Source organism: Rhipicephalus sanguineus, chromosome 7 (assembly GCF_013339695.2).
Source record: "Rhipicephalus sanguineus isolate Rsan-2018 chromosome 7, BIME_Rsan_1.4, whole genome shotgun sequence".
In the NCBI taxonomy this organism is placed as follows: Eukaryota; Metazoa; Arthropoda; class Arachnida; order Ixodida; family Ixodidae; genus Rhipicephalus; species Rhipicephalus sanguineus.
In genome coordinates, this window is record NC_051182.1 from 21,414,468 (window position 1) to 21,558,646 (window position 144,179).

Below are 144,179 nucleotides of genomic sequence, written 5' to 3' on the forward strand. Positions count from 1 at the left end.
GTGATGCGTTGCCCGCCGAAACTGGCGTTTCTACACGAGCTTTCTTTTCCTGCCCAGTGCGGTCGTCCAACCCGGGCGATTGGCTTCTTCGTGAGAGATTTCATCTCCTTCCACCATCTCTACTTCGGGCATTTTGCCCCTCTTCTCTCGCGCCTCGCCGTCGACACTAGGCTGAGCCCGGTAGGGTTAGCCGAGCCGCGGCGCGTTCCACACGAAAAGTTCCAATAATTCGGCAAAAGGACCACTCACCGAAACCGGTATCGACGTGATCCTCAGAAGAAGCTGCGTTGAATGAAACGCAGCTTGAGCACAGGAACCACAAAAATCCTAACGAAAACATTTACAGAAACGGGAGCCGATCTTCTCGCGTCCGCACTGGTCGGCGCCCCCAGCGTTTCCCTCAGTTTTCGAGAGACTTTGAATTCATAATGCATTTGCACTGAATTAGGGTTCGCAAAAACGTGAAACCGAGACTATAAAGATGACGATAAAGAACACGCACCTCTGTAGCAGCTGAAGACAAGGAGAGCTTCTGCAGAGTTCTCTTGGTCTGTAATATAAATAATGCGGCATATTCGTGATCACGGCTTTCTGACATCTAGGGGAGCGAAGGCAATACAAAGTATGTGAAAGTATCACTGTGCTTATATATCATGAGAATCAAATGAAATTAGGCGAGTAGTAAAATACTTCGTGTAAATTATTCGTGGGAGTGCATTATAGGTTCATAATAAAAATGCAAACAAGTAAGTATTGAGATAATTAGATACAGTTATTCATGATGGTAAATTAGTGAAAATTAAAGGTCGTTATAAAGTTCCCAGTAAAATAGCCATACCGGATGGCTAGGCAACCCTGTGCATAGGGGATTCTGTGAGTTATATCTCCAACGCCGTCGCTCAAATGACGCCATTTTCAAGTTATATATATATATATATATATATATATATTCCACAACTTTCTAGCGACATAGCTTCTTCGACACTTCTTCATTTCAAGCTTCCATCTTCACGCGAACTTCTATTTGTTTTCAATCACATGTTCATTGTTATGTCTTGTACATATATTACCTGGTTTCAGTGTTTAGGCTTGGCCACACTGTTTCCCTGCACTTGTATATTGGTACAGCGGCTATCAAAGGTGGTCAGTATGCGGCCTACAACATGTGCACTGGTGGCGTCGATCTTTTACTACAATGGCGACGAGGATTTCGAACCGCAAGCTCTTCTGTAACTCCCGGGAGATAACCAGCCACGCCTATCCGATGGCTTTCGCCGGCATCGCACCACCGTTTTTATTCGTCCCTACAGCGGGTCGGCCTGTGCAGCCATGGTCGCGATAGAATGAAATGTACAGGATCTACCTCCTGGAATCCAGGGCTTCCGCGTTCTCCTCAGAGCGACGAAAGGCTCTCCTACAGCATTCCTCAAGGTGAACGTACTTTAAAACCCTTTCTGCTTCACATGCGGAGAGAGGACAGAGAAGGACTAGTATAACCCCTTCAGACACTAATTATGATGCACTGTCTGCAAATGCGTCAAATTCGCATGGCATGATTTCTTGATTTCCAAGAAAGAAAACGAAGGAATGTATTGTGTTGTGTGAGTTTCAGTAATTAATGGTATTTAGCGTGTAACTAATTATCTAATTATTCTGCCATCAGTCAGCTTCAATATTTGCATAAAAAGAATCAACTATTAGGCCCGAAAAGCATGCACACTTGCTTTTTTGGTTGTATTCGTTTCGAGCGGAGAAAAAAAATACTCTTGACGTTGGTCCTGGAACGCGGCACGTCGAACGATCGTCTAACATGGTAGTGTCTCCAGCAAAGTGATCATCTGCAGCAATACGCAGGACAATGAAGTAAAGTGACCGCTAGTTGTCCAATCAAAAAGTGTGCACGAATGTGCCCACTGAGTTTCAGGCCATTCGAAGAAACACGCGGCGTCGGACGCGCCTTCGAAGTTCGCGTCCCCAAACGAGGACGCCGTGTCGCAAAGAGATAATACAAATTGTTGGGCGTTAACGTCCAAAAATCACGATATGATTATGAGGGATGCCGTAGTGGATGGCTCAGGAAATTTCGACCGCCTCGGGTTCTTTTACGTGCGCCTATATCTGAGTATACGGGCCTCAGGCATTTTTGCCTCCATCGAAATTGCGGCCGCCGCGGCCGGGATTCGATCCCGCGACCTTCGGATCAGCAGTCGAGCGCCATAGTCGCTAGAACACAGTGGCGGGTGTCAGACAAGGAGAAAAGGACCACAGCTATGCCGGACGTACATGACTCCATGGTAACAACACTGTCCAAGCACTTCGGCACCACCTGCAACCTGGTTGTCGAACGCCACCGATTTCACCGCTGGTATTAGTCTACAAGCGAGTCTATTCAAGACTACGGGACCGCACTTACAGAGCTTGAAGTGATGTGCTAATTTAAATCGCAAGGATAGTCATTATGTGACCAGTTCGATAGCGGTTTGTCGTCGCATCGTATTTGAGAGTGCCTGCTGTTTGGAAAAGTCTTCGCCATTCGTTCGACAAGGCAATTGCTCTCGCGAGTCAAATCGAGCATGCAGCCACGGAAATGAAAGAAATTTCCTTTTTTGTAAAACCACTATCTCTGCGCACTTGCGCACAAGGCAATTCATCCCTGCAGTCACAACATTCACGGCCGCGTGCTTGCACTTCCTGTCAGCGTGATAAGCACATCTCGAGAGCGCAGTTCCGAAAAGTTGCAGCAGTACGCGAATTCTTCCCACTGTGAAAACATAACAATTATTCTGAGCTTTCGGCCGGGGACCGGCCTTTATCAAAGATTACATTATTACATTGCCTTCGGGTTTAAGTACAGCTTCGCGCAATACGTACACAGATGTACACACAGTCGCAATTCGTTGGAACGAGACAAGGGGAGGGGCCAGAACAACAAAAAAAATTGGGGGACCCTTAAGCTTCGCCTTTAAGAGTTGAACGCAATAGCGAAATCCGGCCCCTAGTGCGCACTTCAAACACGAAGTGCATACTTGTTAATGTGTATTGTTACACACACACGCACACAGACACATACACGCGCGCGCGCGCGAATGGTACAGGTTTTTGATGTAAAGCAGGAATCGCATGGCCTCCAAGATATACGCCGCGCATTCGCCATCTCGGAGGCCATGAAGAGTCTCACAATGCCTCACAGATGGCAGCACAATATCTAGCGTTCGCTGTTTGCTTGATCAACGCCTCCTTCGGAAAACCGGCGTTGGCTTGATATAGTTTCCGCTAGATGGACATAGTTGTCCATTTTTAGAGCTGTTTGAAAGTTCGTGTGTGTTTTTAGCGGCGATGGCTGCACTATCCTGGCCTTTTTCGACGTAGTTTGATGGCCTCCAAAATTCGCCTACAAATCGCCGAATGGGCTCGTTTTCGTCGTGACACCTGTCGAACAAAATGCGTTAAGGAGACTCCTTCCACTACATGGCATTTATGTAGTGTTTTTTTCCGGAGCAGCTGCAAGTAACATCGTGGCTTTGTGGTAAGACACCTGCCTTTCACGCAAACGGCCCGTGTTCGATACTCAATGGCACTGAAAATATTATTCTTTATTTTATTTGCTTCTTTCTCGATTTTTCGCTCACAACCAACGGTGCCGACACCGGCGCCGACGGCGGAATATCTGCGACACGAGCTCTCTAACGGTATCGCGTTAAAAAATTTTTTTACTGTTCTGGCCCCTCTCCTTGTGCCGTTACAACGAATCGTGACGGTGTGTGCATCTGTGTATTTATTTATTTATTTATTTATTTTAAGAGACCCCTAAAGGCCCTCACTGGGAGGGTATTACATAGGGGGGTAGGGAAAAAAAAGGTACAACGCAATAGAGGCCTAGCAAACATGAAAAATTGCAAATAAAACAAGATTTGCTTAAGTGTAACGAAAAAGGCAAAGCAATAACACAACACATATTGAAAATATTGAAAGAGATATTTAAAAACGGAACGCAAAATAACAGAATAACATAATAATACACAGTGCTGGGCAGTATCGAAGATACATGTATCTTATACTATCTTAGATACTCTTCGGGTATCTTGTATGTGTATGGCGATACGTCTCGCAAGACGAGTATCAGTATCTGTATTTCCGATACATTGAATAATGTATCGTGTATCTTAAGATACAAGATACTGCGATCGCACCACCACCATGCGAAGCAATAAACGTTGGCTGAACGCCGCTTCTCAAGCTGATACTGGTGCCACTAAGTCACCAGAACAAAACTAAAGGCAGTGACATTATTTTAACTTTCCACCAGAGTTTTCCAGCGAGGATAGGCGATGAGCTGAGAGCGTCCCTATTGGTGAAGCAGAGTCACATGGTGGCACTCGAGTCGTCTCGATAGACAAGCACGCCAATGTACACCCAGCCGTCCTTTTGTTTTATGTTTTTTTTCTTTATATAGTTCTGTCAGTGCCGTGACACTTGGCACTTAGCAACTGTCCTGTGCCGCGTACTCCAATGCGCGCGGCGTCTCTCGCACATATTCTGATGCTTAAGTAGTGTTATTATCGAAGTTTCTCTTGCGTGGTGCTTCGTTACAAAGTCTGAAGAATGCAAGCATGGGGCCTTCTTTGCGTCTAGTGGCTTTCACACATAGGAGATTTTAAGGATCTCGTGGATGTAAGTTTGTCTTACATGCACTAAGATTAATTTATATGCAAATAATATTCCAACCATGCATGTTGTTCGAAATTGTTCGAAAGAAAGTCTTTCCATGGCAAAAAGAAAAAATTACAGCATATCCACGGGTGAACGATGAAGAGCTTGGGCGAATCTCTTGAAGCAATCATGGTTACACCGTGAAATGTTCAGTGGTTTCGTCCAGCAGTAATCAAAGCGATACGCCGCTTTGATTACTGCACGCCATCTAACGTGCAGGTTGCCGCTGCTTTTTTTTGCTTTTTCTTCTTTTTTTCTTTCTTTTGTTTCTTTTTTCTTTTTCTCTTTTTTTTTTCCTTTTTTGCACACATATTGCACACGGATGGATGGATGGATGCTATGAGCGTCCCCTTTATAACGGGGCGGTGACATGTCTGCCACCATGCTCGAAGAAAAAAGAAAAAAACTTCCTTGTCTCATGCTGGCCTAATATCTTATCTACATTGATTAAATCTATGTTATCATACCAAAAAATTATAAATTCACAGTCTATCTCTCTGCCTCTTAAGGCAGAATGACCTTATTATTTTATTTTTTTCCCCATTATTTATTTTTGTACTTTATCTCTACTTTTTTGCCACCAATACTCTAACCGTCTCTTACATATTTCTATCGCGGACGTGTTCAGCTTTTCACTGTTGTCCCTAAAACGCAAGGCTTCATCTAGACTCGTGCCCACACGTATACCTGGGTGAATATCGCCACATTCAATCAGTACATGTTCCATCGTATCTTTAGTTCCCCCGCAGCATGTACATTGTTCTTCTTCGTTAATGAATCTCGCTTTATAACTACGCGTTCTAAGGCAGCCCGACCTTGCTTCAAACAGTAAAGCGCTTCCCCTTGAATTATCATCAATCCTTTCCCTCCTTATTTCGTTTTTTCCCTTTCGGTAGTTACTCAGAGCCGGCTTCTTTTCCATCGCTGTCATCCAATAAGTCCTCTCCGCCTCTCTGACCTTCCGCTTAATGCTCCTTGTTGCCATATCGCCCGCACTGCCAGCCGTATATTTACTAGTGAGCCTCCTAGTTCTTTTTCTCCACTTCATGTCAACGCTTTTTCTATACAAATACCTGAAAACCTTCTCTGCCCATCTACTCTTCTTCATTTTCCTCAGCCTCTCTTCGAATCTCATTTTGCTCGAGCTTCCCTCACTCCAAAGCCTGTCCATCCCATATCACCCTTTACAGCCTCATTTGTCGTCTTCCCGTGAGCGCCCAACGCGAGGCGGCCCACCGTCCTTTGATTTACATCCATTCCTGATTGTACCTCTGACTTCATGCACACCACTGAGTTCCCAAATGTAAGCCCCGGAACCATCACACCCTTCCACAGCCCTCGAAGCACCTCGTACCTATTGTATCCCCATAAAGCTCTGTGCTTCATAACTGCAGCATTGCTCTTTCCCTTTGCTACCGATGCTTTTTTAGGGGCGAAGCTCCTTATATCATCACCTGGTCGGTCGTCGCTCCATCCGGCGTGCCCCCGCCGTCTCGTCTCCCGTATCATTCAATAGATGGCGCTGTCCCATAGAGATGCACACGTGGATGGATGGATGGATGCTATGAGCGTCCCCTTTATAACGGGGCGGTGACATGTCTGCCACCAGGCTCGAAGCCGAAAAAAAAAAAAGAGAAAGAAGAAAAAAATGCTTCCTTGTTTCATGTTGTCCTAATGCCTTATCTACATTGATTAAATCTACGTTATTATACCAAAAAATATAAATTCACGGTCCATCTCTCTGCCTCTTAAGGCAGAATGACCTTATTTTCCCCCATTATTTATTTTTGTACTTTATGTCTACTTTTCTGCCACCAATACTCTAACCGTCTCTTACTTATTTCTATCGCGGACGTGTTCAGCTTTCCATTGTTGTCCCTAAAGCCCAAGGCTTCATGTAGACTCGTGCCCACACGTATACCTGGGTGAATATCGCCACATTCAATCAGTACATGTTCCATCGTTTCCTTAGTTCCCCCGCAGCATGTACAATGTTCTTTTCGTTACTGAATCTCGCTTTATAACTACGCGTTCTAAGGCAGCCCGACCTTGCTTCAAACAGCAAGGCGCTTCCCCTTGAATTATCATAAAACCTTTCCCTCCTTATTTCGTTTTTTCCTTTTCGGTAGTTACTCAGAGCCGGCTTCTTTTCCATCGCTGTCATCCAATAAGTCCTCTCCGCCTCTCTGACCTTCCGCTCTCTATGGGACAGCGCCATCTGGTATATCGTCACCCAACTGCATAGTATGGAAAGCTCGACGAATTTTGGGGGGGGGGAGGGAGTTGCCCCCCCCCCCTTGCCTACGTGCCTGATTCCAACAGCTATAGCACCACCGGTACCGATGCTGGATCTAACAGAACAAGCATTCACACAACATCCGCTATCTTGGTATACGTCTCTTTTTCTTTTATTCAAAGAGTTTTTAAAACCATAATCCGCCTTTTTCACGATGCCCCGGCGCATGCGCTCTCCTCTAGCGGAAACTTCGCGAAACGTCTCTTAATCTCGGAGGCTTTGCTTCTGGCAATACCGGTTGTCCCGGCACCTACCAAACCCCTACCAAAACGGCCGAGGGCAGCACAGGAAAATGAAAGGCGGATTTGATTGTTAGCAGAAGTTCTTTCTTAGCTGTCCTTTTCCATCCCGTACATTACATATGATTCTATATGGTATTTTTCTTTCTGGTCTGCTTACTGCAATATGCCTTTATCGTACTGCCAAGGTAAGCTCTCTGATGTATTTTTGCTTTTCACTGTCTGCGCCATTTCTGCTGCGGTTTACATACTTATAGTCCACTCGAATTTACCGTTATGTAAAGCCGATGGTGTGAGCAAATATATAATGTGCCGGTCGCGCCTCGCGTATGCAGTAACAAAAATTCTGCTTATTACTTAGTAAAATAGCGAAATTGAGTTTCCCTTATAGTTACACAAATTATTAGGAGCCATTTCAAATATGTTAGCAAAGGTGTTCGAGAAGCATTGTTATACCAAATGTTCCGTTTTTCTCGTGAGCGTCCGAACGAGCCGTTATACGCTATTTTCCATGGGAACTGAATTTAATTCTCATAGCTATTAGGGGTTACCCGCCGTGGTGCTCTAGTGGTTATAGTGCTGGACTGCTGACCCGAAGGTCGCGGCGGCCGCATTCCGATGGAGGGAAAATGCTAGAGGACCGTGTGCTTATATTTAGGCTTTAGAACCTCAGATGGTCAAAATTTCTGGAGCCCTCCATTACAGCGTCTCTCATAATCATATCACGGTTTTGGGACGTCAAACGCAACAATTATTATTAGCTCTTGGGGGTGCTGCCTGTATCGTGTTTCTATGCTTATTCGTTGAGCTTGATACGTAACCGCTTTTCTGTTTTACTTAGATATACTTTTGTTTTACTTGTTTAGGCTTCCCTAAATTATTTTACTGTTACTAATCACCAGGGAATCGGAGCTATAAGTGGCATTAGTCTGAATAGCGGCGGTGTCCTGTGGCGCTTTGTGCCGCTGTACAACACGTCTGAATCGTTTCTGGGAGGCACTTGTTCTTGGTGACATACACTAATCCGGTGATCCGTTATTGCGAAAACCGTATTACGTTTACGGGCTAGGTAGAACCCCACAGTATTATTTGCACCATCGTTCGGAGGCTTCTTATTGAAGTTCTTATGATTGAATGGGAGCCCGCTAGCTGGTCGGCAAGCAGAGCAGCGACTCCCATCAGTTACAAAAGCGACAAGCAAAAACCTCTATCATCGAGGAGTATAAAGTGCTGTCGTGTTAGGCAGCTAAAGCAACGTCAATAAGTTGTTTTGGAATGAAACTAATATACTTTGAGAAATAAGTACAAAACTTTTGACATAGTAACACATAGTCATTCAAATGAAACAAGATTGGTCGCAGCGAACATTTTCGTGCATAGGCATTTAGTGCTACATTATATAGATATATAATAACAAATTTGCGAATGTATCGAAGTATCTTAAGATACAATTGAAATGTATCATATCGGATACAATCAGTGTTGTAGTATCTTGTATCTGTATATCAAATACTTCTAGCCTAAGTATGTTGCATCGTATCGTGATACAATTTCAAAGTATCTTTGCCCAGCCCTGATAATAGAATACACACATAAAAAAGGAATTAATCAGAACAGAGCAAAACACTAAACTTGGTTATCATGTTTTAAAAGTTCATTAAATTTCGAAATGTGGCTTTCTATTGCAATAGTTCAAGGCAACTGGTTCCGTTCGATGACTGTTATTGGAAAGAACGAATTAGCAAAGGATGAAGTACGGGATGTGATGCGATTGATCTTGAGAGGGTGATCACGGATATATATATATATATATATATATTGTGGCGAAGCAATTGGTACTGTTTAACTAACGGCTGCGCTCTCCAGCGGCTCCTAGTGGGTCGTTCTCTTCTAAACGCCGCTCGCGCTCGGAGCCCGTGCTTTTGTCTTGAGTGTCGCCATAGCGCATTGTCGCAGAGTGCCGTCCAATAAACAGCTTAACGAATTGGCGGAGGTGCTGTGCTCCCATTCAATGCCCCTGGAGCTTCGTTTCCGTACTCTGCCATCTACCATGCCCCAAGACGCCGCTCAGCAAACGCCCCCTCCCACACCGACCACATGTCCCGGTGTCCCACGCATCCGCGATCCACCTATCTTCGCTGGCGCCGATGGCACCGACGTGGAGGACTGGCTCGCAATTTACGAGCGCGTGAGCGTACCCAACAAATGGGACGAAGCAGGCAAGTTGAGCAACTTGATCTTCTACCTCGCGGGAGTAGCAGATATGGGTCATTCCATATCAAATGAACCAGGTAAATTTTCGATCATCTCCGATCATGCTAAAAAAAATTGGGCTGGTATCTGTTAATGTCAGAAGTAGTTATTAAGGCGTTATATTTCGGGGAACAAACTCGTGTTGCCTAGAGGGCGCTTCGAACTTGGGGCACGCAAGTAATACAGTGTCGTACAGAAAAATTTATATTAAATTACTGGTTTGAGCCACTACTACGAAACAATTTCTTCTTAATTTCAAGGCGCTGCTCTTTCATGACTATGATAGTTTATTCACTTTTGTTTCAACTTTGATTATTTTTGGCCTTGATGAAAAGTCGCAAGATGCTGCATGTTTAGCGTTTCTTAGAAAGAGCAGCGATTTTTCAGCGAGTAATATATTCACATTGAGGGCTTTGTAGGTTACTATAGTAAGTGGTAAAAGTACTGCGGGATCGAAAGAAGAAGAAACGTCGCCACAATAGTGTGACAAAGTTGAGAAAAATGGCCTTTTCACCCATATTGCGGCTTCATTTTCACATTGTAGCGGTTGAAATAAAAATATGACTTTTGCATCGTTGTGTAGTATGCCTCATGGATATCACATACAGGATGTTTGAAAAGAGTACGTTATGTTTTAAGCAGGAAAGAAATTTTCTAAGTGAAGAACCATAAGGTCGCACGAAGTTTTCCTTTGCCTCGCCTTCACTGCATAGCACGTCAGCGCAGGATCCCAGCGGGGGCCTTATCGTAGAAAATTATGCAAGTCATACAACTGCTTGCCACTTATTTTAGTAAAACTGCTGTATATAACGTTAAAAATGGCAATAGTGCTAAAATTATGGAACGGTACTACCCCTTGGACCATCAAATGACAGGTGATATTCAACCGCTTCATCGTCCGAAGGGGCAGAATTATAATGAAGTCAGTGCCCTGCAGAGCTGTTCTAGGGCGTCGTGTTTGGCTTCTGATAATTAAGATACATGGTTTTACGTAATAATGAATGGCATAACTAAGCTATAGCTTGTTTAATATGTTTTTATGATCTTTCAGGTATAGAGCACGCGTTGGCTTATACCTGAAAGATCATAAAAACAACTTAAACACTGCAAAAAACACAGCACATATACAGAGATGACGACACCACGTGTGCTGTGTGCTTTGCGCAATCCTTCCTTTCCGAAAGAATGCATTAATTGGCCCCTAAACGTGTGCTTCTAACCGTTCTGATCGCCGGTGAAATTGTCATTGTCATCAGGTACTCGTTTTTTGACAACCCTAATTTAGCGAAAAATCTACTTCCCCTGCTACGCTTTGGTCGGGGATTCCCAGAACACCACCCCATATTTCTTTCTTTTTACTAACTGTCCCCTCTTTCCTTTTGACTCACCCAAATTGACACGCCGGCCGCTCCTTCCCCCTTCCCCGTTGCGTATTGCCCTCTCCTCCTGTTTATTTTTGGGTTGGAGGTGAGGGTACGAACCATGCACATGCACGCGCTAAGGTAGGCAGTTGCAGCCTTGAAGAAGGCACGGCCGCTTGTCGAAACGTCGGCTCCAGCCACACCCCGTGTTTCAAGGATTTTTCATCAGTCGAGTTTCAGTATCTTATGGGGCGCGTGATACATAATTTCGACATAACGCTGTTGGTTCCTTTCAGCGTAAAAAATATTGGTGTAAACGCAGGAATTGGCGCACCTGTACATCAGTGCCATTTAACAAATGACAGAGGAACTGACCTCATCAATGCAGTTTTCATTACTGCAAACGATGTCTGCGTAAACAGCGCAGTCCAGTAAATATGATACATCTCTTTCGACCTCAGCTGTCGTCCCAAGTACAGACGTATTTCTCATTTGCGGCTACGCGTTGCGGAGCCTGCCTAACGATAATAATGCCGCAACTGCGTCACAAGGCGGGCGTGTTGATTTTGCAAAGAATTTTATCTCTGCAATGGGGGAATGACGCATTCCTAACAATTCGGTCGTACGCATCACGAAAACAAGCAGCAGAAAAAGTTAATCACAGGCTGGTTCGAAATCGGGTTTCGTCACCGATGCAGACGATAAAATTACGGACGCCACATGTCCACCTACGCCCTGTTTGCTGTTGCCGAGTGAACGAACAAACACTGATGACTAGCAAAGAACGCTTTCTTAAAGTATTTATAAATTAGAATGAGTTTACTGGTAATAGGTTGCTATCTGCTATGCAAGATATTGGTGTATTCTTATAAAGCATTTACAGATGCGGCCGTGCTAACCGCAATGATTGGTGCTCTTAAAAACTCTGCACAGGGCGTAAACCTCTAAAATATTTCTTGGGCACAAGGGATACCTGCAATGAATCACCAAATTTCATTCGGTTCTTCTTGACTTGAAGATTGAGTGCATAGTACAGAGAGCTCGATTCAAGACACGGATATCATACAGCACTTACTCGAGTAGCAGCAAATGAGACAAATAAGCGCACTTCTCTAGCGGCCGCCAAACACATCAATAATTTGTCGCAAATTTTCGTCCTTGTACGTAATACTGACTGGCTAAAAAGAAGCGCATGAAATCGAAGCCAGATAAACGTCGACAGATAAACGCTGAGACTTGTGAAAGCGTAGCAAACATTTGTTGGGTGATTCCACGTAAGATCGAACAAACGATGGCTGGTCGACCTCTCAAATTTATTTGAAAATTTTATATATTATTGCCTGATGAGTGGAAAGAAGAGATGCGCATTTTGTTTTGCCGCCAAAAATTTTTTCGAACCACAGGAAGTCAATAATGACGAAGAGGTGGAGTGGAGCGCTCATCCGCTCTGCTGTTTTGGCCAACTTTCGTTATGAATTGCACAAAATACATTAAAGTTAGGTAGCTGAAATTTATTTACCTAAATATATGCATGTTTTTGCTTCTGCTCAGGTATTTTTAGTTTTTATGTGTAGTGTAGATGTTTTTATAAAAAACCTCAAAAATGGCCCAATCGGCAAAATTTTCTTTACTTTGAAGGTCTTTATCTCAAAAAAGCCTTGTAGCAGAGCGACAAAAATTCTGCATTACGTTCTTCGCATGCTTATCTACCAAACTGCCAAATTTTGTATTTATATAACTTTTCAGTAAAGAGATATGATCGGGCTAACTTCAAGAAAACACCGAACAATGAAAACTTCTGACGACAATTAAAAAAAAAACCATTTTTTAAATTTCTTAAACTTTGTCCACTTATTCTCCTCCACATCAGCTTTCACAATCATTAAAAACATATTGCATAATGTCGTTGCACTAATAGTTACGGCCCCTCCAATGAGACCCTTTTGCAAGGATGGGCAATTCCGACTTCTTGCCCGGCAAGTGTATAAACTGCAGGCAGGATTGAATTTCTTTTTATTAAAAGGTCAGAAGGTACCTAAAAAGTTGTCGCCGGCACTGAAGACGTAAATTTTGAAATTATTTGGTCACTGCAGCGGCCACGAGCGCGGAGCTACCGAGTAGGCGCGCGCGCACCCGAGATGCTCGTTTTAAGAGACGGCGCAGTGAGAGCTCGTTCTCGCGCCCTCAGACCGATTGAGTTCGAAACAGCAACACCTCTCGGGTGACTTGAACGCACGTGCACTGGAGCTTCGCTATTCTATCCGCCCTCTGTTCGCATCTCAGCTAGGCGCTGATAACACGGCGGAGATGGAAGCAAGATGAAAACTCTATAAGGGAGCTATGAGCGCTCGCTTCACGCACGCTGCTGCCACAGAAACTGCGCTGCGCCAGTTGCGATCAGTGGAAAGCATGAACGTGGCGCTCCAGTGGCAAAGCAAAATATAAATTGTCAAAGGAAAGAAAAGCAAAACTATCGGTAACCGGATGCGCTTGTCTATATTAGATGTCGGCAGCAGACGGCGTGAACTGGCCGCGCGTTTGGTGCGCTGTTCACACTTCATTCGGCGCGGATAGTTCTTGTGCTTTGCTCTTACTCTACTCCTCCTGTGCGTCTCATGACGAGAAAGTATAGCTCTGAATGAGTCTATTGTGGAGACTACCTTTCGAAGCACAAGAAGCTTAAAGGAGTACTGACACGAATTTAAAAAAAATTCGGATTGTTGCTCTAAATAAAAATACTGGTGTCGAGAAACCTAAAACGACTATTGTGGTGCCTGGGGATGCATCCTATATATTTTAATTAGCGCCACCTTAAAAAGACACTTTCGGTTTCGATATCGAGGGGGTGGCTTCTCAGTGTCGTTTCATAGCAGTGTGACGTCACGGAGATACAGAAATTCGTGACGTACTAGCGGGAAATCCGTCATCTGCTCGTGGTGCAATAGACAACGATGAGTGAATTGTCGTCCAGTGACCCTGACAGTGATTTCTACGATTTAGGCTGCATGCAGGACGCAGAACTCGCGAACTCGGAGGAACTGTCTTGACTTGTCGGGAGAATGTCCTTGCAGTGTGGCTGGCTTGCATATGCTCAACGACGAAAACTTCAAAGTCAAATTAAATATTTTATACGTGTTCTCCGACTCCAGTGTGTGGACAGCGTGGACACTGCACACCAACGAAGCAAAAAATGTCCCTTTTGCGATGTCTCAAAATCGTGTCAGTACTCCTTTAATTATTGCAAAGAAGCCAAAATTTCGCAGAGTTACCGACCTAGACATAAATGCTTTGAAGGAACGTTTAACGGCCGAAAGATCAGTGACTGTCAGTGAGACGGCCTACTTGTGCTACGCGTGCTTTTGCTACCACTGCAATGAAAGATCTTCACGGAACGCACAGTTTAACGATGACATTCTTATGCCCCCTGAAAATGAAATCGATGCAATTAACCAGATCACTGCGACTACCGGTGCACGTGCGTTCAAGTCACCCGAGAGGTGTTGCTGTTTCGAACTCAATCGGTCTGAGGACGCGAAAACGAGCTCTCACTGCGCCGTCTCTTACAACGAGCATCTCGGGTGCGCGCGCGCCTGGTCGATCGCCCCGCGCTCGTGGCCGCTGCTGTGACCAAATATTTTCAAAATTAACGTCTTCAGTGCCGGCGACACCTTTTTAGGTACCTGCTGGCGTTTTAATGAAAAGAAATTCAATCCTTTTTCAAAATTGGCTAGCGCGAAAATCGACAAGGAGTAAGAAGGAACACTGATGTACAGGACAGGCGCTAGTGTTCATCAGTGTTCCTTCTTAGTCCTCGTCGATTTTCGCGCTAGCCAATTTTGAAGATTATGAACCAAGTAGCCGAACAACGTATACTATTAAAAATTCAATCCTGCCTGCATTTTATACACTTGCTGGGCAAGAAGTCGGAATTGCCCATCCTTGCCAAAGGGTCTCATTGGAGGGGCCGTAACTATTAGTGCAACGACATTATGCAACATGTTTTTAATGATTGTGAAAGCTGATGTGGAGGAGAATAAGTGGACAAAGTTTAAGAAATTTAAAAAATGGTTTTTTTTTTTAATTGTCGTCAGAAGTTTTCATTGTTCGGTGTTTTCTTGAAGTTAGCCCGATCATATCTCTTTACTGAAAAGTTATATAAATACAGGATTTGGCAGTTTGGTAGATAAGCATACGAAGAACGTAATGCAGAATTTTTGTCGCTCTGCTACAAGGTTTTTTTGAGATAAAGACCTTCAAAGTAAAGAAAATTTTGCCGATTGGGCCATTTTTGAGGTTTTTTATAAAAACATCTACACTACACATAAAAACTAAAAATACCTGAGCAGAAGCAAAAACATGCATATATTTAGGTAAATAAATTTCAGCTACCTAACGTTAATATATTTTCTGCAATTCATAACGAAAGTTGGCCAAAACAGCAGAGCGGATGAGCGCTCCACTCCACCTCTTCGTCGTTATTGATTTCCTGTGGTTCGAAAAAATTTTTGGCGGCAAAACAAATTGCGGATCTCTTCTTTCCACTCATCAGGCAATAATATATAAAATTTTCAAATAAATTTGAGAGGTCGACCAGCCATCGTTTGTTCGATCTTACGTGGAATCACCCTGTTAAAGAATATGCATTGTACACTTGTGATATTAGGTACATAAGAAAGAATTACCGTTCAAATCATCCAGTTATCCTATCAATATTTTACTGTATAATTTCTTGACTACTTCGTTGATGCTTAGTTACTCCCGTCTTCACCATGAACTTTCTGAAGCATAAAATTAAACACTGCTCTATTTTAGCTAATGCGCTTCGTTCGTGAGCTATCTTCGACGCTTAAAAAAGGGGATTCAAGCGTTCACTGGTGAAATAGCATTAGCCGCATGTGGGCTAGGGGATGTAATTATCCTTCGATTGAACCTAGTCAATATTCGACGAACTGTCGGCAAACTACAATTGTTCCTGCATCGTAGCGTGCCTACCATCCTTCTGACAATACCACGACAAGGGAACCTATTGGTAGGCCTTGACATATTGCCCCGAAACGTTGTCCAATTATCAAAGTCAAACGGACAAAACTAGGCTCTAATATAAAGCGTGGGAGAGCAGGCAAAGGTCAGGGCGCACCTGTTTCACTACGGCCTGATGGAGCGACGTTTGTGGACGAGGCTTTATCTGTCAGAGTAGAGCGACATGATTTTTTGTTGCTAGAAAGCTGTAACTTCACACGTGCTCCAGAGTCCCAGCGTACGGTGTTGGCCCATACGCGGCCGAGGTCGACACGTACATTCCTATAACCTTTCCATACGGCCGTTTCATCTCCACGAACCCGAAGCATTCTTAATCAAGACAATGTTTAGAAGGAAATATAGGTTCTTAGCAACGTTATTTCTGGTTTGCAGCTCATTGCCGTTGAATGCAGCCGAATGTAAGTACCCTGGTAGTATTTCTATGTGTTTCTCACGAAAAAGAGGAAAACTTCATTTAGCATATGTCACGCAGGCAGGATTTAAGAGACGGTCACTTTATAAAAAGCGGCGCGTTCAAACGTCACCGTTGAATTAATAATATGTCTCCAGCAGTATGGCCCACGGGTTTCGCAGATGTTACTCAGTCGTAAAATGTATGCTGTACGTTTGGTAAATGCAAAACACACAGCCCGAGACATAAAAAGAACAGTGAACACTGACTGAGTGCCCTAGTATGCCATCGTATCTACTGTGGTATTGTCCCGCACTTCAATTAAAAAGACGCCTCTAGAGAACAAAAACCATCGCACTGTTGCAGTGTATGCCTAACGACCAGATATCTAGTCAAAAAACCCTTCTTAAAGAAATCTTAAGGAAATTACTAAAAAAAATGCGGCAAGTTTGCACTGTGTCGCGCAAAGCTTAGCACAGCGAAGCACGGGACGTCGCCGCTCGCTGGACAACCTACTTCTCCATTTATCTTTAATTTTCTATAGAGCGGGGCGGACCTGTTTGTTTCTTTTAAGTTTTCTCTTTCTCTCTCTCTCTCTCTGTCTCATTTTCTTACCATATCGTTCTCTTTTTCCTATATATATATATATATATATATATATATATATATATATATATATATATATATATATATATATATATATATATATATATAAACAATAAAATGCTAACAAAGGACCCGGAAGTAAAAGTTGAAAAAAATCAAGCACGTAGGAAAAATTGTTCAGTAAAGGACTGACGTTTCGGCCGCGGGACCGGCCTTCGTCGGAGTCCGGCCTTCGTCCGACGGGACCGGCCTTCGTCCGACGAAGGCCGGTCCCGCGGCCGAAACGTCAGTCCTTTACTGAACAATTTTTCCTACGTGCTTGATTTTTTTCAACTATATATATATATATATATACATATATATATATATTTCTTTCTCCCTACTTCTCTTTTTCTCATTCTTTATGTGTTATGCTTTACGCTCTCGCCTCGGCACCCTCACATCCCTTTCCTACCCGCTTGTTGTACAATGCTATGTTCGGTCAGCGGGCCTGGATAGCCGAGTGGTTAAGACGCTCGCCTTCGGGTTCTATTCCTGCCGCCACAAGAAGAATTTTCTTTCGCCAAGATTATCTCCTTCTTTATATATTTCTTTCGTTCGGTCTCTCTGTTTCTTTCTCTCTTCGTCCACCTCCTCACCCTCGCATCTCTCCTTTTCTTTGTGCTTCCCCCTTGCTATACGCCGTACAAATCGGCGCACGTGTTCTGGGAGCGAATCAGAAGATAAAGAAGAGGAGGACGAAGATAGCACGTGCCGGTTCATGATTATGACAAATTTGGGTCACGACACATTACGCCGAGTTAAACAGCTTCGCTGTTAAAAAGGGCTCACATTACTGGTTTATTATATAGCATACAAAAAAGCGCGGAAATTACTGGTCTCCTATAGCATGTTATGACGTCCTGCTCATGCTATCGTTAGTTCCGGCAGCTCCTATGTAACTACATCAGAACCAAGGGTTCCTTTGACCGGCAGCCTCAGCATGTATATTATTATAGGTTGTAATATGGACGACCTTTAACATTGCACAGTTTACCGTTAGGGCGTCAATCACAGTCAGTAACAAACCTGAATTGTTACCATTACATGCTGTGCATGAATGACACAAACTGATATCACCATTTTTCGTCCACCCTATAATATGCATAAAGCCGGCGCTGTTATCATATATTACAATATTAAAATTATGGCACTAGTTTGGGAGCAGCGATTTTTCAACACGTTCGTAAACATCGCAAAAACATGGACATAAGCTACGTAGTTTTACAATAGTGTGAACGCGAAAGAAGACTGACGACTTGATATTTTAGCCCGGTAACTGTGCGAAAGTCAGCGTAGGAGATCCTAGATCACACGCGCACCATTTGCCTTACAGTGAGGTATGCAACACATGTAAGAGCCGCTAAACTTTCTTGGCATCTTTGATGATTTATTGTAGTCGATGCCTAGTAATATTGCTCTACGTTCGTGTGCAGTCGAAGACTGTAGGTCCCAGCCAACGCGCACGTCCTTCATGCCACCCTGGAATGAAAAATGCTGCCGTTAAAGCTTCTTTGGTAAAAGTGCCATGAATGAATGCAAGATTGTAGCCTTGATACATCTGAAACAGGTGATGTGCGGCCAACTGCATGCAATGCTACTATGCTTTACTGCGAGCGCCTTCTATTGATGTTTCAGAAAATAGTGTTTTCAGGAACCAGGAAGAGTAGCTTAGATTTTCTGACCAATATGTGGACACAAGAAGTTGTCGAATATACTGTTGGTTTGCATCATCTGCCTGCGTCTAGGGATGGCTCTCAATACGTGAAATTACAGGGGTGTGAATGCCGCTGTGAGACAAGGCGAAGAAGGTGCCGACCCGTCTATACATCGCGAATCTCATTAACATGGGGTTTTCGCGCCACTGATGGTGTCAGAGAGGAGGACATTTTTTGTGGAGCCACCAGACAAGCGTGTATGGCGTGTGTTCGTAGCAGATGAATTCGGCGCAGAGGCCCATATTAACAGCGACGCTGTTAAAGCTGGAGGTTAATCGTATGACCGGAAAAACTATCATCATCATAAACGGATATGTGCAGCAGAAATTGGGTATATCCCACTACTCACCACTGGTCCACTAGCAATGAGTACGGCAACAGTTAGCCCAAGGAATGGCTATCATGACGGTTATGTGCTACATAAACTTGGCAAATACCACTACTCACCACAGGACCGGTAAAAATGAAGAAGGCAACAGTTAGCCCGAGAAATGGCTGCGATGCGATGGCGGCGAGCCGAAGACCCCGAGTACCTAAAACGAGAGAATACTAGGTAACGCAAGAGGCGACGCCGGCTGCGAGAAGACCCTGAAGCGATAGAAGCCCTGCGCCCACGACGGTGTGCGCGTAGATCTATGAGAGGTGCGAAAGCTCGGTTTCAGCGCGAGTTTCTGTCTCTGGAATTTGGACATCCGTGTCGTGTCTGTGACTGTCGTTGTTTAACTCGAACATTTCTGCGCTCAAAACCAACCAAGAAACAGCCAATCTAGTAGAGCTTACAACGCATTCTGACACACGGGCGAAGAAGAGGCACACGAAGACAAGCGCTGACTTTCTAATGAATTTTATTTAGATGGAGCACACATGTATATATACATACAGATTGCACATGCGCGACTGTCAAAAACTCTCTGACAATCATAACACGTAATAATTTGTCACTCAATGTCAAGAAATGCGTGCACGACGATTCGCTCCCTGCAAGAATAATAGCTCCTTGGGAGATAGCACTATTGAAGGTTTACAAACCGCCTTTTTTCTTCAAGTTCCGCAGCTGCAATAATCAGTCATTTTTGCTCACTTGACGTTTTAGCGATAACAGTAGCGTCGCCAAAGATAGGAGTGCAGCCCTGTTCTGAGGGCGGCTGCACTCCTATCTTTGGCGACTGTTATCCCTAAAACGTCCAGCAAAAAAAAAAAGACATGGGTGATTTCTCCGTCATAGGAATCGGTATAACACGAAAGTGAAACGTATCCTCACAGAGGTAGTTCAGCGTTTATTGTGCACTGATATGTGAGATCATGTAGAGTGTCTATTGGTGTCTGGCAGCACCTCTTCACGTGGATGCCCCAACGTTGGCGCCCATAGTGGTGCATCTCCATCCCGACGACTAACGCTCATAATCATGATTGAACCGGTGTGGTAGCTGAAGTTGTTAACATACACCTGGCCACAGCATATCGTGAACCCCGCGCAAAGACGACAGCAACAGACACATACAGAAGTCACAGTTTAACCACAAGGGCGAATTAGTGAATGCGATAGCAAGATACTGAAATGTCACGCGAAGGACAGCAACCAGCTCGAAACTAGCAGCGCTATGCTCAAGCACAAAGGACTCACCAAAAGAACACACACAGGTCGAGCGCGAACTAACAACTTTCACAGCTCGACACTTGAAGCGCACTGCTCAAACACGAAGAAGGACGCATGAAACGAACGCACAAGTAGACACAGGACGAGCGCGAACAAACAACGGTCACAGTTGCTACTTCTTTGTGTGTGAGCTGCGCGCTCCTTTCGAGAACGTGGCTGCCGCAGCGAGCGAAGTGACCTTCGTGTCCTCTCTAACTTGACGCAAACTTTGCGGGCAAAGCACAAGACGTACAAAACACCACCCTCACGACACAAGCGCGCGCGTACCGGTGACCACGCCCTTTCGGGCAAAGGTGCGCGCGCATCGCAACGTGCTGGGCCAATACCTTTAAAGCGCGCGCCTTCGCGCCATCTCGCTGGTCATTACAAAAACACGCTTAAGTGCTTCCGAGCTCTGCGTACGGCCAGCCGTAGATGGTGTATATAAAATGCTCGCCGTTGGTGTGCTTAAGAAGGTACGCTCTTTAGCCTAGTTGTTTAGCTCCGCGCGCTGCCGAGTGGGGGTCGTGGGTTCGATTCCCGGCGGCGGAACTTTCTCGCCTAGTTTTTCCTTTGTCATCTGTTCATGTACATTTTACAACGTCATATCCGTGACGGAAATAGGTCAGTGAAGTCTTCGTGGACCCCGGCATAAAACACTTCGGTGTTAAGAGGCTGATTATTGAAGATGCGGCAATTGAATAGAAAAGGCGATTAGTAAACATTCAATACTGCTGTCCTACGTATAATAATAATACCATCTGGGGTTTAACGTCCCAAAACCATGATATGATTCTTGGAGACGCCGTAGTGGAGGGCTTGGGAAATTTCGACCACCTGGGGCTCTTTAACGTGCACCTAAATTTAAGTACACGGCCTCAAACATTTTCGCCTCCATCGGAAATGCAGCCGCCGCGGCCCGGGAATCGATCTCGCGACCTTCGGTTCAGCAGTCGAGCGCCATAACCACTAGATTTAGGTGCACTTTAAAAAACCGCAGGTGGTCGAAATTTCTAGAGCCCTCCACTACGGCGTCTCTCATAATCATGTCGTGGTTTTGGAAAGTTAAACTGCATCCATTATTATATGTATTGAATAACACGAGTCACCTTGTCGAAACTTCGGCACCGACACACCCCCTGTTTACGAATTTTTTATCATTATGTTTCAATTTGACATAATCTTGTGCATTGTTCAGTGAACTTTGTTGAAAGGACTAGGCATTCGCGCTACCACATAAACCCAGTAGATTTCGTTCCGTAAGGTAATCTTGATGGGTCGTTGTTTTGAAGCAGTTCGGCCGCTACCAATGTAAACGCAGATAAAAACTTTCGATTTATTCATCACATAGCGTTTCTTCAGCAATTAGCACTGATCACGCTGCTGATTTATTCAGCACATAGCACTGATCGCCCTGCAGCAACATTGTTTTCCTGTGGCACAATTTTGCGATTTTCATACACATAGACGAAAAGCTATGGCCACGAGTCGAAACCATGCCTATGTGTCCATCAGTCAGTTTTCACAGCCCATGAAATAACTATCCACAGAGGCACGTTGCAGATTTCCAAAGGCGTTCTTTCAACAGAGCACTGTGCTCTCTTGTGGTGCAGAACTTTACGAAGCACGTGGCTCCACTGAATTTCTTATGCCGACACGGGACAGTATTTTTGCAGGTTGAACCGTTTCGCCCACGTGACTATTGAGACGACGTCACCATCTACGTCACTGACGACTCGTCACGTTATTGTTTCAGGCTTTCCGTGCGAAGCCATCCGATTGGCCCTAGTGGCGCAGCGGTTAACGTGTCGTGCTCGTTGAAACTGCGAGGACGTTGGTTCGAACCTCGCTGCTGTGCCGTCTTTTTTTTTGTTTTTTTTTCCGGCAGCGTATTGTTTGGTGTTCCCAGTGACATGGGTACACCACGGACGCTGGCACGGACGGGCGCCTGCCCCTTCGGGGCAGGCGCGCGGGCTAAACAGCGCATGGCCGCGACAGCGGCCAGTAGCGCGTGACGGAGACCCTGCACCGGCCATTGACCGTTAGCGAAATGGCCGCACTCGCGAAGCGAGGGCGAAGCCACGATTAGTTTTTCGCGCCCGAAGGGCGCAGAGGGCCTGCACTGAGCAACAGGAAAATGGCCCTTTAAAGTGACGGTGACGGCGCCACGATCGAAAATCCCTAGATGATGCGTCGTCAGTGACGTAGACGGTGACGTAGTCGCAATAGTCACGTGGGCGAAACGGTTCGACCTGCAAAAAAACCGTCCCTGCCGACACGTACCAGTCGTAGCAAAGTGATTGGTCGGGCTTGACATTAAAGAGCAATTGTAATGTCGAATGATGTTATTATTTTATTCCACGAGGAAATATTGTGAGCATGACAGTTAAAATCTCTACATTTACTGGGCACAAGAAAACCTACCTGCCTTGAAATTGGCAGTCAATCTTGCATCAATACAGTTAACATGGCGTATCAGTTAAATACGCAGCTAAATACATCTGAGTAACTACTAGTAGTCGTGTGAGGAAGAAGATCGGCAAGCATGAAGGCCCATCGCCATCGGCTGGCACACACCGACAATTCGCTCTCTGGCTACGCCCTGCGCGCTGCTGCTACGATCGTCGCTCTCGTAGAATCCTCAATAAACCCCCCGTAACAAGTGGTGGAGCTGAGGGGTAAGCAAATCTGGAACTACGCAACGGGAAACTCAAGCCCGCCTCTACAATGACGGAAGAGGGACCAATGCAGCAACAACAACCCGGTGCCACGGTGACTACCATGCTCTGCCCTGGCCCGTTCCCTCAACGCGACCCACCAATCTTCAGCGGTGCGGAAGAGCAAGATGTGGAAGACTGGCTCGCTGAATACGAACGAGTGAGCGTGATAAACCGCTGGGACGACGCAGGAAAGCTCAACTACCTTTCATTTTACTTGAGCGGTGTCGCCAGTGTGTGGCATCGAAACCACCAACGTGACCTCCCGACATGGGCTGCCTTCAAAACTCACGTGATGGAGGTATTCGGGCGCCCCGCCGTTCGCAAGCTTCGAGCTGAGCAACGTTTGCGTGCTCGTGCGCAGCAGAGCGGTGAGAATTTCACAAGCTACTAGAAGACGTTCTTGACCTATGTAACCGCGTTGATGCAGCAATGACCGATGCCGAGAAGATTAGGCATATCTTGAAAGGAATCGAAGACGATGCCTTTCAGATGCTGCTGGTGCGGAACCCATCAACAGTCTCTCACCTAGTCAGCCTTTGCCAAAGCTTCGATGAACTGCGCAAACAACGTGCAGCCACCCGCCAATCTATACCACCCGCGACTTCAATGTTCGGCTTGGCTGTTGCTCCCGATCACACATCCCTGCTGCGACAGATTAAGGATTTCGTTCGAGAAGAAGTCGCTCGTCAGCTTTCGCTGATGCCGCTTATGCACGGCCAGTCGAGTCCTCCATTGGCGCCCGCTCTTCAAAACATCATCAGGGATCAGGTAGCCGATCAAGTTCCACCTTCTCTCCTTCAGGCTCCAGTTGCTGCTCCCGGCCTTTCATCTAAGCTCCTTCCAAAGTACCACGGACCCTACCGCGTGGTTGCGCAAACCTCCCCTGTCAATTACGTGGTCGAACCCGTTACGCCATCTACCGATCTCCGTCGTCGCGGGCGAGAGACAGTCCACATTGACCGCCTCAAGGCATATTATGATCCTCTGACCTCTATCTAGATCGCCAGGATGGCTACCTCTCCATACCGGGGGTGGTTGTGAGGAAGAAGATCGGCAAGCATGAAGGCCCATCGCCATCGGCTGGCGCACACCGACAATTCTCTCTCTGGCTACGCCCTGCGCGCTGCTGCTACGATCGTCGCTCTCGTAGAATCCTCAATAAACCCCCCGTAACAGTCGCAAAAATGAATCTGCTTTTTACTGCAAATAACAAATAACTCTCTGTTCTAGAAACACTTCCTCGAAAAAACCAGTTGGGTAGGAACTTGGGAGTGAGAAAACGAAACATGCATCCTTGAAAAGAACACTGCGTAGCTTTATTAAATGCGACGTATTTAAAGGTGCACTTAGAATTTCGCACATCTGCCACAAACGATACTCGTAGGACATGCCACAGAGACGAAAGAGAGCAGGCTATATTAGCCACAGCTTCTTTTTTTTTCATAAAGAAATTGTCCAGATGGCCGACAGATATTCCGCAGAACATGTAGAGAGGCAGAGGGCAACGTGCTAGTGAATCTGCCGAAGTATAAAAACAAAGTGCACATGCTCGCTAGAATTTATTGGAAATAGTGGCCCAATTGTACGCCGTCGTGAGCTGGCAGGTTCACAAAACGCTGAACTGGCACTCCTGTGGTTGAATGCCTCTACATGTCTACGCTGGCTTATAATAATTTCAGAACAAAAATAAAAATAATTCAAGCTCGTTAGCCGCTGCCGCGTGTACTTACCATTTGCAGTGCAAGCGTAGGGAGTCACATTGTGAGCTAAGCGCCATGTTTGAACCAAATATAATGAATAAACTGTGTATTTTAAGAAGTGGTTCACAGTGCGCGTTCTTTGTTACTAATTTTTAACGAGTAACCAATGGAGCCATAAGCTCAGCGCAGCAGCATACAGTTTAATAACTGGGATAGAAATCAGTCAAGAAAGATACCATCTGAACACAAAAGCCTACACAGAGCCGAAGCCTGCGGCAAGGGACCTTTTCGCATTGATTTCTGCGCCTCAGCTGCATAGTCGAAGGCATCATTGCTTTACATGTACCATCTTGCTTCATATGTACCGGTGTGTCAATTGTCGTGGTACAACACTTTCTCACTCATAACGCACTTTACAAAGTAAACAGTTCTTCTTTGAAGCTGCAGTATTTGAAACTGATAATATAAATGCGTGTCCCTTGGCTAGGCTTTTTTTTTTGCTGAAAACGAGGGAATACCAAAGCTTTCGGCAGAGGGCCAAGGTTTACACACGCGATTAGCAAGAACACGCATTTCCGGTCGAGCACTTCTTTTGACAGCCAGCGCGGCGCCAGTAAGTGGCTCTAAGAGGCCTGTCGGCATCGCCCGAAAACGTTCAGAACATCGTAATGGAATATGAGCACATTTACCGAGCAAAAGCTTTAAATGGTGTCACCATTTCTGAGACACATGAATTTATAGCGGATCGAACTACGTATCGTAAGATATCGTCAGAGTGTTCACTGGAAGCAAAGAAGGAAACGTGTGGATAACAGCACAATGTTGAAACAGAAACTCAAATAAAAGACCAGAAGGAGATTGAGTCGATGGGGTACGCAGCAGTAGGTGCAATAAAAACTTATTCGAAAAACTCACGGGGTCCCTTATGCATTCAGTTAAGACGGCCCGAAAGCAAAAGCCATCTTCTTTCTCTTCTCATTCGACGTATTAGTCCTGCCCCGCAACCCTCTGAAAGGTATCTGCACCAAACGTTGTTTTGCACTGCTCCGTGATCAGCCCACCTTTGAACTAGCTACGATGTTACGTGATAACGCCATCATGTGACGTTACGTCACGTGTCGTCATTGTGACGTCATAACGACGTCACGAATTTTGGTGATCTGTGGCTTCACGATGACGTCGTCACGTTGAGAATATTTTTTGCATCACTCGTGTTGATACCACCGACGCGGACGCCGGTCACTTTTTGCGCTTGATGTGGCACCTAAGGCTTTCGCCCTCATAAGCAATCGTTATTAGGATAAGCCGTCTAGGTGTATCTTTGTGCTCGCCCGCTTATAACGTGGTGCCAATAAGTATCACTAATAGCAGCATAAAGAAGTTCGCGTAGGTGCGCAAATGAAGCAGGCAGCCATGATGTAATAATTTTTCGTGCTATCTAGCGATAACAGCGATGTGGCTGCTCCCAATGTGCGCATGATTATTTCTGGAAGACCACTGACTTTCCTGCCTTCTCGCAGTAGCTTGAATAGTCTATTGCCCGATTTCCTGTAAATACTTAAGTATTCTTGTCAGTCAACGTTAAAAAGAGCTAACACGGTCACTCCGGCATGCAGACAAGGCTGGCTTAACCTCCCGGTGTCTTGCCCAGATTATCTTTTTTAAAAGACCGAACGACCCTTGTACAAGGACCCAACACTAGTACTTCCCAACAGAACGGCCTTTCAATATTGACTACCTCTACCACTTGTGCCTGTAGTAACTGTTTTCCTTTGCCTTGAAGCATTGTTGCATTGTTGCACGAAACACCAGTATTTAAGAGCGTCTCTTTTATTTAAAATAAGCCTTGCTTATGACTCAATAACTTTTTACTACTTTACATCATCTAGCGCAGTACATCTGATATAGTGAACATGTACCACATTGCTATTAGGCGTCTTTCTTTCATTGCCTTTCGGTTGAGGACACCTTTGGTAGCATTGAGCCGCAAGTTGCTCCATGAATTGATATGCAAACGCTGGTGGAACATTCATTCATTCCGATGAACCTGCAGCTCGTGCACTGCATTGTAGCAGCACAGCAGCCGCTGCGGGGTTTAGCAAAAAGAAACGCTTACAACGAGAGGATAATATAAGGCTACAATATACCAAGGCTACAATAGAGCCAAGTAACATTTTATGCTTTAAATGCCAACGGAATGTATAGCGGAAAGAAAACTGGGCAAGAGCCGTTGCACCAGAAAAAGGAAGCACCAACAACAGCGCTGGTGTTTGTGGTTCCTTTTTCTAGTGCTCCGTCTTTTGCGCTGTCTTCTTTCCGCTATGTCGTACCAACGTGCTCAGGCATCCACTTCAGCTGAATGCATATTTCCCGCCTTTATCAACCGATGTAAACAAACTACAGTTTAATAAGCAATACGACTGCATCGTCGCGCATTGAAATCTCCGAGAATTATCAACTTTTTGGCTTGCTTGCAAGCAGCAGTAAAAAGGTGTCCAAATTTGTCCCGTCGAGATTTAGGTGCACTGTAGATGTTTAGTACGAAGAAGCTGGTTTTGCGGTTTGCACCATCCAGCGTGGGGATACCAAACAGAAACTCCCAAAGGCCGCAGGCTAGCTCACGCTATGACCCTTCATCAATTAACCCTTTTAACAGAACCTGACACGCCTACGAGAACAGGCAACAGCGTGAGCAGGGATTCGTGTCCCGACCTAACAATGGTCAAAGGGTTGACTAAATGCTCATGGATTAATCTGATGGAGAACTTGGGCAGTGACCACAACATTCTAGCCACAGAGGTCGAAGTAGCGCCGACACGTATTCCCTATCGTAAGATCAAAATAACCGATTGGGAGGCATTTCGGCGCAAGAGAACGAACTCCGAACAAAGCGATGCACCGTCCCTATGTGATTGGATTCGAACTCTTCAGGCAGATTTCAAAGCCGTCACCAAACAGCTAACTACGACAACGGAGGTCCCAGAGGTGGATAAACATTTACTTCACCTCTGGGAGGCTAGAAGAGGTCTTACGAAGCGATGGAAGAGGCAGCGGCACAACCGCAAGCTTAAACAAAGGATCGCACGGATTACGGCAGAAGCGGAAAAATACGCCGAAACCCTCACTAAGAACAGCTGGCACAACTTCTGCGACCGCCTGAATGGCACGCTGAGTACATCTAAAACATGGTCAATCCTCCGAGCATTACTCAACCCAACACATACGAGAACTCACACTAATAACACCATCCGTACTATTCTTCACAAAGAACAGATGGATGACGACAACCTCCTGCGAACGCTGCAACAGCGATACATATCTACAGGTCCTCGGCCCGAGTACAAAGACTATCCACACAAGGAAGAAACGGACCTGGATGCAGACATCACAGAGGCAGAAGTGAGGGCAGCCCTGCTAGGCATAAGACGAAACACGACACCGGGAGCAGACGGCATTCATTATGCACTACTACGCAACCTCGATGATAAGGCCATCCATCAACTCACTGACTTCTACAATAAACATTGGAAAGACGGAACACTTCCTCAGGAATGGCGGCACGCCGATATCACATTAATTCCAAAACCTGGCAAACCTTTGTCCCTTCAAAATCTGAGACCCATATTCCTGACATCGTGTGTCGGAAAACTCTTCGAACACGTTGTTCTACTGCGCCTGCAAGATTACCTCGAGGCGACCAACTTCTTTCCTACCACCCTATTCGGTTACCGCGCTAATTTGTCGACACAGGACGTACTGCTACAACTTAAGGAAGATGTCGTGGATGGCCCTAGTGTGGCTCAAACTAGAGCAATTTTGGCCTTGGACCTTAAGGGGGCATTTGATAATGTCTCACATGAACTCATTTTAAACAACCTTGCCTCCTCCCGATGTGGCAAACGCACCTACGATTATGTACGAGCCTTTTTATCTGACCGCACGGCAACCATTGGCCTTGGGGAACTTCGGTCGGGCACTATAAGGCTTTCCGGCAGAGGCACTCCGCAAGGTTCAGTTTTATCACCTACCCTGTTCAACGTGGCCATGGCAAAACTACCACCACTCCTAGACAAAATTCCAAATGTGCAGCATGCGCTCTACGCCGATGACGTCACAATCTGGGTAAGCAAAGGGTCAGACGGCGCCATTCAAGACGCACTGCAGGACGCTGTCAATGTGGTTCAAGGGTATGCCTTAGCCGGAGGACTCACTTGCGCAGCTGAGAAGTCGGAACTACTGCTGGTGTTTAAACGCCGGAAAAAAACCAACATATCACCAGACGTTATCGTGTATCTGAATGGAAAGCTTATTCCAAGGGTAGATAGACTCCGCATATTAGGACTTCATATACAACACAACGGCAAGGCCACATATACCCTCCAACTACTGCGCAAACAAATCGCCCAAGTGACTCATATGATTAAGCGCATTACCAACCACCGACATGGACTTCTCGAAAAAGATATTCTCCGATTGGTGCAATCCCTCATCATAAGCAGATTGACCTACCACCTCCCCTACCACAACCTTACTCAAACCGAGACAAGCCGGATGGACGCCCTTCTCCGCACGGCACTAAAGGCTGCTCTGGGACTGCCCAATCACGCGTCCACGCAGCTCCTTCTACGACTTGGGGTTCACAACACCATACGCGAACTAATTGAAGCGCATTTTAACAGCCAAATTGAATGTCTGCAGCGGACAAGACAGGGTTGTCTCATTCTCTCTCGGTTGGGATACAGCGTGCCAAACAAACCGCAACAAGAGCCCAAACATCTTTCACTAGATATCAGGAGGAAAATTCAAGTAGCCCCCATACCCCGCAATATGCACCCTGATCGACATAAAGGCCGGAGACGAGCAAGAGTAAAAGCTCTAATGCGAATCGTAGGTGACGGCACATCTAACGCACCAGTCCTTTACACTGATGTGGCCCGATATCGACAAAAACGGGCCATGTGTCTGGTCGTAGTGGACAACACCGATTCTGTAACGGTGTCGGCTACACTTAAAACCCTGGACAGCGGCACGGCAGAGGAGGCTGCTATCGCCCTGGCTATTCTACACGCTTCACAATTACCAGCACCGGACGAACCAATTACCGTGGTTACCGATTCACAAACTGCCTGTCGGAACATAGCGAAAGGAATGGTCACACCCTACACACACCGTATCCTGACATCAATACACCCCACTTTGTTACACAGGGTGCGTATCGTCTGGACACCTGGACACGCCTCTCTCCATGGCAATGAACGCGCTAATGCGGTAGCTCGAGAGCTCACAAACCGGGCGCCATCGGAAGAGCTGTCCAACCCAGACGATGCACCAACAGCACCACTCAACTACACTGAAACGCTACAACACTACCGACAAAGCCGCATGTACTTCCCACCACCACACAAATCACTCAACCGAGAAGACGCTGTTGCCTGGCGGCAGCTTCAGACTAATTCATTCCCCTGCCTTTACATCCTTCATCTCTTCCACCCCACACAATATCCCTCATACTGTCCCTATTGTGGAGCGAAGCCCACGATGTATCACTGCACCTGGGAATGTCCACAACCACCGGGCTGCCGCCCTATTCCTTCACCCTCACAATCCTCTTGGGAGACTGCGCTGACCAGCTCAGAGCCGCAGGAGCAGCGTCGGCTGATCCAGCGGGCACGTTGTGTGGCGCGAGCCAATGGGGCCCTGAACTAAGGGCTCCACCCAACGAGGATAATCCTTGAGGCCTTCACAAATAAAAGTTTTCTCTCTCTCTCTCTCGCGCAAATTGGTTTCACAGGCTTCTATGTGTTGTCGGCAGTGATGTTATCTGCATATTTAAACTTTTGTTAGCATCTCATTACAGCGTTTTTTGTTCATTTTATGTAATGCTTCGTATGAATAATGTACACGAGGACGGTGTGCTCCTCGAATACTTCCGCATAGCTGAGCTTGTCACGTAACACATTATAATACGGCGTACTATTCTGTTCGATTGGTGAAGCACCTTATTCAAGAACAATCACAAAGGCGTAAATGATTTTGCAGCGAAAGAATGAGATGTCCCTTGCTGTTTGTTCATACGCAAAACTTATTGCAGTTTTTGGGAGAGCCCATCTTATTCCACATTTAGTTTTCGTATACCCCTATTGTGTTTCTTGCTTAGAGTTGAAATCTGTCCTTCTTACATTCCAGCGTCATGCTCAAGCGAAAGCCTGCCAACTTTTATGGATTTAGACAAGGTGAGCCATCTTTTATCCATTTGTCAATGTAACATTATTATCTTCGCATACATAAACGTTCCGAGCTGTCCGTTAGAACTTTTCGCTATCGATAGAGGAGACCTGAAGAACTTGAATAACATGTTCCTGCTATGAATGAAGGAAAGAAGACCGATTTTTAAGGGGCTCGTTTTTCTTTCTTATACACAATATTCATGAGAACTAACAGGCCATAATGTCAAAGAAAATATAGGGGATGTAATTTCTAATAATTGGGATATAAATGAAAAGAAAGAAGAGTGGACGAAAAGATAACTTGCCGCCAGCAGGAACCGAACCTGCGACCTTCGAATAACGCATCCGATGCTCTACCACCGAGCTACGGCGGCGGTCATCCCTCCGTCCACTTTATAGGGTATATGTGCATTTTCAACTTAGAAGTGTTAGTCAGCGCCGATCGCAGCCATGGCGGCGAGTGTGGAACACTCTTTTTCTGCCTTTTTTGGCGTACTTGACGCCAAAAAGGAAGAAAAAGAGTGGCGTAAATATCGACGTCGGCGTAAATATCGACCGTAACTTGAAATTTCAAAACCATGTAACACGTTTAACAAAAAAGTTATCACATGGAATACGCATCCTCATTAGGGCACGTTCATTTTTTTCACGACCGGTACTACTCTCACTTTATTTCGCGTTTGTACACTCCCACATTAATTACTGAATAACCTCCTGGGGTAACACGTACAATACTCACCTAAAACCGCTATAAATCGTTCAGAACCGGGCAATTAGATTAATCACGTCTAGTCCACCCACATACAATGCTAAGCAATTACTTCAAGAAAATAACATTCTCAATGTTGCCGCCCCTGTAAAATACAGTCTCGCCACTTTTCTTTTCGAACTGATTAATGAAGAAATCTCATTGTCATTAATTCCCTCATATTTCTTTACTTAATACTAACCCAACTCGTTTCGCGCAGCATAACAACTTCATTTTGCCCAAAGTGCAAACTAATTATGGCAAACTAACAGTTAACTTTGCAGCCATATCATTGTGGAATACGCTACCAATTCTAATAAAAATCCAAAAAACCCATAAATTTCGCCATGAATTGAAAAAGTTCTTGTTATGTGACATTCACTGTTCTCTATAACTGGTTCTTCGACTTGTCATCTCTCCTCAAACTGTTGTTTTATTTTTTTATTTTTATGTTATTTGCACTTATATTTTTTTATTACCGATGGCTCATAGTTTATGACAACATCGTCTTTTCGTTGTATCTGTATCTCATTAATATTGAGTTTTGTAATATTACTATTTTTTGCTACTGTCGTTGCCAAACAAATATTTATGTTAATATTGCATAGGAGGTCCCATTTCAGTTTACACTACGGGACGTCCTTCTGTATATTCTTATCTTGTACGTTGTGTTATGAATGAATAAAATTTGATTTGATTGATTGATTGATTGATTGATTGACCTCGCAAGGTTTGCAAGATTACTGTTAGCCCATGCAGAAGAATAAAAAAGTTCGCGCTGTTTCTCACTAGCACAGACTATTTATGACCACTTTGGTCTTGCAAGATGAAAGAGGGTGGGCTTTCCAACATGGACGCAAAACACACGCAGTTTCTGTTTTCTCATTCTCTTCTATGGAGTCCGTGTTTGCATGCCAACCCGCTTTCATCCAGAATACTTGCCAACTAGCTGGACTGCGTGCGTTCATAACCAAAACAATGTTCTATACAAGAACAAACGCAAGCAGTGAACGAGCCTAATAATATAAAGTCACTTGTATTCTTTGATAACCTGTGCTATGAATTAGGGTCAATGATATCCTATGCGTGATAAGTGGCGCGAAGTTTCCTTAATCAATGGGGCAAGTTGCACGTGTCTACATTGGTTCCATCACTATAGCTATGGATAATAATAAGCTTTTCGCCGGTTATTATAGCATACGGCTGCACACACCGGGTGAAAGGAAGCCACGAAACGAAACAGACATACAGAAGCGAGCGCGCGCGCGCGGGCTTGTTTGTGTGTGTGTGTGTGTGTGTGCGCGCGCGTGTGTGCGTGTGTGTGTGTGTGTGTAGCTTCATGCCGTCCTTTCACCTGATGTGCGTTGCCGCACTGTATAATTTTATTTATCTATTTATTTATTTACAAATACTGCAGGCCCTGTTCGGGCCCAAGCAGGAGTGGGTAACAAATGTCAGTGACAAAATCAGAATAAAAAACATAATGAAAATACAATACAGGATACGAAATTAAGAACATTCTCAACATCAGGGAAAAATATAATTAATACACAGCAATAATCGCATTCATACAGAAATACAAAAAATCTCAGCACTTACGAGGAACATAATATATTGCAATGTTAAAAATCAAGTGCTAGTTCATTGACGAGATGGGCGAACGATTGTGTTGTGTCCGCATTAACGATCTCCTGAGGTAACTTGTTCCATAATGAAAAAGCATGAGGGAATAATGAGTAATGATGATGATCTACTGTCATGAGTAAAGGGGCACGGGGCGCGCGCCGGACAGCGCAAGGCGGCGATGGTGTGCGGGGAATGGAAAAATACCCGATGGTGTGCACCCCCGCCACGTCGACGCAAGCCATTGGCCGGAGAAAGGCGCGTGCCACGCGACCCGAGCTGAGGTGTGGGACCACAGAAGAAGAGTTGGGCATTGTTCGGTGGGGTTGTCGAGGAGCAAGGTGGTGCAGGCCAGCGTCGCGTCCGCGACGGGAACGGCAGGGCTGAGTTCTGGAGGCAGCGTTGTGCATGCCCCGGGAGGGTGGCCGTCGACCTCGGGGTCTACCGAGCGAGGCGTCCTGGGCTTGCGGCAGCCTCAGCACGCAGTTCTCGTGGCACCTTCAGCACTACCACAGCTCGGCAAGACGACGGCGACCCATCGACAATCACCGGATAGCCACGTCGACAGTTCGACCCGGTGGCACCAAGGGGAGGCCAGGAGTTAGGCCTAACTGGACGAGACGGATGTTCTCGACGAAGGGCCGGAGGATCGGCGACGAGGAAGACTAGCAACGCGGCGGATCGACGACGACGACCCCAAGACGTCAACAGCAGCTGCGACGACTGGGCAGGGCGTCGATCTTCGCATCGAATCGAGGCGACGGGCAACACGAACCGTAAGAACGTTCGATTCGCGTAGCGAGACTGAGGCGCCATAGTGGCCAGACTTTGGAGGCTATAGAAGTTAAGCATAGCCTGTAGGCTTTGCGATTTGTTAGAGATTGCGCGCTATAGCGTCACTTTTTCTAACGTTACATTCTGATGTAAATTTTTGGTGTTAACTTCTTGTTTGCCGTGTTGAGTTCTATAAAGTGTGTTTGCAGTGACGCCACGGTCTCCGGCCTCGCTCTCTCTCCCAACTCCATCACACATTGCAAGCGCTCCCGAGATACGTGACATAATAAGTGGCGAGCCTGCCAGGATTTTTCCAGCGTTTGGCCCAGTCACGTACCGTCGGGGGTTGCAAGGATGGATTGGGAGAAATTGGCGGCCGTGGCCAGAGACTGCGAAATGGACAAGGAGGAGACGATGAGATTTTTCGAGAACGCTCAGAAAGAGCACGAAAGAGAGTACGAGCGCGAGAAGGAGCGTGCGCGTGAGGCGCGGGAGCAGCATGAGCGTGAGGAGCAGCGCGCGCAGAAAGAGCATGAGCTCGAGAAGGAGATCCTCGAGCTTAAGCTGAAGCTAGCCGAGGTGAACGCTTGTCCGCGCAGCGACCCTAGTAACGCGAGTACTCCCACGTCAGCGTCTGCCAACTCGCCTATTCCCAGGCCGAGACAAATTTGCCCGCGTAAACTGATGGCGCCCTTCGATGAGCGAAGGGACGACCTTGATGCATATTTGCATCGATTCGAAAGGATCGCTATTGGGCAAGGCTGGGAGAAGGGCGAGTGGGCAAACGCTCTGAGTTTGTGTCTCGTGGGAGAGGCGTTAAGCGTGTTTGGGCGCATGCCAGCTCAGGAATCTCTAGACTACGATATTGTAAAAAAGACTTTATTGGAGAGGTTTCGGCTAACTGCCGAGGGTTTTCGGGAGAAGTTCCGAACGTGTAAGCCCGAAGATGCAGAAACTGGCAAGCAGTTTGCGTGTCGGCTGGCCAATTATTTTGATCGTTGGGTGGAACTGTCTGAGACAGAGAAAACGTATGAAGGGGTCCGTGACAGAATGGTTGGCGAACAGTTCTTAAACCGGTGCAGTGATAAATTAGCTGTATTTTTGAAAGAAAGGAACTTGCACACGGTGGAGGAGATGGCCAAGCAGGCTGATCAGTTCATGGAGGCACAAGGGATAAGAAATTTGGAAAAAGGCGACAAGGACAACAGTAAGGAAGAAGAGACCAACAGTGAGGCCCCAAGGGGTAAACAAAGGGCACAGCAGCGGTGTTTCTTGTGCGACAGAATTGGGCACATAGCCATGAACTGCCGCACAAGCACTAGTCGACAAGAATACCACGTGATATGCCAATTGTGCCAGAAAAGGGGGCACAAAGCAAACGAGTGCAGGAGTAGACCGTTAGAGCATACTGCATGTGCAGTAAGGTCAGAAGAGAAGGAAGAGGTAGTCAGTGCTGTGATAGATAGGTCGGAAGGCGTTAATATGCCAGTGGTGGAAGGTAAAGTAAACGGCAAACGGGTAACGGTATTGAGGGACTCGGGAGCAGATACGGTGTTAGTGAGGAGAAGCCTGGTGAATGGACGAGATTTCACGGGGAGAGTCGGAACAGTGGTTTTTGCAGATGGGTCCAGGGTGAGACTACCAGAGGCCAAGATACGGCTGGATACCCCTTATTTCGTAGGAGAAATTATGGCAAAGTGTATGGAGGATCCAATTTATGACGTTATCTTAGGAAATAGGCCAGGCGTACGAAGGGTGGACGACCCAGCGCAGCAAGGTGGCTATGTCAGGCCAAGAAAGCAGTACAGGAGAAAAGAGAAGGCAAACAAAAGCCCTGAAAGCTCAGAAGCTAGAGCGAAAAATGTGGGTGGCGAAGGACAACGCGAGAGTAGATCGAGAATTTTGGAGCAGGTAGGGGTAACCTCAGAGGAGTTCTCGAAAGAACAAAGGTGTGACAGAACCCTGAGGCACGCGAGAGATAGGGTAGGGTTGGCCGTAAATGTACAAGAGAAGGGTTTAGAGAAGGAGTGTTTTACGAATCGATCGATGATTTGATTTTCCGGAGGGTCTGGAAAAGCGGAACACTCGTCACACAATTGATGGTGCCAACATGTTATAGGCAGGCAATCTTAGAATATTGCTACGCGAATGGGTTCAGAGATGCAAAGAACCTGCGAAGAGAAGTGACGAGAGAGGCATTTTGGCCAGGGATATATAGAGATGTGAAGCAATTTGTGAAAAGTCGCCAATGAAGCTATTGGTTGTGTCATTGTGAAGTGTGGTACCTTGATATGGATTATAGTGTTTTGGACAATGAACATGTGGTGGGTAGAACCAAGGATAGTGGTGTTGTGAAGTGCAGACAAATTGTGAGTGAAAGCTTGCGACGATGTGGTGAAGGGAAGGTGAGCCTAAGCCAAGCAAGGAAAAAGCACGCATCACAAGCTACGGGACACCATCAGAAGAGCAGAGGGCCGTAACCCCAAGGAGGAGGATGAAAGCAGTTTTTTACGAAAAAACTCTTCAAAAGGGGGCCCAATGTCATGAGTAAAGGGGCACGGGGCGCGCGCCGGACAGCGCAAGGCGTCGATGGTGTGCGGGGAATGGAAAAATACCCGATGGTGTGCACCCCCGCCTCGTCGACGCAAGCCATTGGCCGGAGAAAGGCGCGTGCCACGCGACCCGAGCTGAGGTGTGGGACCACAGAAGAAGAGTTGGGCATTGTTCGGTGGGGTTGTCGAGGAGCAAGGTGGTGCAGGCCAGCGTCGCGTCCGCGACGGGAACGGCAGGGCTGAGTTCTGGAGGCAGCGTTGTGCATGCCCCGGGAGGGTGGCCGTCGACCTCGGGGTCTACCGAGCGAGGCGTCCTGGGCTTGCGGCAGCCTCAGCACGCAGTTCTCGTGGCACCTGCAGCACTACCACAGCTCGGCAAGACGACGGCGACCCACCGACAATCACCGGATAGCCACGTCGACAGTTCGACCCGGTGGCACCAAGGGGAGGCCAGGAGTTAGGCCTAACTGGACGAGACGGATGTTCTCGACGAAGGGCCGGAGGATCGGCGACGAGGAAGACTAGCAACGCGGCGGATCGACGACGACGACCTCAAGACGTCAACAGCAGCTGCGACGACTGGGCAGGGCGTCCATCTTCGCATCGAATCGAGGCGACGGGCAACACGAACCGTAAGAACGTTCGATTCGCGTAGCGAGACTGAGGCGCCATAGTGGCCAGACTTTGGAGGCTATAGGAGTTAAGCATAGCCTGTAGGCTTTGCGATTTGTTAGAGATTGCGCGCTATAGCGTCACTTTTTCTAACGTTACATTCTGATGTAAATTTTTGGTGTTAACTTCTTGTTTGCCGTGTTGAGTTCTATAAAGTGTGTTTGCAGTGACGCCACGGTCTCCGGCCTCGCTCTCTCTCCCAACTCCATCACACATTGCAAGCGCTCCCGAGATACGTGACATCTACCAAGTAGCTCGCCAGTACGTTCTTTTGCTGCTGGTGTGCTTATTTCCTAGCCCATGCCTAGAGCGCCGAAGAAAAAGCTGAGAAAAATAAGCAATAAATATAAGGCGCACGTTATGCGATGATGCTTACACATCCGCTGTTTAATAATTCTTGACTTCATCAAAATACTATATTTTCTTGCTTTTTTGGCGACTTCTTAGCAGCTGAAGTAACCAATTCTCCTGTCATGTACAATTTTGTTTCTAATTACTGCGCATCACACGTCGGTAAATTGGTTCTCATGTGATTGATTTGTCTGTCTTTACAGTGCTTTGTCATTCCAGAGGATCTCTGCACAAACCCTGTGAGTTTCAGAAAGATTCTCTTCAACCATCCGCGCTCACCTCAACAGGCATCCTCGCACTTTCAGTTATTCTACCACAGCTACCATTAATATTGTTTCCGCAACAGACATGACAATCACACTCACATCTTAGCAAGGGTTGGATTTTGTTCCGAAACATTGCGCTTTTCTTTGAACGTAAATATCTTTACATTCAAGCTTGGATGATGTCTTCTAGTTTTCACCGTAAAAGAGAGTTCTACTGTAGATATATTTTCGGAAATTTGCTAAACGAGTGTGTACTTACAATGTGGAATCTATATTTTGTACAAATTTAGTAGAATAATGGGGAACCGCAAACGTCTGAAAGCGAATATTTTTTTTTTTACAGCAGAGCTGTTAAGGTCAAGGGTGGCCGTTTGTCGTAGAGGGAAAATGAACATCACCATGAACCGATACGCACCATCTTCGTCATCTTCGTCATCGCCTTCCACTTCTTCCTTTTCTGTTTCCCTACCAGAAGACGTGCGCCAATTTGTCCGGTGTATGATGCAATCACTTCATGGGCGAGATAACGACCACAAAGGAGAGAAAGAAAGAAAACAGAGAGGAAAAAAAATAGAAAAAAAGAAAATCTTGGCGAAAAATTTTTTTTTGCCGAGGCGAGGTTCGAGCCCGCGTACCCACGATGCGAAGTCGAGCGTCCTAGTCACTCGGCTGTCCAGGTTTTTTTTTTCTTATTACCGGTTTCACAACACGGCACAGGAATAACAGCAGACAATACAACAATAGACACAACTGAAGCAATGTCAAGGCAGTGCACACCTATGATTAGTTACATTCCTAAAATTCCTTTTGGTAAGCCAGGGGCTCAACTCTGGAAAGCCAGTCAGGAACAAAGTCTTGTTATTGGAGTACATCAACATATTGACAAATGCTTTCGCGAAAAAGCACGCGTGCAGGTCTCCTGTCAGGGTCGCAGTGGAAACCGGCCATTCTAGCCCGCCATAGACAATGGAGGCCAAGAAGCATTTTTAGATCGAAAGGCAGTCCATCCTCATTTTCTATTGGTAAAAATTTTTTTTTCAAGTGAATGCAAGGGAAGTTCTTTTTTGAGCGTTCTCTGTAAAACGTCCCAGAAATAAACCGCTTCCCAACAATGCAAAAATACACGATCTATTGTTTCTGGCTTTCTGCAGATAAAACAATCGGAACCCCATGGCATATAAACGCCTCGATCTTCTAAAAAGGTCCAAACCGGCAGGGTGCCCGAATGTAACTTAAAAAAAAAAGGTTTTTGCGCTTGGCTGAATTTGCATTTTCTTAACACGTTTGAGAACATCGTTACCCTTGCCCCTACTATTTATTATCCTATACATAGGTACCGGAAAATCATGTCCCATATGTCTTTATGCAGTTTCTTTCGACCAACTGAAAACAGGTATTCACTGGAAAACCTAACTAACAAAAAGCGGACACTGTCCACGACTTTCTTAAAGAAACCTCGCGTGATTCCGGGCATGCTTGCGGTGCTAACAACAAAGTTAGGCAACACACGACAAAGGCGCAACTGGCATGCTGTTCTCAAGAAGGGGTCTCGAACATCCCGAAAGAAAATGCTCTGCTCTGCAAGCATACCTGGACAGCCGAGCGACTTGTTAATCACTCGGCTGTCCAGGTATGCTGGCAGAGCAGAGCATAGGCTTGTATAGTATACAGTCGAAACCCGCGATAACGAAATCCCGAGGGAACGAAATTCTCACCGCAACGAAATATTTTCGGAGCACCGGCGAACGCCCATAGGAGTCAATGCATTTCGTAACTCGCGACTACGAAAGATATTCATAACGCATTCCCTCATTAACGAAATTTTTGAAACACGAGTGCGCAAATAATCTACTCTCGCAACAATAACTACATTAGAAAACTGCTGAAATACATTCATGCTACACTTAAATTGTGCAAAACCATCGCTACAGCGCACTTGAGAAGCAGCCGCCATCATTGTTTACAAAAAAAAAAAAAACGTAAAGCAGGCGACAATGATGATGATGTTGGCTTGCCGACACCTGCTCGTTATCGCGGACTACGTAGCCAAGTCCGCATTCCTCATGGAGTTTCGTTCGTTAGCTTGGCTCTGTGCTTGGCTTTGTCGGCTTTGCGCGCACATGGTCGCGTTTGTGGAGCAATTTGTGGAGTGTTTGCTTGGTCACTTGGTGCAACGTGAACTGTGTGTTGCGATTGCTTCGTCCGATTTCGCTGCCTGCGAAGATGCCGCCTCCAACGAAAAAGCGGAAGTTCATCACGTTGGAAGATAAGGCCGCAATCATCAGTGAAGTGGGAAAGGGCAGGAAATAAAATGGACATCGCCTCAGAATTCGGCGTTGCGTGCAGGTCGCTGTCCACGATTCTGCGCTGATCCAACGGAGCCGGAAGAAGGTTCGCCTGTAGGCGCACTTGATGTCGGTACTGGTGACAGCGCAGTGCCGCCGTCACTGACCAGTGCATGGGGCGAATTTCGCGCCACGGCAAACGAGATTCCCGATCGAGAGGTATGAAATTCCTGCGTGGTAAGGCCCGCCAAAGCAAACTTACTGACTTTTGGAAATAAAATGTTTTTGTAAATTCCATGTCTTTTCTGCCGCATTCTCGCGCCAACGAAATTCCCGCAAGAGCGAAATTTTGTGCTTTCCCCGCCGATTTCGTTATTGCGGGTTTCAACTGTAGTACAGCAAGGTGGGGAGAAATGAAAGTGAAGGTGAGGAGGACAGATGTAGGGGTTACGAGGAGGGAAAGGAGGACCGGAGAACTAGTAAATAGAGAAACAGAAAAAGAAGTAAAAAAAGGGTAGAATCAGAGAAAAAGATCAAAGGCGAGAGACCGGCCACAAAGAGAGAGATATAGAGAAACTAAGAAAGAAAAGGAAGAACGATAGAAAAAGACAGAAAGACACAGGAAGGAATAGACACAGAGATAAAGAGAAAGCGACAGACACAAAAAAGTCACAGTTTCACCGCCAGGGCGAAGCAATGAATGCGATAGCAACAAGTTGTAGTGTTACACCAAGTGAGGCTGGCAGCTAACGGTTTTGTATCCGATCTCGCGTAACTACAACACGCTGGTGTAAGAGAATACGGACTCTCCAGGGAGATGCTCTCCGCATAGTAACTTCGGGTTGAGAGCTAGCCGCCCGCTGTGATGGCTTTCGAGATAGCGCGCGCGCCAACGATCGCGCACTCAGATCCACAGATCAAAAGTAATGGCTGCTCACGCGACAAGCCCTCCCTCCCCCCCTGCTCCACACCTCGCATCTTTTTTCATGGTCGTTAAAGACAGCGGGGCGTTTCCTGCCTGCTTTGACGGCAGGCCTCCCGAGCAGGGTGACGTGATCGCATGCACCGCCCGAGCGACGGAAACAGGCCGGCTCGTTTCATCTGTGCTTCGGCCGCGTTCGTCCCCCCGCTCGCGTACTTTTACATGCGGTAGAGCAGCAATGAGCGGGGGTATCTTATGAATTTGGACTTCATAACGGAAGGACATGACGGCGCCGGCGACGGCAAAAACGAGTCGAGACTGTCCATAAAATTCCTATCGCAATAAAAACAATATCTGCGGCTTAGCTCGGCTAGACCCGGTCAGGGCTTAAAGTCTCCCTTCATCGGAGGGGGGCCCTCATAGGGTGGGGCCCTACATATACACACATATATATATATATACATATATATATATATATATATATATATATATATATATATTGGTCATGCCATGCCAAGTGGCCAAAACGTGGCGCTCAGACATCGCAGATTTTTCTGATAACATTTATACCTGTTTCCTATACCCAATGGAGTATTGTGGCAAAACATTCTTGCTCGAAAACATATTCAAGACCTTAGCGCTATTTCAAAGTTCGCTTGCTTTTGCTAAACTGTGCGTAATAAGAAAATATATATATTATCTATTTTTGTGCATTGAGCTTCGAAACAGCGTTTGCTCTACTACAGAGGTTCTGTTTACTTGTGCTATTTAACAATTCCGAAATTTTTGCGTTTAGCTGCCAGCTACGTATCTTCAAAAACAACTAAAATGTTCAAAGTCCTCGATTTTTTTCCTTAAGCTAACTGAAGCTCTCCTGAAGGAATGGATTGCAAGCCACAATCTTAGGCTCCACGTGGCATGATGCATATGGATGCCTTTTATAACGGCGCTTTGACCTGTGCTCCATCATGCTAAAAAAACGTTTTTAAGAGTCGGCCTAAATCCTTGTCTACTTCTCTTAATTCATTAATATTATCAAGGAAACGCGCCCATCAATTCACAGCCCCACTTTCTTCCTTTACGGCAGAATGACCTTTCGTTTCCTACTTGTAATTTTGTACTTTTTCCATACTTTGCCTCCACCAATCCTCTAACCGTCCTTTACTTATTTCTGTCGCGGACATGTTCACCTTTCTATTGTTGTCCCTAAAACCCAAGGCTTCATGTAGGATAGTGGCCAAACATATAACGGGTGGATATCTGCACATTCAATGCAACATGCTCTTTCATTTTCTTAGCTTCCGCATAGCATATACATTTTGGTTTACTGAATCTGGCTTTATAACTACGCGTGCTGCGGCAACACGACCTCGCTTCAAGCAATAGAACGCTACCCTTTGAATTATTACGCAGTGCCTCCGTCGTAATTTCGACTTTGCCGTTTTGGTGCACCGCACACAGCGTGGCGCCATCTTATAAAAGGAAGCGAAAATCCGCTCCGCGAAATCGTTGCCTCTGCCATTACATACGGAAGCGCGAAATCACTGGCGTTTATACGAGCACAGTCGTGGGGCTGGCATTTAAAAGAGCGAGTGTATGGCACTATCCCACTTTGGAACGTCGTTATTTGTATTTTAAAATGATGCTTCAGCGTACAAGAAGTTGCACCTTCACTGATGATGTGAGGAAATAGTGAAAACTCGGAAGCGATATGTGTTGTAACTTCTTTGGGCTGTAACTTAGTGTCGAATCTTGGGCGCGTTGGAGGTACATTGGAGGGAACACAGCACAAAAGAAGACGGGTACATGGATGCCATCACTGTGTGCGCGTCTCCTTTGTTTCACCCCTCCGCTTTTGCGCTGAGTTCCCTCCAGCGTATCTAATTCGATCCTCTACAAACGGTTAGCTGGCAGAGGCCACATTTTTTTTTTAAACTTTTGGGTGAGCACCCGGATTTTCCCGTTTTGTCCTTACAGCAATTTCCTGGTATCCCGGTTGAATGCCCGGACAACAACGCTGGCTTTTAACTCAAGGTCACTCAAGGTTTTCATCAAGGTTTTGAAGGCCATCGACAATAGGAGCTAAAATCATTTATGCTAAAAAAAAGCACCCGTGCACCTATATTTAGGCGCACTTTAAGATAACCTTTCGTGGCCAAAATCTTTCGTGGGTGTAGCACTATGATGAGCCTCACCTTCGTATTTTCGTTTTTGCGCGTGTGAGAGGCTTAAGAAAAAAATATGCATACGCATCACCCTTCACAATCTAGCGAAATTACCCGAGATTCATTAGTTGCCGACTTTCGTACACCGCTCATGGCGTATAATAAATGGTACATTGTGTTCCACACATAAAATTTGCGGAGCTTATTGCAGCAGTTCTATTAGTCGGTGCTATAGCACTCGAAGCAGTAGGCGGCGGAGAAACACAGTGGGTGCATGTGGAAGCTGCGCTACTCTTAAGCCATCACAACCCTAACAAGACGCGAAAGACAATGCACTTAACTTAGTCTAGGGCGCATGCTCGATGCCAGCGCGTCTAGCTTCCTTCGCTGTCACTAAGGCGCTAGAACTGCATCGTCACCGAATCGCTCCCTATCGGTGCTCGTTAGTGTCACGACGCAATACTTCACATCACCGCTCAGGGATGGCGGTAAAGCCTCGCAAACAAAGAGCACCGTGTGAGAGGGATTGTGTGAGAGATATAAGGCGCGTTTGTGTAGCTTCGCACATGCGCGTCGGTGGTGCAGTGGGTAGAATGCCTAGCACCTATCGTCGCCGATCGAGAGGTATGTGGGTTCTATTCCCAGGTTATTCGCGTGAATGAAACATTTTGTTCCAGTTTTTAAATGCGAAGCATTTCTTAGCGAACTTCTGCGACTTTGAGCGTATCTATCTATCTATCTTGCCGCCTACGGCTTTGTGCTCTCCTGGCCGTTTCGTTAATCGGATGTATACCAAAATTATTGTGTCATAACATGGCCTTATTACGAACATAAATGACCGGTCATATCATGAAAATCATGACACGCATGTCATGAACAGCATGATTTACATTCCACGGCCTTAGGCTCTTGCGGCCGTTCCGTTAATTTCATATACACCAAAATTGGTACGGCATGACAAGAATTCATGACGAACATAATGACAGGTCCTAACATGCAAATCATGACGCGCATGTCATGTACAGCATGATTTACATGACATGGTCTCTGGGCGCTCGCGGCCGTTTAAATGAAGGGATGTATACGAAAACTGGTATGACGAGACATTTCTGTATGATGAACATAATTGACACGTGGTAACATGAAAACCGTGACATGCATGTCATGTACAACATGATTTACATGCCACGCTCATGGCGCACTCGCGGTCGTTTCGCTAGATTGATATACACCAAAATTGGTATTATGCGATGTGACTGTATGAAGAGCATGAATAACAGGTGGTAACATGAAAACCATGACATACATGACATGTATGTCATGATTTACATGCCACGCTCATGGTGCATTCGCGGCCGTTTCGCTTGCATGATATACAGCAAAATTGGTATTGCGCGACACAAGCGTATGACGAACGTAAGTGAGAGGTGGTAACATGAAAATCATGATATGCAAGTCATGTACGACCTCATTAACATGCCACGCTCATGGTGCGCTAGCGGCTGCTTCAGTAGATTGATATACACCAAAATTGGTATTGTGCGAAGTGACTGTATGAAGAACATCAATACCAGTTGGTAAGATGAAAACCATGACATGCATGTCATGTATGTCATGATTTACATGCCATGCTCATGATGCATTCGCAGCCGCGTCGCTAGCTTGATGTACACCAAAATTGGTATTGCGCGACGCGACTGTATGACGAACATGAATAGCAGGTGGTAACATGAAAACCGTGACATGGTGTCATGTATGTCATGATTTACATGCCGCGCTCATGGTGCATTCGCGGCCGTTTCGCTAGCTTGATATACACCAAAATTGGTATTGCGCGAAGCGACTGTATGACGAACGTAAATGAAAGGTGTTAACATGAAAATCATGACATACATGATATTACGCCATGATTTATATGCCATGCTCATGGCGCACTCGTGGCCGTTTCGCTAGATTGATATGCACCAAAATTGGTATTGCGCGATGTGACTCTATGAAGAGCATGAATAACAGGTGGTAACATGAGAACCATGACATGCATGTCATGTATGTCATGATTTGCATGCCACGCTCATGGTGCATTCGCGGCCGTTTCGCTAGCTTGATATACATCAAAACTGGTATTGCGCGATGTGACTGTATGATGAACATTAGTGACAGGTGGTAACATGAAAAACCATGATATGCATGTCATGTATGGCATGATTTACATGGCATACTCATGGTGCACTCGCGGCCATTTCGCTCGCGTTTCATTGGCATGGTGTATACTAAATTGTGCATGCATGCGTGTATGGCAAACGTGCGGTATATGGTGGGCTAGGTGTCATGGCACGAATGATTTCATTTGGCTCAAAGACAAACAAGGCGATGTATGCAGCTCTTTGCTGGTTGCTTCGCATTACATCGATTCCCACAGTGCGTGGGATCTGCCGAATTTTTCTTTGTCATTCGTTAGTGTACCTTTTACCAACGTCATATATGTGATACGTCAGTGAAGTCTTGGTGTACGTCGACACAAAAAACTTTCCTGGGGTGCTATGCAGGATGACCCGAGCTCCTCGGGCACACGAGTTTGCTCCGAGCCCGCCCTACGGCGGTCATGATAGGAAGACAGTGCGGAGCGCGCGATAGCAGTGTTGATAAAAAAACTCCAGGCCTGCGCTGAAACCGCAGCACAGTCACAGCGAAAGCTGGAAGAGCGGCGTTTCTAGAGCCCGTTAAGCTCTCCTGGGGCTACAATACAAGTACATTAGAAAGGTACCCACTACGCCATTAATCACAATTTTTGTGAAGTTGGGAAGCACCTACTAAGCCATTATTCGTCATTCTGCGGAGATGCGAGGCACCTGCTACACGTCTCTAAGGCATTATGTGCACTTCGTTGACGCCTCGACTGATGACGATGAAGAATTATGGCTCTGCCCTTTGTAATGGGTTGGAATCTTTAAACGGCCCACCAGTTATGTAATTTGCATTGGGTGACGCCCGGTCGCTATTTCCCTCTCCCGTCATGCTGTATAACATATGTTGACGTGGGAGAGAGATGGGGGGGGGGGTGGTTGGCGAAGAACTTCACTGAGACCCCGAGGAAATGGATCATGCGCTTATGGGCTTCCTTGGCAACCAATACAAGTGCACTTGCGAGGAACCCACTACGCTATAAATCATTGTAATTTTACTGAGACCCCGAAGAAGTGGATCATGCGCTTATGGGCTTCCTTGGCAACCTATACAAGTGCACTTGCGAGGAATCCACTACGCTATAAACTACGTTACGCTATCTTCTATCTATCACGCTATCATTGTAATTTTTGAGAAGTAGGGCAGCAGGCACTGTGCCATCTTTCGTCATTCTACGGAGAGCGTCGGTACCTGCTAAACGCATGTAAGGCATTATGCGCACTTTGTTGATGCTGTGCCTGATGACGATGAAGAAATATGGCAGAGCCCTTTGTAATGGGTTGGAAGCATTCAACAACGTACTCGTTGCGCAATTCGCATTGTGTGACGCCTGGTTACAGAATTCGCGTTTTGCGACGCTTGGTGCTTATTTTACTCTTCTACCACGCTATATTGCATATGCTAATGTGGTTCCTTCCCGACATGAAGCCTGTATAGGGCCTTTTTGCAAAGCAGTTTCAAGCACTGGCATGGCTCAGAGGTTGAATACTGGGCAACAAGGGCGCACACGCAGCACTCTCGTGCAGCTCGTTTCGCTTCTCTCGAATGTTACAGATAAATAAATATACAGGTTATTGCTATACTCACATTACACGACTGAAAATTTTTCTGCAGTAGCGAATGGGCAGAAGCAATGCATCCACAAAGAAGCAAGCAGTAACATTTCTCGCCGCAGATGCCACGAGGGGCGCTTGCTTCATGGCTTTGAGTGGTACGTCTTGAGCGCGGTGAAATTGAATGCGAGACATCGTAGCCACGTGATGATATAACTTTTAGTTCTTCGTGCGTGTGGGCATAGTCTGCGCGAATATGCTCATAGAGGAATCGAGCCGCTCGCTGGCGTTGTGGCGTAAGCACTGCTCCTCGGCAAGTGCAAACGCGGTGGGCGGACCCGATCTTCGCCGCGGGCGTGTGTCAATCAAACTGATTGACGCGCTAACTCGGGCACAAACTCGTTGATTCTGAAAAGGCCCCAGTTTAACTCGTGACTGTCATCGTGCCGGTGTGCCTGTCAAGCGGTTCATGCGGTGGACGCTAAGCAGAGCTTCTTTGCATACGAAATAATTTGGTCAGCTTGCACTACTCGAGCAAGGCTGGATCCATCGTATAGGAGCTTGTGAGCAACTAGCTTCTTTGAGCTTTTTGCGTGGCTGGTCTATCAGTCTCCTTCGGAGTGAAGACCACGTCACTTCGGTCTGTTTTGATGGTAATAATTAGCTAGGTCTTAATTAAAATGATATAGATCTGTCTTAATTGGTAGTGTTCTAATCAACACGTCAATAATTACCCATGTTTAATTGACAAGGATTTAATTATTATGAGGCAAATTAGCATAGTCCTAATTAGCGCGATCCTAGTTAGCGTGGTTTCAGTGAGTAAAGTCATAATTAGCTCGGCTTTAATTAGCGAACCCCTAATTAGCGTCGCGTTAACATGATTCTAATTAGCTCGATCATAGCCCTACACGGCTTCATTAGCATGGTATTAGTAAGATGTGGCTTAATTAGCTTGGTCTTAGCATGACATGGTTTAATTTGCTTGATTATAGCAAGTCCTGACTTATTTAGCTAGGTACACCACCCAGCCAATTAGATAATCAGCCGGGCACACGCGCTCGGGGAGCGAGCAGACGATGAGTAAATTGGTGAAGAGGGCGTGCGCCTGCCCAGCAACGCGCTCGAGTGTACAGGCCAACCACGGTGATTTTACACGTGGCCTCGGCGATTAGCTCCAGCCGCGCTGTTAAGGGACCCTCTAACACTTTTCCTGACCTCATAGTTTTACAGTTTTTACTTTCGGGTTGCGTAGACTGGAGGCTGAAGAGATTAGTGCAGCAAGAACGGCAGCGGTAGGGGCACGCAGTCCGAAGTTATTCAGCCTAGAACACTCAAAATACAATAAAATGGAGGCCTACCCTCAACTCGATTTTCGCGGGGTCACCTGACCACGTTTCACTCACCCTGTGACGTCTGATGGCGCCCCAATGAAATGAACTGAAAGATCCTACGTACGGGAAGCTTGCATACAATGTTGGCCGTTCTTTCCAACGTATTGATGACGCCGTTGCCATAGTAACAAACAATGTGGTGCATTAGGAGTGAACTGCGCGTGCGAAACGAGGCAGATCGTGAACGCCTCTACATTTTTTCTAGTTTTAGTCGTGCTTCTTGTTGCGACGGCGTCTATATCAACGCTCTTACAATTTTTTCCCTTCAGTTTCTACAAACAACGGCGCCTGGAGCGTCCCGAGCGGGTTTCCCTCGAGCGCCGTGGCGTTCGGCGCATTCATTGCCGGGCGCTGCAATTTTAAAGCTGAAATGTCTAAGATCGTCTGTCTAGTTGGTGTTCAGTGAAAAAAGCACGCTCAAGAAAAACTAAACCCAATAATAAACCCTTTTGTGATGCAACGCCGTTATTACTACTAACGTTACATTTATCCAATCATAGGCCAGCGCTCATCTTCGTCATTTCCGCCCGCAATAGTTCTGGCGAGCGCCACTACGCGTTGATACTGTCAGCAGTGATGTAGGCGCTTCAAAAAAATGTGTTGGAGGGCCCCTTTATAAGGCGCTCGGTCGGAACTAATCTCAGAGGCCACGGTGCTGATTATTCTAAAGGATACTTAGTGCAGACATTAAACGCTTGAAAATGAATTCAAACGGCCCGCGCACGCATAAAAATATAGTTAGTAGAACTTTCTGCCACTTTTCGTGCATGAGTGCACTTCTACACTCAGTGGAACGACAAACAAATGAAAGAAGGTGCCTCTAGTTCGAAGACACCACCCAACCTTCTCAACCGCCCTTGGCGTGAGGCCGCGTTCCATCGTAACCAATGGAACGGAGCGCGCGCTGAGGGATGGATTTCACCTTCTCGTACTGTTAGCTCGTTCAAAAGGGGGTGTCGCCAGATCTCGGAAAGATCCCGAGTTTCGCCAAACTCGGGCCATCCTGCATAGCACCCCTGTTTAATGTTTCGAGGTAGGGCACATCGTACCGTATGCGAAATATTTCTTTCACTATCATGAGCACTTCATACGCGATGCAAAATTAGGTCAATGTCAGTAGGTCACAACGAGCTGTCTTGAGAGGGGCGTATAGCTGGCAAACGTGAAATTCTTTTATTGTATGTACTGCAATATTTTCCTATGCTACGCATACTGCTTGTCAATTCAACAATAAAAATATCAAACATCTCGGCCACCTTTTGTACGAAGAAGCTGCAGAAAGGAATGCAGTCTTTGTGGGCTTGATTTCCTGACCGGAAAGTCTTTTTAGTAACGGAAGAAGTTTTGTTGTTTTATTCTGAGTAACCGATGCTGCTATTCTTCATAGCTTCACGCTCTAAGATGGTGGAATTAAAGCTTTTAACGCAATAGCGTTAAAGAGCTCGTATCGCAGAAATTCCGCCGGCGTCGGAGCCGTTGGTTGTGAGCGAAAAATCATCATCTTGTCCATGACCGAAAAATCGAAAAAGCTGCAAATAAAATAAACAATAAAAATGTTGGGTCCGAGCGAGAATCGAAACCAGGCCGTCTGCGTGGCCAGCAGGTGTTCTACCACATAGCGACGCCTCTGCTTGGAGCTGAACTGAAAGTAACTTTCATGCTTCCCAAAAATACGCGTCCTGTATACTGGTGTCACAGTAGGAGATGTAATATGGCAGTAATATTGCGTGGTACAAGCGTACATTGCCATCGGGCGTCACACCATGTGAATATTATAACAACTTGATGGTTTAAACCCAGCCACCCATTACGAAAGGCACACACATGGCTGCGCGTATTCTCTTAAGACCACGTAGTGGGTGCATCGCAACTTCGAAAAAGTTTCTCGCTCACATGGAGAAAGGAATACTAAGGAGAGGCCCTGACGTCACATTCGTGAAGCCTCCACATCGCAAACACCCGCATCGCCTCCTAGCGAAGGAGCAGCGAAAGATTTCGCGATTTCCGTCGCGACGTTCGCAAGCGCATGCGCGCGTCGCGGAACATTGCAGCCTGTTTTTGTTTGTTTTTCGCCGTGCAAGCGGCGTAATCGATTCACGCGTGCTGCCCCTTCTGTGTGTTCTTTAGGAAAGCTACGCAATGCCCAGCTGTTGCGCATACCCTGTGCAAATCGCGTGCACTGCGGACATTACCGGTTGTCACTTTTCATGTGTACGCATGTTCGCTTCATTACTGGTCACTAAGGCATCGTATTTGCATGCGGAGCTCTCTGATGTGCGCTCTGTTGCTCTTTACTCGTTGTGTCAACTCGGAACACACGTGAAACTTTGTTTTTGGCGTCTGACGCGCCGTACATACCATGCGCTGAAGGCATCGTACATATTAGAGACTGTGTCGTTGAAACGAAAGGACAATAAACTTTTGTTGTGTATACAATAAACTTTTGTTGTGTTTTTTGTGTATACAATACAGCGATGTCCCCTTTTCGACGTGAGGCTACGTCAACTATAGGTTGGCATTGCTCCGGATAGGTACTGCGCTCACTCCATATACACGAGCAAAGAACCGCTAATCGGGCAATCGATATGGAAATCGGGCTACGGGTAAGGAAAAGAAAGGCCTAATGCCCAGTAGAACGCGTCAGTCACTGCTAGGTGAGTTCGAATACGATGAGACGGGGGCAGAATGTTTTTGATTACGGCACGTACCGGTACTTTCTGTACTGTTGCACAAAAGCGCTCCACGAAGAATTTCAGCACGCAGCGCTCGGGCCTGGCACGCACGAACAGCCTGGTAAACGTCTGCTTGCAACGTTTTACTGCGTGCGAACCGCACAATACACGTTAAGTTTACACCGGGACTATAAATCCGAGCAGAAGCGAACCACCGCGGAGAGCACGCCGTGGGGCGTCTGCTGTTTTGTTTGCCCCATACCGGTTTGTTTGCCCCATAAATCTGACGTCACTTCCGCCACACTTTTCGCAATGCATTGGGACACGATAGGGCCTCTCCTTAGTCTTTCCTTCCTCCATGCTCGCTCATAATTGCTCCTGGTTTAATGCATGCTACCCATTACATAAGGCACACACCTGAGTGTGCGCATTCTGTTAAACACTCGTAGTGTTCGAAGTGCGCACTAGGGGCAGGATATCGCTATCGCGTTCATTTCTTCTTTTCTTTTTTTTTTTTGCGGTTAGCCTTCGTTCACGTTGCTGGCTTCTGTAAACTGATTTTCCACCTCTCTCTTTTTACACAGGACATGCTAATGCCGTTCACTGAAAGTCTCATTAGCGTGAGTACCTCGCCTATTTCTGTATTAATTATTAGCGAAATCCTCTCGCAAGCTACACATTATTTGCGCGTACATTGAAGCATTAAATTACACACCATAAGTTAAGTAATGTCTATTTTAGCAACCTATGATTATGTTTTGTCTGAAAGCGGAAAATGAAAACTGTGATGATGCTAATATGCTGTTTCGAAGAGCATACGACTTGGAATCATCCCGTTTCACTCAGTGTGCGTGTGTGAGCTTGAGGAGAACGAAACTCCTAACAGACATTCTTTATTTAGCCTGCCTAATGTAGTTATGCGTTAGTGGGCCAAGGTCATGAGCATTCACTGTATATAGATTTAATGTTTGTGTCTTTCTCTGCAGAAATTGCGGCAAATTTGATAAAGGCTATTCTGATCACATTCTCGATTGACTTTTAGGGATCTGCCTTTGTCTTCAAAGCAATCCATAGAGTATCGCTTAAATACATACATTTCCATATCCAAATTACTTTATGACGCGTTTTAATGAAATAGTCTGTGCAAAGAATTTCATCTAGTGCAATCAAAGGAAGGTAACAGCCAGTAGTGGCTGTCGTTCCCCGACTACAAAAATCTTCTTGCTTATAGTTTTGTTCAGAAAGATCGCCTGAGGGAAGAACCACACTGCTATGCAGTTTTATCTCTTTCAAAGAGCCCCATATGATATGCTTTGCCACAGAATGCAATATTAATTCAATCGATTATAATATTTTGCAGTGTGCCGTCGCAGCTATTACGGACCTGGAGCTGCCGTCAAAATTATACCTGATGGAAGGCATTGTGGTGAACATCTTGAAGAACTTCGGTTTTGGTAATGCATATTCAATTTCACTTTTTGTTTCCCAGGATATTTTAAGACCGGTTTCTGTAGTACCTGTTCAGTCGTGCATGCTTCATGCGCTTATTAGAAATTACCGCTATATGACTTCATTTAACCTCATAAAGGCTCTCGTCGTCTGAAAGAGTATCAATGTAGATTGCGCTGTGTTTGATGGTTTAAAATTCATAAAAACGCAATTTGAAAAGACCAGAGCACGGCGAAAAGCCCTCAAAAATATTTATTTACTATATTTAATCAGTTATTTCTTCGAGATATCGTTTGCATCATAGTCTTCATTTATAGATGCCATGGAAGGCGCTACTGAGCAGGGCTGGGCAAAGATAATTGGAAATTGTATCGCGATAACAAGATACCACAACACTGATTGTATCCGATACGATACATTCCAATTGTATCTTAAGATACTTCGATACATTCGCAAATTTGTTATTAATTGTCTCTATAATGTCGCACTAAACGCCTATGCACCACAATGTTCGCTTAAAAGTCTATTAACTGCGACGCACTTTGTTTCGTTTGAATGAAATGCCTGTTATAGTATCTCAAAAGCTTTGTATTTCCTGCTGAAGGTATTCAAAAAACGGCTTGAAGCGGCAGATGGAAGCTTGCGATGAAAAAAATCCGTAAACAGGGGTTGCGTGCTCGAGCCGACGTTTCGACAAGTGGACTTGTCTTCTTCAAGGCTGGAACTGAAATTGTATCGCGATACGATAGAAGGCAAGTCCACTTGTCGAAACGTCGGCTCGAGCACCTACTCCCTGTTTACAGATTTTTTCATCTGCTCAAGATATATTAGTTTCATTCCGAAACCACTTATTGGCGTTGCTTTAGCTGCTTAGCACGACAGCTCTTTATACGCTTCGCCGATTGCGGTTTTTGCTTGCTTTTGTAATTGGTGGCGCTCCCTGCTCTCCTTGCCGATGTACTTGCGGGTTGCCATCTAATCACAAGAACTTCAATAAGAAGCCTGCGCACGATGGTGCAAAAGGTACTGGGGACATCTACCTTGCCTGTGAACGCATTACGGTTTTCGCAATACTGGATAACGGGGCAGGTGTACAGCAGCAAGAACGCTGGCAGCGACATTCATTCCTACGCATCGCGTCAACGTAGAGGACACAAAACTGCAATCACTATTACATTCTACATATCTCGTGGCGTAAAGCGTTCGTTAGCGATGTACTGAGTAATGCGTAATTTTTTAACAATTTTTCTTCTACGAGAGGACATGTGAAGCCCAGAAACGTCTCACACGTATTGTATAGTTGTACACAGCGTCGCTGGACGCCGCCGCTACCCCAACTATATTGCCACTTTTATATCTCCAATTACCTGGTAATGAGTAGCTGTAAAAGCATTTAGCAAGCGTAAAAAAGCAAAACAAAGATATCTAGGTAAAATAGGCAACCTGTTCCGCATCAAACACGGTGAATAAGTATAGAAACCGATACAGGCCGCACATCCGAGAGCTAATAATAATTGTTGCGTTTTACGTCCCGAAACCACGATATGATTAGTAGAGATGTCGTAGTGGACGGCTCCGAAAATTTCGACAACCTTGGCTTCTAACGTGGATATATGCGCACGGGCTTCTAGCATTTTGCCTCCACCGAAATACGGCCGCCGCGACCTTCGGATCAGCAGTTGAGCACCATAACCACTAAACCACTGCGGCGGGTAACCCCTAATAGCTGCGGCAATTAAGCATTTAAGGTAAGACCACAGAAAGTTCAGTGTCTATGGAAAATAGCGCAAAATCACTCGTTGGGACGCTAATGAAGGAATCGGAGCATTTGGTAGAACAATATATCTCCAGTCCCTTTGCCAACATCTGTAACGCGAGCCCTAATAATTTACGTTATTATAATGCCAACTCAATATCGCTGTTTTACTATGTATTACGCAGAAATTTTGTTACTGTATACTGCAGGCACACGCAGATTACGATATATATGTCCTCAACATCTCCTTGATATAACAGTAGACTCTATACTCGCGGACAACTTTTCTTGGCAATGAAGGGAAGGCTAGAGAGCCGAACTCCGCATGTGCTACCGCTGAAGGTTATAGTCCCACAATTGCGTCCGTGTTTTCTGCGTGAGAATAAAAAAAAAAAAAAAAACATTACTTTATTTTCTACGGGACGCTGTTTGAAAAGAGGGTCAGCGCGCACCACGGAGATATTTATATTTGTTTTGCTTTATGCAGTGTCATTTCGCGTTTTTGCACCTGTGAAAACGTCGCACCTTTTACGTGCACCTCACAGTCAAAATGGCGTCTTCGTCTTCAGGTGAGCACTTGTCACCCTCCAGCTTTTTCAACAACTCGCCGAGGGAGCTTGAGACGAATTTCACTAACAAATGGCTGTGTAAGCCTGTGACGGCCGCTCGAATAATCAAATGGCCGTCGCAGGAGGTACGGAAGGTTCACAAACCAAAACTAAATTCGAAACGCGCGCCGACCGGACAACTTCGCGGAGCAGTACATGTGCAGTAGCTCCGCCCCCGCAGCCTTTCCTTCATTGCCAAGAAAAGTTGTCCGCGAGTATAGTGGAATATATGTAGGCAAACAGTAGCAAAATGACGCAGACAGTTAAGAGTAAGAATAAAGCAGGGAGCTTATCTTGTCAGCACGTTAAAGACATATTGCAATAAGCAGACCTCAAAAAACAATACAGACGCGTAGTTAATGTGTGGGAAGGAAAAAAAGGACAGCTTAGAAAGCGCTTGTTGCTAAGAATCAAATTATGATTTTAATAACTCACTGAATAAAAGAGAAAACTAGGGGTGTGCGAATATTCGAAAGTTTCGAATATTCGTCGAATATTACATTTGATATATTCGTATTCGATTCGAAAATCGTGTATTCGGAAAATTCGAATATGCGATTCGATTATCTTGCATAAAATAACTCGTCTTCCACATTTCTGCTGCGTTCGTATCGCTAAAAACGTTGCCGAGAGGAGCGATAAACATCGTAAGTGCACGGAGGCACGATATCTGCCTGCGACGAGCGCCCCAATACGTATGATTTATTGCTGGTGCATCTCCGACATGCAGCGCTGTTGGCGATCATGTAACCGTACATTTTCAATAATATGCGGCCGTAACGTGCCGCACTACCACTCGTTCACTATGCGGGACCACTTCTGAAGAAAGTGACCCACGTGACTGGTGGCGGACTGTAGGCACCTTCAGGTACCCCAGTCTGGCAAAGCTTGGCCCCATGTAACTCCCTATACCAACCACTTCTGTTCCAAGCGAGCTTGCCTTTTCAGTGGCAGGGGGGGGGGTTGTCTCTGTTACAAGGGAGCGCCTGCTGCCTGATCATGTGGAGCAACTCATACTTCTTCATGATAACATGTAGTCATTACTTTCATTGTGCCGTAATATTTGCTTGTGTTGTGATGTGCATTGTGCTAGCCTGGACATGGTGTTCTGGAGATAGCAGTGTATGTTGTGTTGTGTTGCCAGTCAGGCTGTTAATGTTGTTTTTCTTCAAATAGCTCCATGTTAAATAAAATATCGTTACTGTGGAGGTATTTTTCCTTTGATATTCGATATTCGATTCGATATTCGAAGGTGTATATTCGTATTCGATTCGTATTCGAAAAATTTCATATTCGCACACCCCTAGAGAAAACTCATTGAATAAAACAGAATGAGAGGTACGCCAAGATAGCTTCTGTTAGCTCAATGTTTATTTTGTTAGATGCAGCATCGGTACCGGTGGTTCTATAGATGTTAGAATTTTATTTGCATATAAGTCAATCTCACTGCATATATGTAAAACTTACATCCACGAGGTTCTTCAAGTCGCCGATGTGTGAAATCCACGAGACACAAAGCAACCCCTTTCTTGCATTCTTCAGACTTCGTAACGACGCACTAACGCAAGAGAAACTTCGATAACGACACTACAGAGGCATCAAAATCTGTGCTAAAGACGCCGCACGCATTAAAATGCGGGGCACAGGACAGTGGCTAAGAGCCAAGTGTAATGGCACTGACGCCAATAAAACGAGAAAAAAATGAGAAAACGAAAGGTCCGCTGGGCGAAGACGTTTGTGCGCTTGTCTGTCGAGACACGAGCGCCACCACGTGACTCTGTTCCATCAATGGGGATGCTCAGTGCTCATCGCCTGTTCTCGCTTGAAAACTCTGGCGGAAAGATAGAACACTGCTACTGCCCTTAGTTTAATTCTGGTGGCTTAGTGGCAGCAGTATCAGAGTGAGAAGCGGGGTTCAGTCAGCGTTTATTCTTTTGCGCGGTGGCGTTGCGATCGCAGTATCTTGTATCTTTAGATACACGATGCATTCTTCAATGTATCGGAAATGCAGATACTGATACATGTCTTGCGAGAAGTATCGCGATACAGATACAAGATGCACAAAGTGTATCTAACATACATGTATCTTATTTGATACTGCCCAGCACTGCTACAGACTACTATCAGGTTAACAGTGCTGAGAACAAGACATACTTGGCGGGATTTTCTCGCACCAGTGACCACGGAACCAGTGGTTCTCTGCCAATTCGTTCATCCTGCTGCTGTATTTTTTTAGCAGACACCGCAACGAACTGTCTCGAACACTTGCTATCATCTATTGTGAAAACTGTTCAACTACATTGAATATACGAACAGCGCAACTGACAAGGACAAAGGAAGGTAACAACACACAGCGCCTTTGTCCTTGTCAGTTGCGCTGTTCGTATATTCAATTATGACCTACCAACTTGCCCAAGTTTCCACGCTTCATGTTCAACTACAGCATAGACAAAAACTAGCAAAGGTAATTTGACAGTGGAACTGCATTTGCTTGGCAAACCGCCGGTTTGCCTAGACAAGAAACTATCATCATCGTAAACTACGCGCGCTCTCTCTGTCATCTTCTACTTCGCTCCCCGGACAGGTGCGCCCGGCGCGTGCTCTCCCGCTTCGCCGACTTGACCGGCGTTGGAAGCAATAACTCGGATGGGCGAGAGAACATGCACTGAGAGAGGAAGAGAGAACGAGACACAGAGAAAGAGATAGAAGCAAAGACAAAGAGAGAAATAGAAAGAAAGAAAAGTAGGAAAGAGGAAAAAGATCCAAAACAGACATATATAGACAAGGAGAGAAAGAGATAGAAAGAAACCGACGAGAAAAAAGAGGAGAAACAAAGAGCAAGACAGAAAGAGAAAGAAAGAGAGAGAAAGAAAAAGAGAGAGACAGAAAGAAACAGGAAGCGAGAAACAGAGAGATAGAAAGAAAGGAAAGAAAGATAAAAAAGGTAGAGAGATAAATAAAAAAAATATTGAGGTACCTTTGCACTAGGGGTGACAAGCCTGAAGGAAGTGCGGAGCTCGGCAGCCTTTTTGTTTTTCTTCGGTTTTTCCTCTCTCTCTTTTAGGGGCGAAGCTCCTTATGCCGTGGGTCTGTCCATCCTCGGTTTCTTTTTAGCGTTGTAGTAGCCACCTCTAGCTCGTGAGAAGCGCGCGTTCTGGTATGCAGTAGCAGAAGAAGACGACGTTGACGAGTGAGACTCTCGTGCGTGTTCGCCTGTGTGGCATTCTTTCTTCTTTACTACGTCTTGTGTTTTCAACGACACACGAAGACAACATTTCAGAAGTAACGTGCCTTGAGGCTCCCTCTTGGCACGTTTTCTCTTTAGCTAGGAGTCGCCAGATGGAAGACAAGGCTGCGGAACAGAGGGCACGGAAGGCGGCGGCAGCGCGCGCAGACAGAATCCTGAGGCACAAGATCTCAAACTACTACCAACGACACAAAGCCACAACGGTGAATATGCTGCCATCGATTTTGATGGATGCATCATCATGAACATGTAGTGGGAATATCAAGACATTCATTGACACGGCATTGTGTAATTATGACAAGTACAAGAATAGACCATTTGTGTTGGTGACCTGAATGTCGATATTACCGAAAAGAACACTGAGTGGTTAATACAACATATGGCAGCCAAATATGCTCTCACGTGCACGTTCTTTGATCATATGAAACCAACGACCATCCGAGGGACGTGTATAGACATGGTATCTTCAAATTTCCAGTTGCAACCCGTACAAGAACCGCTGTCCCTTCACTTCACGGACCATAAACCCTGATAATGAAGGGACAACGCAACCAAGCATCATCTAATTAAGAAAAATAAAAGTTTGATGTTTGTAATATACACACTCTCATTATTCATATGATGATTGATGGGGCGTTACACAGAACATTCACGGTTTACCGATGATTCTCTCCGGAGCTTCGCCCCACTCATAATCATTCACCAAGCGGATATGCTGCGATTTTTTTTCCTTTTACTTTACCAGCATAACCGAAGGGCGGTTACACAGCTCTCCAGTACTGAGATTTCTTGCCTTTATTAATCCTAATGATTTACGATTGGCTAATACAAAAACACGAGAGTACCGACGTGACATCTCTCCCACACACGGTGACGTCCAGCTGCGCACAAGCCCTAGAGCGCATATTTTCTGCCCACTTGTGCTGCCCTCTCATGGCGCCGTCACACCGGCAATTTTTTTCACATTGTTATTTTCGTGTGTGTGTATGCTCGCGACAGCTGCATCGAATCGCGTATAACGTCGTTTTTTGCCTCCATGACGTACTCGCAAACGGCAAATGGTGCCCCTACGCTGTTGTTCCAGACTTTCCGGCTCTCAGTAGTGCTCCTATATAAGATACAAAAAGGCACATCCCTGGATAGATTAGGACTCGTAGTACACAGAGAGTGTGGATATTTGCTACTATTCGTATGCATATTAGGCTACTTGTAATGAATTATTTTTGAGCCTGTTCTTCTTAAAAGCTAATTAAGACAATTGTACAAGACTCCTATTTTGCTTTAAGTTTTCACGTGTGCCTAATCTTAATTTGTGTCCCACTATTTATTTATTTATTTATTTATTTATTTATTTATATATTTATTTATTTCAAAGTACCTTACAGGCCCCATGGGGGGGGGGCATTGGTAAGGGGGGCAATACATATATACACCTCCAAACTGGAAAAAAAGATACAAAAGAAACAATTCCAAAATAATAAGTCAAACAACGAGCATCATAATGTACAAAAGTTCAAAATTTCATTTGACGCAATTTATACTGGAAACTCCGAGCAAGCGCAGCTCCGACGCCTCTGCTCTACGGGTCACATGGCGTGACATCACGCCTACCACATTTGTGCTCCAGTGGCTCCAGGTCACTGAGTCGTGATTAATAATCTTGGGAGACATTACTTAATAGAGCTTTCGATCTAAAATGACTAACAATATTAATAACGTTTACTTGAGCCGAACGTATTCAAGCAAGCAACAAATAATATCCGTCTCTTAATCACTTCTTTTATCTTTTTGATGAACCCATTTAATATTGTGTTTCACTTGACGCGTGTAACTTCGAGATGTAAAGCTTCAGAGTAGTCTTATGGTGTAAACAATTTTTAGTAGCACTATGTATCTGGCAGGACTGTTGGTCATTGTTACGTGAGACTCATTATGATTGACTTGTCACTGTAGGACAAATCGCCAGCGCTATGTTCGAAGTCTGCAAGACAGTAGGGGGTATAATGGACACCGTGGACAACCTCAGCTTCGGAATAGTTGGCAGCATCATTGATCCTGTAAAGAAGTTACTCAGTTTGCTTCCAGTCCCGGACTGCTCGGCCAACAGCATAAAAGGAACAGTCAAGTGCGGCAATCGCATATCGGTCAAGCTGCCCAGCTCCCTCAATGCCAAAGAGGTAATGTGACGTCCCCTTATCATTGATAATTACGTAGTGTATGAAGTTTTGAAAAAAAAAGGCCTATGGTTCAGCAAGGAGCTCGGGGCTTCCTATCATACGAAAATTTTCTCATAGAGAAGCACCAAGCACCAGCTAACAATCACTATTCTGGTTAAACAGCTAGCGGCTACGTCTACAGTTGCGGAGGATGGTGATGGACAGCTAGATAAAATGGATTTGCATATATGATCGCCTCTGAGGATATGCGTTTATGATCGATTTCTAAGCTGACACTCCCATCCTTGTGAAATATATCTCCCAACTCCTTATACCTTCTTCCCTTCATACGGCAGCAATGATTGGTCAGTCGCCCGTTCTCAGCTTCCCGTGTGATCTGCTTGTCATATTTAGGCCTAGCGTCTGCTCTATCAAGGGCATTTTTCTCGCGAATTTTTAGCGTTAACTTATTGTTGCTCTCTGTACATCCAAATACGCGATGCATGTGGGCATTCATGACAACTAATGGGACGATCTCAGCACCGTTGCAAATTTTTTTAGTAACCTCGCTTATGCAATCCACAACTGATTGTTCTTGTTCTACCTTGTCCATTATTAGTTCTACCCAGCCTCGTTTCCTTTCCGCTTTGGGGTCGGATACTCAGTGGTGCGTTTCGCACGTTGACTTCATAATCATTCTATTGGCTGAGAAATTAATTGTCATCCACCTTCTCTTTCCCTGTTTGCCCTGTTGTACCCTTGGGAAAAGTAATTTTCATGATACGGTGTTTTTTTTTATTTTTCTAGGGTATGTTTCTGCGATCGCGTACATTCCAATGCCTTCTTTTTTCAATTGCTCAATTTGAAACCATTTTGCACATTTTCTGCACCACTGCTGTTTCCGCGGCTCTATGTTCAGCGCGTCCACTTTTTTTTCTGTTACTCGTAATGCTACCTGTCGAAGAGCCCTCCTGCTGACTGTTGTCGTCGCGACTCCTTACCTTTGCCACCGGAGCACCTGTATGCCTCAAAAAATAATAGCTATAAAAGGAAAATGTTACTACGCTTGCTGCAGTTCATCAGCTCAATAAGACTGCATGGTTTCACCTGCGGAACCTAGCGGGCACTTGTCGAAATGAAACCGCCCCGCTCATACCCACGCGCGGAATGCGATTCGATTGGTTCGTGTTTACTTTCATAACGCCATTACAATGATAATGACAGCAGTAATCATCTTCAAAATTTGTGGGTGTTCTTACTATACAGATGCTCTTATGAAAAAGGCAGATTTAGAAAGGATTATAACCAGACTCCCGTTTCTTTCATACGTTTGAGTACTTTTCTCGTGTCTGTGTTTGAGCCTTCATTTGTATTCTATTTATATGTGCGATTCTATATATGGCGAAGCAGAGTGAAGTGACAATTTCTGCCATCTTTTACAGCAGGTAGTCAAGCAGTGTTTCAGTACACGTATATTTAGATTAATGTTTGTACGGCACTACAGTGTCAGGTCAACGCAGATAATGATTTCAGTGGTTTATCTATATAACATAAACTAACAAAAATAGAAACTTCGAGTTTTATAGTTATTAAAGAGGAACTCGCATAGCAATAATTGCAGAGGTTTTACGTCCCAAAAGAGCAATATATGATTATGAGGGACGCCGTAGTGGGGGGCTGCGCAAATTTCGACAAGCTGGGGCTGTTTAGTGTGCACTTAAATCTAAATGCATGGGGCTAAAGCATTTCGTCTCCATCGAAATGCGGCCGCCACCGCAGGAATTCCGACGATGTTATGAGGTGCAAGAATTTCACCAATATTTTACACATATTTTCCCCTTAGTACGATGATGACATCAGCCGTATGACACTATGGGAGTCCATCAGGTTTTTGTGAAAATTAATTTAATGATTGCCTGCAGGTTCATATACAGTGCCTTGGAAGGTTAGATATGCCAAGGGCCACGCTGTATTTGTAACCCTGTAGCTTACCTCGCTTAGCACAGCAACCCTTAATGACAAACATCGCAGCGGATGTTTGCCTCTTAAAGCTCTGGACAGCTGGCACAGTTATGTATGCCTTTAGTTGACAACGTCGGTATCACTTTCTCAGTGTCACAACCATGTGTACTATGGTCTAATCACGAAATAGGTTCTGATGTCTTCCTCGTCGTTGCCAGAAACATCTGCTTGCTTTGGTACAATTTTTGGCTTCATTTCCGAGGAATTCGTCCTTGCTAACTTCATCTAATTGCGGCGCTGCTGAGAAAACTGAACCGGGCTTTTAGTTACAGCACTGCCAATGTCATTTGTGAAGCTGCAATATCCTAGCGTGATTTAAAACGTGCCGCAACGGCGACCTAAGTGAACACTTTGTGCCACGCAAATAGCTAATGCATTGTTTTTATTCTCTCGTTATGTGCAGTGCTTCAAACACGTCAGCCTCACCTGCATCGGGAGTAAGGCTAACAAGGTAATTATAGCGTTGCGATTTGACATCTTTACGTGAAGGCTAATATAAATAAATCGCGCATAACAAATGCATCCTTTTCTTCTCTGAACTTAGTCTATAACATTGGTTCTTTGTATTCCTTCCTTTGTGTTGCAGGGCCCTGCACTAGTGGACCTCTTCGAGACCATCAGCGTAAGTAATATACACGATAACACCACTGACCCTTATTTATCAGAATACAAGTATTATCTGAACCCGAGCAGAGACCGAAGATCTCTCTCACTTGCCTGCGGACGCAAATACACCTGCTGCACAAAGCTCCATATGAAAGTGTATCAAAGTGTAATTAAGTGTACATTAACGAAGAAGCGCTAAGAGCTCGTTTCGCGGAAATTCCGGTGTCAGCGTCGTCGTCGTCGCTGGTCGTGAGCGAAAAATCAGCGTTGTCAGTGAGCGAAAAATCGAGATAGATGCAAATAAACAAAACATTTTCGGTTCGAGCGGGAATCGAACCCACGACTTCTGCGTGGCAAGGAGGTGTTCTCTCACAGAGCCACGCTCGCGCTCGAAATTGCTTAGGAAGAAAACACTATATGAATGTTATGTACCACGAGAAGTGTCATTAAGACATGTAATATTGCGTGGCAGAAGCGTACAATTGCACCACGCGTGAAGGCATGTGAATTGTGCAACGAGTGCCTGGGCTGAACGCCCACCAAATAAAAAGCACACGGGCATAATTAATTGTCATTATCAAGAATAGCATCAACAACGTTACCTGTGATAAGATTAGTTTGCCGTTCCGGCACGCGGGGGCGTCGATGTTGTAATGAAATAAATACGGCGCACATGACCAGCCAGTCATGTGTGTAACCCGTCAACGTACGTGTGTGCGATTCGGTCCGGTTACCGGCATGGCCCAGGACTACCCGGCTATCACAAGTGGCGACGAGGTCGACTGATGAACCGGACGGGCACAGCACAATCACACTTCGTCATGCCTGTCGTCGGGAAGCTGGATTCTTCGACCCGAGCACATCAGAGTGGGCGGAATACCGTGAGCGGGCCGAGCTGTACTTCATCGCGAACGACATCCCGAGCGACTAGCAGACAGCTGTATTTTTGACATGCTGCGGTCCAGAGACTTGTTCTCTGCTACGAGGCCTCCTAGCACCAAGCAGGCCCGCCCAAGCAGGACTGACCGAAATTTTTACCACACTTGGCAAGCACTACGCCCCTCGCGTATCACAAGTAGTGGCAAGTTTCAAGTTTTTCACGAGGCATCGAAAAAAGGGGGAGACCGTAAGAGACTACATTGCCTCGTTGAAGAAGTTAGCCGAAGACTGCAATTTCGCAACATTTCGAGAGCACATGTTAGCGACCAGATAGTCAGCGGAATCAATGACGTAACCATGCAAATACGGCTGCTGGAAACGACGTGTTTAACCTTCGAAACTGCGAAGGACGCCGTCGTAGCTATGGAAGCTGCGCTTAAAGATTCACGCGCACTGAGCTGTCAGCAAGCACAGCTACTATCTGACGAAGCTCCGGGGCAATCGAACGTTGTCGCCTCGGGGAAAACTGATAGCTGTTGCTTTCGTTGCGGCAGAAGCCATTCTGCGCGTTGGTGTAGGCACGGCAGTACGATCTGCCACAACTGCCGTCAAAAAAGGCACCTCGCAAGAGTTTGCAGAGTTCATCCGGGGAGTAGAAATTTCGACCGGAGCCAGTCTAGTCGCAGCCGGTCTAGTCGGGTGAGCAACCTGGGTGAGCAACCTGGGCGACCTGCCTGTCTCTGCTGAAGAGCCCGAAGTTTTCGACTTGTGGACGCTTCACACAGCTAGTTCGGAGCCAATGCGCATAGCGGTTGAAGTTAACGGCGTAACGCTCGATATGGAGTTGGACACCGGCGCCAGTGTGTCGACCATTGATGATGGCAAGTTCGCCGAGCTTTTTCCGTCGGTGCCGTTGGAGCCATCGAGTGTGCAGCTGAGGAGTTTTTTCGGCGACATGAAACGCGTCCACGGAAAGCTGGAAGCAATGGTCAAACTTGGCGACAAGGAGCGCCAGCTACCACTATTTGTCGTGAAAGGGGCCTGTCCTACGCTGTTTGGACGCAGCTGGATGAAGGCCTTCAAGCTAGGCATCGCTCAGACGGAAGGAGTCAGCGTCGTGAAGTCTACGGAAGACCTGAAAAGCCAATATCACGAAGTTTTTTTCCGAGCAGCTTGGCACGTTTCACGGCGTTGCAGCTTCTATATCCGTACAAAAGGGCGCGAAGCCACGTTTTGTCAAGGCACGTCCGATACCATTTGCTTTGCGTGATCGGGTTTTTGAAGAACTACAGCGGATGGAACGGGAAGGCGTTATCAAATCGGTGAAAACTTCTCAGTGGGCCGCGCCCGTCATTCCTGTATTGAAGCGCGACGGCCGGGTTCGGGTCTGCGGCGATTTTAAGACTACCATAAACCCGGTGACAGTAGTCGAGTCCTACCCTATTCCGAGGATTGAGGAACGTTTTGCGCGGCTTACAAGGGGCAAGAAGTTCACAAAGCTTGTCTTGCAAGACGCCTACCAGCAGGCCCCACTCGATGAGGAGTGCCAAGAGCTAGTCACCATTAACACTCCGAGGGGGTTACCGAATCACAAGGCTGCCGTTCGGGGTTTCATCAGCTCCGGCTATATTTAAGCGAGAGATAGAAAATCTTTTGCACGACCTTGACCATGTCGTTGTGTACTTTGACGATATTCTGGTCACAGGAACAGTGACAAAGAGCATTGGGAGAATTTGGGCCGAGTGTTGGATCGCCTGAAAAACCGTGGGACTGCGACTGAAGTTATCCAAATGCGAATTCTTGAAACCAGAAGTCCGTTACTTGAGCCATATCATTAGTGCGGCTGGGCTGCGTCCAAACCCGGCTATGACTAAAGCACTTGCTGGAAGCCCCCGCACCCCGAGCGGTCAAGGAACTTCAGAGTTACCTCGGGTTGGTTAATTTTTGCAGAAGGTTTTTGTCAAACCTCTCTGCCGTGTTACAGCCGCTCAATAGTTTGTTGGCGTCGTTAACACCATGGCGTTGGGAAACTGATGAAGAGCAGGCATTTCGGAGAAGCAAGGAGCTATTGGTCTCTGCTGCTATATTGGCACACTTTGACCCAGGAAAGCCAACTGTGTTTGTCACTGATGCCTCTCCCTTCGGTATTGGAGCAGTACTGGCGCAACGAGAGTCATCTTGAGAAGAGCGCCCATTGGTTCTGCCTCCCGCAGCCTGGCAACCGCGGAGAAAAACTACAGCCAATTAGATAACGAGGCATTCAGCCTTGTATTTGGCGTTACAAAGTTCAGGCAGTACTTATGGGGCCGGCATTTTGAGGCCGTCACAGATCACAAACCGCTGCTCGGCCTGCTCGCAGCAGACAAACCAGTTCCCGAATCCTGTTCTCCGAGAGTGCTAAGGTAGGCCTTGCTGCTGTCGGGGTACAGTTACGGCCTGAAGTATAGGCCTGGTTCACAAATTTCACATGCCGATGGGTTAAGCCGGCTACCTCTGCCAACTGCCGAATTTGTTGTTGACTGCCCTGCCGAAGTGTTAATGCTGGAAGGAGTATACCAAGGGGTGCTGTCGTCGAATGCTGTTGCGGCAACTACCTCCAGAGACCCGGTGCTGTCGCAAGTCAGAGCAGCGTTGTGGTCAGGCTGCCAGATAAACCTAGGGTCAGAGGTAAGACCCTACAAGACGCGCTTTCATGAGATGAGTGTGCAAGGGAATTGTCTATTGTGGGGCAACAGTCATTGCTCCAAAATCCTTACAAAGGGAAGTCCTCCAGTTGCTGCATGAGAGCCATCCAGGACTGTCCAAAATGAAGGCAGTTGCGCGTAGCCATGTGTGGTGGCCTAGCTTGGATAACGACATAGCGATAACCATTCAAAGGTGCCGTATGTGCCCGTGGCATCAAAGAGTGTCACGACCAGTGCCTGTCATGCCCTGGCCGTTCCCGGAGAAACCGTGGTCAAGGCTGCATGTGGACTATGCCGGTCCTTACAGGAACACCTATTCTTTTATCGCAGTCGATGCGTTCTCAAAGTGGATTGAAGTGCTCCCGGTCTCCACGCCCTCGGCTGAAGCAACTATTTCCTGCATGCGAATTATGTTCGCAAACCAAGGCCTTCCAGATGTGGTCGTGTCAAATAATGGGCCAGCATTTACCAGTGAGCTCTACTCCACATTCCTCAAGAAAAACGGGGCGAGGCGAATGCTGGTGCCGCCGTATCATCAAGCGTCAAATGGTGCTGCAGAGCGGGCAGTGTAAACTGCCAAAAACAAGTTGCGGAAGGCTGGCCCTCCAGATATTCTCACTCAAATTGCCCACATGCTCCTGACTTACAGGTCAACGCCTCACGAGGTCACGGGTTGCTGTCCGTCGGAGCTGTTGTTTTGGTGGAAGCTGAGGACTGCGTTGGACCTGCTACACCCAGACCTCAGGACGAAGGTGCTACAGAAGCAACTTAAGCAGAAAATCAGATGCGACCAAGGAACAAGACCCATGGTTTTGGGTCCCCCTGGTGACCAGGTGTTCGCAAGGAACTTCCGTCCAGGTCCTGCGTGGCTCCCTGCAGTCGTCACCGAACAACGCATTTCGTCCATGGATGTTCTGCTGGAAGACGGACGGCGTTTAACTCGACACTGGATCACATCCGCCAGGCCCCTGAGGAACTAAGTGCAGACAACCAAGAGTCAGGCAGCCCAGTAGCTACAAGTCTGGCTCCAAGCGTCGACGGGGGTCAGAGGCAGCGAACTCCAGATCGCCTTCACGACACCGAGTCTAGGCAAGATCTCAGGGAAGACGTGGCGAGGGAAACGGAACTTGTCGTCACAGCACCCAGTACTCCTGTCCTCGTCGAAGTACCATAACTCGACGACCAGTATCGCGCTACTCACCTTAAAGAAATTTCTTGCATCTAATAATAAAGGGGGGAGGGATGTGATAAGATTAGTTTGCCGTTCCGGCGCCCGGAGGCGTCAATGTTGCAATGAAATAAATACGGCGCAGATGACCAGCCAGTCATGTGTGGAACCCGCCAACGTACGTGCGTGTGATTCGGTCCGGTGACCGGCATGGCCCAGGACTACCCGGTTATCACATTACCTTTAGCGCAGTTTCACCAATGGCACCGCTTTGATTAATTGAACAGTGAACTTTCGCCTCGCTCTCATCATTTTGTTAATTATAAATGTCTTATGCACTTTTAGTTCTCAGTCTTTTAGGCCTCCATACAGCCACATTACACTATCGTTGATCACGCTCTAACTATTGTCTTGGCGCTCTTTGGCCATCAATGGCTTCTGCTCCACTAACGACCATATATCATCATCATCATCAACAACAACAACAACAACAACAACGTGTCAAGCTGCAAAGGTGCGCGTGTCGCCTTACGGATGCATGGTGAAGACCTCGCCAACTTGCAAATGGAAGAAATATAGCGTAGTGGGCACTTGGCAACTGTACTTGCAGTAGACATTCTAGGATAGTTTGAAAGGGCCAATGTACAGGCGCACAGATGTACCTTTCCTTGAGGCGCGGTTTAGGCGTCCACTGAGAAGTGAAGCTAGGCTAGCGATTGAGAAGGCGATACGAACAGGGTCCGATTACGCTATCGCGTTGTACTCTGAAAGGCGAAGCTCAAGCGGCCTCCAAACTGCTTTACGTCATTTCTTCAGGCAACGCACCTCTTTCATTAAAAGTAGATATTTGGGCAGGATAAAAGGGAACGTTACGTTTTTAGTGTCATGACCATGCCTCAGTTCACTATGCAGCTGCTTCGATACTACAAAATCATCGACTGTACCGCAATATAGAATATGTTTTTAATGTCGGGGTTCATCGTACCAAAACCACCTTATGGTTATGAAGGACGCCGTAGGGGGGGCTCCGGAAATTTCGACCGCCTGGCGTTCTTTAACGTGCACCTAAATCTAAATACACGGGCCGCAAGCATTTTCGCCTCCATGGAAAATGTGGCCGCCGCGGCCGGGATTCGATCCCGCGACCTGCGGGTCAGCAGTCGAGCCCCATAAACACTAGTCCAACGAGGGGGGTGCACTGTACTGCAGTCAATTCATAACAGACAGTAGGCCGAGGCTTGGGAATGCTGGTAGCACATGGCTATGCGACCACACTCTAAGCAAACACAGAAGGAATACGAAGCCTAGTGCGTGTCTTTGTACCTGCGCTGTTCTTGTTAGACATGTGCTGTGTTAGTCGTTAAACATTGCCTAATGTCACTCACAATACACGTCACACTTAAGACTTAACTGCGTCCGCAGGGCCGCCAAGTCTCCTTTGGCGCATGTAAGCATTTGAAATTGTGGAACAGCGCATTGAACACCCATTCATTTCCTTCTTTAATATTGTCGTCGCTCAATTTGTTTGTCCTGGCATTGAACACACACTCTTCGAAAGTCGGAATAGTTTTCAAATAACTTTCGAATATTTGCCCACATCTATTGTACGCCGTCACCCAACAACTTAAACTAAAATTCATAATAATATTCATTTCATCCGTAATGAGCATCACGTACTAACAGGCACCGCGTTACCCGGAAGGCCATAGCTCTTGAGCTAAACACGAACACCCCCAGTATGACATTGTTTAGCCACAGTATTGGACAATGGGTATTGCTTTCGTCCATACAGGGTGTTCTCTTTTCAGAGAATACAGATTTTTTTTTATGAAGATGCTGTGACAGTCGGGCTCCTGTCGTCTTCGAAAACGAACTCTACGCCGACGCGGAAAAGCTTTGCCGCACCTAAAGTTACATTCAAATGAGTAAATAAAAAACTCGATATTTAATTCTTTATTTATTACCTTGAGTGCCGCGGTTTATATAGAAGAGTTGCAGGAAGTGACAATTTATCACACTCCCATTTCAAATATCGCAAAGAATGCGCGTAATTTGAGAATAATGATAATCTAAATTCAAAGCTCCGTTCTACGCGATGCCGAAACTGAGCGCACCGGGTGCGCACGAAATGCGGTAGTTGTGTCACGTCAGACAGGAAGCTCACGTGTCCAACTTTGAACAAAGGTGCGTCGACACAGAATCTGGTCAGGAACAACGGTAAGCCATCTCAAATACCCAATCGAACCGCTTCCTTTTCGCGTTTGGTATGTAGTGCTTCTCCGCTTCTTTGTTAAACTCAAATGAAGCGGAAAGAACTCGTTCGCTTGTCTGCGAGAAGTAGTGCCGTAGTGGCTGTCGCCTAGCTTTAGGCTGCACAGTGAAGGGAAAGGTGAAAACTGCGGTTTTCTGGTGGCACAGCGAAGAAATAGATAAGCACTACACACCAAGCGCAAAGAATAAGCGGTCCACTTGGGTACTTGAGACGGCTTGCCGTATTTCCTGACCAGGTTCTGCTGCGGCGCGCCTTTTTTTTAAATTTATTCGCGTGAGTTCTGTCTGACGTAACAGGGATGCCGGATTTCCTGCCCGCCCGGTGCGCTCACTTTCGGTATCGCCTAGATCGGGGCCTTGCATATCCATTATTATTATCTCAAATAGAGCGCGTATTTAGCACGTTTCAGAAAATGGGCATGCCGTAAATTGTCACGTCCTACAATTCTCCCATAAAAACAACGGCCGTCAAGTTATTAATTAACAGGTCATTTAACGAGTTCTTGTTAATAACTCATTTGAATGTAACTTTAGGCGTGGCAGTCTTTTTTCTGCCACGGCGTGTTCGTTTGGGAGGACGACAGGGGCCTGAATGTGATAGCATTTTTACACAAAATCTGCATTGTCTATAAAATAACACCCTGTATATGGATGCAGTTTGTTTCCCATCTAAACAAATTAGAATGTTTCACTTCGCTATACTACATATTGTCACGACGCAGAAACAGCAGAAGTCGGATATACTCGTAGCACAGCTCACTTTAATTATGCGAGGCACTAGAGAAAAGGGATCGGGCATGAACCTCTTCTTCCTCTCTTGCTTCGCGAGCTCTTCTTTGTTGTCGCTGTGCAGACTGGATGCGGCATTTGCCTCCCTCCAGGGAGAGCATCGTCCCGATGCGCTACTACAAAAGACGGTGTAGTAGACGTATAATGCAAGTTAATCTGCACAATAGGGCTTCATTCGTACAACATGCACGATTTCAGATTTGTGCTGGCGAGTTCGCGAGTGACTGTCCGGGATAACCTCATAGTTCACGTCACTTAGGCGTCGCACAACACTGTAGGGACCAAAATACCTCTTCAGTAATTTTTCAGAAAGTCCCCGTCGGCGAACAGGGCTCCAGACCCATACTTTCTCGCCTGGTTGATAGCTGACGTATCGATGTCGCAAGTTATAACGCTGTGCGTCGTAACTCTGCTGCCGGGATATTCGGACGCGTGCAAGCTGCCTCGCCTCTTCAGCTCGTTGAGTAAAAGTTTCAGCGTCCGTGTCGGTATCATTGCAGTCATGCAGTAACATAGCATCAAGCATCGTTGTCACTTCACGGCCATGAAGAAGACTAAATGGCGTCCTTCGCGTAGTCTCCTGCTGAGCTGTATTATAGGCGAACGTGACGTACGGTAGAATGTCGTCCCAATTTTTATGATCCACGTCTATGTACATACTCAGCATGTCGGCAATAGTCTTGTTGAGACGTTCTGTTAAGCCGTTGGTTTGTGGGTGGTAGGAGGTAGTTCTTCGATGAGCTGTTCCGCTGAGCTCAAGCACTGCCTTCAGGAGCGTGGCCGTGAAAGCGGTACCTCTGTCCGTTATTATGACTGTCGGAGCACCGTGCCTCAGAACGATGTTTTCAATGAAGAACCGTGCGGTTTCTACTGCGGTGCCGTTTGATAGAGCCTTGGTTTCTGCGTAGCGCGTAAGATAATCGGTGGCGACTATTACCCATTTGTTTCCAGCATGCGAAGTCGGAAATGGTCCTAGAAGGTCCATTCCAATTTGGGCGAACGGCACGGTGGGCACTTGAACTGGTTGTAACAATCCAGCTGGTTTTAAAGGTGGCGATTTCCGTCGTTGACAATCGAGGCACGTGCGCACGTAATGCTTCACAATGGCTGGAAGCCTTGGCCAGTAGTATTTTTGTTGGATTCTGGCCAATGTGCGCGTGTATCCGAGATGGCCGGACGTCGGCTCATCGTGGCAAGCTCTCAGCACCTCTTCACGAATGGACGTCGGGACGACAAGTAGGTGGGTGCTTCCGCTGGAAGAAAAGTTCTTCTTATATAGCACACCACTGCGCAAGCAGAATGACGGCAGGCTCCTGGCAAATGTCCTAGGAATACTTGTAGTCCGGCCATTCAAGAAATTAATAAGGGGAAGCAACTCGCTGTCTTCTTTCTGCTTACACGAAATCGTGGCCGTGTCGACTACTCCTACAAACGCCACTGTCATCATCTTCTGGGGCATCGTCTTGCTTTATCGGTGACCTGGATAAGCAATCGGCGTCGGAGTGTTGCCGTCCCGACTTACACACGACCGTCATATCAAATTCTTGAAGGCGTAAGCTCCAACGTGCTAGCCGACCAGATGGGTCCTTCAAGTTGGTCAGCCAGCAAAGAGAGTGGTGGTCGCTGACTACGTGGAAGGAACGGCCGTAGAGATATGGGCGAAACTTCATGACTGCCCATACGACAGCAAGACATTCCTTTTCCGTTGTGGAGTAATTAGACTCGGCACGGGAAAGCGTCCTACTTGCGTATGCGATCACGCGCTCGGCTGAGTCTTGCCACTGGACGAGCACAGCCCCTAAACCTACGTTGCTGGCATCTGTGTGGATCATGGTCGGAGCGTCCTTGTCAAAGTGAGCAACCACAGGTGGTGTCTGCAGGCGCTGTCGCAGATCGTCAAATGCCGCTTGCTCATCGTCGCCCCATACGAAGGGAACGTCTTCTCTTGTTAGGCGTGTTAAAGGCGATGCTATGTGCGAGAAATTGGCAATAAATCTGCGGTAGTATGCGCAGAGGCCAAGAAATCGTCTCACTGCCTTCTTATCCGTTGGCGCCGGAAATTTTCTGACGGCCGCGATCTTGTCGGGGTCTGGACGAACACCTTCATGGCTCACAACATGTCCTAAGAACTGAAGTTCCTTGAAACCGAAATGACATTTCTCAGGTTTCAGTGTCAGGCCGGCAGACCGTATTGCTCGAAATACCGTTAGCAGCCGTCTTAGGTGTTCGTCAAATGTTTCTGAGAAAACAATGACGTCGTCTAGATATACCAGACAAGTCTGCCACTTAAGGCCTGATAGGACGGTATCCATTAGTCTCTGAAATGTTGCTGGAGCTGAGCACAACCCGAAGGGCAAGACTTTAAACTCGTAAAGCCTATAAGCGTTACAAAAGCAGTCTTTTCTCTGTCTCGCTCATCGACCTCAATTTGCCAGTACCCACTTTTGAGGTCCATCGACGAGAAGAAGCGTGCATGCCTTAGCCTGTCAAGCGAATCGTCGATACGCGGTAATGGGTATACGTCTTTTTTTGTCACGCGGTTCAGCTTGCGGTAGTCGACACAGAAGCGTAAGCTGCCGTCTTTCTTTTTAACCAGCACTACCGGTGATGCCCAAGGGCTTTTTGACGGCTGGATGACGTCATCGTCGAGCATTTTCTGCACTTGATCTTGGATTGCTTCGCGCTCTTTCGGTGCTACGCGGTATGGATTTTGTCGAATTGGTCTTGCTGTCTCTTCCGTTATGATCCGGTGCTTCGTCAGTGGCGTTTGATTTACCCTCGAGGTCGATGAGAAACAATCTTGGAACTGGTGCAGAAGATCTACTAGACGCTGCCTCTGCGCTGGGGATAAATCCATGCTCACGTCAACAGGTGGTGGTGCTGAAGCGGCTGGCGTCTCTTCCTGTTGCACTGCAGAACACTCGCAGACGTCTACAACCTCGTCGAAGTAAGCAACTGTGGTGCCCTCTGTAATGTGTCGACGCTCCTTGCTGAAGTTCGTCATCAGGACCTCTGCTTGCCCGTACACGATACTGACGAGACTTCTGGTAATGGCAACACCTCGAGTGAGTAAAAGCGTCGATACTTGTTCAGTGATACCTTCTCCAGTATGCTGCGTGTTGCACGTGACTGAAACAAGGCGGCACGATAACGGTGGTATGGTCACGTCGTCGATGACACGCAGGGACTTGCGCTGTAGCGGTGCGCTATGATCCGCTGAAAAGGTCAGGACACCGTCCGGTATATTGATGATGCCGCCGTATTCACGCAAGAAATCCATCCCTAGGATTGCCTGTTTACAACACTCGGAAAGAATAACGAAAGTTGCGACGAATGATGAATCCCCTATCTTGATTCTTGCGGTGCACTTTCCAGTAGGTGTGAGCAGCTGCCCTCCAGCTCCTCTAATCTGCGGTCCCGTCCATTCCATTTTCACCTTCCTGAGCTTGTTTGCCAGATTCTCACTCATTATTGAAAAGTCCACACCAGTGTCGACCAGTGCCGTCACGTCGTGACCGTCAATCTTAAGTGTAATGTCGGCGGTAACAATCTGATCTGTCGTGGAGTCATTGCCAGTTTTCGGCTCTTCGTTCAGCAGTAATGGGGGATTTTCAGCTTTTCGACGATTCGCAACCTTCCCCCCTGAGGTCGCTGCTTTTAGTTTCCCCGGCGTGGGCTGGGAGACCTCCCTCTCGCCATGTCAGTGGGGGTACGTCTATTAGAGGGGGAATAACGTCCTGGAGAGGGCGAGCGCGACCGGAACCCAGGAGAATCATCCCGCGATGTCGTCATACTCGTGTCAATGTGAGGTCTTCCATTGAAATGTCGCCGAGGAGTAGTGGACGGAAAGCCTTGATACCCTGCGACGCGATAAGGGCAATACCGAACGATGTGGCCTGCTTCCCCACAATGAAAGCACAAGGGCCTGTAGTCAGGGGTACGCCAAATGTCGGTTTTGCGAAGTGGTGGTCGCATCGGCGTCGAAGTTTCCCTGTAGTACCAAGGTGCTGTCGGCGGCTGTGGCTGGTGCTACTGCTGCGGTGACGGCCCATTCGATGGCTGTCGACGGACAATGTCTGCATACGATGGCTTAACAGTGTCGCTGTTCGGCTCGGGAAGCGAAAGCGCTTGCCTTATCTCCTGACGCACAACTTCGGTGACTGACGCAATTGCGCAGTCATTCGGCGTGGCAACGAGCTTCTTCACCTCTTCTTGTACGATTTCTCGTATTAGTTGGCGCAAAGAACGCTCGTCAGGTGTTGTCACTGCGGTCACGGCTGTGGCGCTGACTGGACCACTGTTGTTTGGGCGGTCATACTGGCGGTAGCGTAGGTGTAGTGCGCGTTCGATGGCTATCGCCTCCTTAGAAAATTCGTCGACGCTCGTAGGCGGGCTGCGCACGAGACCAGCAAAAAGCTGCTCCTTAACGCCGCGCATGAGGTGGCTGATCTTTTTGGCTTCGGACATATCCGGATCTGCCCGATGAAATAGACGGGCCATGTCCTCAACAAACATCACAACAGATTCATTTGGCTTCTGAATCCGTGATTCCAGTAGTCGCTGTGCATGCTCTCGTCTTTCGGTGCTTGCGAAAGTGTCCAGGAACTTTCGCCGGAACTCGTCCCACGATGACCACACGTGATTCGTGAACCATGTTCGGGCTCCGTCTTGAAGAGGGAAGTACACGTAGCCCAACTTCTGTCCGGCGTTCCACCCGTTAACGTTGGCTACGCGCTCGAACTCCTCGAGCCAGTCATCTGCGTCCTCATAGGTGTTGCCGTGGAAGTCCACCGGAATTTGAGGATTCAAAACAGTCACCTGTGTCGTGCTGGGGCTGGTCATGTCTGGAACACTGCTTACTGCAGGCGCGGTCATCCTTTCTGGCAAAGGACTGAACTCTGGGCTCAGGCCCAACAGGCGGCGGCTGGTGCGGTGAACGGGTGTGTCGACGTGCGGAAGTCTTTCTGGGCTAGATGCGGGGCTGCTGGCAGGTGTCCCGAACATGTACCCAGCGCCTCCACCAGTGTCACGACGCAGAAACAGCAGAAGTCGGATATACTCGTAGCACAGCTCACTTTAATTATGCGAGGCACTAGAGAAAAGGGATCGGGCGTGAACCTCTTCTTCCTCTCTTGCTTCGCGAGCTCTTCTTTGTTGTCGCTGTGCAGACTGGATGCGGCAATATAATATTGGCGTCATGTGCGGCTGGCATTGGTGGTGGTTTTTCTAGTAAAGGTTCACCTACATTACAACGGGACCCGAAAATTATCTTTCAAACTCATTTTAAACTACGCGTGCTTTGAAGAAGTGTTAGTTTACAAAATACTGCGTGATTGTTCGCATTGCAAAATTCGTACTTTTCTCCTTGCATCATTTATAATGAGCAATTATTTTCACAAATATTCTAACGTTAAAATTGTGAGGGTGCAGGAACAGTCTTCTGGCGAAGATAAGAAGACTGTACATTACCCAAATCATTTTAGCATTTCTTTCTGTTTGCTTCTGCAATTATCCTATTGATGTTGCATTAGGTTTGAATAAATGTTAACTTGATGTTGTTTACAGTACAAAGGGATAAATTTAAAAGGCGCGCGCATGTGAGTTACCCGATTACGTAGAATAAAATGTTTGCGTAAGGACGACTGCATTTGCTTGGCTGGATGTGGTTTTGAACTTTTTATTACAACTCTGATTCAGTCACCTCTTCTGAAGTATCAGTATGTTTTTATCTAACTAGTAGTGCTCCTTGGAGAACCCGATTAATTTATTATACCTTCAAACAAACGAGGCAGTGAATTCTGTGATATGTTGAAAATTTTCTCACATCCGTGACATTCAAGCTCGTAATGTAATGCGCACTAAAGCTACTTTTTTTCACTGCGATCAGTGATCAGAAGGCTTCTAGCGGCTTTTTTCTTTCTTTTCGGGAATTTACATATGCCTTAAACATGGCAACAGAATTCTGAAACTCTCGGCTGCACTGCACGCGAGCTTTAATATGTTCTGGCTGCTTTCTGTTGTGGAAAATGCGAACATTGTTTTTGTTTTGCCACAGTTTCTCGACCAAAAGCCGAAAACAAGAATTTGTTGTAACTTGCAACACTTAAACGAACGGGCGCCTTATTTGCCACCAAAATGTGCATGTCTTAACTATAGTCTCAGTACCTTGCCAGGAGCGCTCGTTCGTGCAAGATTTATATAGCTGCCCACAACTTCGTGTGTGTTCAAGTTTCATAAGATTACGTAATCTGTGCAAAGAAAATGTAAATCCGTTGTACCTGCACTTTAATTCGTTGAGGGCAGAACTGAGACACCTGCAACTGGCGCTGTTGCTGTCTCTCCCATGTCCGTGTCCTGTTCGCTAGTATCATGTTGCACAGCTATGACCAAAACAAACTAGCCGAGTTGTGTGCGCTTAGAGATTATGATATGTTCTATTTCTCTCATTTATGGCACCAGTTTTTATCGTAAACTAGTGCCATTGAAATTGCGGCATCGCCTCACAGTTGGTCTGCAAAATGTATTCCGAGTATTGCTTACTGGATGAGGATGGTAGCTCAAAATATCGGCAGCCACCTTTTTTATTTTCGATAGCAATTACATGGACAGTCTCGACTGGTTTTTGTCCATCCCCGTCGCCGTCATTCACCGTATATGCATAGGTATGTGTTTATATATAAAAGTCCCAAAGAAAAATAATTCAGAAAATGGTTCTGAGGCGCGGAATCGAAGCATGTACCTCTCGCTCCGCAGCGCGCGGCGTTAACCACTGCGCCACCAAACTCAGATCCTTCAGGTAGCTAACGGCGAGCGTAATATTTATTTATTTATTTATTTATTTATTTACCCTCAGGGCCTTTCGGCATTACAGAGGGGAGTGGGTTACAGAGGAAATACTTGGAAAGGAGCAAATAATAACAATGGTAACAGTACACTGCGACTAATACAATATTTGTTAATTATACAATACTAGCTGAGTACGTCGATATATTGTACAACGAAGAAATGAAGAAAAAAATAAATAAGATGAAAAAAATAGAGTGAGTCTTATTTGATTATTATACAATATTAGCTGGACATATAAAATATACACACCCTTTACTGCTGACCGGACTCAGAGACGGCAGGCGCTTATAAGCGTTTCTTCATTACCAGCGAGATGTCGCGAGGAGCGCAACGGGCGTGTTTAAAACTCGTTGGCCAGCTCGCTCATTTCTTGCGTGGCCCGCTTTGAAGATCGTCGCGCCCCTCCTACGAACGCCGTTGCTCTTCGCCCTACAGGGCGTGCTCGCCTTCGTGCGCTTATCTCGAGGAAAGAAGGGGCGGCCGGTGGGTGGAATGGGGGGTACGAAGGTCACTTCGGTCGCTGCAGCAGCCGTGTTTGCGAAAGGAGCGCGCTGTTCAAACAGAAATAAGCAACAACTGTGACAATTAGTTCGCGCTCGTCCTGTGTGTACCTGTTGGTTCGTTTCGTGCGTCCTGCTTTATGTTTGAGCAGTGCGCTTCAAGTGTCGAGCTGTGACGCATTAGTTCTCGCTCGTCCAGTGTGCGTTCTTTTCGTGCGTCCTTTGGGCTCAAGCGACGCGCTGGCAAGTTCGAGCTGCTTTCCGTTCTTCGCGTTACATTCCAATTTGTTGCTATAGCATTCATTGCTTCGCCGTTGAGGTGAAACTGTGACTTTTTTTCTATATTACTTCATTGGGACCAGTGCCTCAGCGGAAAGGCGTTCGATGCCACAACACCTGAGGGCATCACAGGTCTTGCCTGCAGCGTACTCACCGGCTGGGCCAAGAGCGCAAGGGTCATAGATATCAAGAGCTTGCTGCCTTTCGTGAGTATTCTTCCTAATGAATAGCTCCTCCTTAGTTAGGCCAACCTAGATATCGAACACTACATATAATACATCCTTTTATCATGCCCATAATCTGTTCGCTGCAGCCAAATCTGTGAAATAAGCTGAAGCCTTTGTCAGGCGCCTCTTGCTCTTGCCACCCTTCTGTAATGTTACAGTGGAAATAAAGCATTTCTTTTTCTTTCTTTCTTTCTTTCTTTCTTTCTTTCTTTCTTTCTTTCTTTCTTTCTTTCTTTCTTCCTTTCTTTCTTTCTTTTTTTCTTTCTTTCTTTCTTTCTTCCTTTCTTCCTTCGTTTCTTTCTTAAAAATATACCACTAGATAAGTTTAAATTCGACTTCGGCAAGATGAGCCTTTTCTCTTTCTATTGTTATGGCAGAGTGCTTGCTAGTCTACTATGCATACGACGATTTCTCAACAGTTTTATTCATAACTAAAATTGAGGTACACGACACTTAAACAAGCGAAGAAAGTAGCTTGTTAATTATCAGGATGTCTCAGAACAGCTATTCACATTGACTTGAATGTATTAGTCTAAATAGTTATGAGCCGGTCAATTGAGCTTTCTCTTGTTAATTGTACTACGAGATAAGCTATACGTGCTAAATAGTGTAGCCCGTTAATTTGTTTCCGGAATTGGCCACCAGCATAACTATGCACCAGCCAATGTGCAAGGCCACTACGAAAATATTGTCGGCAAGGTACCCCAGTAGCAGTGCGGGGGACACCATGTGACAAATAAAGAGTAGATGAATTCATTCACACAATGGACAAGGGCAGTTTTGGAATGCTGGAAAAAATGACATGCCCCGCTATTAAGAATTGCTTATCAATGCAAGTAAATTCTTGGTGAGAATGCCTGTACAGTTCTTAACGTGGTGGACTTGTAACTACAGGTTTAAATTCAAATCCCACAAACTTGCTCCTTGCTCATATTCAGGCACTAGTTCGGTCACACCAGCTTCATCTTCACCACAATGTTAGCATATCATATTGTGTAGTGGCTGAAATCTCGCTTCTCTTTGCTCAGAAAACAGAAATGAATAGGATCACTTACACCTACCTACACAATGAACATAACGTCTGGGGAATATAGATGTGCGTTATTAGTGTTGCTGAAAAGAGAGGTGCAAAAGATAACACCGCATTAGCCGTTATTTTCTTCATTTTTGTGACTCGTGCATTTTTTTCAGCTGTTGTAGCATTTTGAATATTGCGTTTTTTCTTGTTTTCTTACGTATGTCTCTCCCCTACATAATGTAAATATACGCTCTCCGGTAAGCGCTTTAATACATTGAGTATTCAGTTAACCAATTAATAAGCAATTTGTTCCTCACCAGCTGAGTGGGCATATTTCAGTAAAACGACACCGCTCGTCCCCTGAGGTGCCATGGCCGCGACAGCACAATTAGGTGATTTTAGAAAAATTTGCGCTTATTCACGCTAACCGGTCTGAATTCTTTATAATGACATTCCATGCCACCTTTCCACTGGCGTCGGGTAACAATTAACGCAATGTCGACGCCAGCAGCATTGCAGGCTTTGCCTGGCGTTCAGTACTTGGGCTACGTTTCAGCACTGTGCCCCTATTGTGCAGTGGTTCACTTATTTCATCTGTGGCAGTTACAATAATTAGACAACAAGCTTACTGTGGTAAAGAAATGAAAGGTAGTAAAGAGCCGCCTTGGGCTGGCCCCACACTCTTAAAAAAAGTTAGTAAACAGTTAGTGACCGCATGTATTTACCAGTTTCGAGCGTATTTTACTAACTTCGCGTCGATTCTTCACTGGCCATCAGCTAGTACAGCTCGTAAATATTGCCGTTACTCACCGGGAAGGCTTCCTCAGCGATTTGAACTAGGTAACCACCAATCCACCTATGTTGCCAGATGCTTCGTTGATGCCGTTGTGTGTTATGCCCTAATTGAGACACTCTTACGCAAAATTTATACAATGCCTACTTATTTTGATTATGTTATAATAACACTTTTGTGCTACGTGATGGCGAACATACATGTAAACTGTAGGACACGAGACACTGGGTAGAAAACATAAGATTATTGTTCAAAATTCTATGGCTGCTAACCATTAAATCTTCGGTTTCCAAAAGTAGGGGCATAAATAGCCGTCAAGCAGCTGTTAGAATCAGGGTGTCGGAACGGAACGAAAACCGAAAACGAAGAACGAAAAAAAAACGATATTTTGGGCCGGAACGAAAACGTAACCGAAACTTTATCTATTATTTTGTTCCGGAGTGAAAACGAAATTTTTTCAATCGTTTTTCGGTTCACGAGAAAACTTCGCAATCCGGAGCAACTGAGCTCGTGCAATGTGAGCATATCTTAGGGTGCGGTATTAGCGCGTACCTCAGGCAGGAATTCCAAAGCAAAGATATGTTGAAATTGTGCGAAAAACGAAAACAGTGGCAACAAGAGATGTTTATATTAACGCAAGTGCATTTTTGAGCGTCTGTCACGCAGGCCAGCGTAGAGAGGGCATTGTCGGCGCCGAAGTTTGTTACAGCGAAAGCTGTTATGAGATCACAACAGCTGATTTTGGCGCCATAGTTGTCCACCGCCGCCGGTGTCCATGACCGCTAACGCGTGATATAAAAAAATAAATGAGAAACAAATTTCTAGGATCGGATGGCACTTCAACCCGCGCCCTCTGCGTGGCAGTCGGGTCTTCCACAACAGTGCCACGCTAGTGCTTCTATGCTTGCGAGGAGCGCTTGACAAGCGTGAGTGCTGACGAGCAGTGCGGCCCAGTGTTCCGTATTCACTACAAAGGCACAAGGTGCCCGAGCGGTGCACTGTTACAACTAATACCAGCACATCTAGAGGGTCTTATTCCTCATTAAACAAATCTTATTTTTCTCCATATTCACAACCGCTCCAGACGCGTGGCAAAACTGCTTAGTCTTCTTGAATACTACTTTTGTCAGCATAAAAGTACGCTACGTCGTCATTTTAGCATTAACACATTTAAGCATAAACAATATTAAAACACCACCATTCGTTCAAACACGCTGACCATGCAAATACTATAGGTAGCGGGAGAACTGCCCCTATGGGAATTCGGGTGGTTGTACTGCACGAGATATGTAACCAAGCTACTATCCCTCGACCTTGGTAACCTGTTTTGCGTACTCTTGCAGTTCTTAATGCATCTGATGACATCAGCTTTATGGGGCGTTCATTCTTAACTCAATAAAACTATCAAGATGCCTTTCTTACGTGGAGGAATTACACTGATGGAATTGAACTTCCCGGCCATTCCAGAAGTGCGAATGGGCTAAGTTTTTTCATTCGGAGGAATTGAAAGGAATGGAATTGCGGCAAGTTCTAATTCCCCGCAGTGGAATTGGAATGGAATGGAGGCGCCCATCCCGCAATACTGCCTCCCACCCGCTGCAAAGTTCTCAGCCATAAGTCTTTATCATCATCAGTCACAGCGCAAACTGCACATAATTCCTTACAGATGTGTAGCGTGTACCACGAGACTCCGAAGAATGGCGAAAAATGGCATAGTGGGAACTTCTCTACTTCAGAGAAATTGGGACGATTTATGGCGTAGAGGGTACCTTGCATATGTACTTGTATTATTGCCCCAAGAGACTCTCCAGCGGGCTCTACGAAGTCCGCTCTTCCAGCTTTCGTTGTGACTGTGCTGCGTGTGTCGCGCAGGCCTGGCGATCTCTTTATCAGAACAGCGGTCTCGCACATCAGAGAGTACACTCAATGATTTGCTGCTTCTGAGATCGTGCTCACTCCCTTGACACAACGCATTGAGCCCACTAAAAATATCGTATTTGTCTTTTGACAAAATAAATACTATGTCTTTGAAATTAATACTGGTTTGTGCTAGTTGGTAGAAATTCGTGGTACAGTTACTTCCGCTCCTCTGAAGAACTTTTACCCTTGTCCCACTTTCCTAAGAGCAGGGCAAGTAACTACATCACAAATCCAATGTTCGTTATGATTACCTTAACTTCAAATTTTTCCATAAAAAAAACCGTTACGAACCGTTACGGAACATTTTTTTTAAGTTCCGGAACAGAAACGGAACGGAACTTTTTGAGGTGGAACGAAACTAAAACCGAAATGAAAAACATTTCGTTCCGACACCCTGGTTAGAATAGATGGCGCACGCGTAGTAGCCTTGATGGTCTGTGTTTGTGTGTGTGTGTTCTCTCGCTTGTGGTCCCTTCATGCCTCTATGTACGTTGGTGTGATGTGTACTTGCCATGGTAATCAGGGCTTGTTAATTGTTGTAACAGGGCAATGTCATTTCGCTTCATTTATTTTTTCATCTTGTGCATGCTATTGTAATACATTCAACGTGATATGGCAATGCCCATGGCAAGTACAAAGTAGGCAATAACCCCTAGCTGTTTAATTGTAGATTGCTAGTTTTAGTACGGCTACTATGTTGCTAGTGCCGTGACTAATGACTTAATAACAAACTAACTAATCGAGTTAGTACTATTTACCTATAATTCAGGTAGCGAACTTCACAAACCTGCATTTTACTACCTTGACTTACTAAGGGGCTAGTGCTTTTTGTGACAAGTAAACGGGCAGTATTTACTTTGTGAATATGCCAACCTATTTTGTAAGAGTGCGTCCTTATGATTGGTGAGTGGAACAGATTTCGTCCATATCGCGGAAGCAGTGGAGAAGCAAAACTTATGTTCTCTATTTGGAAGTAGATGCCGACGAAATATTTAGCAAAGAACAAGGATTTTCACAAGAGAGAGAGAGAGAGAGTCTCGCGGTAGAAATCTCAGACAAAGCAGAATAAATATTAAGTCAGAACACGGCTGAGTTTAGTTTATCTCTTTTCGGGGGAGCTAGTGGCATTCCTCTCCGCGTCCAGAATACGGAAATACACACGGTAATTGCAATCCAACCTTGACTGATAGCCTACAAGAAGAGTGTAAGAGTCGCAGATCATATAGTTTAATTGATATAAGTTTATTACTATTTTCGTACACACGTTCTTGGAACTCGTTGTAGAATAAAAGCTACTATCTAATTACGCTTCCTGATTGGAATGGACGTTCAAAAACGTCGCATGTTTCCTGTGTGTGGCAATTTGCGTGTTGTTCAAAACCATCGAAAAACATTAAACTAGGTTTAACTCTTCTAAACCTAGTTATCAGGAGCGATAGGTACGTTTGGCTTTGTTTGTGAAAGGGTATGCACAAGCGTTTCAATAAAGGGACACTTAAGAGCAAAACGATTTTTCTGATACTATTAAAATACGCTTTCATGATACCAAAAACACCACGCTTGCTGCGAGAAGACACTTAGTAAGCGAGAAAACGCGCAAAAACAAAATCTGGGTGGCGACGCCACCTTGAAGTTTCCGCACCATTCGTCGTGACGTCATATGTTTTGACGGCGCCTACTAGGGACTATGTAGATCCTAACCGGTAAAAATGAAGTACATTGTCCTCTGAGGGGGCCATCGATTTAACATACCAAGTTTGGGGTTAAATGGCGCCAAAAATATGATAAATACTCTCTAAATCCGTGACATCACCCGGGGTGATTTCGGAGCGAAATTTCGAAATGAAACGTGGAACTTGATTTTGTCCTCTTTTAATAAACCGATGATGGCAAAATTAACGACATTAGAGTTCTCAGAGCACAATTTATCGATCTAAACCAATTCATTGTTTCTTTAAGAGAGTTGACTGTTGGGCTACTTGGTGTTTAGACATGGGAACCATCGGTAAATGCGCAGCGTGCGCAGCCTGTTGGTATAAATACCTGGAGATCTGCCTTCAATAAATCAGTTGTTAGTTTGCGCCTGTGCTCGTCTGGTATTTTCTTGTGTTGCGTGGTGTTGCGCTTTTAACGATGGTTCCCATGTCATTGTTTTTCTTTAGTGTCCCTTAAAGTTAGCCATCTTCTTCTATTTGTTATTTGTGCAGCTGAACCATAGAGGCGGCCGCTGTATCTTCGATCTCGGTCCCCTCCCCCGCTCGGTTCGCTCCCATGGGAGAAAAAATTTCGGCGTGGGGGGCACGGGCCCGGTAGGCCACCCCCCGGCTACGCAACTGGTCTTCTGATAGCTGTCTAGATAGCGCGATCACTCGCGACCGCGTTCTTGTGAGCGAAGTTCGCAGCTGCTGCTCGAGCGACGCAGCCCTTCCCCCTCCTCCCCACCGACGCTCCTTCGCCTGGCGAATAACAGCAGGGGCGTTTTAACGTGATCGCGTTTAAGAGCCCGTTTCGAAGAAATTCCGGTGTCGGCGTTGGTGTCATTGGCTGTGAGCGAAAAATCTGCGTTGCCTATGAGCGAAAATTCCACACCAATGCCAATAAATAAAAAATAAAAACTGTGGTTCAAGTGGGAATCGAACCCAAGCCGCCTGCGTGTCACGCAGGTGCTCTGCCACAAAGCCACGCCACGGCCAGGAACTGCTTCAGAAAAAAGAAAAAAAAAGAAAAAGAAAACATATACGAATATCATGTAACGCGAGGAGTCTCCTTAGCGCATGTAATTTTGCGTGGCAGCAGCCTATAATGGGCCCAGGCGTCAAGACATGTGATTTTCGCAACGAGTGAAGCGTTTATAGGCCCGCCCATTACAACCGCTCAGGCATATTTAATCATTATCAGCGGCAATAGCATCAACTAAAGTGAGGAGCTGCGTAGGTACGCGTCTTGCCTTACGGACGCGTAGTGGGTACTTCGCTGATTCGAAAAAATTCGGCAGATCCCACGTACCGTGGGAGTCGATGTTATGCGAAGCATGCGGCGGGTAGGTGACTGTGGCGTAACTTTTTTGCTGAGCGACACGTTACAAAATGGCGCTAAAGATTTGTATAAATTTTATACGCACACTTATATATGTTGAAGAGCCGCATATGTGTTATATAACCAGTTGTTTACGGTTGGGTAACTCTGGCAATGGTAACGTGGGTATGACCAACACCAGAAGCGGTAAGCTGATATGTAGAGTACGTGTCCCGAGAACGCACGCACGTTTCACGAACCCGTGTGCATGTGTGCAAGAAGTTCTTGACAGTTCTTGAACAAGGGCATCATCACCGTGATCAGTGAGCACCAGCAGCTGGTCATGACTTGTTATAGGATCCGGTCGTGATCGTGGTGTCGAGGGGTCCATGTGTAGTGAAGTATGTGGTATAGTAGAGCTGTTGGAATTCGTGGATGCCTCGGTCATTTCGTCGACAAATTGTCTGTCGACAGAGCCAGCGACATGTCGGAACCTGAAGCCACCCTTCGCGTTGGTGAGGTATAGGCCGTCGAGGCTGGTAGGCCTGGATAGTGCTACGTAGACCAACATCAGTGGATGGTGTTTGCCGTATTTGTAGACTACCTGGGCGTATGTGGCCTACGTAGCCTAGTCTACAAAGCGGCTGTCAATCAATCTGGCATCATCCTCGGTCAGCATGAGGCCCTCGCCCAGCCTCGTAAGAAATGAAGAGGACACTGCGTCGTTCTGGCGGACTAAGTGCACTTTACGGTGCGGTGCTGTGGATATCATATGTAACTTTCGTTAATGTATTCCTCCGGGGTCGAGCAATGCTTCAGTATAGCTCGCTGAATCAATCATAGGAATACAAACGTAATGCTTATTAGACTGCTATAAAAGCGGAGCCAACACTGGAACTACAGATGTTAATCTGATATGACGCCTGTATCGTAGGAGTAGACATCGTAGGAGTATCATGTAGTGTTTATTGCTTTCTTGTAAAATTAGATAGCCAGCACCACAACCACAATTGACGTTGCACCGATATTACGCCTGCGTAGGCTGTTTTTACAAACCAATTTATAGACCTGGCGTGGCTCAGTGGTAGAATACCTGATTGCCACGCAGAATGCTTGGGTTCGACTCCTGCTGGGATCCTAATTTTCATTCTTTCCATTCGTTGAGTCAACGCTGCCGATGTTGGTTTTCCGTAACGCTATAGCATTTAAGTTAACAATGTCTGTTCTCGCCGTTCCTGGGTAGATATAAACTGTCAATCATCTGTGGCGCATACCCGTACACCGCGGCCCGTGGTAAACGGGTATGTGCCACACGTGTCTAGTGGAAAGGGTTTGACGACGTACGCGACAAGATTTTAACGTTATTCATGTCATGACCCCGCAGTCATATTCGTCAAATCCTCTTACCCTCCCATGCAAATTTTGGTCTACACCAAGTTAAGGAGGTGATCATGAGAGCACCCAGACGTAGGCGGCTAGATAGATAGATAGATAGATAGATAGATACGTAGATAGAAACGCTCAAAGTGCCAGAGGTTCGCTAAGAAATGCTTCGCATTTAAAAGGAAGAATTGTGCCATAGTGCGCAAATGTACTTGCAGTAGTCATTGTCGGATAGTTTGCAATGGCTAGTGTTACGCGTACAGACATCCCTTTCCCTGCGGCACGCTTGAGGTGTCCCCGACAACCGAAGTGAGGCTACCAATTGAGAAGGCGATGCGAACGGGCCCGATTTCACTATAGCGTTCTGCTCTTGAGGCGAAGCTAAGGAGTCCTCCAACATTTTCTCTCTGCTTGAGAAGCCATCGAGTAGAGCCCTCGCACGCGGAGCAATGTTATGGCCTGCTCTTTTAGATGTGAACCATCTTATAGCGGAGTTCAAACCCGTGGTGGTGGGGGTGTGCGGCGTGACCACCCTTACTGCGCATGCGCAAACCTTCTCCCTTTCCCATTCTCCTCTCCACTCTCACTCTGAAACGCGGGCTCGAAATGCCAAAACGCTGCTTCGCATCGCCTCATGGTCCGCTTTAGCGGGAGATGGTGTAATTTTAGATGCGAAGCATCTTATGGAGGAGGTTAAACCGGTGGTGGTGGTGGTGGTTGTGTGCGGCGTGACCACCTCAGTGCGCATACGCAAACCCTTCCACACAACTCCTCTCCACTTCCCCTTTCTCTCACCATCTCCCCTCTCCACTGCCCCTCCCCCATTTCCCCCTCTACTTTCCCTCTCTCATTACCCTCTCAACTTCCCCTCTCCCATTTCCCTCTCCACTTCCTCTCTCCCATCCTCCTCTCCACCATACCTCTCCACTCCCACCACCCGAAACGCTGCTTCACATCGCCTCATGGTCCCCTTTTTTAAAGACCATAGTCTTTGTTGGGGAACTTAAATGCAGAAATTTTGGTCTGTCTGTCTTTCTGTTTGTCTGTCTGTCACCCGATTCAGCCACCCGGCCAAAGTTTAACCACTTGCGGAACGCCCAGCCATCTTGAACCGTTACCACCATTCATACTTGTGAACACTGTCGGTCAAAAAGCAAGTGTTACGCATATCTGAGGCACAACATCAATACATAAGTATTAGGTGGTGTGTTTGTTTACTAGAAAATACATAAATACGTAATTTTAAAGACTCTAGCGTTTCTCAATCTGCGTGGAAAATGCTAGTGTTTTTTGGGCTGCGCTCCATATGCGACGCTATGAGCCAGATGCGGCGATTCAACATAGCGGAGGAGGACTCATGTAGTACGGCTGACAGACGACTATCGTCTTTCGATGACATTTACAGCGAAGCACAAATCGCGGCCAATCTTTTATCTCTGCTTCAACCGCGTTCGCGCCTAGCGCTTGCATTCGCGCGTAAAATATATAATTCTGAACTGTAGCGCACAGAAACACACGGACGGCGACAGATGAAGACGGGACACAGCGCTTGATTTGTCGCCGTCCGTGTGCTTCTTTGCGCTACTGTTCAGAATTATGCACTACCAACTAGCCCATCAGTCTGTCCTTTTGTAAAATATATGATGCACGGGGACATATTGATTTCAACTTTATACCGAGCACGGGGGAAACGGCAAGAACCAGCCGAGAGTGTCTATATTGTCACGAGTACGTGGCGTGGACGCAGGCAGCAGTCGGTCTGTCCAAGATGAAACTCTTTATTTGGCCGAACTTGTGGCCGGGAAACGGAAAATCAAACTACAACCCTATTGCAAAACCCAGCGCCACTGGGTACCAGCGTCCAGTGCCATGCCTGATTATGGGCCCAGCGTCGCGCTGGATACTGGGCCGCTGGAGCGACGTTTTACTGGGAGGCGCTGGGTACTCAAGCGGAAAACTGCTCTACAGCGTTAAAACGGTGGTGCCTAAGTGCCCTACATAAATATATTAGTAAAGAAAGCCATATAGAAAGCTTTAGTGCAATAAAAAAAAAAGCCGTATGAAAAAAAAAAAGTACGTCATTACCAGGATTCGAACCCGCCACCTCTTAATCTCCAAGCGAGTTCTCTACCACTGCGCCAAACTGAAACATGCCGACGTCGGTGTAAAATGGCTAGTCAATACAGTAAGACAGCGTTTCGTTTGATATTTTGATGTCGCGTATTCAAGACAGATGCGACCTTCCTTTCCAAACCAAACTTGATTCTTTATTACACACAAACAAAGGGTTGCCGGCAACGAATGAAATGCCCAAAATGAGAAGAGCGCCAAGTTTCTTTAAGAATTCCCGTCTTAACTCCGAAAAATATCAAATGGATCGAGGAGCAGGGCACAGTTTGACAGCTGTTACTGCCGATTTTTAATAGCCGTTTCTCACCTTTGCTAACGGTCAACGTGTACAGAAGCTTTATGATGACTCGTTCGATAAACACGCGCCTACATGAATTCATACTGATAGTTTTCTCGCGCAAGTGACGATATTACTGCGGGGCGGGCATGCCTGTATTCTGATTAGCAGTTCTATCGATACCAACAACTATAAAACCGCTCAGCAAAAACAAATACAATTCATTGAAAAAAGATGCTGGTGTGTTACTTCACTAACGCGTATTAGTTGACAGGTATGTGTTCTGACGTATGAGTCAGAGAAGTGCCGGCGAGTGCGGCCGGCTGCTTTCGGTGAGCCTGCGTTCGTTGCTGAAAGCGCGTCGCATCGATGGTCATCGCTTCTTGCGCGGACACCGTACACAAGAAGAAATGGTTAATTTAGGTTAACGGATGTCCAGACTATACTTTACAGTAATTCTCACACGTTGGAATTGCGTGTGCTTAAACGAAGAAGCGCCGGTGGCATGTAGACGGGCTCGGCCGGTACGCTAGGCCTAACGCTCGCTGGGAGCCGCACTGGGTACAACCGATCTCGGCGCAGATGAGTTCCGATGGTTGAAGTTCCTGCATTTTGGCCTCGGATCCTTTTTAACTGTTACCTAACGAATAGATGAAGTAAGTGGAAGTTCAAGAATTAAGCGAGATGCGTTTCCGGTGTAGCGATATCGAACAACGGCTGTTTTTCTGGCCTCCGTTGGGTGGGGTCGCGAAGCCAGAGCTCATTTACTTCTTGCCAACTGCACGGCGATGTAACGATTTGCTCTGTATGTTCAAACCGACGCCTCCAGACTTATAAACATTACAATATGAAGTCATTACCGCAACACGTGACGGATGAAAAACTGATATATATGCGCGCGATGCACAAATGTGTATTCATTGCTACTACGTGCTCCGCAAAAATTAACGACGTTATTGGCACTGCATGAATAAAAAAAAGCGTGCTAGAAAGCAAAATGATCAGTGTTGGCTGCTTTTGGTTATTAACATATTTTTCTCTACATTCGAGAGGGAAACATTAAAAGTGACCGTGATTTCAAATATCACGTATATCATGAAAATAGTGCGCAAAGTGCGTCTTGCTCTGCCAACCTAGAATTTGTGACACATGTTTGGGACCCGTTAGGATAGCATCTATCAGTACCATCGAATCAAACATTCGATATTCAGCGATACCAAAGCATTCCGCCGCGCACGATACTGAAAGCAGCGCGCGGCACTGGCAGAAACAGTGCAGGCTCCAGCGTGTGCCAGCGCACGCCAGTGAAAATTCCAGCGTCTCCAACGCTTCCCAGTGAGCGCCAGCGTCACAGCGGCAAAGCCAGTGCCCCTACCAGTGCGACCCAGCTCTTTCCCAGTGCTTTCACCGGAGTCCCAGTGCATTCGAGCGTATACCAGTGTTCCCAGTGCGATCCAGTGCCAAAAAACGTACTGGTATCACGCTGGGGGTACTGGAACGGCGCTGGTTTTTGCAATAGGGAAGAGATACACAATGTGTACTGATAACGGCGAACAGAGCGTCGGCCGTCGATAAAACTGCTCTGCGGTAAGGCGCGTCGGCGTTTATACATGCGACATCGAACATTCAAGCCTTATCGCTGGTGGCCGCGTTAGTTCCAGAATAGACTCAACTGTTCGCGTTTCCATGCTCAATATTATCTGATTATCTAATAATAATCTGGAACGTTCCCAAACATTCTGGCGCGGCTTGAGCAAGGCAGTAGTAACGATTGTAAGGGGGCGGTAACACAAAACACAGATAGAAAGGAGTAATTGCTATAGCAATAAAATGATTTTACATGAACGCATGCGGAAAAAGAGCACCTTCTCTCACGTGGAAACCAGCCATGTCAAGAAAGGCAATTTCATTTCCGTCCACAGCAAATGATGGAGTGCCCCTGCAGAAAGCGCCAGTTTCTGTAATCACGATTTCATAACTTCTTACCTACATCCACGTGCATTTCTAAACGCGCCTAACTTTCCTGAAACTAAGGTTCGCACCAAGAGTCATCGCAATGCATAGCAATATCGTCATCCCGACACCTTCTCAAATTTCGCCTATACTTAGTCCATCTTTCCGGTATCTCCTACTCTGTCCTACTTCATTTATTTTTTTTTTGCCACGTGACAATAGCAGGCGATCTACAACACCTTGCGCGCTGGGCACCGAACGACCTTGGGCATTTTTTGTACAGCGGCGGCGAGTGTTTCTATACTCATCTGTGACCTTGTGATACTTATCTATTATTTCAAGGTGGAAAATATGACATCTATTTTAACTGTATAGACGACATCTAGAGCAGGTCGTGCATATGCGCTATACATCTAGCCAGTTACTTTTTCCAGAGGTAACAAGTAATAATGTTATGGTGGTAAGTAATGACGATCCTTACCATGAACAAGTAGTAACATCACATTGCTACGCAAATGAAACCTACTGGCACCCGCGCCGAAACTTGACTTTGCCCAAATCAAGCAGATCACCAAGTGATCCCCATATGTTATTTAACCACATGACCAAGGAGCCACAGCCTTAAGAATAAAGGGAACTAGATGCTTCAGATCGAAGGTCGCATCACAACGCGAAGACGTCATGCTACATAGTTACGTGGCGTAAGCGTCCGCACTATGGACGGCGGCATAGTCAACACGCCCCGACCCACCGCGTTTTCGCAATAAATGCATGTGAAGAGAATTAAATGTCGCTGTAACTTTTTGAATACGCACAAATGTGCCGCTCAAGTAGTTCACGTTATTTTAGGGCACCTTCCGCCACTGGCACAAATACGTGGTCACGATACCCTGCGTCCAGCAGACGTTGTTGTTGTCAACCTAAACTCATGTATATTGTAAGGAGGACAACTTCCTGGGATAAGACAAGTTCGCAAATGTTCGCTTCACAGACTTCGAGTGTGGCGACTCATACGGAAGGAGCGACCTTTTTTCTCGAAGACAATTCTGCCAAGACACGACTAGAAAGAAAACAAAGTAGTATTATTTCTAAGAACCGAATAGTGAAATTAATAGGTATCTCATAGGTGGCACATGAGAACGCATTCCGCGAGTGAGCGCAATTACAGAAAAACTTAACAAGGCAGTTGTGCCCTGTATGCAAGGGGTGCCTCATGGACCAATGTGGGCCACAAGGTTGAGGCTCACGAGATATTTCCTGCTCAACATCTGAAAGGCCACGCATTCGTTTGCAAAGGCACGCTGTGGCCGTACGACAAAGCGCCAGTGCCCTTTCGTGCCTTTCGCACAGGTGGCATATTCACTCCCGTTGTCACGCAGAAATGTTTACATGGGACAAACAGGGAAATACCAGAGAGACCGATTAATAAAGCAAAGACTAAAACTTGCTCACCAGGTGAATGACCATATTTCTGTCCACTGCGATGTATATCGGTGTGAACCTTTGTTGAAAGAAATTGCCACGTGTTTAGAAATGCAGACACGTATATATGCGGCAATTTTAGTAAGCAAGCCTGAATACAGAAGACGGTGTTAGCTGCATCAACCGAGTTTATTGCTCCGAGTAGAACAGAAATTGCAGATGTGGACACTGCTCGTCTGCAAGTGAGATGACGTGACATCGTTTCGGTGTGTTTTGTTGGCAAATATTGCTGCTTGTCGAAAATACTCAGATGTAAGTTCGTAGCCATCCTTGTTTTCTGCGCACACGTCATTTTAGCGATACTGTCCAAATAATTCTAAGAACAATCGCGTTTGGAGACTTAGCTGCGGAAGAAAGCAGCACCAAGTGGTAAGGGTTACTACCCTGTCTCCCATTCGGCGCGTGGCCAAATCAGAAAATGTTTGTGTTGTATTAAAGTCGAATATTTTTTTTTAATATTTCAGCTCTGATTATCATAGGAACTACGATAATAAAGATGCCCTCTAAGTTAAGACCGTTTTCAAATGTCATGATGCCTGATATGATTATGTCACACAGTCCTGCTGTAAATATCACATTTTCGAGAATGGGATTACTTAGGCTGGAAGATTACTTGCCCACATAACTGCACACTGACCAGAGAGCGGTGATAGACGTGTTTTCACACACAAAAACTGTTTGTTACAGCCGCTGCCGATACCGCTACCAGGGCTTGGAGGCAGTTCCAGTTCGACTTCTGAAGACGGATCGAAGGGACTCGTATCGGATGTGTTGGGCGCAATTACCGATCCCTTGGGAATACTGACGCCTAATGACGACGATTCTGGAGGCAATGGACTCATTTCGAATGTGTTGGGTGCAGTTACCGATCCCTTGGGAATACTGAAGCCTCATGACGACGATTCTGGAGGCAATGGACTCATTTCCAATGTTTTGGGTGCAGTTACCGATCCCTTGGGAATACTGACGCCTCATGACGACGATTCTGGAGGCAATGGACTCATTTCGAATGTGTTGAGTGCAGTTACCGATCCCTTGGGAATACTGAAGCCTAATGACGACGATTCTGGAGGCAATGGACTCATTTCGAATGTGTTGGGTGCCGTTACCGATCCCTTGGGAATACTGAAGCCTCATGACGACGATTCTTCAGGTGACAAGCCTCAGGAACTGAATGATGACTCAACCACCGAGGATAAACAGCCACATGGACTACTTTCCAACGTTTTCGGAATTGTGGGTCGCTAGTCATTATTTTGCAATTTCGCTTAGTGTGACCCTTGTTAGCCGAACGCGCGGATGAGCTAACTACCTCGAAATATAACCCCATAACTAAAACATTTTTTTGACGCGTATTACTTCGATGTATATTTTAGCGCACGAAATGACGAGTACACAGAAAGGCGTAGGACACGCAAGCGCAGACTTCCCACGATATTTATTTCAAGTTGAACAATCACGATTAATAGGTAACACGTGTTGCTTTGAAAAAGTGGCGTAAAAACTCTACCTCAACACCTTCACTCGACCGTTCCTGTAAAGACATATCTTATTCGCTCTGATTACTGGTGGTGTTTGCAGTCGACGCGCTTGTGATGATTGCTCGAACACATGTTGTCTATAAAACGTAGTTCTTTGACTCCGGATAAACAACATTTGTTAAAAAAGTCCGCGCCAGTGTGGACCACGTCTCGCACTGTTTTCGACATTTCGTGCGCCAAAATCTAGGTCGATGTCATCAGAACACACCCAAAACCCTATGCTGTTGTAATCCGGGTGACTTGGAAAAATATTTAGAGTGATAAACGATTTAGCTAGTACACTTACCATTCTGTGTAATAACCGCAAAATTGAAGCTCTGCGGGCGGCTGGCTTGGAACAGTCGCCACGAATGTGAAAGCCACGACGTGGCTTTGACAGCCGGGCGCTCCGAATACACGCTTTTACTGCAATATTTCCGGCGCTACGTGCAATAGCTATAGCACAATTCAGTGAGAACAGCCACTTTAAGCGCGAATTATTATGCACTGTCTGCAAATCCCTCCAATTTCCATGGGATTATTCCAAGGCACTCAGTATTACATTCCAAGAAAGAAAATGAAGGAGTGTGCTCTTTTTTGTGAGGTTCATTAATTAATGTTCGTTAGAGTGCACTTAAATATCTTATTATTTTGTAATCAGTCAGCTTCAGTCCTTGCATAAAAGCAACCAAATATTAGGCCCCAAAAAGATGCACAGTTTGTTTGTGGTGATATTCGTTTCGAGTAAAGAAAAAAATGCTCTTGACGTTGGTCCTGAAACCTAACACGTCGAACGATCGTCGAACATGGTAGCGTCTCCTGCAAAGTGATCTTCCGCAGCCATACGCAGCACAATGAAGTTAAATGACCGCTAGTTCTCCACTAAGGGAGTTTGCACGAATGTGCACACTGCATTTCAAGCCATTTGAGGAAACATGCGGGGCATGACGGGCTTCCGAAGTTGAAGTGTACATTTTCCGCCGCTGATGGTGATAGACTGTACGTTTGTTTTTTAAACTGGCGCAGGATTATCCATGAAACTGTTTAGTGTAATCCTGGTGTTCAACGTTTTAGGTTTCATGAACTTTGTACTTGGAAATACGGTGTATCTCAGGCAAATCATTAGTGTTGCGAGGTAGCAGGTTTATCAGCAAGGATTCGGATTGCTTAGAGCTAAGAGTGAGTATTTGTGCAATAAACAGCATGTATATTAGGAGAAAACTACTGTTGCGAAGCATAATTTATAACGTCTAATACGGACAGTGATACAAGTACAAAAATTTAACAAAATTTATCAGGCTCATGCATGAATCTAGAAGTGCTCTGCCCCGTTTCTATCATTTAGTTCTTTCCTCTATCTATTGCGTTACTCCACAAGAACACACAAGCATTCATTACTTTTAAACAGCCATATTGTCCAACAACATGGAAAGGTAATCGAGCGAAAGCTGTTCTAACGGATGTTACGCATGTGGGGCACCATCTCTTCGTCTAAAACAGGAAGAAAGCGATGTCTATCGGCCTTTACTGTACCTCAATTTGTTATGAACGGTTAAATTGGTGTTGCATTCTTTTGTCATTTCCTCATTTATGAAAATTTGTTTCGCGATATCTGCAACTTATAAAAAATGGCGCCTAATGACAGTAGCAGCGGCATGCCCTTGAGAGAGAGTAAAGCCATTTTATCGAAGCAAAAAAAAAAAGCATTTTTCACGGAGGGATGGCGGCGAGGCCGCGTCTGGCCTTGAAAATACGCTAGTAAGTGAATTTGTCTTCGTAAGGTATGGTGAAATATTACAAAATAATGATTAGGAATTTACAGGAATACTGAAATTGAACATTGAATACTGAAATGACTTTGCGCTAAGTGGCTGGCAGAAAACAAGTACAGAAAGCGTGGAGAAACAACCTGCTTTCCACATTTACACAATAGCCCAAGATGCCCTCTAGAGAAATTGAGTTGTGTAATTGGAAATTCATTGGTCCGTGAAAATGCAATGGATAGGACACATCATCGCCTCTTTCAAAACAAGACAGGAAATGCGCCGCCGTACACAGATATGGAGGTGTATGCGAGCTGCCTGAACGCAGTATGTAGAAAAACATGTGGGGAGTACAGTCGCGGCCACTGTTAGAGGGAACGCGGCATGCGTGCCGCTCTCTTCGGGCCACCAAGCGGGCGCCGCGCGAAGTATTGCGGCGCAAGCGCAATCAGCGCCATAGGCCGGAGTTGGCTGCGCGTCGTCTGCTACGGTGCCTCCCACTTCGCCGCACGCGCTCTGGTTCAAAATACTGTAGCTATGGAGCTCGATAGAAAGTATTTGAACTGGGTTATCTGGGCGCGCCGTTCATGCTACACCCAGTATTCGGCTTCGAATTTCAGACGTTCGTTTTCGGCGCCAAATGAAGTTGGTCGCTGAAGTTTCACTTGGTTACAAAAGGAAATAGAGCACGTGGCATAAGATTAGCAGCGTGTGCCTTAGATGCTTCACATGTCAAACAGCGCATTTAGGCGACGAAAGTTACGCCCACTTTTGATAAAACTCCGCTCGTCTAAAAGTCTAAAGGGGCTGCATGTGTTCTTAGTGTGGCATTTCGTCACAGCAATACCTTCCGGCATGGCCACAGTTCCTGAGAATGAGCGCTGGGAAATCGTAGACCTCTATTTCGAGGGTAGGTCGCAGCGAAAAATCGCCGAAGCGAAGGGAAGAACGCTCATGAAAGTCAACAGGATCGTAAGAGCATTTAAATCTTGCGGCCGGATCAAGGATGCTCCGCGGAAGCCGAGGTCTCGAGTTACCAGAGGATGCTTGGATCGTTGCGGCGGCAGCCGTGAAGCCAGATCTCTCTGCTCAGCAAATCAAAAATACCCTCGACTTCAGAGCATCTGTGACAACGGTCAAACGACGCCTCCGGGAAGCGGGTCTGAAGAGCAGGATTGCAGCCCAAAAGACTCTTCTTCGCGCTCAGAACAAAGAAAAACGGCTGCAGTTTTCTCGACAGCATGCGCAACGTTCAACTGAGGAGTGGAAGCAAGTCGTCTTCACAGACGAGTGCACGTTTACTACATCGTGCGATCAGCAAGCCCGTATTTGGCGCCCTGACAACACCCGGTGAGCTACACGAGAATGTGTTTTTGCAAACGTGCTTATTGTAAGAAAGAAATGTGCTTCCAGCATGGGCTTCCAGTTTTGTACTGTGAATAAGTTTAAATGGGTGTGTCATTCCGTTTGCATGCATACATTTCGTTTTCATGACGATTGTTGATTATGAGGTTTAACGGCTGACGCTACACAGGCGATGCGACGCGTCGTAGGGAGGGAGGTGGGGGGGGGGGGGGGGCTCCGGATTAATTTTGACCACCTAGGAGTCATTAACCTGCACCGAAATTGTTTAGAAGAACGCAAGGACGACTTCTGATACTGCGGTTAATCGTAAAAGCATTGCAAACACTGTACGTTCAAACATAACTTGAACAAGTTCGTAACGGCTTCAGCTATCTGTACGTTTCCTTATTTTATGCGTTCACAATCGGTACTCTAGACACCCAAATGTTCTTTTCTTTTTTTCCTTCATGCAGGTACCAGCCAAAATTCTTACTAAGAGTCTCGAAAAACGGAAGGTCAACTGTAAGTGTCTGGTGCATGATCACAAAAGACGGTCTCGGACCTCTTGTGAGAATCGACGGCAAGTTCACAGCGAACAAGTACGGCGAAATTTTGACCACAGTGGCCCATCGCTAACTTGCAAAGGTGCACTTCTCCGGCGCTGGTCCTGTATTCCAACAGGACCGTTCGCCTGTGCACACTTCGAAGAAAGTTGAAGGCCTACTACGCCAGCTCAACATCGCCGTTTTAGAGTGGCCGCCCCAGTCACCAGACTTCAATATTATTGAAAATATTTGGGGCCAAATGAAAGCGGCACTTGCATTCAAGCCCCTTCATGGAATGTCAAGGGACAGCCTTTGGAAAGCAGTCCACGCTGAATGGGAACGCCTTAAGCTCGATGCCACCCTTGTGGATTCGTTATACAGTTCCCTGCCACGTAGGATGGCTGCGCGATTGCCTCCGGGGGAGATGCAACCAGGTACTAAAATTCGCCTTCGTCATTGGTTCAGACATTGCACCCTGCTGCCTCGATTGTCTCCGAAAGGAAGGAGACCATCATCTAAGCTTCATTTGCAGCCGTGGTATTGGCTTCATTGTATATATAATAAATCTGAAGCACAGATTTATCAATATCTCTTGTTTGTCGTGTGATTTTTTTACTTCCTTTGCATGCCAATTCTGAAACCCACCCTCTGTGATCAAAGGGAACTTTTAGAAGTAAAAGGCGCAGTTAATATATTAGGCATACAGCATGCCTGCGCGCTTTGATAACTGATTTATTACAGTATCTATTGACGCGCCATTGATACAGGGTTTGTGTATTCCAAACCACGCGCGCAATCTAGGTTTCGCCGCTCGAGGCGAAGTGGGAGGCACCGTAGCAGACGACGCGCAGCTAACTCCGCCTGTGGCGCTGATTGCGCTTGCGCCGCAATAGTTCGCACGGCGCCCGTCGTGGCGCTCCGCGGAGCGCGGTCACCCGCTCCGTGTTCCCTCGAACATTACTGCAGTGCTCAATAAGCGCCAGTCCGAAAGGATAATATTGCAATGGCTTCTTGCTGTGTTTAAACAGAAAAGAAAATGGGAGCGGTTCCTGTGCATTATACCATAGGCGTGGGCACAGGGTGGGGCAGCGAGGGCGGCCACCCCCCCTAATCACCTAAGAGCGGGGCGCGAAATCTGCCCCATACATTGACCCTTCTAGTCACCAACGAGGGGGAGGGGCGCAAAATCTGCCCCATACATTGTCTTAGTATGGTGGGGGGCACTGTGATGAACCTTCGCCCCCCCCCCTGATGGAGAACCCTGAGCACACCTATGCACTCTACAGTAAAAGGGTGATTAGTTGTACGCTCAAACATCCTGCAGTAGCAAATATTACAACCTTTCCCAAAAGACATAATTGATGCTGCTTTGTTTGCTAGGGCTCTTCAGCTGCACTTGTGTTTTCTTTCCTTTGTCAAGCGACATATCTCGCGATCTTCCATGAGAAATGCCGAGGTAATAGATATTTTCAACTTCTCCTGTTGCTCGACATGCACAAAAACAGTGCTTCATCAAACGGAAATAGTACAGGCTGTGAATGTCAATACAGGTGCAACAAAAGCCACAGACACAGGACCAGCAGTCCCAACTGATGTCACTACCTGAGCAACTGCAGGGCACCCCGCAGAACCAGACTTCATTTTCTGAGGCAAATGACCAAAGGAATCCTCAGAGCGAAGGTGGCGCCGCAAACAGCAACTCAAAAGTGTCAGCGAAACCAAAGGGACTTCTTTCTGGCTTGCTAGGAGGATTTCTTGGACCAGATACAGCAACCAAGGCATCCGACCAAGATGAGTCAGGGTCTCTGTCCACATCTTCTGAACAGGTTGCTAGTACAACGACTAAACCATCTGATGTTGCGGTTGAATCACCTGAAGAGGTGGAGTCCGAGACAGCTAACAACTCAAACGAACCTGCCAAACCAACGGGGCTTCTTTCGGGCTTGTTAGGAGGGGGGCTTTTTGCACCACACACAGAAACCAAGACTTCTCACCAAGACGGGTCAGGGTCTCAGTCCACAACTTCTGAAGAGATTGCTACAACAACAGCTAAACCACCTGATGTTGCTGTTGAGTCACCAGAAGGCGCGGAGCCCGAGACAGACGATAACTCAAAAGAGCCTGCGAAGCCAAAGGGACTTCTTTCTGGCTTGCTAGGAGGGCTTCATGAACCGGACACAGTAACCAAGACATCCCACCAAGACGAGCCAGGGTCTGAGTCCACATCTTCTGAACATATTGCTACTACAACAACTAAACCGCCTGATGTTGTGGTTGAATCACCAGTAGAGGCCGAGCCCGAAACAGACAACTCGAAAGAACCAGACGGACTTCTTTCTGGCTTGCTAGGAGGGATTTTTGCACCGCACACAGCAAGCAAGACATCCCACCAAGATGAGTCAGGGTTTCAGTCCACATCTCCTCAACAAGTTGCCAGCACAACGACTAAACCATCCTATGTTGCGGTATCATCCGAAGGGGTGGAGTCCGAGCTAGCTAACTCAAAAGAACCTGCCAAACCAGCGGGACTTCTTTCTGGATTGTTGGGAGGAGGGCTTTTTGCACCACACACAGAAACCAAGACTTCCCACAAAGACGAGTCAGGGTCTCAGTCCACATCATCTGAGCAGATTGCTACTACAACGACTAAACCGCCTGATGAATCACCAGGAGAGGCGGAGACTGAGACAGAAAACAGCTCAAAAGAACAAAGTGGACTTCTTTCTGGCTTGCTAGGAGGGATTTTTGCACCACTCACAGCAACCAAGACATCCCACCAAGACGAGTCAGGGTCACAGTCCACATCTTCTGAACAGATGGCTAGTACAACGACTAAACCATCTTATGTTGTAGTTGAATCACCGGAAGAGGTGGAGTCCGAGACAGAGAACGACTCAAAAGAACCTGTCAAACCAAAGGGACTTCTTTCTGGCTTGTTAGGAGGAGGGCTTTTTGAACCAGACAAAGAAACCAAGATTTCCCACCAAGACGAGTCAGGATCTCAGTCCACATCTACTGAACAGATTGCCACTACAACGACTAAACCACCTGATGTTACGGTTGAATCACCAGAGGAGGAGTCCGAGATAGACAATTCAAAAGAACCAGCTAAGCCAAAGGGACTGCTTTCTGGCTTGCTAGGAGGGCTTCTTGTGCCGGACACAGCAACTAAGACATCCGACCAAAACGAGTCTGTGTCTGACGCTGCTTCTAATAAAGAGATTTCTACATCAACGACCAAACAACCTGATGTTGCGGTGGAATCATCTCATGAGCCTGAAGCCAAGCCAGAGGACAAATCAAAAGAAAAAACGAAGCCAAAGGGTCTTCTGTCTGGCTTATTTGGGGGCCTGCTCGGATAGAGCACTCTCAAGTACACGTTTTGTGCAATCATTCGTTGCTTAAGACGAGTCCACAGAACGCAAGCAAAATGTATATTTATTATTTCGATAGCTTCAGTGTTCTAGTCCCTATGCATATCCTCAAGCTCGCCCTTCTGTTGCCGTTATCCTACCTCTCAACTCGCTTCGATCACCGTTCAAAGTTTAAGTATCCACCTGGCGTACCAACTTACATTCTACTGATTCGCACAAAAGGCGTCGTGGTAATGGAACCACCAACCCACCTCCATCGCCATCAACACGTGTCACGATTATTTCAAGCCACGCAACTGCAAAGGTGTAACAGAGCTGTATCGTTCGTCTCAGTAATGTCCCTAAGACAGTAAGCATATTTTAATTAATGAATTTGCAAATAAACGTGGTTGGTACCGATGATTGGTCTTCTTTTTTCCCGACGACCTCCAGCGCGCCTCCAATTATCATCGAAAAAAACACACAAAGCACTGTTTAGTGAGTGCTGCCCTTGTGCAAGAGTGGCTCGCCCTGTTGCAAAAAAAAACAGCAGCCAAAAAGGAATTATAAAAGCCTCACGATACCAGCGGCCTCAATCGAGTCATGCCCTACATTGTTTCTCAAGCTATGTCAGTCGACAGTACTTTAAAGCGGTTTACACAGAGTTTGATACTGTAAAATTGGACGAAAATTACGATCTATCATCTACGCGGGGCTTGTTGAGCTGCGCTTTAAACACCATGAAATTTATGGGAACTACAGGCTTCGGATCTGCTTCAGATGAATTTCGTTCTTGAGACCCGCGTCGTTTGTTTACCAAGCTTTCAACAGAGTGACATGAAGTTACTTCCAATTAAAATTTCCTTCATTCTTCCGTGTGTAAAACTTATTCCAGAAAGTTTGCATGACTGCGAGAATGAAGTGAAGCTTGGACAAATTCAACCAACAAGGTATGCATTGCTCTGCAACTGCGTTCAGTATTTGCCATTGACAAATAATGGTGGTGGTGGTATCAACTTGATTTGTCTAAAAGTCAAATGTCCTGCGCCTCAGAGTGGCCCGAGGCTGGAAGCAACTCTTGCGACCCAGGAAGAGATGGCAAACTGTTTCTCACGTTCGGGTGTTCTGATAAGTTTATGACATGTCAATCTTGAAGGAGCTGGCACGAGTGACTTGGCAGGGAGGAACTCGCGAATTATTTCTTTTACAACAGTGAAAACACATATGTGTGCTTTTCTATCAAAAGTGCGCTACTTTATTTATGGACATAACGGTACTGTATCGATAATGATCGCTTGCTGGGCTAGTTAGTTGGTTCATTGCAACATATGTAGCAGAGCGCAAATCTGGAAAGGACGAAGACAGAGACAGAGTGTAAATAGTGATGACTTCGAACTGTTGATTCCGCTGATGATATCAGGCGTATGTACAGGGTCGTGGACTCTTGGTGCGAACACGGCGCAGCGTGGCAGCGCTCCGCGTAGCACCAATGCACACGGCGCGTCTGCGCATCGAAGCTCAAAACCATAGACGCAGAGGGATTGCGTGATTTCTGATGAAGCGCGGGAGCACCGTCCTTGCTTTGCTGTGAAGCACACCTTACTATCAATGTGCCTGTTGGGAGTGCGCGCACCGAAACGGCCCTGCGGGAAAGCGCGCTTCGCTTACTGCAGAATGTTGTGCAGCTTTCCGCTTACGAAAAATGAGCGGTCCCTCTGTTCACGGCAACAATCCATGTTGCTCGCATGCATTTTACAGCGAAAGCTGTTATGAGATCACAACAAGGGACGTTTTTGGCGCCGTAGTTATCCGCTGCCCCCGCCGGTGTCCGCAACCACAATCGCACGAAATAAGAAAAAAAAAAGGAAATAAGAAAAATATTCCAGGATGGAACGAGGTTCGAACCTGGGTCCTCTGCGTGGTGGGAGCCCAGTGCTCTACCTCAAAGCCATGCCCGTGCTTGAACCTGCTTTGCAAAAAGACCCTATACAGGCTTCATGTCAGGAAGAAACCACATTAACGTATGTAATGTCGTGTGGTAGAAGAGTAAAATAACAACCAGGCGTCACACAACGCGAATTTTGTAACGAGGCGTCACACAATGCGAATTGCGCAACGAGTGGGTTGTTGAATGCTTCCAACCCATTACAAAGGGCTCTGCCATAATTCTTTATCTTCATCAACCACAGCATCAACAAAGTGCATATAATACATTTCAGGTGTTTACAGGGTACAAGGATTCTCCGCAGAATGACGAAAAAATTGTAGTGGCTGCTTTCCTACTTCACAAAAGTTATGACGATTTATAGCGTAGTGGGTTCCTCGCAAGTGCACTTCTATTGGTTGCCAAGGAAGGCCATAAGGCTCCCATGATCCATTCCGTCAGGGTCTCAATCAAGTTATTTCCCTCTCTCTCTCTCTCTCTTTCTGATGCTAACGTATGTTATAAAGCGTGGTGGGAGAGCTAAATAATGACCGGGCATCACGCAATGCAAATTACGAAACTAGTGGATCGTTTAAAGCTTCCAACCCACTACAAAGTGCTCAGCCATAATCCTTCATGGTCATCAACCGCCGCATCAACAAAGTGCACATAATGCCTTACAATGTACCTCGCTTCTCCGGAGAATGACGAATAATGTCGTGGTGGGTGCTTCCCAACCAAAAAAAAAATTTTGATTTGTGGCGTAATGGGTGCGTTGCTAGTGTACTTGTATTAGCAGCCACAATAGAGTTTATAACGGTCTCTAGAAATGCAGCTCTCGAGCCACCGGGCAGGCCCCCATAAGGGGTGCCCAGGCCCCTTCAGGACATTTAATAAAGTTAATTCTCTCTCTCTCTTCCAGCTTTCGTAGTGACTGTGCAAACTGCTCATGATTGCTTTTGTTTATGGTATTTAACGACGCAAGGCAACTGTGCCTTTAAGAGAAACACTGTAGATGGGTTTTAACAGCGAAGCCGTTGTAGCTCGCCGAAGTTTGTGCGGTGTCACAAGAAAACTCCTCAAGTGTGTATGCGTCACAGTAATTGGGCAAGCACCACTACCGTCTACAGCAGGTGCGAGTGTCAAACGAAAACGAACACGTGAAAGCGAGGAAGAAAGGGATGGAGAGAAAAGGAAGAGAAAAAGAAAGATAGGGTAAAATAAAGGGAATAAAGACATAAAAAACGTAAAAGAAAAACAGAAAAGCATACAGAGAGGGAAAGAAATAGCGAAAGCGATAGAGAAATAAAGTGAGATAAAGGAAGAGGAAGATAGAAATAGAGAGAAATGAAGGGAATAAACACATAAAAAGAAAGAGAGACAGATAAACACGTAGAAAGAAGCAGATACAGAGAGATCGATAGAAATATTAAAAGACAAAGAAAGAGAGAGAAAGATATAGTAAGAAACAAACACAAATACAATAAGACATGGAAAAAAGACAGCAAGACAGAAAGCGAAAGAAAGAGAAAAAAAATCGAGAGAGACAAAGAAATAGAAAGAAACAGATTCAAGAAAGACATGCAAGAAACAGAGAGAAATAGTAGAGAAAGCGAAGAAAGAAAGAACAAAACAAAGAAAAACAAGGAAGGCCACCGAGCCGCGCTCTTACTTCAAGCTTGGCACCTCTAGTTCGAAGCTGGCATAAATTTTTTTTATTGAAATGATGAAGTGCAGAGGTTTGTATCTTTATTGTGGCACCAGCTACTTTTTCTCTCTTGGCAGACGAAATTGGCCATCAAAAATAATAAGACGGGCACAAAATGTTCACAACATTTGCAAATACAGTACAATCGAGCGCCACATAAGTCACAAGTCAATTATTCGAAGAACTGATCTACAAATCGGTAAAACACGGATACGTAGATGAGATGTCCGGATAATTTCGACCACCCGAGGTTAATTAATGTGCAATTATATTGCGAAACAGTGTGCAGTGGCTGTGAAGTGAAAACTCACAGGGTCCCTTATGAACACAGCTAAGAAGACTGGAAGGCAAGAGCCATCTTCTTTTTCTTCTCGGTCAATGTATTGTTCCTACGCCGCCACCACGTGGCCGCCACCCTCCGAAAGCTTTCTGCACCTAATGTGGTTTTGCGTTGCCTCCAGGATCGGAGGAACCTCATCTGGTTTTGCACTGCCTTTGTGACGGACCCACCGTTGACCAAGCTAAGATGCATGTGATGACGTCATCAAGTGCCCTCACGTCACTGTGACGTCATGATGACGTCACACATATTGTCGATCTCGTAAGACGTCATAAGGTGACGTCATCATGTCATCATTTTTTCATCACTCATGTGGACGCCGACGCGGGACGCCGGTAAATTTTCGCGTTTGATGAAGCATATAAGGCTTTCGCCTTAATAAAGCCCCGTATATAAATAAATGCTCGAACTGCGAGGCAACGTCAGCCGATGAAAGTACACCGAGTGAAAGAACGCCTTGGGCTTGAGCGTTTACAAATAATCCGACCACTTTTTTCCAGAGCGAACGAGACACATAGCTTGGAAATCATCTGTAACCCGGTAACAACGTCGCAGAAAAGAGTGCCATGCTCATGCTAGCATGAACTACAATAGCTTTAGATGTGACCGTGGGAAGCCAGAATGCGAGCGTCCGACAGGTGACAGGCTCCTTCAGGAGGCAATAACAAAATATTAGGGCAGCGTGGAAGGCAGAGCTCGTGGGTTAAGCGTTGACAGGTATCGATTGAAAGTAGGGAACTCGCGCCGCACGGTGTTGAAAGGCGGGTGTCACGATCTGCAGAACGCTGTCGCAGTCGTCGGGATATAATTGTACACAGCTAATTTCCAAACATCTTGAATATTTTTCTGTTTGTGGTGTTCAGTTTTGGCATTCAGTAGGGGATGTTAAAAAGAATAATTGAGACGCTGTGAACACCAGGAACCGAAAATCTGTTCCACGACGGTAGGGCGTGAAACTGATCATTGCAAGGTGTCATTGTTTGCGTAACCCAGTGGCGGTGAAGTGTGGGTTGGAGACAAAAAAAATGATACGTAGCCGGTGGCAACAAGGGGTAGGACGAGAATGTCCAAGTAACAAAGCAGGAAGGCAGCGCAAACGAGGATGTATGTATTACCATGCAGCCGACTAATCCAAGACGATTGTCCTGAGCGCGTAAGACCTGTTTCCAAGAGTCTACCGCACCTGAAAAGTCTCGACAATGCGTTATACTCTTGTATATATAAAGAAAGTCAACAGAAAATGAGGCGCAGGCTGGGCGACTGCAACCCAGCCGCTTTGGCGGAATTTTCACAACACGATATTTAAGCACAACTGTGCTGTGTAATGCCAGTGCACGCCAAAACAGTCGTAGTTATCCAAAGCCCTCTTATACAACGCCTGCCATCTAAGCAGGCTAGATCGCTAGTTCACCGTAAAGCACAGAAAACTTCAGCAACTTGCAAAGTTGGGTGCAATTAGCACAGATTGTGGCAGTGAAAAGAACATCCGCTCAATTGTCGTAACTGGAAAACTGCACAACGCGCTGCAATAAGCGATGCGCGCTTTCGCGCAGCGCCATTGCAGTGCGCGCAGTCCCTACAGGCATGCTGATAGGTGTGCTTCACTGCAAAGCAAGCATGGCGCCCCGCGTTTCAGGAGAGCACATGTAACCGCTGTGCGGCTGCGTGTCTTAGGTTCGATGCGTGGTCGCTCAGTGTATTGTGCGGAGTGCGGCCACGCTGCGCCGCGTTCGTACAAAGAGTGGACGAAATCAAGGTTTCAGTTCCTAGCACTTTGGATATGCCCACACAACATGTAAAAGAAAGAGACAAAACAACAATATCGAGCGGACGTTCACGTTCGATCTCGTGAAATCACCCTGCAGCGCACTGGTACACTGAGCATCTGGCTCTTAGTATCCCATCAACACCAGTCTATGCATGTTGCTAGCTGCCACTTTACGCTAAAAATCAGTTTTGTCTGCAAACTTTGGCTTACCAATGAACAAAGTGCAAGCAGCCGGGATTTTCACGTAGACCTGGTTGCATGAGGCTCATGCACAATGTACCAGTGCCATTGAAGCTTAGCCACTAATCTTGACAACCCCTACAGCTCACCGAATTAGTTGAGGAAGAAAAGCACTGCTAAAAAGAATTGCTACCTTTAGCCTCCTTTGACAAAGAGTGGTTCACTTGAATTATGATGTGAATGATTTCATAATTTATCTATCCGCACGCACAAATTCAAAAACTTTTTGAACACATTAAGTGGTCGTTCATGACAGCACGCATATTTAATATGCCTAATGTAGAGCTTTGAAATTTGTGTCAACATTGAGCAAACAGCGCTGAAAATTTTTTTTGCATGACTCTGAATTATGTACAATAGCTTGCATTCACTATTGTACACATAACTTGCAGGTGTTTATGTCTGTGCATTCGTGCACTTGCTCTGTTTTCGCTCACAGCGTTCTGCTCCCACCAACAGTACGTTTGTTCAGCTACATTCTTCACGGACACTTTAATGTCACTCCCATGAAATGAGCAGGTTGTCCTCAAATCCTGTCTCAATAAATGCCAGTGCATAAGCCTCCTATGCTTTTGCTGAGGAGCAGCAGTTGAGCGCATGAATGAGGGCGGGTTGGAAAGTGGTGCTGGAAGCAATACATGCCTACCATAGGCAGGGCAGGAATTTCTTCAGCTAAAGAATCCAAAAAAGTCACAGCATATCCACGGAGTGAATGATGATGAGTGGGCGAAGCTGCGGAGGTTCATCGGTAAACCGTGAATCTTCCGTGAATTCTGCCCAGTACATCATCACCGACGTGAGATCGGGCGCGTTTATACTAAAAGTTCGATGAGTTATGACGACTTGCAGCTCACTTTAATTTTACATGTACGCTGTGAATTTTCATTGTTTAGAAAACCATTGCTTTAGAAAACATCTGACGTCTTTCGTTAAGCAGCTGGCGTCTTTTCGTTTTGCTTTAGAAACATCTGGCGTTCTTTCGTTTTGCTTTTACAAAACATCTGGCGTCTTTCGTTGGTTTATTTCATCAATCAACGGCGTTTTGAACAAAATTTTTATTGTTTAATCACGCACAGGAGAAATCTCACCAGACACTACCTTGGAGGTAAACAATGGCTGCTAATGGGAATGAGAGACAGAAGTCGGCTTTTAGCTAACACTTACACTTCTACTTCTACTAACGTTTCCTACTGGAACATGCCAATGGCTGCTAATGGGGAATGAGAGACAGAAGAATTCGGCTATTAGTTAACGCGCACTCTGCGAATATTTTATTGTTCAACAACGCACAGGAAAAATCTCCCCCCGGCACCACCTTGGAGGTCAAAGCGTAAGACTGGTTACGCACTACGACTACTACGACTACGACTACGAGGGACGAACGGGTGCCGCCTTAAGGATCTTCGCCCCTAAAAACCGCTTGAAGCGGCACATGAAAGCTAGCGATGAAAAAATCACAGCATATCCACGGAGTGAATGATGATGAGTGGGCGAAGCTGCGGGGGTTCATCATTAAACCGTGAAGCTTCCGTGAATTCTTCCCAGTACATCATCACCGACGTGAGATCGGGCGCGGTTATACTAAAGGTTCGATGAGAGTTATGACGACTTGCAGCTCACTTTAATTTTACATGTACGCTGTGAATTTTCATTGTTTGATCACGCACAGGAGAAATCGCACACACGCACTACCTTGGAGGTCAAAATCAAGTGCCTGTATATAGGGGGTGGTCAGTGAACGGTTGTGCAGCGCGAACGGTCGGTTTTTTCAATCAAGACGCTGCCGCGACGCTGCCTCGCGACGCTGCCTGCGTCGGCGCCGCTGCGCCGCGAGGCAAGATAGGGGGGGGGGGGTTGATATACGGGCGCGAAGAGGAGAAAGAGGGGGAAGCGTAGGAGAGGAGAGGGCGATACATATCACGTACTGTCGCAGCGCATTGTCTTTAGGGAGCCTTCATGTGTGCACGCCCCCTCCGTTTTTAAGACTGGTTACACACTACTACGACGCGGCCGAACGGGTGCCGTTCTTAGGAGCTTTGCCCCTAAAAATCCCTAAATAGTCGGTGTGTGCTCGAGCCGACGTTTCAACAGGCGGACTTGTCTTCTTCAAAGCAGGAACTGATTTTCTTAGCGCTCGTGTGTATATGCTTCGTGCCCTATCCTGCACAGAAGAGGAGGGGAGGACAAGTGTGAAAGGGGGGCAGGGCCGGGGAGAAGTCGCCATGCCGAATTGGTGAATCATTAGGAAATGGGTATGCCGTGGAAAAAAACAAGAAAAGAGAGAAAAAACGGTGGGGGTGCAGGGAGAGCAGGCATACGTTTCGCTGAATAATGGTTGTCAGAGGAAGCACCACTTACCTATGGTTGGTTAGAAATTCCTAGAAGGGCTTAACTCTCAATGGTTTTCGTTGTGTATGTACCAAATTGAATGTATTCAAGAGCCCCCTTAGAAAAGTTGATACCTGCTCGCTGGAGTGTATTGAACTTGTGAATAAGTTATGACTATATTTTCTGTGTCTTGAGGACCGGAAGTTTGACTGACGTATGCAAAGCTTTAGATCGTCGAGGCTTTAGATCGTCGATCGCCGAAGATTTCGAACGCCTTAGAAAAGCGTTTCTCGAAGTATCAAAGGTCGTATATCACCACAATAGGAATATTGAGGACATGTTAGTGCATGCAAAAGTAAACCCTCATTCCACTGCCCACATAACACATTGTTCTCGTTCAAGATGTAAGACATGTAAACACCTTCAAGATGACATTGTGCTTAAAAGCACCGGAAGCGATTACGACCATCACATAAATTCTAGTTTTACCTGCACTAGTTCAAACGTTATCTATAGGACGAATCTTCATATTGTGGCAAGCGGTACATTGGCGAAACGGGACAGCCTGTTAATGTTGGATTAAACGTGCATCGCGCGGACACGGCGAAGAAATTACCGAAAGCAGTCGCCAGCATTTTAACGTAGCAGGACACAACTTCGACGATCGAAAGCTTTATATACTTCAGTCAAACTTCCGGTCCCCAAAAGACAGAAAATATACACTGCAGTCGTACCTTTTCACAAGTTCAAGACACTCCAGCCAGCAGGTATTAACGTTTCTAAGGGGGTTTTTGAATCCATCCGATGTAGTACATACACAACGAAAACCAATGAGAGTTAAGCACTTCTTCTAGGAATTTCTAACCTACCATTGTTAAGTGGAGCTTCCTCTGACAGCCATTATTCAGCGACATGTATACCTACCTCTCCCCCCCCCCCCCCGTTTTTTTTTATTAATTTGTCTGTTTCTTTTTCCCACGGAATACCCATTTTCCTCTCATTTCTTCTCATTCTCAATTCGTCACGGCAACCTCTTGCCCTCACCTCCGTTTTCAGAGTTGCCCTCCCCTCCACCTCTGTGCAGGAGAGGGCACGAAGCATACAAACACGAGCGCTATTGAAATCAGTTGCAGCCTTGAAGAAGACAAGTCCACTTGTCGAAACGTTGGCTCGGGAACCCACCCACTGTTTACGGGTCTTTTTAGTTAAGGAAGTTATACTATTCGACATCCTCACAAGCTAAAGGGGGCATTGCATTAACGCGGCTGTGTTCCGGTTGCGCAACAATCAAGGCGGGAGAAATGGCGCTGCGAGGGCAAAGCAATGGATGCGGCAGCAACAAATCATAATGTCATATGAAATAAGGCCAGCAGCTAACGCCTTTAGCAATCTCGAGAAAACGTTGTTGTAAGGAAATGCTGCAGCGAGCGAAGCTTCCTTCGTGAACGCAAACAGCGGCGAGAACGTAGCAGGTACAGTCGATTGCGAAATTCTGGAGAGCACGGGAGCGCGTGCCACACTGTAGACATATTCAAAGGGGAGGGGAAGCACCTCCTTTCTGGACTGTTGCATGAGAGTAAACAAAGGCTGACACATGATGATAGCACTGCGTCAGCAGTGCATTTTGGGGGTTACGCATACATAGATATTGTCATAAAAAAAGAAGAAAGAAAGATACATGGTAGCGGTGCTGCTTTCTTTTTCTGGGGTCTCCGGGTGTAAAAAAAGTGGCCGCGTATCTGCGTCCTTCGCTGCAAATGTCGTCTAAAGACGATAGAAGAGGCGCTGCGTGAGATATGGACGCCATCTGGCAATACGTCTGGAAACATGAGTGCTGTGTTGCGGGCTGGTAGTCCCGGCGCAGAGGCAGGCGAAGACCAGCGGTGACCAACGCGACCGGTGGGGACGCCGGCCAGCCCGAACACGCTGTTTGGCGCGATGCGCCGAAGGAGAAGAAACGTCCGCACTCAACGAGTACTCTCCACAAACTCTCTTATTTACATGTCGCCTGGGTAAAACAGGAATGCCAGAGCGGCGCCCCCTGTCATTCGTAGAATGCAATACTGAACCGAAACCGAAACACAACATGAGCTTGTGCAGAGGGCACGGAGTAAGACAAATTTCAGCGCAGTCGCATTTTCAGCGCAGCTTAAGAAACTAGGGTCTTTAAGATTGCGTGTCTATGTATTTTCTATTAAAGGAACACACCACCTAATACTTACCTAATGATGTTGCGTCTCAGATATGCGTAATATTTACTTTTTGATCGACAACGTTCACAAGTATGAACAGCCGTACCAGTTCAAGATGGGTGGGCGGTAAGCAACTGGTTCAACTTTGGCCGAGTGGCTGAATCGGTGGACGTGCCGAGAAACAGAAAGACGGACCAAAATTTCTGCGTTTAAGTTCCCCAAGAAAGACTATCATCTTTAAAAATGCGCACACGAGATTTGTTGTGCAAGTCTTTCTTCTTGCCTGTGTGCCCTTCTGGGCTCTCGCGTTTTGCACGTGTTGTGCACTCGTGGGTGTTACGACGTTCGATAGGTAAATGTCTTTCACCTCGACGCATTGTTATTGTCTCATGCTTTTTCTCGTTGTGCTGGGCGTGCGGAGCCATGTTTGTTACTATGATAACGGCGTGATTTCTGCGCTGGATGGAACAAAAACCATGGTGTGTTAGCATCCCCCTGCGTAGGAGTTTCAGCACATATCATTGGCGGCGCCAATGGAATGAGCTCAACTGCAGGAAATTAGGAAATGTGAACCCGCGAAGATAGGGTTGAAGGTAGCGATTTTTTGGTATATTGAATTTTCTCTGAAAATCTTTAGACCTCGTGCTGCTATCGCTGCCGTTCTTGCTGCATTAATCTGTCTCTCTTCCTGTCTACGCAATCCGCTTATAAAAAAAAATGGGGGCTGCAATATAGAGGGCACCGTGCACCGCTGTGAGAGCGGGTCTGCTCCATCCGCCACGGAATACATGCGGCTCGCAACAAGAGGACGGTTGGGAGAGCGACCATAGTGCTTTTTAGCGCGAAGCGACACCACAAGAAAAAACACTGGACAAAACGCTACCCAGATTGCTTCTCGGCCACACTAGAAGTGTCCCGCGAGTAGCATTTTGGCCGCGAGATCGAGCAGAGTCGTCACCTAGCGGCGAACGGACGAAACGCCGTGGTGTGGATGGCTCCTTGCGTCAGCTGCTAGCCACACCATGTTCGCATGTGGGCATACGTCACGCACGTCCTCAGATGACAGCTTATTCCGTTGTGCAAGCGCAGTATCCAATGTTCGTACGTATGCCTACATGATATACACAAGCATTTCCCCTTCCGAGGCTTGCATGCACTCTAATAAGCGAGTGCATACAAGTGTCGCTATTGTGCTAGGTCTAACCATCGTAGCGTCCATTCGACAAAATCATTTCAATGGGGGTGCCACATTATCTTTCAAGCACATCACATAGTGCATTTGGCGTCGTCCTAAACGAAAGAAGCACTAAATGTCGAGGTGTGAATGTATAGTTTTAGCGACACCGTCTCGTAAAGTGCTGGCGATTTTAAAATCATTGTGACACCCCAAAGCTTGAACTAGCATCTGCAAATGCCTGTTAGAGATAGAAAAGACCTCAAACCATGCATTTTATAGCCGTACACGCGTATTCATGCAAACAGAAAAGGAGAGTGTGCAAAGTTCTACTTCATCTAATTACGCAGAAATACAGGCTCTCTTTTTTCTAGCCACTAGAGCAAATACTTAATTGACTCAGTCGCGCAACACTATTTATATTGTGGTGTTGGCATAACACAAGTTAAACACGTACAAATAAAGCAAGAAAGATACATCGAGCACAGTGAAAAACACGACTGTGACCGAAGGCAAGTACCCCATTGATTGGCAGATTGTGATTGGCAGATAGGAACGATAGGCCAGCTTCGTGCATTAATGTGACAATGGAGGGCGTAATTATCGCGCTTTATTCGCCGACAATCAGTCTCAAACCGCGTAAGGCGAAGCGCCGCTGTGTACATAGTATACGCGCTGCCAACCTCCTTTGTAGACTAAAGAGGCGACGGTGCTGCCACCTATAGCCCGATCTCGCGGCGAACAGCCTTCATCCAGTCATACAGAAGACGTACCTGGCGCCAAATTTCAGAGCGGATAATCAGACACTGGCGCCGTACGTGACCAACGGAAGGCCTGACACTACCGAAGAGAAGAGCCACTTCTTGTGGAACGAGTCCTTTCTTCATCCAGAATGAAAGCATGCTAGCACGGCACACAACAAACTCTATGTGACTGACCGGAACAGGAGCTCCTGGTGTTGACGCAGACGCACAGAAACCAGGGCCCACAATAGAAGAAATATAGTTCAACCCAATACCGTGGATGAGAACAAGTTTGGGCAGCGCTTTGTCCTGTCTTCGTTCTTGTGGTGTCGTGTCGCGCTAAAAAAGCACTACGGATTCACACCAACTAGCCCGCCAACGAATTGGGAGAGCGACGCGCGATGAAAAATTTGTCATTAACCAACGCATTCGACGTCCGGGCACTATTTCGTGCAGAGCAGCAAGGCGAGTCGGTGGTCCGTAATTCGCGCTCTGGCACTCGCCGCTTGCCATTTCTGTTACTTTAACGCAACGACGATGCTTCGCACAATGTTGCCGCCTCGACTCTCACAAGGGGCTCGTGGCTGCCCGGAAATTCCATGATTATTCTCATGATTACAGGGCCACAAATCAACGCAATGAGGCCTGCCCTTTCCTGCTGCGAGTTCCGTCATGACAGCATAGTGGCTCTTCCTAGAGAGTGCTTGCATAGATAGTGTTACGCTGTCGCCGTCATGACATCCGTCCATCTGCCTCACTAACGTTTGGCGAAGTGTAAAAAAGCCAACTGCCCACCACGTGTTTTGTATGACACCGATTCCCACAGTACGTGGGACCTGCTACATATCTTTAGCTGTAAATCATTGACTTAATCATTAATACTCAAATCATACCCCCTCCCCCCCTCGAATGCGCGGACTGGAATATACAAGACGCGTAACCACACGGAATATAAACGGGAGAGGAAACAAGGGCCTCCTTTTTTGTGGTAATTACGCGCCTTGTATATTCCAGTGATTTCGCATCTTGCCATCTAGCGCAGAAACTAACCCCGATACGCGTCTGCGAATCAACATCGCGGCTTGCAGGCGCAGCTTGTGCTGCCTGCTTCTTAATTTAATTTACTATTGAAAACCGTGTCAGCCTCGGTTTTACAGTGGTTACGGTGCTCTGATGCTGACCTTAAAGTCGCGGTTTTGCAGGGGTCGCATTTCGATGGAGGCGAAATGCTAGAGGCCCGTGTACTGCGAGATGTCTGGGCAAGTTAAAGAGCGCCAGATGGGCAAAATTTCCGGAGATCTCCACTACGGCGTGCCTCATTATCATACCGTACTTTTGAAGTGCGAAACGAAACCCCAGGTATTAATTATTTAACAACATCGCACACTTCACGCCACATATCCAGACCCGTCATTCCATGTTATGTTCCGTCCAAGGACCTTTTATGTATTATGAGTATATGATTAACCTAGTAGTGGGTATGTTCCAGTGATAACTGGGCACAGTATTGAAAACAGCCAAATTGCGATGCTCGTATCTGGGCTATTCGTAGGAATTTGATAAGCTACTGTTTCATCCGCGCAGGTCTTCACAGCCTGGTAAGTGCACAGCTGCCATCTCTTGACATTCATTTTGCTACCCGCTGCAGCGGTGTGATACTGAAGAAAACAAGATTGACGATTTCGCTTAATCACCAGATTTTCAGCACCTTCAGTTAGTTCCCTTGGAGCAGAAAATGGTGTAAAACAAGGCAGACAGAAGTAGCAATGACAAGATTGCGATGTAGGATCGCAACTCTTAATTTATGCATGCACAGAGCTGGTCTGGCGATCTCTCCTACATGTTCCTTTTGCAATGATGTACAAACAAATGAACATTTCTCGCAGGAATGCCGACGTTTTTCCTCTCTCAGAAAACGAACCATCGAAATTGTAATGGGGCACGTTGCTCTGCCAGTTACTTTAACTATACTGTTATCATTTGGGGCTTCTGTGCTGGGGCACTCGGACGGGAATATATGCAGTGCTATGAAGAAATTCATATGCGAATCAAATCGTCTTATTCGACACATCAACCGCTAATAATTTTTAAATTGTCATAATTACATGAACATTTAGGCCATTTGGGAGGTCATGCAACACAGTCTAGTCTAAATCTGGAATTCATTAAAAAAGATGGTTGATCCCTCTGTCACAGGAATTGAAATAACACAAAAGTAAAGCGTGCCCTTACAAAGTAACTGAATGTTTACTGTACATTGATATGAGATAGTTTGCACAATGTATATTGGTGTATGGCAGCTATAGCACCGTTTAACGTGGATGCACCCACTTTGATGATTGGTGGTACATCTCCATCCCGACGACTAACGTCCACGTTAAATGATTAAACGAACCCTTGTGGTAGCTATAGTAGTTAACGGTGAAAGCGTAATCAGAGAACGAGGCATGATAGCCAGAAGAGCGTCGCATATTGGACGCAGAACTTGGTCGCCATCCTGGGGCATCTTAAAATGTGATTGAACATCACGGCCGCACTAGAGGGAAACGCAAAGCGCGTCGCGCCGCCCCGGTAGCCCGGCCGCGATTTTAGGGGCGAAGCTCCTTAAGGCGGCGCCCGTTCGTCCCTCGTAGTCGTCGTCGTCGTAGTAGCAGTAGTAGTAGTAGTCGTAGTCCGTAACAAGTCTTACGCTTTGACCTCCAAGGTGGTGCCGGTGGGAGATTTTTCCTGTGCGTTGTTGAACAATAAAAAATTCGCAGCGTGCGCGTTAACTAAAAGCCGAATTTTTTCTGTCTCTCATTCCCCATTAGCAGCCATTGGCATGTTCCAGTAGGAAACGTTAGTAGAAGTAGAAGTGTAAGTGAGCTAGAAGCCGACTTCTTCTGTCTCTCATTCCCATTAGCAGCCATTGTTTACCTCCAAGGTAGTGCCTGGTGAAATTTCTCCTGTGCGTGATTAAACAATAAAAATTTTGTTCAAAACGCCGTTGATTGATGAAATAAACCAACGAAAGACGCCAGATGTTTTGTAAAAGCAGAACGAAAGAACGCCAGATGTTTCTAAAGCAAAACGAAAAGACGACAGCTGCTTAACGAAAGACGCCAGATTTTTTTAAAGCAATGGTTTTCTAAACAATGAAAATTCACAGCGTACATGTAAAATTAAAGTGAGCTGCAAGTCGTCATAACTCATCGAACCTTTAGTATAAACGCGCCTAATCTCACGTCGGTGATGATGTACTGGGCAGAATTCATGGAAGATTCACGGTTTACCGATGAACCTCCGCAGCTTCGCCCACTCATCATCATTCACTCCGTGGATATGCTGTGATTTTTTCTCGGGGCGAGCGCGTGAGCGGGGAACGCAGTGTTACAGCCATGGTGAGGCAGGCGCGCGTCGCAGAGCTATGTTTGGTGTGGATTAGCGTGTTGCTATGAGCGGCCTGCCGAATGGGTGCGTTTCCAATGGGGGAACGCGTGACATGCAGAGTTTTGAGACGCTACCGCGGGGGCGCTGCACATCGGTAAACCGCGGCCGCTAGTAAGCGAACGCTCGGGGCGTTGGCTCGGGCGAGCGCAAGCAAACGCTCTTGCTGGAAATGAGCAGCCGTACGCTTGCTTACGAGGTAGAAAATATGCAAGTTTTTTTTTTGCGTTGGCTCCATCAGTGAGTGCCTAATGTGATTGGACATTTCACCATAACTGCGATGCCAAGACCTGTCGCCGTGGGTGAGATCGGTCACTGCGAAGAAGTCGCACATTCACTTCGGTCACTTCAAGCAGTATGACTTCAAGGTAGAGCGCAAGGTGCTGCGACCGACAGCCGTGTCGACCATATTTTCATCTTTTCCAGCTTACAAGCTGGCCGCGTCCTCATTCAAAGGTAGACCACTTGTTCGTGTTTTGCCTACTCGTTCCATATCGAACAGCAAACAATATTAACTAGACGAGTGCCAAAGCTCAAGAAAAGAAGTTGTCAATCCCTTGCGTGCGGAAGTTGCTGAAACAGAAAGCTTGGTGAGTGGAATGACGTCGAACGCGGAAGGATTATCTGGACTGGACGGCCGCCTACACAGCCCTGCCGTGGAAGACCGCGTTAAAACGCGAGAGTTAAAACCCAATGAACCTCCAGTTCGGTGTGCAGCGCTGTGTGTCTTTCCGCCATTTCTTGTTTTCGTCTCTCATCTGCGCTGTTTCTTCAGGACGTGAGTACGCGCCAACTCGCCCAACTTGCCATTTTACTACAACATGTAGGCAAGACGTTTGCATTTACTGTATTTCAGTAATGCGTTTCAATGGTAACAACTCATGTTTGAATCGGGTGTCATTTAAAAATGGCACTTACTAGTGCAGTGCGAAGCAGATATACACCAGATTTAGCAAGTGTACACGTGGGAGATATTCCATGTCACGCTAATTTATTTTGAAGAGCAGAAAGTAATTACGCATCTCTAAAAAAACCCTCGTAATGAGGAACTCGTCCACGCATATAACAAAAGCTAGAGCATTCAAACGACTGAGGACATCAACGAACAGCAGTGGACCACTTTTGTTCCCAGTAGAAGAAAAAGAAAGAACGATTGTTCAATAGAGTTTTACATTCATCCATCTATCCTTTGTCAGCGGCGCTGTACAGCACGCTTATAGGTGTGTCTTCATGGGAGCATGCCCCTCCCGCGTATAGCAGCAATAACCGCAACGGAAACCATGCTGATACGTCATCTGGCATGTCTTGCACATACTTAGCCGAAAGGCAATCACAGGTCAACGTGAGGCCACTGTAATGACCACTAAAACGAATGCACGCAGCCGGCTGGCCGCCTGTGCGAGCGGGTTTTCTTTACCGTTGTGCAGCGTTGCGGCGGCGGGAGCAAGAACTAGCGCTGTCACCGGCACAAAAGAGCGTTCGGCAGGCCGCACCTCTTTTTTATTTAGCGGCCGTGCTATGAGCGACGCCGACGCTGACGCTTTTACGACGCTTGGGCAAAGGTCGCCACCTCGCGGTGTGTTAAGGCATTGACAAAATTCAACTTCTATTGAAAACGCACCGAATGGTACGGACGCGTAAACGCGTTGCAGGTGCTAGTCGCGGAGGCCACAACAATGACGAATTACTTTACCTTACCACTCCCAGAGGTCAACACCACCCCGCCGACCGGGAAAGTGGTAGATATAAAAGGCGCGTTCGTAAAGCCTCCAGAGTCTGTGATCGTGGCGCAGTGGATAGCGTGCCCAGCATGTGTTGTTGCGAACCGAGCGGTCGTGGGTTCGATGCCCGTTGACGTTAGCTTTTTTTCTTTGCCATCTGATTGTGTATATTTTTTCGACGCCATTTCCGTGGCGGAAATACGTCACTGAAGTCTTGGTGGACCCCGGCACAAAACACTTTCGTGTTAAAAAACCTTCATTCTAACTGATACAGTAACGTCTATTAGCTCTTAAAATTTTCAGACTTTATGATCATCCCAGGAGCATCATCATCATCATTTAATTCCCACCGCCTGCGTACCTGAACGAATTTCGCCGTGGAAGGACGCAAAAGCGAACAGCATGGTAGCGGCGTGGCTGAATTATAGGCACTCATCAATATAAAGAAGCATTCTGTAAGGCAACATTTGGGGACTTTTATGAAAAACGATGGCCGCTTGGCTAGATTAACGGACGTACTTCGTACACAGAAAAGAATGCCTATCAGTGTGATGACACCTGTACGGGCATTCCAGGCTCGTTTTTGCCGTCGCCGTAACGTTCCGTATATGTACAGGGTCGTCCACACCTGAGGTGAACGCCACAATAGCATTCAATTCCTCATAGAAGCTGATGTTTTACATAATTCGAGAAAATATTATCGTGCTTGTATTCACCACGATTAAACGTTACATAGCGAAAATTTATCTCGTGATAAACGTTCTTGTTTTGCCAGTCTGAATACCAATGAGCAGAGTACTCCAATCATACAATTTGCTACACTGCGTTTCGAAACCAGGACATGCCCATGGTATATTCTGCAGGGGCCTGCAGTTGTCGCGCCATCCGGGCGCAGCAATAAAAGCACTAGATCGCCGCGGCGCAGCCCCTGCGTGGGCTTCTCGCAAGTTGCTCAACACCGCACGCAGCGCTGGCACGAGCTTTTAAATGCGAAGCATTTCTTAGCGAACTTCTGCGACTTTGACCGTATCTATCTATCTATCTATCTATCTAGCCGCCTACGACTTTGTGCTCTCCTGGTCGCTTGGTTAATCGAATTGGAACCAAAATTGGTATGGCGTAACATGACTGTATGATGAACATAAATGACAAGTTATAACATGAAAATCATGACACGAATGTCATGTACAGCATGATTTACATGCTACGCTCATGGTGCGCAGGCGGCCGTTTCGCTAGCTTGATATACACCAAAATTGGTATCTTGTGACGTCACTGTGTGACGAACATAAATAACACGAGTTAACATGAAAATCATGACACGCATGTCATGTACAGCATGATTACGTGCCACGCTCATGGGGCGCTGGCGGCCGTTTCGCTAGCTTTATATACACCAAAATTGGTATCTTGCTACGTGACCGTGTGACGAACATAAATAACACGAGTTATCATGAAAATCATCACACGCATGTCATGTACAGCATGACTTACGTGCCACGCTCATGGGGCGCTGGCGGCCGTTTCGCTAGATTGATATGCACCGAAATTGGTATCTTGCGACGTGACCGTGTGAAGAACACAAATAACACGAGTTATCATGAAAATCATGACACGCATGTCATGTACAGCATGACTTACGTGCCACGCTCATGGGGCGCTGGCGGCCGTTTCGCTAGATTGATATGCACCGAAATTGGTATCTTGTGACGTGACAGTGTGACGAACACAAATACCACGAGTTATCATGAAAATCATGACACGCATGTCATGTACAGCATGACTTACGTGCCACGCTCATGGGGCGCTGGCGGCCGTTTCGCTAGCTTGATATACACCAATATTGGTCTCTTCCGACGTAACCGTGTGACGAACATAAATAACACGAGTTATCATGAAAATCATGACACGCATGTCATGTACAGCATGACTTACGTGCTACGCTCATGGTGCGCTGGAGGCCATTTCGCCAGCTTGATATACACCAATATTGGTCTCTTACGACGTGACCGTGTGACGAACATAAATAACACGAGTTATCATGAAAATCATGACACGCATGTCATGCACAGCATGACCTACGTGCCACGCTCATGGGGCGCTGGCGGCCGTTTCGCTAGATTGATACACACCAAAATTGGTATCTTGCGACGTGACCGTGTGACGAACACAAATAACACGCGTTATCATGAAAATCATGACACGCATGTCATGTACAGCATGACTTACGTGCCACACTCACGGGGCGCTGGCGGCCGTTTCGCTAGCTTGATATACACCAATATTGGTCTCTTACGACGTGACCGTGTGACGAACATAAATAACACGAGTTATCATGAAAATCATGACACGCATGTCATGTACAGCATGACTTACGTGCCACGCTCATGGGGCGCTGGCGGCCGTTTCGCTAGATTGATATACACCAAAATTGGTATCTTGCGACGTGACCGTGTGACGAACATAAATAACACGAGTTATCATGAAAATCATGACACGCATGTCATGTACAGTATGACTTACGTGCCACGCTCATGGCGCGCTGGTGGCCGTTTCGCTAGCTTGATCTACCCCGGAATTGGTCTTGCGCGACGTCACTGTGTGACGAACATAAATAATAGGAGTTAACATGAAAACCATGACACGCATTTTCCTCAATGACATACAAGACGATGTATGCAGCTCTTTGCTGGCTGCTTCGCATTACATCGATTCCCACAATGCGTGGGATCTGCCGGCTTTTTATTAGCTTTCTTTTGTCAAGAGATGGCGCCACAATCAACAGACCCTCCGGCGATTTCCGCTAGTGGCGATTTCAAATTTTGATACATGGGGCCTCTGTGGAGTTTCGCAACTCGTAGGACTGAAGAACTCTGCTAATGAGGTGTTCAACTTATAGTATAGCGTATGAGAAGCCACATGGGAAGATTGTCCATAGCAAATTTTGTCCGGGGCGCACGACTGGGAAATGAAACCAGTCACCGTTTGCTCATTGTTGCGAAGCCTTTGACAATTGAGTCACAATCGCATACACGCCAAATGTGCAAACGACGAGCTATTTACAGGTGATTCGTCATAGCTTGTTTGTACAATTATAATCAGAAGGCGCCACCGGCACCGTGGCCCTGCAGCGTGGCCTTTAGCAGCGCTGCTCAATATGACTCCATCCGCGCCGCGTCATCTCCTCGGCGTTCCCGCCTGCGGGCACGCGTTGAGCGAGTAAGAGCGAGCAGACGGCAGCGCCGGAAAAAAAATGCATCATATAGCTGCACCCGTCGAAACCAAAGTTCTTCAATCGTACCAGTTGCGGAACTCCATTCTGCAACCTGGACATGCCTATGGAAGAATCTGCGAAGGATTGCAAACTGACACGCCACCTGGGTGCGAAGACAGAAAACACGCCACACAGGGTCGTCATAACAGATGGGTCCTGTTTCTTCATAACCATTCTCGCTTACATTGATAGAATGCACTCCTATGTAATTCATGTTGTTGCTGCGCATGTACATAACGGTCTGTCTTTTCCTGTTTTCCTCGAATTGCAGTCAGTTGCTAGTCCACGCTCCTCCCTGTTTCTGTCTCTGTATTTCAAGCGAAGGCTGTTTTCCTCGCAAGTGTCGTTGGCGCTGTAGGTGTGACCGAAAAAAAGAACCCCGGCGCAGGCGAGCGCGACGAAATGCGGCCCTCGAAGCTGCGGCGGTCCCATGCGTACTTGTATGCACCGTGTTCCAATAATTGATGCTCTCTCGATCGTCGGCGTGTCAGTGATGAGCTGTTTCTGATATGGGGGGCAATGCGATCTTATGTCAAGGTAGCTTCTCATTTCACGCTCCCACATTTCCTTGTTCCCTGGATATGAACGCATGACCGTCGTTGTTGCCTGTATACGAACTGAAGTGCTGCGCTTCTAAGTGCTGACGATCCAATTTCCGCCATGGAGGAAGGAAAGAGGAAGGGGCATTGTGCGAAACGATAGAAAGAAAGAATAGTACGTCAGGCACGCATACGGCAAGCTGCGCTTGGCCCCATTTTCCCAATAGGGCAAGAGCTCCTAATTTTTTTTCACGTGAATGTTTGATGCAAACAGTATGGGTATGCTAAAAAAAAACATGGGTGATCCCTCCGCCATAGGAATCGGTATAACGCGAAAGTGAAACGTGTCTTCACAGAAGTAGTGCTTATTGTACTACTTGTAGCTTGTACAATGTCTATTCGTGTTTGGCAGCAATAGCACCGTTTGACGTGGATGCACTCATGTTGACAACATGTCTCTATCGCGACGACTAACGCCCATGATCATGATTAAATCGTTGTGGTAGCTGACGGTGTGAACATATATTTGGACACAGCGAATTGTGAATCCCGCGTAAGGATGATATCAACAAGCTCATAATCAACACTGGTACCCGGTATGCACTTCTTCATAGCGTCGTCAATTAAGGAGAGAAACGGCACGGCGTGCGCTTTCTAGTAATGGGTAGCCGACGCCTGTGCTCATGCATACACTAACACACACTGCGCTTCAGCAACACGAGAGGTAGAGGTTCGTAGCCTGAGCCGCAAACGCGTGCGCCCCGCTGGCCTCTGCCTCGCAGGCGCTGCTCTCGCTCCACCAAGGCACGACATTCGCCCGTTGAAATCGCGTCCTTTCTACAACGCGTATTGCAGCAGTTTTGTTAGTCGGTGCTCTCGCAATTGAAGCAGTCGGCGGCGGAGAAATCCCGTTGGTGCACGTGGAAGCTGCACTACTCCGATGAGCCGACACACGCTACCACGAAGCCAAAGGCAAAGAACGTAACTGCGTCAAGGGTGCCTCGGCGCCGCCAGCGCGGCCAGTCTACCTCTCTAGTATCGAGACGCTTTAACCATCACCTCCGATATCGCGTGCAATCTCGGAGTAAGCGCTAGTAAGTGTCGATCGTGAGCATTACTTCTTTTCACATCTCACAGACGGCGGCACCGCCCCGCTCCGCCCGCCGCGAAAGAGAATGTGTGAAAGATATAAGGCGCTTTCGCGCCGTGTCTATCATCTCCCGAGTTAGCTTAGGCGGTAGGGCGACGGGCGCTTGCCGTCGTGGCCGCAACGTCGTGGGTTCGATTCCCAGCGGGGTATGTTTTTCTTGTTTTTTTTTTCTTTCTCACCCGTTGGCGTCCATTTTATTAACGTCATATCCGTGACGGATGTACTTGGTGGACCCCGGCATAAAACACTTTCGTGTTAAAAAACCAATGCAGCTCTTGCTGATGCTCACGTCGGGCGGCGTCTCCGTTGGGACAGCAATGAATATCAGCCACTCTGAAAGAGCAAACTGCTGATCGCTGACACATAGACGCAACTCTGCTCCTGTAGGGAGCATATACAGTAACTCTAGGCGAAAAAAGAGCCACTGTAATGCTTCTAAGGAGCCATATACAGCCGAAAGATAGCATATACAGTAACTCTAGGAGAAAATAGCGTTCCTCGATGCGTGCGGGGTGATGCCGCTGCGCCGCCATTTTTTGTGCAGCGTCCCGCGCCTTTTAGCGGCGCCGTCGTAGAGCGGTGAGATGCCATGAGCACAAATACAGTAGCCACGCCGCAGTAGACGCCGCAGTTGTCCTCACCCTGAAGCGGAGAAAGCGCGCATCAGGGCAACCTAGGCGAAACTAGAGTTACTGTGTATGCTACCTTCAGGCTACTTAAAGGCCAACTCCGGCGATTTTTTGGCCATGCCAAAGTAATGGTGCTTTTATGTTCCTGAGACGCTCCTGTTACGGGCCCGATAGCAGAAATACTCGGCAAATTGGAGAATAATTTTAAATAAGCAAAAAAGCGCAACACCGAAACCGAAACCAACCTAAGTGTACTATCTACGTATGACGTAGACGTTGTTACGAACGAACCGGAAGTCGTGCAAGGCATGCCGGTCACGCCGGCGCGGAGTATGAAAACTGTGACAGCCGGGACGAGAAGGCGGACAGTGGAGAGGTGAGCATGCCGCGCATCAGCTATAATGTCTGCGACTGACAGTGCCGCGTCTGATACTGACAGTGTCTCGGCCAGCACAGCAGACGCTCGCTGTAGCGGCCGAAATTAGCGGTGCCCTCGACTGCGTCACTTCCGCCGCCTTCCCAATACTGACGTCACAGACGCAATGTTGCCAATAATTGTGGGAAGCCAGGAGGGCGCTTGCAGACAATCTTTAAAATTCATTTGCAAACAATCTGCGCATGTCTCAAGCCTGTAATTTGGCATAAATGACGAAAACGTGCAAAGGAACGTACCCAGCGAATTTCATTGAGATCCATCGACCTCGAAAAATCGCCGGCGTTGGCCTTTAAAGATAGCATATACAGTAACTCTAGATGAAACTGTCTTCTTGCACCATCCCACGGGCAGTTAGTGAACAACCTTCTGCGACGCTGAAGCAGCTGAAACAGAGCTGAAACAGCTGAAACTCAGAGTCACTGGCGCATCGCCAACTCTAAAGTATATCTGTAACGAGCTCATCGTTTGCACATAAAAGAGCTCGTGCGTGCTTGTGGATGAATTGTCTTACGCATCGCGGAGCGAAGCGTCACTGCTTTGAAGACTTTTTTTGTGACATATGTATATACGCATACATATCTTTACATATCAAACATCACATCGACGAAGAGAATGCGCCTGGAATGTCCATATAATTGCTGTCTCAATAAAAAGTTAAGTTCCGCATTAAGTATGTCAGAGAGTGCTGAAAAGCATCTGAATATGGATTATATTGCATATATTTTGAGCCACATTGTAGGTATACTGGCTGTACTTTTTTTCAAGAAATCATTCAAACAAAGCGATTTTTCCTCCTTCAAGAAACGAAAATATGGGCAAGTAGGAGAGGCCTTCTTCTAATCAGCAAAGGCACATTTTGGCATCAATCGCAGCATGAGCTCGAGCTCGTCATCCGAGACGACGTCGAGTTCGTCGTCGGACTACATGGACACGACGAGCACGACGTCCACATCCTTCTCCGACCAGGAAGATGGCGTGGTGTTCATGGCCGTGGGCCGCCTCGTCAACCACAGCTCTCTCAGCAACAACCGGCCGCCGAGACGCGTCCGTCTAGGGCCTGACCAGGAGACCACCATCAGCTACATTGAGGCACGTTCCCTTCTCCTCTCACGTGGTGCCTTCTTGTAATTTGGCATCGGTTTTCCGTTGAAGGAGATAACGCACGCCTGTCGAGCCAATAAATTTAAAAAGTAGCTGTGCTTAAGGGGCGCAATGACGCTATGGATTAGCTTGTTGGCAACTCTGTGGCAAATGTACAATTTCGGTAAACTTAGAAGGCTATTTATGTAGCTTTATGGCCTGCATCAACGCACAGAGTCCGCTAGGGCCTGGTTGTTGACAATCATCCTCATCCATTGCGTTCGAAAGGAGGGAAGGCAAACGCGCACACCTCTTACACCGACGGCATGCAGCCAGGCGAGTGCTTGTCCGAACGCGTCGGCAAGGTGGGGAAGAGGCGAGTGGTATCTTCGTATGGCTACCATTCGATGCCTCTAAGGGACCATGAAACGGTTCTGACGATTTTGTAGAAGCTCATTAAGCCGATAAAAAAGGTCTTAGGAGCACAGAACTGGACACAAGACTATAGCAAAACAACTATGTCGCGTGGTTATTGTATATACGCATATCACTTTCCCCTCCCCATCATCACCCCTCATCACTCCTTTTTCCCCCTTTCCCTTTTCCTCTGTGCCGAGTAGCAGGCTAAATCGCACTAGCTCAGGCTGACCTCTCTGCCTTCAAATAAATTCTCTGTCTCTCTCGTTACAATCATTTTCACACCGGCTTGATCTCTGCACTAAGTGGGTGATTTAATACAAGAGTTTAAACATACGAATCGCAACAGAATCGCTGGGCAAGCCGCAACAGCGGCTTGCCCAGCGTCACTTTCATTACGCGCAGCAATGGCAACCGATCTGATTGGATATTGTCACGTGGTTCTGACGGCGACGCTGATAGCGGCGATCACAGTTGTCGGCCGTCGGTAATCGGCTCGTCGGTGAGATGCGTCGGCTTTTATACATGCCTTATTCAATCGTCCACTCTTATTGCTGGTTCTCCCATTAGCTCTTGAATAAACTCGGTTACGTCCTGTGGGTAATCTTAACAGAAGAATCTGAAACAATCGCGAAGTTTCCAAACATTGCGTCGCAGCCAGCGACGAGTGGTGGTAACAGGTTTTTGTCGGTGAAGCCCAACCCCATTAAGGTGGCGGTCCCACTCCGGCGAACCCCCCTCCGCATTTTACGCATTGTTTGCGGGCGCACTGTGCTCGCTGCGCTTGACAAATAAATAATAATTGTAATAATTCAGAAAGCTTATGATCTCCGCTTTCTAATGACACCTGGTGTTAATGCCTGTTCGGAAGCGTTACCTAATAGCAATGAAAATAGTGTGAGCAACAAAAGGCATTTTCATTGTACAAGCCTCCGTTGTACTGCCAGTACGGCGAAACTGTTCAACATAACAAGACCAAATTTACCATGCCTTTAGAAGAAGTGCTGTTTAAGGTTTCTATGAAGAGATATTAGCCATAAAACAATTAGTAATTTATTTACGCTCCAATGAAAATGGACAAAATATTAAAAGTTTTTGTGAGAATATCTTTTTTTACTTTTCAAAGCAGAACAATAATATTTAGTGGCTACGTAGACTACATTACACTTATTTTCCATGCGAAGTTGATTTGTGTTCTGACGAAAACTTGATGAATTATTATTGTGTCAATGCGGCAGTTTATGGCTGTACTTGGTCACGCATTACCGATGAAGCGACAAAACTATACAAGCTGATACTGTGAACTTCTACATAATGAAGAAGCAAGGCCCTTTCTATGATTCTATGAAGAGAAAATTCCTTTATCTTTATTATGGAACCTGCAAGGCAGCAGTGAATTTACGTAATTTTCCTGCTGACCAGTCCCGTAGAAACTCGCTTTTTTTTTCCTTTTAGACGCTAATTGTTAAAGAGTATCGCACATTAGCAGATGCATATTGTGTCTTTTATCTACTTGTGTTCACTAACTTGACCACTCAGTGCTTCAAACAAAATATTTTAATGAATCATAAGTCTCACAGGCGTTTTTTGGTGGTAGCTCCATCTATGAAATGAAACATCAAGTTGCTTTACGCGAGTTCAAGCGTTCGCCAAAAGTGGCGCAATTAAACATAATAAAACTGGTAGAACAGGCATGACTTATATCTCCAGGCCTCATAGTTTGCTTCACTAGCTAAGTCTAGTCGCCGCGCGTAACAAACACCAACCGTAAAAGGAGGAGGGTTTAGTGATAAACCCTTTCCACTCGCCCGACGTCAGCAGGTGGGGCGGTCTCATCAAGCGGCAAATGGTTTCGGTATGCAGGAAGATTGCGCGTTCGTCACGCGTTCTTAGAACCAGTGTTCCCCGGCACGTCTTTAGTAATGTGCATCTCTTTGTGGTTCAGCTGCTCGTGTTTTGCGCGTTCCTTTGAGTGTTTTCGTGCCTGTGAGGTTCGAAATTGTGAAAGGAAGGACGCTGACATGCCGTGTGAATGATACGTATGTAGCGCCGCTTCAAAGGGGACACGATGGTGAACGTATGAAAGCTTGTCATTGCCGGAATTTTCAAAGTATGCCTGTCGAGCACTGTGCCGACAACTTCCACTGACCAGTAGTGGTAAGTTGTACCCAATCAGGTAATTACATCCTAGTTGCAACGATGCGACAGAAGCGAGACTTTGTTGAAGATGCAGAACGTTCTAGTCAACGTGGCAGAATATTCAATGTACGGGACCCTGGAAAAGTTATATTGTGCTTTGTGAAAAGACGCACTCACTTCGGATAAGACGATCACTGCCTTTGCCACTAATGAGCGCTACGGTGTCAGGAAACAGTTCGACTGAGGAGGACTACTATACCTAGTGGGGGGGGGGGGGGGGATAACGCTGTTGCGCACTGCTACTTTGTCGTAAAGCGGCTTGCTGCGTAGCCAGAACTACTGCTAATGATCGGATAACAACTAGTTCGTAGTAAAGTACAAGCCGGACAGTACAATGTCTGGTCAACGAAGAATAACCTGACTTAGACGCACGTGAGAGTGGCCACATGAACAAAATAGTGCCGATACATATGCTACTGACGAACATTTTGTTGAAAAACTTTTGCGGCAACCTAAATGGAAAACTTGTCGATGGTGCCTGTAAGTCAAAATAAAGGAAAACCACAGCTTTCCACAACAAATAAGTGTATTCATGCTTTTATAGAACAAGCATAAATAAAAACTGGATTCTGTAAAAGCCTACATGACCGGTCATGTAAGCCCCCAAGGCGACCCTGTCCAGCTCTGACTTAGTGCAGCAACAAGCCCTGGTCGACCGTCGTGCCCGGGCGGCGGCAAGAGCCAATGGTCTTCCGGACTAGGAGGCCCACCCCCAATAGCGACTTATTTCTACCAATAAATGTTGTATTCTCTCCCTCCCAAGGGGGGGGGGGGGGGCGCCCAGCCCCCTCGTGTGCACGCCTACGCTGGCCGATGTACCTATACTCAGTTTCGTACAATATAGGCATCGTCTACTGACCAGAGGGAGCTGCGTTGCTCGCTGTGGGCCGTCTCAAGTTGGCTGACATTGGCCGCTAGGGGCAGGTAGAAAAGAGACGCTCGCACGCGTCCCCCCTTTGACCCAGCCACAGTCTGTACACTCATGCAGAGTTGGAGAGACGCTCATCGCGTTTCATTTTGTCCCTGGGCCGTCTCAACGTTGCCTTCTTTATCCGCTAGGCTGTGCGTTCTGGCGCTGCAGTCACACGTGAGAACTCGACTGCACGGTGCCTATATGCAACGCTGTGGAAGCTATAGGCACCGTACAGTCGAGTTTTCCAGTGCGACTGCAGCGCCAGAGCGCAAAGCCTAGCGGATAAAAAAGCAATAATGAGACGGGGTCCGTCAAAATTGAACGCGATGCGCGCGTCTCCCTCCCTGCGCGAGTGCGCGGATTGTGGCCGGGCTACACGAGGGACGCGTGAGCGCGTCTACTTTCTGCGTGCCCCTAACGGCCAATGTCAGCGGACTTGGGACGGGCTAGTGCGAGGAACGCAGCTCCCTCTGGCCAGTGTACGGTGCCTATGGGCACCGACCAGAGGGAGCTGCGTTGCTCTCTATGGGCCGTCTCAAGTTGGCTGATATTGGCCGCTAGGGACAGGCAGAAAACAGACGCTCGCATGCGTCCCCCCTTCTGGCCCGGCCACAGTCTGCACACTCATGCAGAGGATGAGAGACACGCATCGCGTTTGATATTGTCCCTGGGCTGTCTCAACGTCGCTTTCTTTATCCGCTAGGCTGTGCGTTCTGGCGCTACAGTCACACGTGAGAAGTCGACTGCACGGCGCCTACACAAGAAGTTCAGTCAGCAGTATGTGTGATTACGCGCGTCTTGCGCCTGGCTTTCATCGTTGTAAACGCTCGTGCGAGACGACCACGAACGCGCCTGCACAGCGTCGCGAAAGGTTACAAATGAAAACAAAGAGACGAAAATAACGGGGTGTCTTGCCCTCCAACACACAAACCATCTTGGTTTATTACTGTTCCCAAGAGAAAAAAAATCATGCCTCACATGGAAAAATCATTGTCTTCTTCCTCACGCAAACGCATTCATTGTCAGACGTCTCGCTGGCAGAAGCATGTGTTCTAGTAGGTTCTAACTCCGGTAATTAGTGGTAGTCATGTGTTCAACTGATCATCAAGATGTACTTTATTTTGGTAACCGTTTATTGCAGTTTGAGAGGATGAAATTTCGCAGATAACTCTCGAATTATAATTTGCTGAAATCTGTCGGTCCATTTTTTCCTCCTCCAATTGTAATAAGCAAAAGCACGCCCCCCCCCCCCCCACCCACACACACACACAACAGACATGCGCTCGCGCGATGCTATAAAGGTCACTGGCACGGTCGCTAAAATGAACCAAAATTATTGTTTTAGTAGCGGCCGTGCAATTCCACTGAAACGCTGCGAAGCGTTTGATTGATGTTTTGTTCAATACTATTTCACTGAGGCACATTAAATTATGTGAGTGAGTGCGTTAGTGAGAGCGTAGCGCGTGCGTGTGGGTGAGAGCGTGTGTGTGTGCGTGAGTGCACGCTGTTGTACGCACCAGTGCGCGTGTGTGTGCGTGTTTTTTTTTCTTTTGTTCTCAAGCGATTGTATTTAGACGCTGCGCTGTCCTTTCTCAAGGGCTGCAATAGGAAGCGAGCGTTTGTCCTTACAAACTGGGGCACTTATCGTCATGTCGTTGAAACGACGCCAACAGTTGGCCCCGATTGTAGGTGAAAGACGCCGTCCGCGTTTGTGCTCCTTGCTTTTTGTCGGCCGATTTCCGTCACCTAGCGCGACATATAACATATAAAACACGCGCGAGGCGACGCTGACCATACTTGCGCGCGCAATTTTCTCGCTTTCTGCAAACGTGGATGAGTGGCGCCGTCTGTTGTCGTTTTTCGAACTATTGGCAAGATGGTGGTAGTGGAACCGCCACCTTAAACAATAAAAATTTTCTTCAAAACGCCGTTGATTGATGAAATAAACCAACGAAAGACGCCAGATGTTTTGTAAAAGCAAAACGAAAGAACGCCAGATGTTTCTAAAGCAAAATGAAAAGACGCCAGCTGCTTAACGAAAGACGCCAGATGTTTTCTAAAGCAATGGTTTTCTAAACAATGAAAATTCACAGCGTACATGTAAAATTAAAGTGAGCTGCAAGTCGTCATAACTCATCGAACCTTTAGTATAAACGCGCCCGATCTCACGTCGGTGATGATGTACTGGGCAGAATTCACGGAAGATTCACGGTTTACCGATGAACCTCCGCAGCTTCGCCCACTCATCATCATTCACTCCGTGGATATGCTGTGATTTTTTTTGATGATTAAGTTGGACGAAGACTCATTTTGTAAAGTTACATAGCTTTTATTGTAGATCATGTAGCCGTTGATTACACGCACGCACTCACACTTTCATGGAAGACTCTTGTCCAGTGTTGCCTTGTGATCGCTGCGATAGCTGGTCAGAGGTTCTGCCGTCGTAACCTGACACAGCCTGCTTGCAAGCGTGAGATCAGTGCAGGAACGGTATTGTATCGTACATCTCTGTAACGTCTTCACTTTCAAAGAGTAGCAATTTAGCACGATCTCGCATGAGTAGTGATCTAGCCTAATCGAGCTACGGGCATGATCACGCCCGCGCTTGCATTCGCGCAGGGCGGCCTCTTCTGTCTGTCTGTTCGTGTGTTCGCTTAGTCCCCGTCATCTTTGCGTCATTACAGTTTTTCCTCGGCCTCTTCTTCCGTGTGCTGCACCTACGACCTACCCATGGTGACGGCAGAGAATGCATAGCGTGACTCGCGTAATACCATGCAGATATTATAGAGTCCGTCTGGGTAGCGTGGCGTTGCAGTTCCCATTGTTCATATCGGTACTACTGCGATTGGAAACTGTAGTGTGCTGCGGTACCTAAAAATTAACTGCTCGACATGTTTCGAAAGGAAGCGCTATCCTCGCATAGCTAAAGCGCTTCTTGAAGTCAGGAAGAGCTTTTCACTTGGATATAATGCGGCAGGACGTATTGTAACGTTTGCATAAAGTCTTACGTACCTTAGATTGCATTCTCCAGACCGCTGTGACTCTTGTATTCTCCGGATCGCTGTGACTGCGGCTGTTACCTGGTCTTTACCGAGAAGATATATTGTCGTACCGATTCGATGTGGCATTCGCCCACGCCTATTCCTTTTAGATGGAACTGGCCGACAGCGCCGAGTTCAACTGCTGCGCTGTCGAGTAAGCTATTCAGAACCTCCTGTGTGACTGCCCGTCTTACGCAGTGTCACAAATTAGCGGGTTATAAAGCGCGCGCGCAGCCGCTTTCAAACAGCTACGAGACAGAACGGCGCAAGTCGCGCGCCCAGGTAGGGCGAAAGACGAAAAAAACAAGCATCAAAAGACGCCGGCGCGCCGCATCCTCCTCACCCACTCGAGCCAGACGCCGTAAACACGATCGAACGCCTGGCAAAGTCTGGATCTTTCTAGAAGGAAAGGGTGACGCATCTGCGAGCGATGCCGTCGCGATTCGAACATACGAGAAAGCTCTCGCCCTTTCCCCAGGCTTAGCTGTACTGCACGCAGAAGAGACATCCCGACGCTTCTAGAACCCAGGGGAGAAGGGATAAAAGCGTGCCATCGACAGGGTCAGTGGGTAGTGCAGACAGAAGTCGAGGAGCCAGTCGGTGGTGCAGACAGTCAGCGAAGGAGTGGCCCGGTGATGGTGAAGTTATGCGAAGTGTGGCTCCGTTAGCCAAAGAAGACGTGTTTATGATGGTGTGCGGTCAGTCGATCGTCAATTTGGAAGAATTGGATGACGACACCGTGTGAGCCGTGACAAGTCACGACGACGGTTGAGCTACGACGATCAACGCTGGAGCTGGCGTGAGTGTTTCCTTGAAGAGAAGCATTCGATTACCGTCCAAGTATTGTGGACCATTATCTATTCAGGACTTTAACTGTCGTTGAATAGTTGTAATGCATGCGATTGCATTCGTAGCGTGTGATCTGTTTGTTTAGCTCCCATTGTGTAAACACCATCTGAGTTATATTGTGAAGTTGTAACTGGTACCAGCCGAATGTGCACGTGTTTGTGTTATTTGTATTGCCTTAACTGAGAATATATTTCGTTTTCGTTTGTGTTATCGACTCTCGGCTCTGACTCGGTCTTTGGACCAGAACCGGCGTTCGCTGGCGCACCAAAGGACCAACTCTAAATTGTCCGCGCTTTCGTGGTGCGTTTTCGGAGGGCCTTGACGCCAGCCCTTAGAATCCGCCCGGCGATTGCAGTCCCCATTAACGGGATTAGGGACAATTATTCTGGCGTCCGCGACACAGGACCTTTTTGGTGCACAGTGTGTCCAAAGTAGGGAGAAAGAGCCTTGAGACGTTGATAGTGCTTGCGAACGATTTTTGAGTGTTGCACCGCGTTCTCGCTAACCTGTGTGCAGAGAGTGGTTTGTATTCGAAGTTAGGCAGAGATTTTGTGCACGCGGCTAGGTTTTGTTTGACGGGCATCATGGATCTTGAGAAGTTAGTTGCCCTTGGTGAAAAGATGGGTTTGTCTGGGGCCGAACTACGGAAGTGGGTCAGCCAAAAGGAAAAAGAAGAAAAAGAAAGAGTTAAGGAAGAAAAAGCAGCAGAGCTCGAAAAGGAGAGGTTGGCGGCTGAGAGGGCCATGAAAGAGAGAGAAGCAGAACTAGAGAAAGAGAGGCTGGCGGCTGAGAGGGAGAAAGAAGAGCGAGAGGCGAAGGAGCGACAGTTGAAGGAAGAAAGAGAGGCGCAAGAGAGATAGATGCAAGCTGAGATGGCTGAGAGAGAAAGGCAACGGCAGCACGAATTGGAACTCGAACCGCTCCGTTTGCAGCAACGCATAGAGACTCCCGTGCAAGCTAGAGTGGAGAGCAGCGAGAGGGAAGATCATAGCTTCCGATTGGACCCAAGCAAACTGCTTGTGGCGTTTGATGAAAGGAAAGATGACCTTGATGCATACTTGCACAGGTTTGAGACAATAGCTAGAAGCCAAAATTGGCCGGACCAGCAATGGGCAACAGCTTTGAGCACTTGCTTGAGTGGCGAAGCGCTCAGTGTGTACGGTAGGCTGACACCTACCGATGCAGCTAATTACACGAAAGTAAAAGCTGCTTTGCTGAAGCGATTCCGATTCACCGTGGAAGGCTTCCGAGATCGGTTCCGTACGGGAAAGCCAGCTGATGGCGAGACGGCAACGCAGTATGCCGCGCGGCTCAGCCATTATTTTGACAGGTGGATCGAACTTTCAGAGACGGCACAGGAGTACGGGGAGCTTAGAGAGCTTTTAATCAGAGAGCAATTTCTCACCAGTTGCCACCCGAGCCTGTCGCTGTATCTGAAAGAGAGGAAAGCTAAATCGCTTGACGACATGCTTGAATTGGCCGATCAATTCTTGGAAGCACAAGGTGGCACGAATCTGGCCAAGGTAAAAAGGGAAGTTCACGAGGAGTCGAAAAAATCGGCACCTGAAGAAAACAAGCGTGCACCAGAGAGTGTTCCGCGATGCTTTCTGTGTAACCGCGTGGGTCATCGCGCTAACAGCTGTCGGACCAACTTTTCACGCCCGAGTGTGATGAAGTGTTTCAAATGTGGTCAGACTGGGCACAAAGCAGACGCATGTCGAATCGATGCGAGTAAAGCCCATCAAGCAGCTTGTGCGTATGCCCCGCCAAACGAGGGAACAGAAGCGATCAATGATGAATTGGCCGAACTGAAAAGCGGGAAGAAGATGGATTTCATTGGTGCTGCGGTGACAACAGACACAAAGAAAGAAATGCCGACAGTTAAGGGGAAAGTTGGTGGAAAGGAAGTAGCGGTATGAAGAGATAGCGGGTGCACCACTGTTATCGTACGAAAGAAATTGGTCCGAGAGAGTGACTTCACAGGCAATTCCACCCCGGTTCGCTTGCTTGATAGTTCCATTCGAATGCTTCCCGAAGCCAAGATTGAAGTTGAGACCCCTTACTTCAGCGGGCGTGTTACTGCCCTGTGCATGGATAACCCCCTGTTTGACCTAATCGTGGGAAACATCGATGGAGCTCGAGGGCCATACGATCCCGAACGTTTGGGAGAAGCCCCAAAGATGGAGCCCTCGTCAGTTCAGGAACCGCGACGAAAAGAAACCGCGGAAGAGAATCTCAGGAAAAATGTCACCGGAGCTCATATTGAAGCCGAGGCGTCAGAGAATGGGAACAATGGAGCACCAACGGTCGCTGTACCGCCAGTGAAGACGCGCCGAGCAGGTGACATTGCAACTGAGCGGCCACCGTCATCTGCGGCTCAAAAGATGACGAAGGTGGTCGTCCAGTCAAAACACCACGACGCGCAGAAGTCGGCAAAGCACCGCGAACGTTCTAATGAACGCGACCACGCCTTGCCGGTGTCGAATGTGTCGACGGCAGCAGAGACGCCCCCTCCGGCACCGTCAAATGGAACGGCTCGCAAGAAAAGGAAGAAGAACAAAAAGAGGGCGAGCGAGCACCGAAAGAAGGGGCGCAAGCGCGAGTCTATTTGAGCAGGACAGGGTGTTGGAATTGAATTTGTTTGAAGTGTTTTGAGTTTGAAAGTGTGTTGCATTATTATACCCTGTGTCGAGTGTGTATGGCTAGTGAGCCCAAGGGTTACTTGCGTTATTTTATGTGTACAATGCTATTGATATAATTGTATCTGCATTATAATTGAAGAACTTTGTTTTGAGCGTTCGCATTGTTTATACGAAATGTATGATGGCGTCTTGTACTTATGTACTTGAGTTATCTTTTGTATGTCGTGACATTGAAATGTCCTGTGACTTCTATTGAGAGTTCTATTATGAATGTGACGCGCAGTGTGTGAAGGACTGAGTTATGGACTCTGTCTGTGGGACATTTTTTGGATGTGTATGTGCGCGCTAATTTGTGTTGTTTGAATATTATGTGATAATATTCTTGAAGTGGGGGGCAGCGTCACGAATTAGCGGGTTATAAGCGCGCGCGCAGCCGCTTTCAAACAGCTACGAGACAGAACGGCGCAAGTCGCGCGCCCAGGAAGCGCGAAAGACGAAAAAAAAAACAAGCATCAAAAGACGCCGGCGCGCCGCATCCTCCTCACCCACTCGAGCCAGACGCCGTAAACACGATCGAACGCCTGGCAAAGCCTGGATCTTTCTAGAAGGAAAGGGTGACGCATCTGCGAGCGATGCCGTCGCGATTCGAACATACGAGAAAGCTCTCGCCCTTTCCCCAGGCTTAGCTGTACTGCACGCAGAAGAAACATCCCGACGCTTCTAGAACCCAGGGGAGAAGGGATAAAAGCGCGCCATCGACAGGGTCAGTGGGTAGTGCAGACAGAAGTCGAGAAGCCAGTCGGTGGTGCAGACAGTCAGCGAAGGAGTGGCCCGGTGATGGTGAAGTTATGCGAAGTGTGGCTCCGTTAGCCAAAGAAGACGTGTTTATGATGGTGTGCGGTCAGTCGATCGTCAATTTGGAAGAATTGGATGACGACACCGTGTGAGCCGTGACAAGTCACGACGACGGTTGAGCTACGACGATCAACGCTGGAGCTGGCGTGAGTGTTTCCTTGAAGAGAAGCATTCGATTACCGTCCAAGTATTGTGGACCATTATCTATTCAGGACTTTAACTGTCGTTGAATAGTTGTAATGCATGCGATTGCATTCGTAGCGTGTGATCTGTTTGTTTAGCTCCCATTGTGTAAACACCATCTGAGTTATATTGTGAAGTTGTAACTGGTACCAGCCGAATGTGCACGTGTTTGTGTTATTTGTATTGCCTTAACTGAGAATATATTTCGTTTTCGTTTGTGTTATCGACTCTCGGCTCTGACTCGGTCTTTGGACCACAACCGGCGTTCGCTGGCGCACCAAAGGACCAACTCTAAATTGTCCGCGCTTTCGTGGTGCGTTTTCGGAGGGCCTTGACGCCAGCCCTTAGAATCCGCCCGGCGATTGCAGTCCCCATTAACGGGATTAGGGACACGCAGACGAGATGCATTACCTTCGTATGGACCGTAGAGCTACATCACCTCGATGGAAACGCTTTTACGGTCGACATGACCTTTGGACAATGCCACTGCGCGTCACAATTTCGAAAGACAAGGAAACCGCTGCTGCGATTTCTCTAGCATATTGGAATGATTCACCTCGTGTGATTGCAAGCGTGGAACTGGTACTACTTCGCTGGCAACCGTGACCTTTCCCTCGTCCTCTAAAACCGTTATCCTCCTTCTTCAGTGCAGGGTAGCCTACCTGATTAGCCTCCATGCCTTTCTTCTATCCTTCATCTACACCTCCTTGCGCGGAGTCATTCTTTTTTAGATGCCAAAGCATCTTATGCTCGGGGCAGTGTCCGTTCTACGGCGTCCGCACCCATACTGCGCATGCGCCAACTCTCCCCACTCTCCTCTCGCTCACGCGAGGAGGTGGGAGGAGGTGGCGTGAGCGCTGTCTCCACTTCGTTCCTCTTCTCCCATTTCTCTCTCTCCGCCACAGCTGTGCGCTTGTATATAATTCGGCGCGCGCTCGCTCCCGTTGCACTCTCCTTCGCAACGGCGCTATGGACGCTCACGAAGCTGAACGTAAACGGCAACGCCGGCAAGCGAATATCGAAGCTGCGAGGCTGCGAAAGCGCGCATTCGCTGTGCTTTCGTCATTCTCTCTCTGTACAACGGTGTGCGAAACGCCATGAATAACGTCAACGTCGGCGCTAGTTGCAGCGGCAGCGCCACCGCCGCGGAGCAGAGGAAGGCTCGGGAAGTCGAACGTAAACGTCATCGTCGACAAGCGGTAATTCAAACGCCTCGACAACCACCGTCTCACAAGTCACATAAAAGAAACGGAAACTCGATGCCACCCTCCGAGATGCTTTCGCATCCCACCATGGTTGCCCGTAGGGGGAGATGATGTGTAATTTTTTCTTGAAAACTAAAGTATTCTTTGGACAGCACTCTAGGCAAAGGTTTTAGGTGATTATTAAATAGCAGCTACTTGTCAAACGCGAAAAAAGCGAGATAGCTGGAGAATAAACTTTAACTCTCTTTAGCCGCTTTTGTCGCACACAGAAAGTATAATTCCTTCTTCCTTGTTGGCATAGTGATCCGAAGCTACTGATGCCGCTTCCGATTTTGAAACTTCTGTTTTTACCCGAGAAAAACACCGTTTTAGCCGAGAAAAGCGCCAGCTTAAATATGTTATCCAGGCGTCGATCTCGTCGAAAACATTTAAACTGATTTTTCGGTTTTTGTTGAATGATTACACAGCAAACAAAACGGCCATAAATGCAAGGCCATTACAAAAACATTGACCGGGGCTGCTCGTTTTGAAGACGTTTCATGATGCTTTAACCCAGTTTCGCTTGCCTTCCTTCTACAGTTTGATTTAAGGTTACACTTCCAATGCGAAAAACATAAACATAGCTGCATGTGACAGGGGAGAAGCCTCTGGTTAGAAGCATAGCTGCAGACGCCAAGAATAAAAAGGCTAGTGCCATTTTTTGTTCCGAAGGATAAGGGATTGGTGTTTGACTACGTGTGAAGCGGCTCCAAAAGCAATCATACGACCGTGGGAAAAGCGGACTTGGGCTTCTTTTAGGAGCTGACTGGCCAGGTTCTTAACCTGGGGCGGAGACCCGCGCCGTAACTTGCATCCATCCATTCAAAGCGTCGTGGAACGCGAAGAGGAACGCTATGCGCGTCGTGTCTTCCCTCTAGCCTGGCCGTTAATTCTCACAGGGCGAGCGGGGAAAGCGGTCGACAGCCAGGCGAGCGTCGGACAGCATTATTTAGGGCCACTGAGTGGCGCGCATCTCGAGAGAAGTTTTCAAATTGAAAGAATATTAGGAGCGTTGCGTCTGCGAGTGTCGACAATGGAGAATCAGACGCTCTTAGATATTTCTTGTATAAATACTCCATCAATGTGTACATAATTGTAAATTGTTTATATAATCCATCAAAATTGTAAATTATTAAAACATTGTTTATATGCGTATACAGACAATTTTCCGCAGCTGGTTTGTTCAATCAAAACTAGATGGCGCCATCGCACTGTGGCCGTCCCCCTGCCGTGGCCTTTGGCAGCACTGCTCAATATGTCCCCATCCGCGTCGTCTGCTCGGCGTTCCCATAGCGTCTGCGCGCACGCGAGTAAAAGCGAGCAGACGGCAGCGCCGGAAAAGTAAAGCACCCTCTCATAAGTCACATAAGAGAAACGGAAACTCGATGCGCATCCCCCTCGATGCTTTCGCATCCCACCATGGTGGCCCGTAGGGGGAGATGATGGGTAATTTTTTAAAGACGATAGTCTTTCTTGGGGAACTTAAACGCAGAAATTTTGTTCTGTCTTTCCGTCTGTCTGTATTTCTGTTTGCCGGCACGTCCCTCGATTCAGCCACTCGGCCAAAGTTGAACCACTTGCCCAAGGGCCAGCCATCGTGAACGGCTTACTAGGTTCATACTTGTGTACATTGTTGATAAAAAAGCAAACATTACGCATATCTGAGGCGCAACATCACTAGGTAAGTATTAGGTGGTGTGTTCCTTTAATAGAAAATACATAGATACGTAATTCTAGAGACCCTAGTTTCTTAAGCTGCGCTGAAAATGCGACTGCGCCGAAACTTGGCTTCCTCCGTGCCCTCTGCACGAGCTCATTGTTGTGTTTCGGTTTCGGTTCAGTATTGCACTGTACGAATGCCATGGGGCGCCATGGGGCGCCAAACCGCGTGTTCGGGCTGGCTGGCGTCCCCGCCGGTCGCGCTGGTCACCGCCGGTCTTCGCCTGCTGCTGCGCCGGGACTACCAGCCCGCAACACAGCATTCACGTTTCCCGACGTATTCCCAGATGGCGTTCGTATCTCACGCAGCGCCTCTTCTATCGTCTTTACACGACATTTGCAGCGAAGCACGCAGATACGCGGCCAATTTTTTTCCTCATTAGGTCTGAACCGCCGCCCATCCTTCAACAAAGATAAGGTTCAGAGTTGCGCCTGACGCTGACAAACATGAGTGTGGTCAAATGAGGCGGCACTAGTCCAGGCTGTACGAAACCATTCATGCTCACTGTGGTCCCACAAGACACTGCCTCGTCAGAAAAAGACTCCGCCTCTTTGGTTCATTCATTGGTTAGCAGTTTCATACGAAGCTTACAATAATGTACCGTCCCTGAGTCCCCATGGCTGCAAAGAATATTACCTCGGAGGAGGCAAGACTAGGGGTGTGCGAGTTTTTGGTTTGAATATTTCGTTATTCGATTAGATTCGCAAGGCACTTTTATTATTTGAAATACTCGAACACCACAAAAGTTTGCAATAGGCATTGAAATCATCACAAAGAATTCCAAAAAATTAAGGCAGCTTTGCACTAGTGATGCCGAACCTAAATGAAGTGCAGAGCTGGGCAGCCTGCCTTCTTTCTATTATTTCCTATTTTACAGTGAACGCTTTTATCGGATCACAACAGCAGCCAATTTTATGTCGTAGTTGTCCACCGCCTCCTCCACCGGTGTCCGTTACCGCTATGGCGCGAAATGAGACACATTATTCAGAATCGAGTGAGATTTGAACCCGGGGCCTCTGCGCGGCAGTCGAGTATTCTGCCACATAGGCGCGCCGGTGCTTGAAGCGCTTTTCGCAAAAAGACCGTATGCAGGCGACACCTTGGGCAAGGAATCAAAGAGAGAAATATAAACAAACAGACGCCAGAAAGATAGCAAAGAACAAAGCGAAAGAGAAAAAGAAAGAAAGGAAGGCAGAAGAAGAAAAAGAGACAGAAAGCTGCGATGGCTTGCGATCACCGAGCTCTTCCGATTGTAGGAGCTGTTGCAGCCATCGGTATTCTGACATTGTCGTCCGCTTTATGAGCTCGCCCGTAAGTGTGTCGAAGGGGTCTATCGCCGAGGGTTGGGGAATAAGGTCACAAAGCTCGGTGGCGATCTCGTGGGCCGGCGACGATACGAGATGGCTGAACTTTTGAGTCTGCGACATCACTCGCGCTATGGAAAACTGGCTGTTGACTTGGGCAATCCAGAGATGTGGGTCCGCTGGCCAGTACTGGGGTAGCCGTAGGTATAGTTCAGCCACGTCGCGCTGTGCTGCTGCGGTCGTTCGACCGCTGCCGTCCGTGATGGCTCCGGGTTGATCGCTGTAAATGGTGCGGTTGTCATCAGCTGTGTCCGCTGTCCGTGGTCATCAATCCTGTGGCGTGTGAATGAAGTGAGAAAGACGAGCCACAATAAAGAGGAGTATTTACTAGACAGAAGGCTCTAGCTGCCCGTCCATCTTCGTCACTGGAAAAAGAGCCCGAAAGAGCTCGTGTCTTGAGCCACGCGCCTGCTTCTTTTTCTGCGGGCCATGGTCCTTTCATTTCGAGCCGGCGTTATCGTCTTCCTTTTGGATGGTGATGCTGCTCCATATTTATTGAAATTTTGTCTTTCAGTGTCGAACAGCTGCTGTGGCGAGCCGCATGTCCCCGACCACTAGGTTCACACATAGAGACGGATTGTATGTGGTGTTAATGCAACCCAGCCAGAAAAAGAAGGCGTCCCTCAGGAGCAATGGTTGTATTCGCAAGGCCAGAAGAAGTTTCTGCTTATTATTCGTCACAGTGAGCCGTTCCAATCAGAAGGCGAAGTCCTTAGCTAGCAGAAATGCGTGATAGTGCCAAAGTGTACGAAGTCTGAGGCGCCGCTAATTATGTCCGAGGAAAAAATGGTGTACCTTCATACTTGATCGACAGACAGAATTTCCATAGCTAAAACGGCGAAAAATAAAACACGGACGAGTAGGAACACAGGATAACTTAGTCTTGCGTCCATACATGTCCTTGATTTATTTTGCGTTGTTCTTAACCCATATACGTACCAATTAGGCACGCATTCGGGCGTTGTTAAGCTACAACGTACACGCGCTGGCTTACAGCGAAAGAATAAACACAGACAATGCCGTTTTTTTGGTCGGCAGCTTTTTTTCTGTAAATAATTTTACCTACACTTCACTTCCCGCTTCAGTCATCACAAGGTCTTCAAAGGCTGCGCTACAGTTGTGCTTCAAAAGCTGTGGTGTCTTCGTTTCCTGGAAGCGAAAAGCATTCACGACGGCAAGGTGAATTGCACCACGTACCTGCACTTAATTTCTTCAAGAAACACATCTACCGGAAATATTCACCTCATTTTGTGATTCCACACGCAGGTGCGTCGGTTTCCGCCACAACTTTACAAGTACATCACTGGATAACTCCGGTTGCTCCTGTTTACTCCACATTTCTCCTGAAACAGAATAGGCCATACGCCATTGATTTGGTGCAATGTCTCCATTATGCACGACGACCGCTTCCTATAGTACGGATATAATCCTTGCCTTTCAAGCGCATTGTTTGACAAACGTGTAAAAGCGAGGCGTCGCTTCTGAACAGATCGAACACTTACATTGGCCTATGTCTTTGTTTGCGCTCTGTTACAACAAATCGTAAATGCACGGAATAATTGATGCAGGAGAATGGCGTGTCTGTGTTCCGGGACATCGTCACCATCGCTTCGTCATCGCTTTTCAAGACCGTGTTATTGATAACCCTCAGGACGAAAACAGCAAGCACTGCTTACCTCTTAATCTAATAAAACTCGACCTTTGTTCCCAATGATCTCCAGTGCACTACGTTCTCTGCGAGTTTATCCAATTTATGCCTACAAATTTCCTAGTTCGTCGTTCCATCCAAGCAATGGTCATTCGCGACAGCCGCTTCTCATTTCAGTCGCTCTAACTGACCTTCGGTCCTCTGTCGTCATTACGCGGCCCGCTCAGGTCAAATTTCATCCGCTTAAGCTCAACTAGATCCCTGTGTGTTCTCCATACATTCTGCTCTCTTACTGTCTGTTAGTAACCTCTCTAAATTTGTTCGTACCACAGTCCAGTTAGCGGATCTTACTTTCTTCTTGAATTTCTTTGCTATTTCGAAGTTTCTGCCGCCATTTGGAACTGGCAAAATGCAATTGTAGTGCACTTTCCGCTTTACCGACATTGACAGCTGTCGGTCACTTAAAACACAAAAGAACTGACAAGTTTGCATCTACACACGGAAAAACATAGTAAATAAGATTGTGCAGATACCTTAGATTCATATAAAGCGAAGATTTTCCTGAAGATGGTTAGTGGGTTTTGCTGTTAATCTAGTGCACAGCCTGTCACAGCACGCCGATGGTCACATTAGCTCAGCGTAGCTCATTGAGTATTTTAACAAGGTTTAAACTAGCTAACAGAGCACGTCTTTAAGAAAAAAAAACAACGCATCTTGCACTAAGTTGTGCAAGGCTGGGTCAGTGCAGAACCTGTGGGCACCTAGCAGGCCCTGCTTAGCTGGCTTTTACCTTCTCATCTCTCTCTTTCCCACCCCTTGCTGTACTATACTATACATGCTTGCTCTTTTTTTTCTGTCTTCTCTTATGTCTGTTTCTTTCTCTCTCTGTCTATTTCTTTCTCGGTCTTTGTACATATTTCTCTCTTCTTCTTCTTTCCATTTTCTGTTTTTATTTGTCTTTCTCTCTCTGTACTGCCTTTCCCATCCTCCTTTTCCTCCTCCTCACCCCCCCATTTCTCTTTCCCACAGCCTTGCTATACTATACTATACTATACTATACTATACTATACTATACTACACTATACTATACTATACTATACTATACTATACTACTATACTATACTATATACTACAACTATACTACACTATACTATACTACACTATACTACACTATACACCTATACTACATATACTATACTATACTATACTATACTATACTACCTACACTATACTATACTATACTATACTATACTACACATACTATACTATACTATACTATACTATACTCACTATACTATACTATACTATACTATCTATACTATACTATACTACACTACTACTATACTATACTA

The 144,179-nt window shown here is 46.7% G+C and overlaps 1 protein-coding gene across 1 annotated transcript; it reads left to right on the top strand.

The window, feature by feature from the left end:
• Positions 1-27,982: 27,982 nt before the first annotated feature.
• Positions 27,983-101,089, top strand: LOC119398532 (uncharacterized). The gene is made up of 8 exons (XM_037665375.1): positions 27,983-28,108; positions 52,458-52,551; positions 60,111-60,334; positions 62,739-62,786; positions 62,922-62,957; positions 78,441-78,563; positions 93,243-93,791; positions 99,278-101,089. Exons 1-8 carry the CDS (start codon positions 27,983-27,985, stop codon positions 101,087-101,089), a joined length of 3,012 nt encoding a protein of 1,003 aa, XP_037521303.1.
• Positions 101,090-144,179: the final 43,090 nt, after the last annotated feature.

What these genes read in the sequence shown, in the direction of transcription:
- LOC119398532 (XM_037665375.1), top strand. Translation starts at nt 27,983, where the DNA reads ATGGATGACGACAACCTCCTGCGAACGCTGCAACAGCGATACATATCT. An exon ending in CAGACATCACAGAGGCAGAA is followed by an intron (nt 28,109 to 52,457) that starts GTGAGGGCAGCC and finishes AATATTTTGCAG; the next exon opens with TGTGCCGTCGCAGCTATTAC. An exon ending in TCGGGAGTAAGGCTAACAAG is followed by an intron (nt 62,787 to 62,921) that starts GTAATTATAGCG and finishes TTTGTGTTGCAG; the next exon opens with GGCCCTGCACTAGTGGACCT.